General features: G+C 41.3%; 5 protein-coding genes and 1 long non-coding RNA gene across 7 annotated transcripts; 1 reads left to right on the forward strand and 5 right to left on the reverse strand.

Moving 5' to 3' along the window:
• Positions 1–17,430: 17,430 nt before the first annotated feature.
• clcn6 (Cl-/H+ antiporter 6) lies at positions 17,431–39,047 on the reverse strand. The gene is made up of 24 exons (XM_085146722.1): positions 38,937–39,047; positions 38,548–38,653; positions 36,888–36,944; positions 36,655–36,720; positions 35,324–35,389; positions 35,182–35,248; positions 34,588–34,694; positions 34,254–34,380; positions 33,639–33,706; positions 33,433–33,491; positions 31,820–31,952; positions 31,213–31,326; positions 29,993–30,159; positions 27,840–27,948; positions 25,831–25,960; positions 25,211–25,364; positions 23,605–23,761; positions 23,413–23,519; positions 22,295–22,481; positions 21,170–21,330; positions 19,677–19,833; positions 19,486–19,593; positions 19,274–19,399; positions 17,431–19,176 (listed from the first exon to the last, which is right to left on the reverse strand). Exons 2-24 carry the CDS (start codon positions 38,620–38,622, stop codon positions 19,096–19,098), a joined length of 2,583 nt encoding a protein of 860 aa, XP_085002848.1. The 5' UTR covers positions 38,623–38,653; positions 38,937–39,047; the 3' UTR covers positions 17,431–19,095.
• An 892-nt stretch (positions 39,048–39,939) lies between these two features.
• Positions 39,940–74,726, forward strand: mthfr (methylenetetrahydrofolate reductase (NAD(P)H)). Of its 2 annotated transcripts, none has more exons than XM_085146727.1 (13): positions 39,940–40,094; positions 40,515–40,773; positions 41,475–41,713; positions 43,638–43,748; positions 43,822–44,015; positions 44,416–44,666; positions 65,602–65,736; positions 66,616–66,796; positions 67,144–67,326; positions 67,411–67,512; positions 67,601–67,720; positions 68,111–69,687; positions 72,314–74,726. In XM_085146727.1, the coding sequence occupies exons 2-12, from the start codon at positions 40,529–40,531 to the stop codon at positions 68,324–68,326; spliced, it is 1,977 nt and encodes a 658-aa protein (XP_085002853.1). In that variant the 5' UTR covers positions 39,940–40,094; positions 40,515–40,528; the 3' UTR covers positions 68,327–69,687; positions 72,314–74,726. The 2 variants fall into 2 exon arrangements, with proteins under 2 accessions (XP_085002853.1, XP_085002854.1); XM_085146728.1 differs by lacking the exon at positions 39,940–40,094 and adding an exon at positions 40,234–40,388.
• LOC146494733 (uncharacterized) lies at positions 55,340–57,865 on the reverse strand. The gene is made up of 4 exons (XM_085146736.1): positions 57,354–57,865; positions 56,964–57,215; positions 56,300–56,389; positions 55,340–56,127 (listed from the first exon to the last, which is right to left on the reverse strand). The coding sequence occupies exons 1-4, from the start codon at positions 57,481–57,483 to the stop codon at positions 55,868–55,870; spliced, it is 732 nt and encodes a 243-aa protein (XP_085002862.1). The 5' UTR covers positions 57,484–57,865; the 3' UTR covers positions 55,340–55,867.
• LOC146494734 (solute carrier family 2, facilitated glucose transporter member 1-like) lies at positions 73,735–88,490 on the reverse strand. Its single transcript, XM_085146732.1, has 10 exons — positions 88,306–88,490; positions 85,803–85,895; positions 82,748–82,908; positions 82,382–82,622; positions 80,781–80,943; positions 80,239–80,426; positions 79,764–79,868; positions 75,567–75,668; positions 74,971–75,174; positions 73,735–74,455 (listed from the first exon to the last, which is right to left on the reverse strand). The coding sequence occupies exons 1-10, from the start codon at positions 88,321–88,323 to the stop codon at positions 74,249–74,251; spliced, it is 1,482 nt and encodes a 493-aa protein (XP_085002858.1). The 5' UTR covers positions 88,324–88,490; the 3' UTR covers positions 73,735–74,248.
• A 6,196-nt stretch (positions 88,491–94,686) lies between these two features.
• Positions 94,687–112,305, reverse strand: LOC146494735 (mitochondrial carrier homolog 1-like). The gene is made up of 13 exons (XM_085146740.1): positions 112,260–112,305; positions 111,923–112,075; positions 110,071–110,155; positions 109,881–109,987; positions 108,589–108,672; positions 107,588–107,645; positions 107,241–107,292; positions 107,050–107,109; positions 106,865–106,958; positions 99,724–99,771; positions 99,571–99,638; positions 96,229–96,304; positions 94,687–95,623 (listed from the first exon to the last, which is right to left on the reverse strand). The coding sequence occupies exons 1-13, from the start codon at positions 112,275–112,277 to the stop codon at positions 95,558–95,560; spliced, it is 969 nt and encodes a 322-aa protein (XP_085002866.1). The 5' UTR covers positions 112,278–112,305; the 3' UTR covers positions 94,687–95,557.
• LOC146494736 (uncharacterized) lies at positions 103,138–105,846 on the reverse strand. Its single transcript, XR_014871645.1, has 2 exons — positions 103,541–105,846; positions 103,138–103,500 (listed from the first exon to the last, which is right to left on the reverse strand). It is a non-coding gene; the product is annotated as an uncharacterized LOC146494736 (long non-coding RNA).
• Positions 112,306–144,179: the final 31,874 nt, after the last annotated feature.

The raw sequence follows: 144,179 nt of genomic DNA on the forward strand, positions 1-144,179 counted from the left end.
CTTTCTGACCTTCTTCCAGCCCACAGCTTAGACATTTCCACCTACTGCTAATCATTCACAACCATTCCAGAAATAACCATCAAAATTCACTTCCATAAACAATAAGCCAGCTTCAGTTAACTCGTTAACTTGTTGGTAGACACTGAATGTTTCAAATATTACCAGCTTGTGTCTATTTTTGACTTGCAACCCCCCCACAGGGTAATTATGTTTCTGTAATAAAGCCATTTCTTAGTTGTGAGAAAAGCAGCAACATATGAAACTGAGTGTAGAAATAACAGGACTTTGGCTGTGTCGACTTTTATGCATCGTGCTTTCCTTTCTTCCTTTTTACATCATCACGGTCAATTTAATTCTATTCATGTTTTATTTATGTATCACCCATTCAAAACAGCGGTTGTTTTATATTGCAACACAAAGACCCTAACAAGAATTTACTGTAAATTCATTGTGGTGCACTTTCTAATAAGAGAGCGTGTGACCTTGATGGCTCAGAGAACTGCAACGTTAGATAAGACAATGCAGGATAATAGGGCATGAATCAAAGCTTATAACTCACATTAATGGCAGGTAGGTTTGCACATTTTGATATTGCACCAGATGCCCTTTCTGACACAACCCTGCAGGGGATTTGTGTCTTTAGCTGGAACCAGAACAGTGATCATTCATTTCTCAAGCATATATGAAAACCAAGTGCCAGTGAAGCTCTAGCTCCTTTGCACTTTTCCATAAAAAGAAACTTTAAAATGAGTTATAACCATAACATGAATCTAATTATTTAAAAACAAAATCTATGTTTAAAATGAGAAAATGGCCAATAAAAGTATGAAAGAAACAGCTAGTACAAATTTAATTTGTCAGTTTTAGTTTAAGAGAAGAGGAAGTCAATGCCTGTTGTCTATCATGTTGCCAATAAGTGTCTAAGAACTTAACAATGGATGAATAAAAATATAAACGCCCAAAATTCCTATCATATCAGTGCACATGCAGCATGTGGCCTGTTACAGTTGCTCTGTCTTGGCCAGTGCAATCCTCTATGCTATTGCATGCAGGAGGAGTAGATTGAGGGTTGCTGATGATAACAGACTCAATAAACTGATCCGCAAGGCCAATAATGTTGTGGGGATGGAGGTGGACTCTCTTAAGGTGGTAACGGAGAGGCGGATGTTGTCCAACATAAAGAAAATGTTAGATAATACCTCCCACCCACTCCATGACATGCTGGTCAGTCACAGGAACACGTTCAGTAAGAGACTGAGATTACCAAAAAGCACCACTGAACGACACAGGAAACCATTCCTGCCTGTGGCCACGTCCCTGTACAACTCCTCCATCTAACACACTGTAAACACTGCAATAGCTACACCCTTTCTGCACATGCTCTTCTTTCTTTCTTTCTTTCTTTCTTTCTTTCTTTCTTTCTTTCTTTCTTTCTTTCTTTCTTTCTTTCTTTCTTTCTTTCTTTCTTTCTTTCTGTTTTTGTTACTGTTTGTACTGGAGCACTGTAACCAACATAATTTCCCTAGGGATCAATAAAGTATTCTGATTCTGATATATGTATAAACTATATACAGTAGCTATGCTAACACATTTTTAATAACATCTGCATTCCCAATTCCAAAAAGGTTGGGACAGTGTAAAATGTAAATAAAACAGAATGCAATGATTTGCACATCTCACGAACCTGTATTTTATTCACTTTTATTCACATTGTCTAACACAGAAAACATACCAAATGTTTAAACTGAGACAATATAACTCTCATGAAAAACATTAGCTCATTTGAATGAGAGGGAACAAACAAGTGGAAAAGTAAGTAGTCCTAAAAAGAAACCACTACGGGAAAAGTTATTAGTTAGTTATTCAACTGGCAACAGATCTGTATTCAATTCAAGGCTGACTTCACTTCAGCATTGTTATAATACCACTAACAGCTGACTATGGAATATCAAGCCTCCTACCTGATGGGAGGGGACAGGTGTATCTCCTGGGTGAGGAGCGTCTTTAAAAATGCAGGACGCTGCTGTATACGTAAGGTCATCAAGAGGCTGCTGCCAACATCCTTCATGCCGCTTTCACCACTCTCAACTTAGCCTTTTTTTCTACCACATAGTAGCCACCATGCCAAAGGAGGACAGCCAACCATCGGGTGTGCATCAGCACCAGGGAGGAAGTGTTGCGGTTATATGTAAAGCCCTCAGAAATATGTATTAAAAGCTGCTGCAGTCCACCATGGGGAGATCTAGTGCTGAAGATGATGGGAGAGGAGTAAATGTTGTGAATTTTGATGGAAGAAATTAGATCGAAGAAAGAAAGAGCAGGCATAGACTTTTCAGGTTTGTGAAACATGCAGGAACTACTGATGACATGGCATCGTCTGTGGAATGGTTTTTCCTGTAGGTATACTGGTGTGGATCCACAGTGACATCGATGTCCTTTATCAGGGCTATAACCAGCCGTTCGAAGCACTTCGTGACCATGAAGGTGGAGGCCACCATCTTTTAGTCATTCAGTCATTTTTGGGAATTCAATTAGAATAAATTAATTTCAGTTTCAAGTGTTACTAGTATAGCACTAAATCACAATAACAGCTGCCTCGAGGAGCTGTATGTTGTATGGGCAAGACCCTATAATGATATAAATGAGGGTGATTATGGCAGGTACTGTTGCCTGTGAGAGAGAGGCGTCCGGGATTTCAGTCAGCACCTCCAACAGCTTAAACAACATAAATGAACAACATTTATGTTTCATTTAGTTGTTTAGACCCATGAAGAACAGTAACCCTCAGAGCAGCAGCAGCACAACAAAACCAGTGGAGCTTTTTTTTTTTTTTTTTTTGCCTGTCCCATTTGGTTCTTTAGCCGTCAGAATTGTTGTCTGAAGACCAACAAGGATACCCAATGGATTTATTTTGCCAAATGGATCATCATGGCATTGCCGTATTGGTCCATTTGATCGACCTTTGTTTTTATTATTTATTTTATTTTCAGTTGTTACAGACGGGACAGACATGAGTGAGGGATAGGAAAGGGAGAAAGAAAGAGGAAGGAAAAGAAAAACAGAAGGGAAGAGGGACAGTGAGAAAGGGGGGAAGAAAAAATATCTCCGGGATCACCTGTTGAGAGAAAAAGAATAGAAAACAAGCAAAAAAAACAAAACAATGCAACATACTAAACACAACACCATCGCATTAATCTAGCTAAGTGTAAACAGCAGTAAATACTAAATATTGAATGTTGTTGTGCAGCACGCAGGACAGACAGCGCACAATGTGCTTTGAAGTAGCAGCCAAGAAAGGTGTGATTTAAGTCTACGAACAGTGAACACCCATGTGCACACCTGTGTGGATCGGCGCGCTTGTATTCAAATGGTTTCCCCATGTAATGGTCTGCAAGAGGATGTAGAGAGCCATAGCCCCGTCCCCCAGGGCATGAAGCAGGCATGGAGGAGATCCAGGCCCCAGACATCCAGAGGCCCCAGAGTGCAAGAGCCCAAGGAGGACCACCGGAGGGGCATCCGTGCCACCTTCATGGGAAGGGCTGAGGATCCCCAGATGAGGGGTCACCCAGTAGCCACCGGGCAGAAGCTAGAGGGGGCTGCACCGGCGTGCCCGCCGGCTCCGCCGGCAGCCAGCTGTGCCAGAGTGAACCGAGCCGCAGGCACAGAGGCCGGAGGCCCGAGGGCCCCCCGCGCCCCGGAAGAGGCCTGACCGAGCAGCAGGCGCCAGGCCCCGCCAAGTAGCCACCGGGAGTGAGCTGGCACATGACCTGAGCGCCCAGCCCTGGACACCAAGAACCAACAATGCACCGACCCCTGAGGGCATCAGTCACCGGCAGGGAGTGTGGTGAGGGGAGATAGGCCTCCACACTTTGGAGGGCCTGGGAGTTCCCAGAGAGGTGGAGTCTAAGACCCGACCTGACATATAGACACAGACAAACAGGCACACACAGACACAGACATGCATTCCCACCCTCATGCACACATATACAAACACTCAGCACTCACCCAACGTAGGAATAAACGTAAATGGACATGTACACACAATCACACTCCCCAAACATACTCTATACCCCGGGTCCAGGTATCCTCACCCCCAGAGATGGAAACGGCACCCAGACCCAAGAGATGTTACCCTTCCCTCCGGGGTGGAGGCAAGCAGACCGCCCCAGGCTCCGCAGCAGCAGGGAGGCCAATCGGACAGCCAGCATCTCTTCCCCGCCCCCCCGCCCCGATGGCTAGCAGAGAACGGGGGTGTGTTAAGACCCCATACCTCCCTCCTCCCGCTCAAGTGTAGTGTTGCTGCGTGTTGCTCTAAAGTGTATTTAAAACAAGGGAGAGCATGGTGCTGCTGCCAGAGAGCAGCAGATGTTAGCACGGCCCCTCCCGAGAACCCTCAATGTCTACATGGATTTAAAATTGAGAGGTGGGCACCGGCGCCAGAGGTAGGTTTGAATACACAGACCGTCTACTGGACACCGTTAACGTGCCCACCCTCAAGGCCCTATATATATATATATGTGTGTGTGTTATGAGAGTGTAAGTAATGTGGATGTCTAAGTTGTGAGATAAAATTGAGGCACAGGTGGCCAGAAGAGGACAGGGGGGGGGGGGGGGGGGAATGTCTCCCCTGCACCCTGGTGACACACCTGCACCCCAAAGCCCTACCTGTGTGGGTGGGTGTGGTGGAGCGGGAAGAGGGAGGCAGCCGGGGATGGGGAGGAAAAGAAGGGAGGGGAGGGTGTCCCTCCCTAGGGCCAGCTCCCCCGCTGACCCCAATATGCACCCCCGTCCTCTGGTATCCACCAAGGCAAGGGAGCCCAGGCCCATCCAGACCGGGGCCTACGGCAGCAGCACCGCCAAGCCCCACAGGACCCGGGGCAGCCCACCCCACCCCACCGCAGAGGAAACTGTACCCACCCCAACATTCAATCATCTCCCAGACTACACAAGACAACAGACACCCAGGTTAAGTTTATTCTCCACCTCTCCTATGTCTCTCCCCCACCTGCAGAGTGGACTCCTGCAAAGATGGAACAACCTCCCTGCCAGTTCAAGAGCCCCCCGGTTAGGCCGATGCACAAGAGGCCCCCTGCGCCAGGGCTGAGCCCCCGTGCACCCACCCGCCCACAACCTCGGCGACACACCGACGAGGACCGAAGCCCCCAAGGCCCAGCCAGAGCCCCAGCACGGAGGCGAAGCACCCCCGAACCCCAAACCCCCACGCCTGCCCCGGATCCACTCAGGGGCAGCCAGGCCACCAGGCCAGTAACCTACGTCCGCCAGCACAGACCATCCTCCAGCCCCGCTGCACGCGGCCACGAGGAGAACAACCTCTGAGAGCGACCAGAACCACTAATCAGGTTATGAACACAACCCCCGGGTTAAGCCCTCCAGGGATAACGTCTCTAGGGGTCCTCCAGGTGCCCTAAGCCCATCCCAACCTCCACATCAACCACAATAGCCAAGGCGGGACCAAACCACGACCCCCCACCCCCGCTAGGTGATGGAGCCGATCAAAGGAGCCCAGAGGGATTGATCTAATGTGGTGGCAGAGGCTATATCGAGACTAATGTGATCTATTAGATAGTTTCTGTATTGGCTAGAATTAAGATTATTTTTATTTTTCCAGTTCATGAGGACCGTTTTCTTGGCGATGCATAGGGCAATAAAAACCATGTGGACTGTATTAATTTCTGTAGTGACATCATCCAAATTTCCCAACAAACACACTAAAGGGGAGGTTGGAATTTTACATTTCAGACACTTTGATAAGTCCTCACATATCTCGTGCCAAAACTTCTGCACTGGTGGACAGAACCAAAGAGCGTGGATGTAACTGTCTGGTGTATTGCCTTGACAGTGTGAGCAGTTGTTGGCGGATGTAAAGCCCATCTTAAACATTCGATGACCTGTATAGTGCACTCTATGCAGTATTTTGTATTGTATTAATTGCAGATTGGGATTTTTAATCAATTTAAAGGTTTTTAAGCAAATCTGAGACCAGACGTTTTGGTCTAAGCTGACTGATAAATCTGCTTCCCACTTTGCAATAGGAAGGGATATTGATTCATCTATTTTAGAAAGTGTTCTGTATATTTTAGATAATAGTTTGGGGGATTTAAGAGTAAGAAATTGAACCACACTTGGTGGTGTTTGTAATTCAACTTGACTGAGGTTAAATTTCTTTTTTACTATGGATTTAATTTGTTGATATTCTAAAAACCAGTGGAGCTTTTACTGGAGCATTTCATAATAAACCTGTCTGTACTTCTTCTTTAACTACTATTAGATGTAAACAATCGTGAAAAACACCGCTGGAAACTTGCAAGACAGTGTGGCCGGCTTTGACAGTCAAATATTTTCAGGACCTCGACACCGTGACTGTTTACCAAAACCAAGATTTGTACCAACTTTTGTTTATGTACACAAAGAGTCCTCATCCTGGATATTTCCCTGCCAGATGGTCTCGATACACATGAAAGCATGGCATGCCATCGATCTGGATGGTTGAATCTGCTGCTGTTTAGCAAGGTTCCCAAAAGTCAAAGTACAGCACAGTTCTTCAACTTCCTGAAAACCCCAAACCTTGTCCACCTTGTTGTCCAGTGAGTGGACCAGAAAAAGAGACAGGATCAGTCTGTTAGCTTTTGGAATGGCTATCAAGCCAACTTCCTGATCTCTCCTTTGCATAAGCTTCCTATTGCCTCCTGGCTGCTGTACCAGGGTGTGCTCTAGGGCAGCGGTCCCCAACCCCCGGGCCTCGGACCGGTACCGGTCCGTGAGTCGTTTGGTACCGGATAGTTGAGGCTCAGGTGTGAAATGTATAGTTTTCAGGGTTTTTATCGGTTTTCAGCGTTATTTTGTTATCGTTTTTATCGTTTACTTGGTTTTCCTTGGTCTTTTCACGTGTGTTATGAATAAATGTTCTTTTTTTCGGTACCGGTACTAGTTTTATTTTGTTGTATTTATCCGCGACACCTTAAAGGCCGGTCCATGAAAATATTGTCGGGCATAAACCAGTCCGTGGCGCAAAAAAGGTTGGGGACCGTTGCTCTAGGGATTTTATGGTTAAACTCCCTTATCTCAGTGAGGTCAATCTTTCTGTATAGCATACCTTTGAAAACTTCCACCGGGAACTTAAGAATCCGCTGCAATGATATGCACCATCATTGTATATGACACCCCCACTTCTCATGAATGATTATTGATTAATCTTCAAGTGAAAACATCTTGTAAAGTTTTGGTTAGATTTCAAGGTAAACTTCTCCTGTCTTCTCTTTTGTTACTATAGTGATGTTTTAGCACATTACACATTTAGCTACAGTTTTCTGCATGAAGGGACTATTAAGTTACCCTGTTAATTAAACACATCTTCTATCTTAAACAATTACCCAGTGCACTGAAGTATGGCATCAAGGGGCCTTTGCCAAATGATCATCAGTGACAAGTTTGGAGTGAGACTTGAACCATTTAGATTTGCAGTTGCAGGATAAAGCACCAACAACGGTACAGCAACAGAGTGTTGCCACTCTCAGCAGGATTTGGTCGAGCTAATCTAAACTGTTTTACAATTTCTGTTTATGCATGAGCTATAAAAACCGTTTTTATTGTACAATAAATTCAAAAGAGGAACTGACTTATTTTCAACACTGGTGAAAGTTTTTTCAATGGTCATAGTTCTTATAGATGCAAGGTAACTTTAACCTAATACTTTTGCTTTAAAATGTCATTAGCTATTTCCTGAACACCCAAAACTGGGATATATATATATATATATATATATATATATATATATATATATATATATATATATATATATATATATATATACACATACATACACACCTATCAGGAGGTAATTTAAATTCATTTGATTACAATGGACCTGTACCCTTCTATATTACGAAGCAAGTCAGTCAGCTCTGAGCTGATGTGTTGAAAGCAGGACAAATGGCCACACTGTGGACTTGTTCTTACTTTATATGGTCAGAAACCTTTATTCTTTATTCTTGGTCTATAAGCCACATTTTCCCATTCAGACACTCTTATAATACAAGCACTTTCTAACCATCAAACTCACACTGATGGACGATTTGGTATCTTGCCCAAGGACATTTCAACATGCAGATTGGAACAGCTGGGGATTGAACCACCAACCTTCCAAGCTGCTCTACCTCCTGAGAAACAGCTGCCCCTAATTGTGATGGCAGGCAACAATATCAGAGCATTCTCAGAGCTGCAGGTCTCAGGGGTTGTTCCTGGTGTGCAATCAATGCCACGTTAGCATCAATCGTAAACAAAGGAACAACCTACCTACTATGAACCATGTTTTCTTTTTCAAGATGTGCATATAAGTTAAGCATGACAATAAAAGGAAGAACATGCAAAATCTAAATGCATGTGGAGGCCATGTGTCCTCAGTTAGCGAGCTGTGATACCTGGCTCACTGTAGCTATATTGTAGTCAATATCGGATGACAAAATGACAGCTCAAATATTTCAACTTGATCAAATATACATCATCTTTATGCCCGTCTTCTCTGAGGGACTCAGATGCTGCAGTCTTTGCAGTATGTGTAATGAAGCCTCCTGCTGACTTCCTGGTAGCTCCGTACATGTGCACTTTGTTAGTCTGCTTTAAAAAACCTAAAAACTAACTGTAATTCATTGTCAGTAGGCCCACCTTTCTGAAATTATAGCAAATTCTGTTCTAACCTTCAGTGAACAATCTTTGTATATTTCTGTTCTAAACTGATCCCAGATGCACATGACACCTCATACCTTCCCCTGCCCTCTGGCTCTGGAAAGACTAGCATACACATGTTGTAAATGTGACCTCTCTAGTGCAACCTTTGAACAGATAAGGCTATTTTCACACAACAGGAGTGGGAGTGCATATATTTAGCATTAGTTCATGTTATTTTTAACACAAATGGCCTAAATACAGCAAGGAAGTACTTTTTGTCACTACCGGTCTTTCTTACTGTTCACATAAAAAATCAGGTGTTACATGCAGTTTAAATATTTCCCTGACAGTCTGATTTAACTACACCAGGCCTTTATATAGATTGGTGTTGTAGATTTACTTTATTGAGTTATTGAAATGCTTCACTGTAGCAGCTGCCTGAAACGTTATCGTGGCCTCTAATTAACTCTGGATTTCTATCAGTTAACAGATTTCATTATTATTGTTATCTTTTTTCTTTTCACCTGTAGAGAGATAGAACTTTATTATAAGCTATATTTAAATTAAATCTTTTATAAAGATTATTAGCATACCATTTGAGCTTATTATTAAGTAATCGATAGACCCGTTGAACCTTTTGAATTTTCAAAGCACGGTGTTTCAGATTAAAGGAAGCACAAAATCGTGCATCATAATAATAATATTAATAAAAGAGATTTGAAATCCAGAAATAATCCAATCGTAAAACAGGATGGGTATAGCTGACATGCTGAAGAAAGGAGATGGATTCTGAGTTAAGACTTGAACTTTGTAAAATCATCAAACTGATGAAGGTGTCGCCATGATGTTTGGTTTGAAGCCAGGAGCACTCAGGATGATGCTGAGCATAAAGCATGTCAAGAGGTGTAAGGGTGAAGGTGGTCTGACTGATAGGGAGGTGCCAAATCATTAAGGACTTTGAAAGTAAGAAGCAGAATCTTTTATTGAAAAATCTGAGGAATTGGGAGCCAGTGGATGGGAATAGTGTAATATGGTCAGTAGTGTCCCATTTAGACCTCATTACGGAGTTTGTTGGGAAACCAGAGAGAATGACATTACAGTAATCCAAGTGAGAGGTGACCAGAGCAGGAAAAGGGCAAAGTCTATAAATGTTATGAAGGTGGAAGTAGCAAAGACTGGTTGTATACTAGTAGCATTGGAGGAGAAACCAAATCAGAAGCTGGCTCAGTCGGCTCGCTCTGGAAATAGCCAAAGAACAAGACAATTTGCATTTGAGTGTCTTACTACACGTACAGTGGAAATACATTCATATGTGGAAAATATAAAAAGATGAAAGAAAACAAAAGAATTATACACAATGTGTTTTATAAAGCCCCAAATAACAGTGGTACACAGAGCTCCTTCTTTCCATTTAGTGTTTCCTCAAGGCAACAAAACACACTCAGAATCTGTTGCATTTGGATGTAAGACACAGATTTGACAAAAATGAGAAAAAGAGCTTTTTACAATGTCATTAAACCTCTAACCCCCTCCCCCCCCCTACACACACACACACACACACACACACACACACACACACACACCCTACTGCTGACCTCCTATTGCGTGCTGACAGATATTGATGGCATTACCTCCGGCTTCCAGGACTCCAACAGTTCCTAATGGACTGGTTACAACATACAAAGAAAAGAAGACAACACAACAATCTGGTCACACTCACTGACTCTCATGGTCCTCCATTGCTTGCTCTGGTGTGCTGTTTTTCACCTACTCCACCAGGGCGGCATCGGGGCCCCAGTTTCCTACTGATCCCCACACCCACGCACTGTTCACCTGCTGCTCATCACTGCTAACTGATCCAGACATTAGTCAAGACCTCAGTGGATCGTGGCTCCTCACTGGATCGTTGTACTTACCTTTGTAAGTGTAGCCCCGGCTGTCTCTAGCGTACCTCCTTGTGTTTCCTGGTTCTTCTCCCCCAAAGGCTGTCTCTGTCTCCATGTACAGATGTTCCTGGACCTTTGCCTGTTTCCCCTGGACCCAACCTGGATGAGTGCGAGTGTGTTTCTTGTCACGGACTGTAGGAAGAGGAGCGTGTATCCCCTGCCCCAGACCCTCCCTTGGAATCCCTGGAACCGTCATCGCTGTATAAATGTATATAACTCTCCTTGTTTCAATCATAAACATGCGCCATTAAGTCTAATATTCAGATTCAGATGTCTGTGAGTGCATACATGTAACACACAGACAAATGGTTGCTGCTTGTTTAAGCCTGTTAGGGCTTCATGTTTCAGTTGATGCTGTATCAAAATTATCAGACAATTGTGTGATGAGCTCCAGTGACACAGCCCCTGATGACAGGCGTGTGTATGTAGTATTTCATTTACTCCAGTGCAAACAGGACTGTTCTGCTCGACTTGTGTGGCGCCTCCGTCATTCCTCAAGCTGTGTGATTATTTTTACATTGTCTCCATTTCAGCCATTCCCACTTCCTACTTTGAGACACTGCCCACATGTAACTAACCCAGATAGCATTACCTCAGGCAGACACTGTTTACATGATGTTTTCATTACAAAGTTTTAACAAATAAAATATCACATTACTAGAAATTAAAATCAAGTATGCTTGTGTCTCTTTTAGAGTTCAGGTTTAGAGACGCAGACGTAAAACGCAGGACTGTACAGCATTCAGGAAAGTCACACGATATTAAAGTTTGTAAAAATGATTTATTATCATGATTTCATAGTAATGTTCACACGGTTGTTTTGTTTTTTCTCTTTCCCAGATCTTTATGAAGCTTCTGCATTTGCCCAAACTTTACCTCTTTGTGAAGTTTGGTGAAACTGGGCATGTTATTGTGTAATGAGTAATAGATGCCCTTGGCTCTCCTGGCAGAAAAATAAATAGGTGCACTTAAAGTCATTTGAGAAATGATTAGTGATATTCCATGAAACAGTGTGCATTGTGTAACATTGTGACTTTTCATCAGGAATCTCACCTTGCTCTGGGTCATATTCCCATACAGGCACGAGATTTTCAAGACCTTCTCTTGCTACCATTGCTACCATTCTGAGATCTAGAGCACTGGAGCAGATTCCAGTAATGTTTACAATGCAATGATTTAGCATATTCACACATATTTAAAAACATAAAAGTCCACACTTGTCAGTCAAACTTGAGTCTTCTCCAAGAAACCTGCAAGCTCGAGAGTCCTGCACAGTAGCTTTGCTGTTCCTAGGACAGAGATCTCTGCGTCTGCTGGAGCCACTTGCCCAGTTTGGGGTTGGGTCAGTGACCATGGGGAACACTGTTGCCTTCACACTCAACATGTGGAGCCTTTTTCTAGCGCCTCTCTCAGCCCTTTGTAAGTCTTGAGCTTCTTCCTGATGTTGCAATCAGTTGGTATAACTACATCATTTTCCTCTGTTTGTCCACCACTACTATGTCTGGTTGGCTAGCAATCACCAGTTTATCCATGTGTGGAAGTCCTACAGGATCTTGATCATTCTCAACCACCTATGCCCCCCCATAGGTGGTTGAGAAGGGGGGGGGGGGGGGTTGGGACTCAGAATTTCCATTTGAATAATATGTAGACTATAGAATATAATAGAATATAATAATAATGAGTACATTTCAGAGCTGGTACTTTTTCACTCTCAGTTTCTTCAGTACTTCAACATTTACTGGAGTTTCTTTTAAACACAGGTATCTGTACTTCTACTTAAGTAAAGAAAGCGTGTACTTTTGCCACCTCTGATAAGAAGTATGTGAGGTTGGTGGCAGACGTGTATGAGAACTGTGAGCCACTGGTGACGTGTGTGCGTAACTGGACTTAACAAACAGAAACTTGAAGCTGACTGCAAATTTGAAAGTTTTGATAAAACATCAGCTGATATTAATAACTATTGTTTAATAAATGTTGTATGTGTGGTAAAGCTGCTGTTTTAAGCCACAGCGAACAAAGCTTGACATGATGACTGCGTGATGGCGTGGTTAATTCCAGCGCGCGGGCCCGTCCACGAGCACGGGTCACCCATCACTCTGGACATTCCAGACTGTGGGTTCTTAGGGACTAACTGTCATCACACTCAACAAAGTTTGTTTCGCAGTCTTGGATGAACACGTCACTGCTAGTGTGTGCAAGCTACTTTAGTAACTAATGTGCATCTGAAAGGCACAGTTATATTTATAACAGGTAAACACAACCTGAAATGACACATTTAAACTCTGAACTACATGTTACATAAATATGAATATAATACAAGCAGGCTAAATGGCTGCCACCTCTGTTCTTGAAGAAATGAAATGATTGACCTGCTCTTTGAAAGCCTTTGTGAGATGTATTAGTGGTCAAATTATGCAAGTTTCAGCTACTGTGATATTTCAGAAAGTGATATTTCTCTTTTGACATCATTAAAAAGCTTTTATAACCAAGGCAGGAAAAACCAACCGACTGACACAGAGCAACTGAAAGGAGCAGCAAACGAGTCAGACAGAGAGCGTGTTCGCTCTAATCACTGCAGTGTAGCAGTCATCACGCTGTTCCCCCGTGTGGCAGTTTTATTATCAGAGCTGGAATGCAGCACAAGAGTCATTTCCCCTAACGATCTCAGCCACCTTCCACACCTCAGGACAAGTGAGTGTGGCTGACATGAGTGTGGAAGAGGGGAGGGCAGCAGAGGAGGATAATACGTAAACGAAAAGGAAGAAAGATGGAAAAAAAATAGTCATGTATGAAAGTGAGCCAACAAAGACACCCGTTAGAACGGCAGCATTTATGAGATGAGGGTGAATGATGTAAACACAAAAGTGTTTATCTGATATACTGTAACACTGTCAACAACTAGTATTGTAAGTAAAGTTATCATAACTGGTGCTGTATGTCCAGATGCAGTTCACAGCTCACTGAGTACAGAGAGAGAAGCCATGTTTAACTCAGGAAAGATTAGATTGATAAAAATGAGAAAAACATGCAGCTGAGCAGACAGAAGGAGAAAAAAAATGGATCTGAAGGTAGAAACAAAGACGGGGGAGACTTCCTGCCTGACCGCAATAAGTAGAATAGATAAATAAAAGTTGTTGCCTTGGTAATGGGTTTCGGTTTTTGTTGTCATAATCTTTATTTCTGTGTCTGGAGTTTTTCTTTCAGCCTTTAGAGCTGCTTTATCTGTGGCATAGACTCCACACTGGCTTTTGGATGTGATGACCTCATTGTGGTGTTCAAGAAACCAATATGAGACTAGTTTGGTGTCAGGATCAGGGCAGACTGGATGTTTTTCCCTCTTCTTTCATCACCAGGTGGATTGATGGGCAGGTTTTGCCTCCCAGCTCTCCACAGCTCCTGCCAAGTCATCCTCACAAGTGTCCTACAGGAAATTCTTCCCCGGTCCTCAGAAGTCCGTAAGAGCCACGAGCTGCCGTAACCTTAGCCAACTCTTTCTGCCCACACTAATCCTGCCTCTCCTCTGCAGACGCTCCCTGACTGCCAGTGCTACGTGTAGTGCCAGCTGTGATTCTCCCTCCTTGTTTTGCCTTATTTATGTTGTCAAAAGCAAAGCTCGTAATTGTGCTACGCACCGTCTCAGGCTGCTAGAAATTCTTCAGCCATGACACATGGTCTGTGATTCACCCTGAGATGAGCTATTGTTTCTGCACCATGATACTAAACAGTTTCATCTGCTCTAAGCTGCCTAGTTATTTCACACAACATTTAATAAACACTAAAATTCATCAGAATATGTTTTTCAACATATTTTCAATATAAAATATCCTGATAACATCAGCAACACTTAATGTAGAAACCCAGGGTCTAACATGAATTAGGACAATAATCTTTGAATGTAACATTTATTAAATGTCACTCGTGGAGAAGTTATTCCATTTTTTTTCCACCCTTATGAATCAAGTCATTACATGGTGAAAGCCTATCAGATTTAGTGATTTATTAGGTTAAGATGCTCTTTTAGTCCACTTTCCGTATGTATGTAAAACAGAATAATCTGTTAAAGCAAACATGATGCATAGCACCAGATTTCTTCTTCTACAAGAGCTTACAGCCACATTATCACCATTGGCAGTCTGGCTACATTTTTTATGCAGTACGAGAGTTTTTCTATCCATCCATCCATTCGCTTCCGCTTATCCTTTTCAGGGTCGCGGGGGGCGCTGGAGCCTATCCCAGCTGTCATAGGGCGAGAGGCGGGGTACACCCTGGACAGATTGCCAGTCTGTCGCAGGGCCAACACACAGAGACAGACAACCATTCGCACTCACATTCACTCGCACATTCACACCTAGTGACAATTTGGATTTTTCCAATTAACTTATCCCCACAAACTCCACACAGAAAGACCCCGGCCTGATGTTGGAATTGAACTCAGGACCTTCTTGCTGTGCGGCAACAGTGCTAACCACCGTGCCACCGTGCCGCCGAGAGTTTTTCTAGTCTTATTTTAATAATCCATCATAATAATCTGTATTTCTCCTATTAAACAGTCTGTTACATAAGCCATGCTTTGATTACCCTGCTGGTTACGGGTGATGCTTTTTAATGGCTGGAGGTAAATGACAGGATTGTATTCAATCAGCTGAGGTCAGATGGAAAGAGCCTCTCATAAATACCATCACCTCTCATCATCATGTTCAAGTGTGTAGGGTCTGTTAGAGTATAAAGTGTCACATCATCATTATAGCATTGAAGAGACTGACATATTATGTTTTTATTATTTGCTAGTGATTTTATTTGAAATCTCCATGATGAAAAAAGTTTTACCAGGTAAAAACCTCAGAATCGGACTCAGAGGTTAGCCATCAGCCCCGGCTGATCTGGGATGACGGTGTTACAAACAACAAACCATAATGACACATACATGTTACACTACAATAGCAACACAAATGCCTTTTTAAACTGTATCTGTTTGGGAAATGACGTTTGGCTAACTGCTAACTACCCACAGTTATGGTTTGTAGCAGTGCAATACTGACAACTGCCACTGGATTACTTTAATGCTGAAGCATCATAACGAGAAACAGGATAGGATGTGTGCATCGTTATGGTATAACGTTATAACTTTGGCCAAAATGGAGACATACAAACATGTCAACAAAGTTACTCAGTCAAGAGCGAACAGTAGTACCGTGCCATAGCACAAATTATGCTGTTCTGCATAGGCCTGAACTCCCTCAGATCATTGACAAGACTGACTACGGATACATGGATGACATCAAGCTGTATGCCAAGAGTGAACGAGAGTCACTGATCCACACCACCAGGATCTACAGCAAGGACATCGGAATGTTGTTTGGAATGCAGAAGTGTAGTTGGATGGTAACAAAGAGAGGGAAGGTAGTCAGAACTGAGGGATTGAACTATCAGAAGGCAACATTGCAGACATAGAGGACAGCTACAGGTACCTGGGGATCCCACAGGCAAATGGGAACCATGAAGAGGCTGCTAGAAAAGCTGCAACCACCAAGTACCTGCAGAGAGTCAGACAAGTCCTGAGGAGTCAGCTGAACGGTAAGAACAAGATCCGGGCTATCAACACCTGATCAGGTAACTTGCTGGGATAATAAGCTGGCCAAAGGAAGAGATAGAACCCACTGATATCAAGACCAGGAAGCTCCTGACCATGCATGAAGGGTTTCCCCCCAGGTCCAGCACCCTGGAGAGAAATCTTATACAGTTAGTCATATAAATGTATGTCTCTGATTAATTTCCACTGCCATACAAAATAAGGGTTATCAAAATAAATTGTCATACAGTAAAACAAAACCAAAAATAAATGTGAACAACTTGAAATAAGATCTCCTAATAAAACACTGAACTAGGAGAAATATATAACACCAGTCACCTCCCTCATCCCTCCGAGCTGCCCCACAGATGTATAATCCCCCACAAAAACAGCCCATGCAGCACTGGAGTGGTTGCCTCCAGATTCCCTCCAAGCCCTCTTGTGTAAACTGCAGCTTCTGTGATTACTGAATAAAATGGTTAACCCATTTAGATCCCAAAGTGACCATGAGAATAACAAACCACGCATATTTTACAACAAAAACAACGGTACCATTTAAGCACTGCTTGTCAGGCAAAATACAAAGCTCTATATGGACCATGTTAGTTCTCTGCACTACAAATGTTACTGTAAAACCACATTTCATCCCCACTTTGCATTGTTGTCCATAGCATAAAGTTCACTTCCATAAACTGTCTGCATATTGGAGGTTTTCTCATGCTGAAACAGAGTTTTTCTTTCCCACTGTTGCCAAGTGCTTGCTCCAAGGGGGATGTTTGATTGTTGGGTCTTTACTTCACAACATAAAGCTTCCTGAGGCAACTGTTGTTGTGATTTGGTGGCATATAAATAGAATTGAACTGAACTACATGGAACACTGCATCTATTATAACAGCATGGCTTCGTAGTACAATAGTACAAAAGTGTTGAAATTGCCTGGCTGCAATGCAGATCTTTCACTAATTAAAGACAGCTGGCACAATGTGAAACAAGATGAATTAAAAAAATGAAAACAAGAGAAGATGCTTCACGGCAGTAAACGTCCTGATTCCAGTGAGACGTGTTGCTGCCATCATGGTACATTTCCTCACTTTAAACTCTGATTTTATTCTGTTTTGAATAAACAATGCCTTTATTGCTAATCACTACATTCTGTTTTACACACCGGCCCAATGCTTTCAGAAAGGAAGGACCGTACATCTTATTTAAACCAAAACAAACACAAATACACAAAACAAGGATCTTTATTTAAGCCACAATGAAGTAATAGAACGGAGGGCAACATAAGAATGGTTTTACGTCACGCGTTCTCTAGTATGCGACCACAATCCAGGACAGCCTCGGCCCATCAGTGAGTGATTCAGACTAGAGTCAGTAAATCATAAAGATAAAACTGTATAAAAATAAACCACAGCGCAGAGGCTACACTAAAATAAGAAATGTTTGACGTACACGTGTGCTGTTGTGCTTGCCAATAATAAAATAACCATACACATAAAGGAATTTCACCTCTTTGACTTGCCTTTACTCACATCTTTAGTCCCTTTTAGGAATGACAGTGAAATGATGTACCGGAAAATCAGATTAGAAACATATTGTTGAAAAAAGTAATAGCATGAGAAACAAAATACATAATAGACATTTGTATTTCTAAAATATGGCTCTGCATTAAAAAAAAATTTAAATGACATAACACGTTGGTCAGTGAAACCTGATCATCACAGCCCTCACAAGTCCAACACTGAACTCAGTGAACGCAAACATGGATTTACAGACAGCTCAAGTGGTTACAAATGTTACAGTACGGCATGTGCAACAAGGTCACAACGTTACTGCTGAGCTCTGGGTTAGTGTCAGACCGTGGGGACATCCGCCTGCTTTTAGTGCACATATCCAGTTCATCACAAAGATTCAAATAATATACAGACAAAAATAAAAGTGCTATAGTGATAAAGCAAAATCAAAACATCAAAAGCAACATTCAGTCATGAAGCCATTCGGGAATCCTCAGTAGATGACATTTCATTTTGGAAGTTTGTTGTGTCCTGTGCGTCAAACTGCGAGAAAAACAATCAGCAATACACTGAAGCCGCTGCTGCTTTTAGATGATTAGAGTGAGACGGACATGCTAGTTTGAATTTATTATAAGATGCAGATATTCCTTCTGTCTAAGAGCTGTTCGGTTGGTTTCCCCCTCAAACCAGACGGAGATCTCTCCCATTTAAAGGGGGCTCTTCCTTCTTACCATTGCTGCTGCTGACTGTTGGGGTTCTCCCTCTAGTACTGTAAAGGGAGAACCCTCTTTTTAGTATAAACTCTTTAACCAGTGGAGACACGTTGGAAGCTCAGCAAAACAAAAGACAAATTAAGATGATACAATGTTCACCAAATGTACTGACGACAGATAAACAAGCTGCTTCATGTTTATATATGACAGAAAAATCCTTGCCGTCACTTCTAGAGTTAAATATTTGTAGGAAGGTGGACGTGCATGGACCTGTGCCTCCTCTGGGAACACATAATGTCCTTGAGAATTATCGGAATACTAGTGAGAATCTCGCATTAACGTGTGTAATGCGTTTAATGCTATCAATCATTCTGCAGCTGTTGCATCAGATGGCAGGATGACTCTCTGCGGCTCACAGCTTGAATGCACAGCAAGTGTTCTTGAATAATCAGCATCAATATCTGTGGTTTATGGTTTATTGTGTGTGTGTGTGTTAGCACACTGGAGGTTGGACTGAAGAAGACCAAAAAGACTGCAGTGATTGACAGCTGAAAGGTTTCGTTACCTGGATAACGACGCCCCCTACTGTACAGAGAATGTATGTGCATGTGTGTGTGTCAGAATGCTATCAGGGATGGAGGAAGGAGGTTTGAGGGGAGGCAGCTGGGTCAAATGGTGATGTAGTGCTGTCGCAGTTTGGCCACCAGGAACTCGTGGGTTAAATTGTGTCGTGTGATTATTCCCACAATCTAAAAAAAAAAAAAAAAAAAGAGAGTTGAGTTGGTGAGGACAACATAACAGCATCCTCACACGTGTACTAGAGGCATGAAAGCCCAGATCACTTACTTCTCCAACAGCATTAACCACGGGTAAGTGTCGCAGGCCCATAGTCCTGAAGAGGTTAAACACCTGGGAGATGCGGGCATTGGGTGAAACAGTGTAGGGACACGGGTTCATGTAGGGGGTGACATCCTGGGTACACAGAAAGGACGGCCTGTTAATGAATCGGAATTTTCTGCTTGATTATTTTCTGTCTCAGTCGGGTAAATCAAACGTACCACTATCATGCGAGGGCTGAGCAGGGTGAGATCGAGGTCATGGATGTCAGGGTAGCGTGGGTAATCTTCAGTCATCTCTGCATACGACAACCTAGGCTGATTGGTGCTCTGCGTCAGAGGGTACAGAGAAACTGCTCGTATAAGAAAAAGTCATCTCATTTATTATCTACACATGTGTGTCAATGACTGACCGACTGGTTCTCGGCGTAGCACACCCCTCGTATGAGCAGGTTGACCAGCTGGGAGCGAAGGATGAGACCGTGAAAGGTTAGCGGCCTGAAGCGCTCCTCCATGGTCCACTCCTCACTGGGAGACTGGTCTGGGTACAGGTTAGGGTAGGGAGCATGCCTGCAGCACAGAAATCACAGGAGTGCCAGATTTATTTGCAGTTATTATGCACCACAAAGAAAACACAGACAGAATGAAAGGCAGTGTTACAAATACCTGTAGTTACTATGTGCACTGACAGCATCAGGAGTAAATTCAAAAACTTGTGGTAAATATTAGGAGTTCAACTCTTTATACTACGCCATTCGACATCAGCTTCTCTGGTCATTTGTCATCTGTCTGGAGCAGGGGTGGGAACTCCAGGCCTTGAGGGCCGGTGTCCTGCAGGTTTTGGGTATCACCCTGGTTCAACACACCTGAATCAAATGTTCAGTTCATTACCAGGCCTCTGGAGAACTTCAGGACTTGTTGAGGAGGTAATTTAGCCATTTAACCCTGTCAAGGCAGGCGTTGCAGATTTGCAACAGTTAAAAGCTAACAACCTGATTACCCCACATACATATTTTATGAGGTTTTTTTACTCAGAAGTACCACTGCAGGTATTCTTTTGTGCATTAGCAACAAAAACGTAATTTGAGCCTGAGAGGGTTAAATTAGCTGACACATCTAAAACCTGCAGGACAGCGGCCCCTGGAGTTCCCACCCCTGCTCCTGAGTGCTGCTTTTGGGTCCCCTTGGTTATACTGCCTCCTCTTGGTCTAAAGAATTATTTCGGACAAACTTCAAAAAACAAAAAACAAACCTCTGACACTGATGATGACAAGAGATTGTAATCAAATCTGTAACATTCAAACTTCTCTGAATTTTAAATCGTTCCTCTCAAGGGGTGGCTGTAGCTCAGCGGGTCATCTCCTAATCGGGAGGTGGTTTGATTCTCTGGCTGCACCAGTCTGCATGACAAATACATACCTTGGGCAAGATGCTAAGCCTGACCAACTCCAGTATAAATGTTTGTGTTTTCGGTCCATTTACCAAATACAAAACCTTAAATAATTAGGCCCCATTTTATCCAGGTTTCAGCTTTCAAGCCCCTCGTCTGTGGATCTCCCAGTTTTTATTTGGGACACAGACACTGTCTGTACTTTTAAGATTAGTCTAAAAACGTTCCTTTTTCATAAAACACATAGTTAGGGCTGGGTCAGGTGACCCTGAACTCGGTTATTGCTATGCTACACTAAGCCGAGTGCTCGCCAGTCAACTGTCTAATTACTTCTGGCCCTCTGAAACTATAAATGTCTAAGTATTAATAGTTACTGCCGTACTGTTATCAGACATCCTGAATTAGAGCTTGATGTCTGCACTTTAATCACAACTTGATTGTTTGATTTAAAATCCACTGAGATCAAATTTAGAGGTAAAACTTCAGAGACTGTCCGGATGTGTTTATCTGGCCTACCTTCTCTCTAACATCTGCTGCAGCAGGTCTTCTCCCTCTTCTGAAGGTTCGACTGCAGCACTTTGCTCATCGCAAACATTCCTCAGCTCGCTCGATGGGTACGACTTCATGGACTGGCAGCGCCGTCGCTGTTCGCCCGCACGTGACACAACACTGGATTTCTACATGTAACAGTCAAGGTTTAGAATAAAACACAGCCTTCAAAAACCACAACAATGATGTCATCCAAAAATAAAGAAACATGAAATTCTTAAATAATTATCTGCACATCAACATATTGCAAAGCTTTGCTCACTACAGAGCCAAATCTATGGGCTCTCACTTTCAAACCCAATGATTCTCCCTGGAGACAAAAATACAAGCTCGGTAACTGATGTTACTTTGGTTTTTATACTTTATTTAGTTCAGTAACATTTCCTGCTGCCTCTAGGTTTTGTTAAACACTACTTCAACACAGACCATCAAAATGATAGAACCAGTGACAGAAAACTCGATCATCACAGTCTGACCTGTTAGGAAGCACAAACCATATGAATCCATTTGATCTGCTTCACAAGTGACAACAAGTGCACTGCAGACACACTCAGGCTGCACATACATATGTGGAGACCACCGGTGGCTCCCCGTTCTCCTCATGTTCACACTTTCATTTGCACCCAAGCAGATGAAACTGATGCATGTTGGTTTCTGCTTCCTTACTGGACAGACTGATACACCAAAGGTTTACACTGTGAGGATCAATTTGCATGAATGACACGGCAAAATAGAGCTGACCAAATCAATCATAGTTTCTACTGTTGTTTAATTCTTAATCTTGGAAGGGAAACAAATCCACATTCTTTTCAGAATTATACAAATTACTGACTGCTGTAAAAGTCTGAATGCTCTTTGTTAAATCGATGACGTGTCTGTATCAAAACTATATTATGGGACGAGCAACGAGGAATTAGAAAAAACAAAGAAAAAAGCAGAAGCAACCTGAAGGACATTGCTGGAGGGGCTACAGCGTCACTAAAGAAATGTTTCAAAGTCACTGCTGCCTGCTGCCCTTGGTGGGGGGAGCCTTAATCACCTCCATTTGGACGGGAAGCTTGAGCTTGAGATCTGTAAAAGAGCAGGACATACCTTGAAGTGGATATTGTTGCTGATCAGGATGTTGCCCTTCATGAAATCCCTCTCATTCTGACGGTTTTCAGTAACTACGGGAAAGGCATGGTAGACCGTGGTGCGCAGAATGCTGACTAGAGACTGGACTCGGGTGTGGGGGTACACATAAGTCAAGTTGGTCTCCATGATATCACTGGCTGTCAGCCTTGAAGAAATGAGAGATAAAGACAACCTGAGTCCACAGGAAGAGCGGCCATGCTCGAATCACACAGTTTGGGTTTTTAACCTCACCCTCACACTGCAGGCTTATTATGGGGTTCCTAGAATTTGTAAAGGCAGAAAACGAGACAGAGCCTCTCATGCTAATGCTGAGACTGACAGCTATGTCTTTTTGATGAAGTGCATCGAGGAAGCTTTGACACTGCTTCAGCCTTTCACCAAAATGGACTAAATTCATTTTTCACCTCAAAAATTCTACGTACAGTAACACATAATGACAGTTTTCTTGAACTATTTGCAAAAATCTCAAGCATCTAAACAGTTTGAGCCGTGTATTCACCGATGAAAGCCAACAACAAATCCTCTGACAGATCAGCTCTGCAATATTAAGTCTTGTCATAAACCACCTCATTTTTCAATTTCCACTTTAACCCTTCAGCTACCCTACCATGGTGGAGGGGTTTGTGTGCTCCAGTGATGCTAGGGTGAGGAGGCTCTTGTTTTGCCCCTTGGTAGGGTCTCCCAAGGTCTCCTGGGTGAGGAGCCAGAAAGAGTGATTCAACTGACCCCTTACTGAAGAAAGAACAATGGACCTTTGTACCCTCCCCGGGACAGGATTACTGGGGCCACACCCTCGAGTCAGGCCTGGGGAGGTGGCTCGATGGAGAGTGCCTGGTCAGTGGGCTTTAGCCCATGGGGTTTGGCCGGACTCAGCCCATAAGGCTGTAGAAGTTCAATGATGTAGGCAACAGAAGAAAAAAAACGAATAGATACTTGAGGTTGGCAGCTGCATTGATCTGAGAGTTGAACTGCTCTGGGCTAAGGAGGGATACCAATGCCTACTGACAATGCTGACAACACAGTTCATCCACCACAAGGGCCAACTGTCCTTTTTTGTTGCCAACAACAATTCTTACCTGTCCATCTCTACCTCAGTCTCCCACTCGAGCAGAGGCACTCCTCTCAGCTGGATGTGTATATCATAGATGCCCTTGTTGAAGAAATCGCCAGTCCACTTGGCAACCTGACAGTCAACACAAAACAATTTGCACATGAACTCAGGTCACAGTGGCGAACAGTGCAAAGTGCAGAAACACATGGTTGTGTACCATTAGCGTAATCATGATGGGCAGCCCGTATGTGATTTCATTGGTGGATTCAATGAGGATGACAGTGAGGCTGATGGTCATTCTGACCACACCTCCAAGGAAGGCAGCAGCTCCAATGAGAGCAAAGGTTCCTGAGTAGATGTCCATTCCCAGTTTCCTAACAGAGGACAGACTCATTAAGAACCAGTATAACCACTTTGAGAGAATGTGACAACTGAAAGTGTTACGACCCAGTTTGCTTTGTTTTTACTCTGATAAGGTTGATAATGTCTGTTCATTTTGTTCAGTCTTTTCTATCATGTAAGCTGCAGGTGGCAGCTTGTTGGAGACTGGATGCACCACCTTTTAATTGGTACCCATCCAGACCAGTTTGGCTCCACCTTCTTCCTGACTCCCAGACAGATTGTGTCGTGTTTCTGAATCAAGAAATGTCTGAATCTAGAAGAGCTGGATTAACAGCTTTGTATGTACCGTCAGTTCTCTACAAATAGCCCAGGTAAACACATTTCTCCTGTTTCTGTTAGCGAAGGATGTAAGAGTCCTGCATTGCTTTTGTTTATTTTTGGGGTAATTTCCCTGAGAACACTCTGAGTTTCAGCTGTACCCACCCTGACCTTTTGTAAGTGGAAAATACACCAAAATGTTTGGAGTGCAAATCTTGCCACAGCACTGGGAGTGAGGAACAAGGAGTTACTTCTATGGTATTCTCTGGCTGTCTTAGGCTGGGGTGTAATATAAAGTGTAGGGTCATCAACTAACTGGAAGCTGGGCGGTTCGATACCTAAATATCACACCTGCTAAATATCCTTGGGCAATACACTAACCCCAAGGTGCTCTCTGTTGCATCCACCCATAGATGTGAATGTTAGGCTACGTTCACACTGCAGGTCTTAATGCTCAATTCCGACTTTTTGATCAAATCCGATTTTTTTTGTCTGCTTGTTCACACTACAAATAAAATGTGACAGCAAACGCGCTCTAGTGTGAACGGTTCATGGCCCTCAAAGCGGCCGCATGCTCAAAAGAAGACGTCACAGACAATGCGCTCTGTTTACGGAAGTAAAAATGGCGGCTACAGAGCGAGTAGGTGTTGTTGCAGCAGTCTATCAATTTCTGCGCAGTTGTAACCAACAGAATTTTGACAAATTAATTAGAGAAAGAAGGACACTGAGAAAACAGAGAGCCATGCTTTAACAATGGCCACCATGCTTTCTCGTTTGTCTTCTCCGGAGCTGATAATTGGCGTCTGTCTTGTGTCAGTGACGTAAAAGGCGGATTTAATGCGACCTGACCATTCAAACAGCCTCGCTTTCTAAAACATCAGATATGTATCGGATTCAGTACCACATACGAAAGTGACCCAGATCGGATTTGAAATATCGGATTTGTGCTGTTCACACTGTCATACCATGATGGGATATGGGTCGGATAGGGTCAAAAAAGTCAGATTTGATGTGCTTTCACCTGCAGTGTGAACGTAGCCTTAGATAGAAAACATTTGAGCAGAAAAAAGTGCTTGTATCAACAGTGACTGCTCTCAGTTCAGCTCAACAAGAGGCTGTGACAGAGAAAAAGTGAGAAAGAGCATATTCTAATGAGTTCTTACACTTTGAGGACGTTGGCAACCAAGCGTCCAAAAGCTGCCCCACACAGCAGTGAGGGGACAAAAAGGCCACTGGGGACAGACACACCATATGTCCAACAGGCCAGCAGGAAGTATAAGAAGAAGAACACTGACAGAGTCACAGGGCTGAAGGTACCTGAGGGGGAGAGTTAGAAACAAGCATTAAATATGAGCATTATTATATATATGTAAGCATTAAATTTACTGAAGAGAGAAGAGATTACAACACTGAGTCATGAAAGGCTAAGCAACACTAAAGACAACACACATTTATTTCATTCAAAGTGTACATACACCATAAAATAAAACAGATTTTCTTTTTCAAACTGCATTGTTGTGGTGCTGGAGAACGTAAAGACGTGGTCTGAAGGATTTAGGAAATATTAGTGGGCACATTTAATCAATGACTGTATAAAGATCCAAACAGAATGAAGATTGATTCCAGTCTGACCTCAGAAGCCTCAGCGAGCAGAGTGAATGGAAAACTACAACTCCGTATAATAGTTTGTTTATTGATAGAAATGAACTTGATTTTTGACTCACTTCACTGTACGGGGTATATGAGTAATGCATGGAATGAATCATGTGTGAACTCATCTAACCATCCTGATGGAAGAGCTGGTGGATGGCTGCCTCCTGTGGGTTGAAGAACAGTGTTGCCATGTCATTGTAGGTCTTGTTTGAGCAGAAGAACTGTCGAATGGTTGAGTTGATGTCCTCACTGCCAGCCAGCTAAAAAACATACGTCACAGGTTAACATGGTCACATAGTGAGGCTCTATTTTTCACTGGAGCTACAGTATCCAGAGTCGTATGTAGTGAGGAGGTAAAATTATTAACAAGATAATCGACCTCTGTTGGAGTAGCGTTCAGATAGCTGCTCTGCTCTATGTTGGTACAGGGCATTGAAGATGATAACAGTGGGTGGATTATATTCTTAAACTTAGTTACAGCGCTTTCAGAAAGACATCTACTTTGATAAAGTCTACTCCCCACTGCTGTGTAATCAATTATTGTAAATGTAAATGCTATCAGGAAATGATCAGACAGGAGAGGGTTTTCAGGAAACACTGTTAAATGTTCAGTTTCTATGCCATATGTTAAAACAAGATCTAGTGTGATTAAAGTGGTGGGTGGGTTCTTTTACATTTTGACAGAAGCCAACTGAGTCTAATAACAGATTAAATGCTGTGTTGTCATTTTTAATATATCATTCCATCATAAATCAGCACGTTTTTAGGAGATGTTCTGCTTGACCACCTGATTTGTATAAAACTTTTATGTTTTAAAGTTTAAACATATAAATAAAAAATGAATATGCTTATATCATTCAGACATCATCACTGATTAAAATGTGAAGTTTAATACTGTATGGGTCTTTACCAGACAGCTTGAAATAATTTCCATATTTTAGTGGGCTAATACTCATATTTTGTGATGCATCTGTGCCAAATTGCAGATCCTCATTTATTTTAATGGTAGAAACACTTGTAGTCCAAGAAAGGTCGTAGGTCGTACACAGGGAGCAGGCAGGAAAACCTCGGGATCCCGCTTCTATGGACTTGTAGTCACTCACTCACATGTTCTCAGCCTCTCCACCGGCACTGATCTACGAGTTCTCGGTACTTTGGATGTTTGCATTTGTTTGCTTCTTCCAGCACAATCCTCACAGGGAACTGTAAGCTTAACTACAAGGACTCTTTCAGGGAGAAATAGCTGTAAGTACCATATCTGGGTGGCATCAGCTCAGGAGGTAGAGCAGGTCACCTACTAATCAGAGCTTTGATCCCTGTCTGCATGCCAAATATCCTGGGCCAAGATACTCTCTGATGAATGTGTGAGACTTTTAGATTGAAAGCACTTACATGCCCCTGCAGAGTAGACCAGTGCCATAAGAACCAGTCCATTTACCATGTTGGCCAATGAATTGAAGATGGTATTCACGGTACATGTTCATAAATATTTAAGTAAACCAAAGATGGTTGAGCAGAAAATATTCTGAAACTTTGATGATTACAGATGGAATGAAAAAGGAAAACATATTGAACTAAAGTATTTTCTGTTAGCAAACCATCTGAAAACTCAAGAATCCTGCTCTGTTTGAACAGGACAGTCTTATTTTTGTTTTTATGGTACAACTTTTCATATTTGCTCAATCCAGCAAGAACATTGAAATGTAAAGTAAATTTAACTATGCACCATTAAGACGTCAGTACAATATTAAATAAAAACTGGCATGTAGTTTAATGCTAACTTTGCCAGACTTCTTGAATTAGTTTTCATATTTTAATTAGCCAGTGTCTTTTTGATACATCGGCCCCAGATTACAGATCCTGGTTCATTTTAATGGTAAGAAAGGCTCATGAAAATGTCAGGCTTTTGTCATTAATAGTTCCTGAATTATTCACATTCAAACGGTGTGACAGATTTTAATCTGAGGAAAAAAAAGGTCTGAAAGTGGGCTGACAGATTGTTTTTCACACAAATATATCTTAAAGAGCATTTGAAGCTAAAATATCACAGTAATCATAACATATGTTTAAAGTTTAGACCAGTGAAAACACACCTGTGGTGTTTTTGTTCAGTAATGCAAAGATTATTAAAATTCTTACCGTGGTGTTGTGAGCTGTGGGAGTGGACAGGTCACGACATTCACCCAGCATGGAAGCCGCAAAAATCACAATCGTTGTCACCATGGTAACCAGCAGACTCTCTAAAACTCTGGAACATTAGAACAATCGTTTATTATCCTCTGGTTACAAAGTTAGGCACATATTTAACGACAATTTGCACCTTTATAAAAAGAAACAATTACAGTAACTGATTGCAAAATTATCAATTAAAAGGAGCGCCTCGTTAATTTATTCAGCAGAATACATCATCTTTCTCTCAGTGCGCAGATTTTAGGGAAGAATCTATTTAAACAAATGATAGAAAAGTGGGACGGGAGCTCATTCATTACTAACAGTGCTGTTTGTAAAAGAGACGAAGCTCGTGTGAGTCTGACATATCTGTGCCAGCTTCTACTGAGAGCAGAAATGTATTTGCCAGTGGAAAATGTGGATGTGTCACAGCTTTGAGGGCAGTGTCACTCTAACCACTGTGGCAGTGAAACAACAGTGAAATCTTTGGTCCAAATGTTTACAGACGCGTTCTGCATGTTCCTGGTCCTGACACATAACATGGATCACCAGAAGGAGTTTCTAAACACAACTCTTTCTCTTACTTTCCATAGTGAACAGAGCGGTTTGTGACTTTCCAGTAGGGCTGGGCCATATCATACCGTTCACGGTAATACCGGTATAATATTGGGCAACGATAAGAAAATGAAATATCGCGATAGAATATGGGTAAAACGCGCATGTGCAGTGCCTTTGTTTTCATACGCACATGGCGGAAAAAGCATGGCGCCGACAGAGAATGAGAAGAGCGAAAGCGGATCATTGAATGAAATGAACCAGAATTGGTTTTAAAAAATGCTGCAACTTCAGTGGTGTAGAACTGGTTTCGTTTTTGTCCGTCAGATACACAACAAAGAAATATTTTTGGTAGCGCATGCTAGTAGGCCGTCGTTATTACCGTATTTTGGGGAAAATACGGCACACTTAAAATCAATCCTTTGATTTTTCTGAAAATTGACAGTATATAATCCTGTGCGCTTTTGGATGAACTCTGGTTGTGTTTACTGACCTCGAAACGATTTTATGTGGTAAACCGCGCTCGAAAATCTGTCAAATGTTTTAGTACGACTTTGCTAAGCTACGAAGCCACACCGCTTGATGGATTGTCGGAGCATTACGGCTATCGTAGGCAGGAGCCTTACGGAGTGATACGTACTGTGCTTCAACATAATATTACCGTATTGTGTGTGTATAACCTCTTTTTTAAGTTTTGTGGATATTATACATGGTTATGCTGAGGATATGTCGGCCAGTTTCCACTGGAAATGCCTTTTGGTTAAACTGTCAGCGAGGAATTTGCATTTGCACTGTTAAATTTTTATATAACTTTAATGCACATAAAAAACAGCTGTTTGTTTAAGTGAAAATACATTGGTTTTTTTTTGCACTAATAAAGTTGTGGAGTTGTAAAGTATTTTGTCTCACATCAATTATATCGTCAGTTAAATTGTTATCGCAAATTTTCAAATGTATATCGTGATAAATATTTTTGGTCAAATCGCCCTGCTCTACTTTCCAGGTTTTTGTATACATTACCATGGAGATCATTGTACTGGTACATATAAAGCACTTTTCTAGTCTTACTGACCATGTGACCAAGTGCTTCAGACGATATATTAGCTTGTCCACTTTACATCTAATCATACATTCATACAGAGTTTTATTCTATCCACTTGCTGATGCATGGTCAAATTAGACTGAACAATGACTCTATTACACATGCTGCATGGACTGTGAGAGAAAACTGGAATACCTGGAGAGAAACCATGCAGGCACACGGGGAACAGTCTGGTATCGTATCTAGGCTTTATGGCCCATTCTAGGCTTCCTTGTTTGTTTCTCTACAGATGTCAGTATGTGAGACTTCTTCCATTCCTTTGCATGCAGCTTTATACCCCATGCAACAAAATGACAGCTTATTTATGCTATGATGTAACAGGAACGTTCAGGTAATTCAGTAGATCACTTTAAAAACCTTTCACTTCAGTTCATGTTTGTCTAACACCAAACTGCTCAGCTCCTAGTGTCACAGTCTGATGAACATGAAAAGCACAGATGGGATCAAAGATGGTCAAACAGTTCACCTGATAAACTTGGCCTTAGGATGAATGTGTCTTATGCGATACTTGGCCAGGTTCTTGTTCATGCAGTTAAAGAGCGCCCCCAGAAGGCCGCCCACCACACCCATCAGGACAAAGAAGGCAAGATCCACAGCTGTCCACAGGTGGCAGTTCTTGTCTCCATCTGGACACTGGTCAGCAAGAGGAATAAAACCATAATAAGATTTACATCAGGCTGATATTAATGATAATAATTTGGGGTCTGATATTTGGATGATTTGAACAGGAGGTTGGCATCAAGTCCGTAGAAGGATTGTGTTTGCTCTTAAGAGAAAGCAAACAGTGGCAGCAAATATAAATTCTCAAGGCTTTGATAAACAGAGCAAGTTTCAACAGCAGACGAGGAGACATCCATGAGCTGTTTTCAAAGTGCAAAAACACTAGAGAAAAATGTATTCTCCCGAATGACAGATTTTGCCACTTGGATAAAAAATCCACATCAGTGTGGGTCCAGAAGGAAAAGTCAAAACTGGAAGCAAACGAATCACCAAGCTTCTTTTTCCAAGTTTTTTTCTACAAAGTCTAATCTTTGCAAACTGTTGCAACATCTCCCTCTGTAGAATCTGTCAATCTCTGCACATCTATACTGATACTGATATCATTAAAATTGGGCTAAAGACCTGCGAAATCTGACACTCGCGTCTTCAACACAGCTGCCAGGTTACATAAATTGAGTGGTGCATGACCTGCAGATCTTTAGTCATGTCAGCAGCTGTCACATCAGTTCAACATCAACTTTGTTATCGAGTACTGGAAAGCTCTGCACAAACTTCATTTGTGTCAGTTGTATTTACATATCGCCTACTCACAAAAACAGGTGCCTCAAGGCACTTTATACTGTAAGGTAAAGCCCTACAATCCAACAATCGTGAACCCCTGTGAACAGCACTTGGCGACAAGAAAAACTCCCTTTTTAAAGGAAGAAACCACATAAAAAGGTACCATATGGTAAAGTTTAGTCACCCCAGATCAGTGTTTCCCTACCCACAGGGTTGGCATGTTGCTTTTGGAGCAGTCCTCAAAATCAAATCAAATCAAATCAAATCAGGTGCTCCTACAATGAGTCTCTGTGTAGACCTAAAGTGTGTTATTTCAGCATCATACTTTATATAAAAAATAAAATACTACATATAATCTTTGAACATTTTGTACCACATGGAATAACAAGATAAGAAACTCTTAACCTTGAACTCTCCAAAGTTCAGGAGGCCAGGCAGCTGGAAGGAGCCCCACTTGCTGAAGTTGATTCCCGAACGGAAGAAGTTGAGAGTAAAAGTGGCCGACATGGAACAGAAGAGCTAAAACAGTAGATAGACAAGAGGAACGTTTAATCACACTCATTGGTCAGTAAAGGTCGGAGAGATTGGATGGTGCACTGTGTCCTGGTCTACCTGGCTATATCTATAAAGCAGACAGATTGTTGTTGCAAATAAGGGAAAAATGACAGGATCAAATTTCATGTACTTTCATCCTCTTGGTGTACTTCTGATCCAAAGCAAACGTTAATCTGTCATGCAAACTTTCAGCTTTAGGTCAAAACCATCAACTGTTTAGGTTTAAAGACGTTTTTGCACATTTTCAGAGCTCAATTTTACAATTGACTGACGAGCAAGTAAAGCTTGTTCTCTTGTTATTTGATGACAAATGAAGCAGGTAAAATAGAAATAGAAGAATAGAATGAATTTTTATTTTATAGCTTTTCAGTGTAACTCCTAAATATGATATCCAAAGAGGTATCAGTGCATCTTTATCAAAGAAATTGTGGTGAAGTAACTATAAAGGGTGACCTACCACTTTCCATGTAAGGGCTTGGTTCCAGAATGACGAGCCCTCCTCCAGACTGAAGAGGGTGCCACCGATTGGCGCACCAAAGGCAGCAGCTACTCCAGCAGCAGCACCAGCTGACACAAAGTCTCGCTTGTCCCTGAAGAACAGGTAAGAAAACTGTCAGTCACATGTCACACATGTTACACTGCTAGGAGGCAGTAACAGTGTTTGTGCCAAAAAGTTGGAACATTGTGTAAACTACAAATTACAAGAAAATTCGGTGCTTTGGAGATTATTCAAACTCTTTGAACAACTAAAAATAGACTTTGTATAGTAAAGAGAGAGAGCTGGTTGATAATATTGGAGAGTCTCTGTTATACCAGAGTAGGGATAATCTTTAAGAGAGGACACATAAATAATGCGAAGGTGAAGACAGCGTCATACAGGATCATGAGTCTGAAGCTGGAAATTAAAGGGGTGGTGTTGAATGCTGTTTTATTTAGTGCCAAATCACAAAAACAGTTGCTTCAAAGCATTTTATATTGTACAGTAAAGACACTATAATAACCCAACAATCAGAAGATCCCCTGTGAGCAAGCACTTGGCCTCCTGGTAAGTTTTTCCTGTTTAACAGGAAGAAACCTCCAGCAGAACCAGGCTCAGGGAGGGGCAGCGACCAGCTGGGGGTGAAGGGAAGGAGACAGGGCCCAAGACGAGCAGTGGAAAAGAGTCAAAGCTTAGTAGTAACTAATGATTACATGCAAAGTGGTTTGCATAAACAAACAGAGTGAAAAGAGGTGAGTGAAGTCAGAAGAGAAAGATGAGGAAATAGTCAAAGAAAATGTGGCCTAGGCAGAGAGATGAAGAAAGCAGCCGGGAGCACAGGCGAGGTTAGGATGTGGATGCGAGGCTGGACAATAACAAAGGACAACAGGACTTGTACTGATTGTCTACAAAGAGAAAATGAGCTGGAAAGGAAAGGATGCACAGCAGGTTAGTGTGGTTAACAATAACAACTGAAATCTACTAACAAGTGGAGAGAGTGTGTTGAGAAGATGGTACGAGTGCTGTGAGGGGCTCAGGAATGAAGAGAGAGGACGGATGGAGCAAAGTCAGTGAATCAGGAACTGCAGAGGATTAGTAAGGAGGACAAGAGTGCAGCTGTGAATTCACACCATGCTCTGTATTAGAAATCATTCCCATGTTTCATCTTATCCAGATTATTAATCCCCTGTTTTTTTTCTCAACAGACTCTCCTTGAATGAAGCTGTGTCGGTCAGCTTCTTCCAACGCACTGCTCCACGCCTCCTGCAGCTGAGCCACGGACCACAATCTGCAAGTTTGTCACTTACAAGGCTTGTAAGTAAACTTATGTCACACCCTTGCAAAAGCAGTTATACTGGCTCCCAGTCAGTGTCAGGGTCCAGTTTAAGAGTCTGGTTTAACTTTGGGCAATTGTGCAGCACAGATCAGTAAAGATTTACATCTGTAGGTCCCCAGCAGGTCCCTGAGGTTTTCAGGATATCAAGGTCTGCTGTGTATCACACAGCACTGAGCAAATCCTAGTATTCTGTTTTTATTTACATTTACACTATATTCCAACTTTAGTTTGAATCAGGATCGTTACTGTCACATACCTGTCGCTGCGGAAGTAGGGAAAGTCAAATTTGATCTTCCTGAAAGTAATGCTCTGAAACTGATGGAGAGAGAAAAGGTCTGATATCCACAAGTACGACCAGACAAATCACAAGAATAACACCAGTGCTATTTTTAGTGTCCAAAATGTTTCACAAAACAACAACAACAACTAGAACTAAGCAAACTAGAATAAGCTTTGGGGTACTTGAGGAAGGCCGGCTCCCACGATGGCTCCACTGTGGATCATTGGACCTTCCTTCCCCACAAAGAGACCTGAGCACACAGAGTCAGTCCATCAGCCTTCTGACCCTGGCTCATCATTCATCATTTTGCTCTAAAGTTAGCAGAAGCTGACACTGCTTGACTTTTTTCTCAAAGTATAAAACCTCATTAGTGATCTTGTTTTGCCTTAGTTAACCTAAAACACCACTGGGAGCACAAAGATATTTCTTCTATGTTTGCTCCCAATTCTGCACCTCCCATATGAAGTCGTTATGATCACAACTTACAAAATATTCCAATAAAGTGCTTTGCTGTCAGAGTACAGGACTGCCTGTGGTGTCTGCAGGTTACAAAAGTAGATGCTTAACAAGTATCATGCAGGGAATACTGCAGGGCATCTGTGACGTCTATATTTTACACAACTTTCAGAAACAAGCCCAAGGACATGAAAACTCTACACAGAGTCTACCCTGCGCCTCCAGGAAGGAAACAACAGTAGTAACCAGGGAGGAGGAGGTTGTTTGCGTGCATCCACCCTGGGTTGTTGATAATATTATTATTGGGTACAGTAAATGTCAGGGAGTCAAATGCACTTTACCTCCAGCTACACTGAACAGGACTCCAGCAGCCTTGCAGAGAAAAGTTCGGAGTCGAACAATTCCAGGAATCTTCACTCCGTTCAAGTAACTTTTGATTTCTGGAATCCCTGATCCTGCAGCCACAGGCTGAAAACACGATACTGCAGGTCAGTGTGTAATCTAGTATCACAAACATACCAGAATGAAACAACATGCTACAACCAGTTAACAAACTTGGACAGGTAGAGATGCAGGTAGACAGGTCTCAAACGCAAGGACTGCAGAATTTGCACACTTTACCTGTTAAAGCGGGAGTTCTTTCCTGAGTTTGTCAGCTGCAGCTGAGATGCTTACCTCGATGAGGACGAGTACACTGGCAATGAAGACGAAGGTCATGTTGAACGCCAGGAGCTCCAGCAAGGACAAAGACAGACAGCCTTTGTCACTGCACTTCTCTATAGCTGGAGGCTTCAGTTAAAGTAGAATCACCACCATCAACAAACAAAGTGTGGTTACACACAGTAACACTCTTTAGATGAAGAGTCAGGCAGTAAATAGAAACCATATGACAGATACTAGCGAAGGGATCAAACCCAGGCATGAAAACACACACATATACAGCACAGGATGAACCAAACAATACTTCACACTATTATTACAGCACCTACATCATATGAACGCACCCTGAATTCTTTCTAGAACAAAAAGATAGACCTGACATTTGTTTGGACCAACTCTGGACAATGTTCAAACAAACACAAAAGAAAAAGGGCATAAAAATGTGCACCAGCTGTCAGCAATCTCTGAGGAAATAATGCAATATTTTGTGCAACTTTACAAACGCTCTCCTTCTGTGCGAGGATCTTCTAAGGCACAACATTTCTGCCCAATATTTAGCTGCTTTGGTATCTGCCCGTCCTCCACGTACAGAGCCATGTTAAAGGATACAATCACCAACCACAGTAAACTTTAGTTTGTTGAAGAGGCGTACGAAAAAATCCACAAACAGGCCCAGCTGAAAGAGAGCAACGTTTCTTATTGAGCAGCTGAAATCCAGCAAAACAAAAAGAAGACCCAGAATGCACCTTACCAGGCCCACTGTGACCCCGATCGCAAACACCATCATCCAATGCACCGCCTCATATTTTTTGGCTTTCTGTTGGCAGACAAGAAAATAAAAAACTGTTTTTTTCTCTCATATATAAGAGACTAAAAAGGGTCTAAAAACATTTCTACGTTGGCTGAATAACACACACACGTTCCCAGTCGCACAGTTTGTGCTTTATTCTGTGGTTTTAGTGAGAGTTCACAAGCTCCACATACTAAATGTATTCCCCCAGCATTGAATCTATACAGGATTAAAAATGCTGTAAATAAAAGAAGCGATGGAGACGTGGAACAGAACCTCCCTGTGACCTGGCTGTGTTCAGCATAAGCTACTATAGTGGTTTAGCAGGTAAAAAGAGCCACTGTAGTGATACAGAAAACTCCTCTAACTTTAGCTAACCATGCTAATCGTGCTTCGTAGTACAGCCCACAGGACTTTCAATGATCTGTATACAAATGCTGCCATCTGTATATGCCTCATACATCGAATGTAGGGCCGAAGAATAAAGCTTGGTGACAATGACGTAGCTCTAGAACGTTTGCAGGTATTTTGGTGTAACAGTGGCACTCCAGGGCAGTCGCATCAATATCTCTATGACTGGATAAATGGAAATGTAATGCTGACAAATAATTCACAGTAATTCTTCAGAGTCTTCATTGATATGAAGTTCTTGTGGCCATGTGTAGCAGTACTGTCTGACAGTATCCTAACGGCCCTGCTGCTTTCATCCCTGACTTCCTCCCAGCTGTAGGAGAGTGCTGTTCTCTGCTGTGTTTCCTAACTCCTGGAACACTGTTATTATCACTGCAGTGACCGTGACATGTTACAGAAACTTTGATTAAATGGAGGCTAAAAGATCGTGATGCTGTCTAAGTTTAAATCCATCAATGATCCACATGACTTCTAGATTCAAACTACTGTTACAGTCATATTTCTTTGGATTTTGAGATCTGCCCCAATAAAGTGGACAGATCCCACGTGACCTGTTCTAACATAACACTGCATAGAAAATGTTTCCTTAATCTGATTATGAATCATTCACAACTTTTAGAAAATAGGAAACAAATATGAAAAGCTGATTAGTAACACTGATCAAGATTAAAAATGCAGAGCTTTGTGGAACATCAACTTTAACACAGATCACATACAGTTTAACAGATCAGCTGCTGGCACAAGTCCTACTATCAGTGATCTCATCATGTGATGTAAAGCAATAAACGTGCATCAGTGACAGCGTTGCTGATTTGATAAGGTACAGCCTTTGCCCAGGCGTCATCCACACAGGAGCAGATGACACATTTAACCTGTCTTACCTTGTTGTCCATCCCCTCCAGGACCTCCACATAAGGCTCACTGATGCAGCGGTCATAATCCAAGCTCTGTGGACACAAAACACTGTGTGACTATTTCCTGCCTCACACATCGATTGTGTCCAGTAATGAAAAAAATAAATCTGCTCTGGCATTTCTGGTCCAGGCAGCCCACCATGATCGCTCTAAACACATAATATAATATCTCTTTGAAGGCTTTCTCCAGCAAGTCTCACCTCATAGTCTTTCCTGGGTAGAATCTGTTCCTCATCTGGGATTTCCCCAAGGATTGTCTTGGGGGAGGTAATCAAACAAACACACAAACAAACAAATAACAATAATAATTATGTATGTATGTACATATACACACAAGGATATTTGACCACAAATTAAGCTTCTTACTAAAAGTTCAGCTAAATGTGTGCACCTGCATGTTGGAAAAAATAATAAATAACAAATAAATAGAGGAAATAAACAAAGAAATGAGTGTGGAATTAGCACTCGACTCCTGCACCACCATCCAAAGCATCCAACACTGGACACACTTAGTTCCTGTAGGAAGTGATGCTCGGACTTTTGGTTTAAAACCAGCAAGAAGCAACAGTTTGTTCACAGAATCTTAGACATGGAATGGTAAATATGGTAAATGGCCTGTATTTGTATAGCGCTTTTACTAGTCCCCCCTAGGGACCCCAAAGCGCTTTACACACCCAGTCATCCACCCATACACACACATTCACACACTGGTGGAGGCAAGCTACAGTTGTAGCCACAGCTGCCCTGGGCCAGACTGACAGAAGCGAGGCTGCCATATCGCACCATCGGCCCTTCTGGCCAACACCAGTAGGCGGTAGGTGAAGTGTCTTGCCCAAGGACACAATGACCGAGACTGTCCAAGGCTAACTCCCAACTCTTGAGCCACGATCGCCCCACATGAATATGTTTTATATGTGCAACATGTGAAGCTGTGCCTCAGTGAAACCACAAAATGAAGACATTAGCAGCACTGTTGCTGGAATTTGTATATATTAAACTGTCAATACAGAAAATCTAAAAAAAATATATATATTTGGTTGTAATCTGATCTAAATCTGTTTTACATTGTGGAACTAGAACAGTTACAGTTGGAAGGTAATTGTCTCCACAGTAGGTCTCCTAGTCCATCAATAAACTCCATTTACTCTGCTGTGGTTACAAACTACAGCGATTAGTAACCTTTACTTTTTAAATGTATGTAGTTGAAAGTTTCAGAGCTTTCATGTGAAGCTGTCCCGTTAGAATTACACAGCTTTACTTAAGAGCAGCGTTCAATTAAATGCACAAACTCCAGGTTACATGTTTAACTAACGCAAATAAAACCGGGCTATGTCCATACTGCCTTCGCAGTATACTTCTCGGAGGTCCTGTAAGACTACGTCTTTGCTTGGTGTAATCACAACATTCAAAATGTGGGGAAATAAATAGAAATAGGTTATTTTCCACGCGACAAACACGCCGCATTGCACAATAGCTCCCCACACCTACTGAAGCATTAAAACCATATGAAATGAGGCAGATTAAATTGATTAAAATAAGAAGATTGCTTAATCTGAAGAAATTATAAATGGAGTTTGGTCCACGGACTATATCGTCACACGGAAAAACGGGAAGCTCTCTCTTCTGTAAGCAGCAATATTACAGCTGACTTAACTACTATACATTCATAATGTGCATTAATAAGTATTCCTCGCTTTCCTGCAAAAGAACCAAGACAAGAGAACATAGTGAGCAGCGGGGTGGAGCAGCTCAGCCAGAATAAAGCGCTTAGAATAGCTCAGGGGAAATCCTAAGAACCCCAAAGAAAACACAACATAAGCAGATGATGCTCCCTGTGCTTGTTATCACGTCTTTCTTTACCAGCTCTTCTGGGGTCCGTGTCTCACCCTCTCTACAACAACACTGGCAACAAAAACATCTTCCACAGCACGCCATCTTCGTTGTTGTGTCATGCTGTATTCAGGGGCTGTCATAAAAAGTAAAGATTGTTTTAGACGACTTTGAAAATACAGTAGAATAAACAATGTAAAACAAAGAACGGAGAAAATAACCTAATATATCTGACTATAGCTGAATTCTAACGTTTTGCATTTTTAAAATGTATTCATAACAAATAATGTTCCAAGTAAGTTTGAATTGCGGATTTCCGATGACAAGTAAACGCAACAACGCAAGTCTCGCGTGAGGACAATGTTGTGTTTGCTTCCCGTAGAAAATTAGAAAGTGACAGTTCCTCTTAAAGTGCCAACCTCGGATATTTGATGTCTCTGCTCCGTAACAGACAGTACACAAAACTGGACATATGAACGTTTTGCGACTGTCCCTCTGTGGTAGCCGTGTGATGGATTTGCGACATTCAGAGTCGAACGGCACAGTTTTAAACTAAACACTGCAGCTTCATATGCTCGCTTTAAAAGTGTCTTGGTTGCCTGCTGTGGCTCTCCTACGGGCTCTCATGTGACTCTAATCTATAATGGCGTCATCTGCTGTTACTAACACAACAGCGGAAGCCTTTTTAAAAACTCCCGCTCGGGTTTAAGAAGACACGCAGCGTCAGTTTTATGACAGAGAGGCGCAGACACAGACAGGTTCTTGGGGCGTCTCTGCAGGAGGCCGCTTCACAATAACGTCTTTTCTCAGTACACAGCGATTATGAGCTTCTCCGTGTCTGAGCCTACATGCCACAGCTGATGATGTGACAGGACCATAAATAACACGCGCGTTTAAGCACGTAGGACAGAGGGCTCGGGATAGGAAATGATGTTTGGTGTGCTTCCACACAGCCCACGGTCAGGTGTCACACATTCTGGTTGATGCAGTGGGATCATTTGTAATAATGCACCTGTCCTCTGGGTAAATCCTCCACCCCACCCGTGTCTCACTCAGTCCTTAACAGACGAGCTGGCCCTTACTGATTCTTCCTCAGCCTCTTCTCCTTAGCTGCCAGTGGAGACAACGTTAGAGATGCAAGGCTGATATTGTTTGGACACGTGCAGAGTGGATACGTGACAGCTGCCAGGCAGGAGGGACAGAGGAAGACCTCTGAAAGTTTGGATGTAGTGAAGGAGGACATGTGGAGAGTTTGTGCGTCAGAGGAGGAGGATGGGATTCAACCAAAAGGAGGCAGCAGAATCTGGAAAGATCAACATAAAGCTGATAATTACACGAAAGACCAAATCGTGTAGCAGATTGCTGATTCAGAAGAGCGCTTTGTGTTGCAGACCATTTGGAGAATGAGCACTAAGAACAGAAGGGGGCAGTATTGCAACTGTAAAGGATGCAAACTGTTGGAAAACTCCAAAGAGGAAGCAGTTTAGCGTAAAGTTCGCTGCAGCTGTAGCAGTGCTTATTTTTGTGGCTGTGGACGAATGGGAGCTCAGGGGCATAAAGGCAGCAGGACCGAGGAGGTGGTATAAACTATCTGCCCATGTCACCAGCGTAAATCAGTCCAGCGCGATGGCGTTAGGCGCACTCGGTTGACTCGATGTGTCGATTCTGCGTTTACGTGTGAATGCAGCCTGAGCACGTGCTGAGCCCGGACGGCTAGCTTAAGAGCTATAACGAGCCACTCGCGTCGCTGTTAGGCAACCGACGTTATCACAACCGTCGGTCACCATTCAGTCAGGCCATAATTAACCCGTGATGTAAAGGGTCAGAGGTAGAATGTAGCGTGTGTGAGTGCCGTGCTGCCTGCTATAGTGGTAAATCCGAAACAGCTGTTATATCCGGGATGTGGAGAACATTTAGCTAAAGTTGTGCTTTCACACGTTTTCTCATGCAGGCAACATTAAATCTGAACACACCGCCGTATCTGTTCTTCTTCCCAGTGTAAGTTACAGTCATGGTGAACCAGGTTCAGCGAGGGGATGGCACCTGCCAGTGCAAGAGCGACTCCAGCGGGGCCAGCAACAGCGGCGGGGACAGCTCCAAGGAGAGCTCCCGGTGCTCCACGCCGGTGCTGGATGCTTACCGGTCGGACAGATTGCGGGACAAGATGCGCAGAAGGATGGAGTCCGGAGACCGCTGGTTCTCGTTGGAGTTCTTCCCTCCACGCACAGCCAGTGGGGCTGTTAACCTCATATCACGGTATGTGAACTTAAACGGGACGCATCAAGAATGAAACGTCCCTGTCAGAGCCTGGGTTAACCAGTAGAAGTGACAGAGTCTGGCAGTAACATATCCCAAAAAGTCATGATGGTGTTCTGTCCTACTTTTTTTTTTTTTTTTTAACTCATGTTTTGGTCCACAGGCAGCATCCACTGCCTTAGGATGTTTATTCTAATGCTTATAAAATTGACAGATTTCACGATTGGGACCTTTTCACGCCTTCTTTAACTTAATCACAAAAATCCTTTTTATGAGCAAAATCAACAGAAGGTTGCAATTTGACAGCTGTTCTGTTATGAAGTATGGGATCTCTCTGAGATGTATCCAGGGAACTGTGCTTCACTGTTGGAGCACATCCAGTTCTTGGTAGAATAATAAACCCAACAGGCAGACCAACACAGACTAATGAACAATCCACCAAAAAAGTACAAACATTGATATGAATTTTCCACAGCAGACATCCTCAAATGTATGACAATAAAAGCTTAATGAAACATAACACTGTACACACTATGATCTTATCTGCAAAACTGAAAACACCTGACTGAGCCCATCTGGGAAAACGTGTTCCGGTTTGGCTCCCAGCCCTCACGTCCAGATTGTAGTTGTTATGTATGTGTTCATCTTTATTACCTCACTCCCACCCCTGGTTTGAGTGTGCCTTTGTGTTTTTTCTACAGGTTTGACCGTATGGGCTCTGGTGGGCCCCTGTTCATCGACATTACCTGGCACCCAGCAGGCGACCCAGGTTCAGACAAGGAAACTTCATCCATGATGATTGCTAGCACAGCTGTCAACTATTGTGGCCTGGAGAGCATCCTCCACCTAACCTGCTGCAATCAAAGCAAAGAGAAAATCACTGGCTACTTGGCCAAAGCAAAGCACCTGGGCCTGAAGAATATCATGGCACTAAGAGGAGGTAATGCTGATGGTAGCCATACCAGCACTCTTCTGTTTAACATTTACGCTCCAACAGATAAACCGGAGAGCAGCTTGGGGTTAGTATGAGCCAGGGATCAAACCATCAACCTTTCAGTCATTAGATGATCCGCTATACTTCCTGAGCTGCAGCAGCTCAGCAGCCATAAAGGTTGATGGGGCATTGTCATCCTGTGACTGCAATAACTCGAGAACAAGAGGATGTGGGATTTAGAGAGGCGTACCCACTGAAGGGTAGCACTGGCTGTCGAGTATTTTTATCATGTCTTCACACAGCAGCACGCCAACAACACTCGTACTCGTAAATTAAATGGATTATTAATGGAATCATTTCTGTACAGCCTGTGATGTACTAAATCTCACAGGATGTACAGTTTATTTAAAAAAACAAAACAAAAGAAACTGCAAATGTAAAACCTGATGGAGACATCCTGCTGCAGCGTTTGTGCTCTGAAATATTCCAGATCACATTCAGCTTCTGAGACAAGAATTAGAAACACAATGTCAGACCTACTTTTACCTTTACTTTGGTCTTACTGCAAGAAAGAAAAATATTTGAAAATCAACAAGCAGCATGATTTCGAATGGCTTAAAAAATGTAGTAAAGACAAATGTGAGGTGACGTGAAGTTGCTCGGTGTAACAGTGGACTGTGTTCTCCACACTGGCGTGGGTTACAGTGGACCCTCCAAACACTGATTCTGTTCATCTGGACGTTTTCAGTGGGAGAAACGTTTCGTCACTCATCCAGGTGACTTCTTCAGTCTCAGCTGACTGCAGGTTTCCCCAAATCTTATAAACAGTACATTTGCATAATGACTGAAACCAGCCCACTGAAGGAACAATGGGCTGTGAGGTCAGTTCCTTAATCATAGTTATGCAAATTCTCATGACCATTGATCAACAGCCACTGATCAGTGGCCATGAGTACCATTCACAGAGAGTTGTGGATTGGCTGCAATCACAACATTGTAAGATGGTGACAGATGTACCCTTAGGCCCTCTCCTCCATTCAGAGATGGTCTTTCCCTTTTCACGTAAATGGCCTCCTTGACTCCGCCCTCAAACCAGCGTTCCTCCCTGTCCAAGATGTGTTCATCCTCATCATTGAAAGAGTGTCCACTGGCCTGTAGGTGTAAAAAGACTGCAGAGTCCTGGCCTGATGGTTGCTGATCAATGGTCATGAGAATTTGCATAACTATGATTAAGGAACTGACCTCCCAGCCCATTGTTCCGTCAGTGGAACAGTTCAGTTTCAGTTCAGGCAAATGATCATTATGTTTATAAGGTTGGAAACCTGCAGTCAGCTGAGACTGAAGAAGTCACTTGGATGAGTGACGACACGTTTCTCCCACTGAAAACGTCCAGATGAACAGAATCAACTTTTGGGATTTCTTTACCTGGATGACTGAACATGCATCAAGACGTTACAATGGACTGTTAACACAGCCCCGCATGCACGAGCAGTGCTCTGCAGAGGCGGACAGTTTATGTCCTGTTTGTAATGTTCTGTGACACTTTGTTAAAATCATCGGTCACAACCATAAAAGCACTTAAATGCTGCGTTAGCAGGCATGCTACATGCAGCGAGTGATGTCACACGCTACATCTGAATCAGCTGATGGCTGAATGTCAACAATCTCATCACTGATGGACGAGATTTTCTTTGGCAATTAAAATCGATGCACTCCCACTGCTAATGCTTCCCTATCTGTTGAGACGTTCCTTCACCGTAACATGCCCTCGATTCAGCTGCACTTTCCCCGATTCATACAAACTAATTGATCTCCCTCTTTGTTTTAATCGGCGCTCAAAGCTCATCGAGTTTGTTGTACAAGGATGCGACCTGTCTCATCCAGCTGTGCATGTTTTTAAACCTTAGGCGTGTGCCAAATATCTTCACAGACCCAGTAGGAGAAGATTGGGAGGAAGAGGAGGACGGTTTCAACTATGCCATCGACCTTGTCAAACATATCCGCTCAGAGTTTGATGACTACTTTGACATCTGCGTCGCTGGTATGTTCTCACCGTCGAGGTCAGCAGGATGCAGTTTGAGTGGATCGTTGATAATTTAAATGTGTGTGTCCAGGCTACCCCACAGGCCACCCTGAAGCAGAGAGCTATGAAGCTGATCTCAGGCACCTGAAGGAGAAGGTGGATGCTGGAGCAGACTTTGTCATCACCCAGCTGTTCTTCAGGCCCGACACTTTCCTCAAGTTCCTGGATGATTGCAGAGCCATTGGCATCACATGTCCCATCTTACCAGGAATCTTCCCCATTCAGGTAACTAAGTTCTTCTAGGAACAGGAATCCTCTTATCTTTATCTTCAAAGCAATTTTCTCCTCTTTGAAGTGATAGTGTTGTGTTCTGTTACTCTTTACACTCCCTGTGATTGTGCTTTCCTCTTTCGTCATCTGAACCATGGAGAAGTCAAAGGGGTAGCTGGTTGCAGTGATACTAAAGAGTGTTAAATGTACTCGTCATGGTCCAGATTTCCCTTTTGCCTTCCACACAGGGAACGACGGCTCGATGGAGCTAATGTTTCAGACAGACATTGTAGCATTAGCAGTCTCACAGTGACAGCAGGGCGACCTGACCACACGTAAAGCTGCTGGATAACAGTACGTTCTGTTAGAGCTGCACAGGAGTGGATCTCAACTTTCGTGTGTTCATGTTGTTCAGGGTTACCAGTCTCTGCGTCAGCTTGTCAAGCTCTCCAAGCTTGAGGTCCCAGAGGAGATCACCCAAGTCATCGAGCCTATCAAAGACAACGATGCTGCTATCCGTAATTATGGGATACAGCAAGCAGTGGAGATGTGCCGTGTGCTGCTGGACAGTGGCAAGGTGCCAGGTGTCCACTTTTACACGCTGAACCGTGAAGTTGCGACCATGGAGGTGCTTCGACAGCTGGGCCTGTGGATAGAAGACCCCAGGTTAGTCAATCAAACACCAGTGCTTTGAGCAAAAGTGAGATTCAGTCGAGTTTAATAAGAAAATGTAGTTTCGTTAACCATCTCCACACAATATTAACCCCGATTCTTTTGTCCCCATGATAGAACAGAGAAAACAGACTCATAGTGTGTTAAAACATTTATATTTCTTTTTATTCAATCATCTTCCGGAAGAGAGAGACCCCTGCACAGCCCAAAATGCCAGTTGCAGGATCTCTAACATTAGAGTCATAAACTGTGTCTCATATAGGTATTATTTTGGTACCGGTACTTTACACGTCACAGTTTCAATACAACCATTGCTTATATGGCAAAGTTCCTCTTTTCTGTCTGGCTTCCTGTATTTATTAATATACTGTACAGCTCTACACTTCCTGTTTTCAGTCTGGCTGAGCACTTAGTTTATGAGTCAAAAGTGGCCTTGCTCTACAAACCTTCATTATTAAAGTACATAAAACAATATAATAAGAAAATAAGGATACTAAGGATATATTAATTAACCGCACAGTTTTCTTAATGTGACCCTTATACTCTATCACAGGAACAGAGTAGAGCGCTGCAGAGCTGTGAAGTGTTCCATTTGAAGTTGGAAGTGGGAATTTCAGATTTCCCAGTTGGATTTGTCAACTTCAATGTCTCCTTAAGTCAAACTTCCAACTGAGAAAGTTGGAGAAGTCCGATAATCCCTGAGTCACCATCCAAAATGGCCGCAGTGCTCATAAACACTAGTCAGACTTGGCATCTGTGCAGCCATGTGTGTGTCTGACTCGCTAAATAAACCATCAGCAGTCCCCTGAGCAGGCTTTGTCCATCACTGTGCTGCTGTGTAAGGGCAAACACCAAGCACTGTACTAGACTGTACATGGATAGTTTCACCTTCCTAAGAAACAAAACATTTCCTTCTTTTCCAGTGTTGGTGCTGGAACAGCCTGTGGGGTGATGTCACTTCCAGCTTTGACAGCTGAGCTTGAACCTGATTTAAAAACAAATGACACACTGTGAAACAGCACATTCAAGTTAGCTGACTGGGACAGCTGCTGGGAAAAGAGTCATGCTTGATTGTGTGGATTTGATTTGATAAAATGAATTTATTGGCACTTTTTAAGACTTTTGAGGCCACCTCGCAACAAATGATCAACAGAAGTCACGAGGAAAATTTAAAATAATTAGACTATAGATGGGCGGCACGGTGGTTAGCGCTGTTGCCACACAGCAAGAAGATCCTGAGTTCAATTCCACCATCAGGCCAGGGTCTTTCTGTGCGGAGTTTGCATGTTCTCCCCGTGTTTGTGTGGGTTCTCTCCGGGTACTCCGGCTTCCTCCCACCGTCCAAAGACATGCAGCTTGTGGGGATAGGTTGATTGGATAATCCAAATTGCCACTAGGTGTGAATGTGAGTGCGAATGGTTGTCTGTCTCCATGTTTTAGCCCTGCGACAGACTGACGACCTGTCCAGGGTGTACCCCGCCTCTCGCCCTATGACAGCTGGGATAGGCTCCAGCGACCCTGAAAAGGATAGGCGGAAGCGAATGGATGGATGGATAGACTATAGATGATATAATCCATTTTGATTGATTTTGTAACAGAGGGAGAAAAATAGTCTTAAATTGCTTTGCAGCAAAGAGTGAAAACAAAAAACGAATACTGATTTTTAACATGATCTCCCAGTTATTGTCTGCTATTTCCCCTCCCATGTTGATCTCCTAACATCCTGTAAAGCAGGGGTGTCAAACTCAAGGCACACTTTAGGTCACAGGCCAAACAAGATAAACATTTATTGAACACACTTAAACAATGTTTTTTTAAACATAAATATGAATAAAAACAGACAGGAATATAATTCCAGAATAAATAAACTTTAAAAAAAAAAAACTTTAACTTTAAATATTTTGCTCTTCATAAAAATATTCTGTCAAAATCATGAAAGTTAGAAATATGAACATGCTGCCAAAAACCCCAGAAAAAATAAATGAAAGCTTATACAAGGTTCGAGCCACATGTAGACGGAGCTGGGGCATTGCTTCAGGAATGGAACTAATAAACTGTGCGGGACATTCAGTGTCGTACTTTGCCTTGAGTGTACCATTACACTGCAGCTCCATCTGAATCTGCACAGGTGCAGTTTCCACATAAATAAGTTGCGAAGCATCTCAAAATTCTCTTTTTGTGCTTCAAAGTCACCAAAGCGCCGGGCGTGCGCTTTGGTGACTTTATCAGCAAAGTGCGCTGACTTGGTTCAACATTACTTGGCAACAGGGAAAGTGAGGCAGGTTGCACTGGTGCGTTTGTGACAGCCTCACTTGAAATGCCTTCACTGCATCATACATGCCATGTCCATGAACTGACAGATTTCCTTGCTGAGCTCAAAAACTCTATTGAGAATTTTTCCCCAACTCAGCCAACGGACCTCTGTATGATAAGGAATGTCAGCAAACTCTGAATCTATTTCCCACATAAAAGACTGAAATTGACGTTGATTTAAACCTTTAGCTCAGATCAAATTTACGGTTTGCGTTACGGTGATCATTACATGCTCCATTTTTAGGACTTTACCACACAGCGTTTCCTGGTGTGTGATGCAGTATGCTGTTAACTCACCGGTACAGTTCTCCTGCATTGTTACTCGCATCCTGCTGACGACACCGGCGCTCCATCTGTTGTTTGTCCCAGGGCAGTTTCATGTCGGTTACACTTTGACATACGTTTCTGCTCAGGCTCACATTTGCCAAAATCTGCGTTTTGTCTGGACACAAGACATTGCACAGCTTCATCATGCAGCTCTTCAGAGTGGTACCGGGCTGATTTGGCTTTCTCCTCTGCTACAATAAAACTTGCTTTCACAACAGCTTCACTTTGTGATTTTGCGTCTGCTAAAATGTTAGATTCTTCTTTAGCTCTTCTACCTTCTGTAGTTTCTGCATTTAGGTTTTTCAGCTAATCCTGATGTTTTGTCTCGTAGTGCCGTCTTAAATTAAATTCCTTAATTACAGCCACATTAGCTCCACTAATAAGACACACGGGTTTACCAGAAATGTCTGTAAAAATATATTCAGCCTCCCACCGGTGCTGAAAGGTTCTGCTTTCAGAATCAACTTTTCGCTTCGCCATTGTGAGGGGCTAGCTTTGCAATAACAGAAGTTTGACTTGATTGATTCGGGATTGTTCCCAGATAGCCTAGCGTTCGGCAAGAAGGCTGCAGCCCTGCATTATGGGATCTGTAGTTTGTGTGTTATTAGCACCTCATTTAAAGACTGGAAATCAAACCCTGACCATGTGGGGATAATGAGAGGATATGGTGATAGACTCCCCAAAGCACATTACTGTCTTGCCTTTTCGACTCGCAGCCATACTTCACCTCTGTCAGACAGATCCTCGTTTATGCGATATGACACGTTTGGGCCTGTAATATAATAAATAAATAATAATAATATACTAAAATTAATTTTGTGTCCTGAGAGTTTCCCAAATCGAGTTAGTGTGTTGAGAATTGCAGAGACGGCGTTTGTACCGTGTAAGATGATGTCATCTGTTTGAAGTGATGATTTATGTGAGAGGCCTCCAGTCACGTAAAATGATGATTATGGCATGCTGGGTTCCTCAGTGTTCACCAATTCAATTCAGTTTTATTTATATAGCACCAAATCACAGCAACAGTCGCTTCAAGGTGCTTTATATTGTAAGGTAGACCCTACAATAATACATACAGAGAAAAACCCAACAATGAAATGACCCCCAAGCACTTTGGCGACAGTGGGAAGGAAAAACTCCCTTTTAACAGTGTTACGGATTCAAATATTGGGGATGGATACAAGAGGAAAACCAAAAATAACCACACTGGTCCGGCCGGGTCAAGTCAAACGATGATTTAATGAACACACGCGTGGGAGATGGACACCATACAGCAGACAGCATCAGATCTCAAAATGGTGGAGCCTTGATCAAACTCTTATAGCCTCTAGTGGCCCCCACCTAATCATAAAAGCCTAAACATTCACATTCTTTCTCTCACACAGCGCCTAAGCTACGACCTTGGCTCCCTGTTTATCTGCTCCTGCTGAGATGGGGCAGTATGCTCTGTTCTCTTCTAACCAGACAAATAAGGCGATGACTTTCTGCAAACAGTATTTCTTATAACTCAGCAGTATAATGCATCATAAAACAATATCATTCATTCACAATAAATCAGCAGTCTAATGTAATGCAAATCAGTTTAACAAATGTAATAGTTATCACCTTCTTCTAATTCAGGAGCATAATGCAAACTAAAACTACATAATAATTCACAATCTTTAATTAGGGGTCTAACATGGCATAAAATAATATTATAATCCGACAATTCCCCCTGATGAGCTCTTTAGACTTAAAGAGCTCACTTACACCCTGCAATCCAGTGTTGCCGGGTTCATTTCTTCTTACTCCAGAGGCCCTTTGTCCCCCTGTTGGGTGAACCATATGTCACATGACCTCTATGTTTGCGCAGTTCAGATGCAAGAAAAACTATTATTACAACAACAATAGTAGGTACAGATGATTCTCCCACAGCTTTATTTCGGTGCTATCTTATACCCTCCAAACGTACTCAGACTAGAACCTCTGTCCGAGGAGCTTTTAACCTTTATTTTATTGCTGTAGGCACCAGTGTCTTCCAGTCGGGTGATCCTCTGCTCTTCTTCCTTCAACCTCAGGGGTTAGACAACCCTTCAGTCGTTGCACAGATCAGGGGATTATTCTGCCCCGATTTCAAACAATGATCTGTGTATTCTGGGGTCACAGCTGTGTTCCCCAGAAAAAGGAACAGAAACGTGTCCCCCTTTTGACCGAACCTCGTTGGTCTGGTGTTCCTGGATTTCTGCCAACCCCTTCTTGGTTATTGCTGTGTTTATGGGATCCATCCTTTTGAGGTGACTAGCTGGAGCCCAAAATGCCATGACCCTTGAACCCAGTTGATGTTTCCGCAGTCACCGTGTCTGTCTCTGCTGCGAAGGATCCTCGTATATCTGTGACCTCGTCTGGTGTCTGTTCCTTTGTCTGTAAGAGACAGAAAACCAAAACACCTCTCTTCCTAGCTCTAACAATCTAATGTTGTTGTCTACTGATCTTTTGGTGGTTCAGAATTGGTTTAGAACATTCAGAATGTCCCAATGACTTATCCTAATTTAGTGTATGTGTGTGTAAGCGTGTTTGCATTTCGCCCGCTGCACTGGCATTTCCTACACTTTATCAGTCCGGACTATCGCCGAACGAAGCTTATGACCTTCAAAAGACCGAGTGCCAACTCATTATAAGCACATTTGCAAGGTATGTATGAAAATGATTAAAACCACTCATTCTAATAAAAGACATCAAAAACAAATTAGCCATTTCTAATTCTAACATGTGTCAATTCAACGGAGCTAGAAAATTAAAAGAAAAGGTTAGTGACCTCATTTCTTAGAAAGTATCAGACTTTCTCCTATCCAGTGTCGTTGCTCCGGTCTTGTTATCCTGTGTTAGGGAATGAAATCAATTTAATTGTCATGTTAGATCTGTTCAACTCCTGGCTCCGCCCAGAGCCTGCGTCTTCACAATCGTCTACAAACAAAACCTGTATTAATATGAACTTCACTTCAACATAAACTTGTTGACTACTTTTGACACCTGTAAATAGAAGATTAACATGAGGTCATAACAATCACTGTGATACAAATGTTAATATGTCAATAGCTTCAATAAATGTTTAATGCAATGCTTGTTATATGATTCTGATGTAACAATAATGCTGATGCTAAAATAACAGTAAAACACCCCCTTTTTATCCCGTTTATAAACTTCACACATAAACGTTTATAAATGCCTCTTTTCAATTTTATTTCCCTCTGTTTTTCCCTCACTGACCACAGCAGAGGCATCTATGTTTTAATTCAGCCATGAATCCAGCTCACCTGATTCATCACTGAGCCCCACCGGCACTGGCATTTGACAGGGTGGTGCTGCATATTCTTCCTTTACTGTCACTATTTTCAATCTGCTAATTAGAGTGTTTAAACATGAAGTAGACTACGTCCACAACAAGTCAATACAGCTGTAAATGTGGCCAATTATCAATCTATTACCAATCAATAACAAACGACAGCTTTTATTTTATGCATGCTTTGAGTCAACCACTCACCCAGAGGATCTTCAACGCCAGAAAATTCCTTCTCCTCCTTTAATGAGTCTGTCCTCCTTCCATGCCCTGGTAACTGGTCCATCCAGAGCCATATCATCTTGAAATATACATACAACAAGCCAAACCACACCTTGGTCACACCAACCCTTTTCCGCCCTGAAGATGTCCAACGCCATCTTAGTCTGGACTGTCAAAGGTGACTTTAACGCTGACTGTTCCGACAATCCATTTATAACATTTCCTGGTCAGATTAGCCAATCTCTGCACACTGGAATAAACATAATCAACATGATCAACATTTTTCCTGCATGTTTTTTCATCATCTTATTGATTCCAACACTCCATCCTTCTGTGGTTTGCTGCATTATGTTTATCTAGAACTCCACTCTGTCTCTAAATGTTTGAAGAATTTTTCATGTTAGGGGTCAAGTTTTAAGAATTTGACCATACGTGAAATTAATGATGTTATCACCCCCATCGGGGCTTACCTTTCCCACTTCTGATGATATTCCTCCATATTCTTTGCAAGTACCCCCTTTTGGTGGCGAGAAACTGTTGGTGTGGTCAAGTGGGTGCTGTAAAAACAAAAGCTCAGGACAGAACAGTTATCAGTCATGTACTTCATACAAAATTAGCATATATTGAATTTCATATTGATCCTCTGAGTGTAATGGTACATTTTAATTTTAATTTATCAAAGCTAAACACAATAATTTTTCTTTATTTTGCTCTTGTTCTTGTGCAGCACCACATCTCAGCACATGCCCCTGTCGGTTCTATCCTACTTTTCTAAATTATTGACTATTTCAATGGAGAACCTAAATGACATGGGCCAGTGTTTGTCATTACTAGGGATGCAACGATACAACAAAATTCACGGTTCGGTTCGGTTCGATACTTTGGTGTCACGGTTCGATATTTTTTCGATACAAAAAAAATGTTCATGCCTTTTTATTAATTTGTCATTTATTAAATTTTCACGGCACATTCTGCACCACATCTCTGTGCGTTCATCATTTGTTTGAAGCCAGCTCACCTCCTGCAACCACTTTTCCGAGAATACACGCTCATTTTGTGGTTCGGACTCCTTCTGACATTTCTTTGGAGGTGGAGGAACATCACAGTAATTGCTTAAAGGAGCTTCTTCGACATCTTTAAGAGTTCTAAACAAATGTCTGTCCTCCTCCTGAAAATCTTATGTACGCAAACACGCGTTGCAACTTCTTATCTTGTGCGGGTTTTTATTTTGACAGCGAATGCGCACCTGCGGACCACTTATGTGCAGCCCTGGTTATTTAGCTCGTCATATTGCAGCCACAGAAATTCTTTTGTCCATGAAACCATAAAGCTGCACTTTCTTTTTGCCTTATAGTCTGATTTGTCATAACCTTTCCGTTTTGTCACTTCTTCACCCTGACCTGTCTTATTTGGCTCAGCAGAACTAAAATATATATCCTGCTGCTTTTACACACGCACTAACATAACGCTCAGCGATTCTCTGCGCGATCAACCTCTCACATGTTTAAGCTGCAGGAGATTTCACTTGTCATGTTTGCATAGTAAGCTAACGATTGATAAGACGATGTCAGAGGAATTGGTGCGCAAATTATCATCACTCACCAATCAGTACTGTCGCTCTCTATACACAGTTCACGCGATTGCAAAGTGAAAGCAAAAAACAAGCGCAAATTCAAACGTGATTTCAGTATGTCACATATTGACAGTGGCCGATGCCAATGACATAATTACCCAGCTACATTTCCGAAAGAATGCAAAAGCATTGACATATATTTTTCCTTCCTACGATAGGCCGACGGGCAGGGCAGAGATAGATTTTGGTAGCCCGACTGGAAAAAAGCCCCAGGACGTCGGGCTAGCGATTTTGCGAGCCCTGTATCTGATTGAGGAATCACTCATCTTTGGAAAAGAGAGTTTATTATGGAGAAATGTCTCTTTCCAAAATAAAAGCTATACTATACGCTTCTTCTGGGCTATATTCTCAGCAGCATATTAAACATATCAGGTCCCCATAAGGAGAATCATGTGCTAACGGCTGTCTAAATGACTCGGGTAAAGTTTGTAGCATGCGTGCTTGTTTTTGTCTGCTTCCACTTGTCTTTGCACTAGGATGATGTCGGAGTAAATGTGCAGTCATATTGGTTGTGTTCCCACTAGTGCTGTCAGCGTTAATCTGAAATGACGTTAAGGTCACAACACGGCAAATCTCCGTTAACGAGCTACCGCGGATCGCCTCATGAGTGGGGCTGGAAGACGTCAACACATTAACGAGCTAACTGCGCTAACACACTAGTTCCCACCAATTGAGCATTGCTGGCACATCCAACATACTGTTTTACTTTTGTCCATGACACGCTTACCTTCAGGGTCATACGTCACATGAAAACCAAAATAGTTCCAAACGCCAGATCTGAATGAGGGTGGGGGAGGTTCAATTTGCCATGTTGCAACGAGCTTAACTTCTGTCTAGCTAGCTTGCCCTGCGCTCAGTGAATCTGTGTTTGACTACTCCGCCTAGGCTGCACTGTCGAGCGCAGATCCACTGAGCGCTCAACACAGACAGCACCGTCAGAAGGAAAGTTGATAAAATAAATTAAAAATGTTGTATCGTTCGATACATATGCGTACCGAACCGAAAGCACTGTATCGAACGGTTCGATATCGATACGAGTATCGTTGCACCCCTAGTCATTACATATCTCTATTTTGAATGTGACAAGTCTTTCATTCCCTGTTATTCACAGACATCAATAGAAGTCTTTTTTTGCTTTTTTCCTCTATAAAAGTTAATTGACTCTTTACAGTGGCCTGCTATAGTTAATAATAACATGTTCAATCATGAGTGAAATCAAAGCTTTTCTTCACTTTAGCATTTAACATTCCCAACAATATAATGTGATACGTTAATCGAAACACAGCTAATAAAACACAATTTTTTTTAATGCAAACATCAGTAACTCAAAATTAGCAACCAAAGGGTTAAGTCTGCAGTTCACACTCATGTGAAGCTACAGCCTCCCCCCTTACGGTGTGTTCACACCGAACGCGATGGACGCGAACAAAAACGCCCCAAACGCCCCTAATTTGACGCGTGCACATTCGCGTCTCAACGCGTGTCCAAGAAAAATCCATCGCGCTTCAAAATATGATATTTTGACGCGCGTGAACCGGAAATGTGGGAGGGATGTGGGAGGAAGTTGTGCCAGACCGGTATCTTTGCAAGATGGCAGCTGTCGAGTTAGCGCTTGAAGAGAGAGTCTCCCTTCTCTATGTACTGTGGAGAGCAGAGCAGCGGCGTAAAAGACGCCCTCGCCCTACCTGGGTCCATCAGGTCCTCCAGAGGCATGAGCAGTTTGGTGAGTTTCACCATTTGCTCCAGGAGCTGCGCCTGGATGACGGCCGATTCCAGCGACATCACCGTCTTTCACTCGGCCAGTTTGAGGACCTGCTTCCCCGGGTCGGTCCCAGAATCGCCCGCCTAGACACCAATTACAGGCGCTCAATCCCACCTGCAGAGCGCCTGTCCATCTGCCTGAGGTTAGTAAAAGTATTTAATACGGTAGTCCTTTATTGATACCTGTGCTAATACATGCTAAACCATCCATTTATACACTGCTAACATGGACGTGCTATGCTAACAGTGAATGCTCTCGGTTTTTACTGATAGCAAACTGTGGTACGGAGACGACTGTTTATAATATTTCTAGTGATACTCAGAAGGTCTCATCAAGTCCCGATTTAATTCGATTTATGCTGTTATCAGTGTTTGAATGATAGCATGGCTGTGGTGTCATATCAATGTATGCGCTCGGTGTTTGCTGATATCAAACTGTAGCATTAGGACCACTGAGTTAACCTTTGTAGTGATACTCACTCCTTTTTATTTAGACCTGGTTTAATTCTGGGATAGTTGAATATTTGTATATAATCACCGCAGACTGTTTTAGATTATATCTAATATATATCATGTAATTATCCTTATAATTACAAAATGTTTTATGTAAGATTTATGTTTTGCAATTTGTAATTTTGTAATTTCAATAATGTATTTTGTAACTGCAGTACACATAATACTCATTTTAAACAATTTTGTCCAGGTTCCTTGCCAGCAAACAACTCCTCCAGAGAGGCTGTCCTGGTGAGGGAGAAATTCATGGCTCACTTCTCGGTGGAGGGAGCTGTGTCTTGGCAACCAAAGGAGTAGCCTGTTTGAAGTCCGAGTGACTTCCCCACAACGGCTCTTTTAAGAGCCACCCACAAACCTCTAAAGAGTGTTCCTGTCTTTTTAAATTTTTCTTAATAAATGGAGCTCTACTCCAAAATAAACTAACCTCTTTTTACTCTCTTAAATAACTTGTCTTCACTATGTTCCTATATACAGTGTGGTGCAAAAGTTTGGGCAACCTTATTAATAGTCATTATTTTCCTGTATGAATCACTGTTACAATGAAAAATGTCACTTACATATATCATATAGGAGACACACATTGATATACACTAAATATTTACTTCCAGGCTTCATTTCTCTTTTTTTGTGTTGCCAATTTATGCACCTGCTTGATTTAAACAGTTATTGCACACTTTCTGTAAACTGCATTTCACTTCTCAAATATCACTGTGTGTGTCTCCTATATGATATATTTGACTATTTTTATTGTGACAACCAATGATTTGTACAAGAAAATAATTACTTTTCACAATGTTGCCCAAACTTTTGCATCCCACTGTATTAGTATGTTTTGTCATTAGTATAATATGAAATAAATTCTACTTGTGTCAAGTCGGGTGCCAATATTTGCTGTGTAGTAGAACAGAGACATTTTGTCATTATAAATGTTTATTTGAAAAAATATAAATTCATTAACAAAAACATTTATCATAAATATATGAAATGTAACTATTTACAGAGAGACAGGAATAAAAAGGACCCAGCTTGGAGTGGAAGAGCCTCAGGGAGAAGGAGGAGAAAAATAAGAACATTGTTTCTGCCCTGGAGAGCTGCTGCCTCATCAGAAAACTACTGATCATTAGGGTCCAATGTTTCCAAATTTAACACAGCTGTGCTGTTTTCAAAAACTAATTTATAAATTTGAAATTTCACGAATTCTCGTGTCTGAGGCGGCATGCTCTCCAGAGCAGGAACAAGGCCGAGGAGGAAATGTTCAGTTGGAGACGGGCGTGGCCTCTTTAGGGACTCCAGGATGGCCAGCTCCACCGCCGATGGACCGTCCTGGGACCCGTCCCTCGCCCGCCTTCGAGCTGTCCTCCTCTGTGGGCCTGTAAAACACAGCACAAAACAACACAAAGTAATGAGAAGGCTGCTACTAGATTTTCATTTTCAAAATTGAAAAAAAAACATGATATAAACAGATTGGTTGTAGATATTTAGTAAAGGTGATCACAAGGGAATTCAAGCAAGTAAAAAGCTGTCAGTGCTTGATGTTCATACCTGTGGGTGCAGCAGCAGGAGCTGAGGGACCAGGGACTGGGGAGCCAGGAGAAGAGACAGCTGAGGACTCTGCTGCATGATTACTTGACTCTATCAAGACAATATTAGATGTTAACAGGTTGAAGACAATAGTCATAGAGAATATTATATTATTATATACTTATTATTATTATTATATACAGTGGTCTCTCATTTATTGCAGCACATGAACAGTAGTCACAGTTCTCACAAGTTGATTCTCAAAGTGAAAACCTTTGTCGATTTTAAAACGTAAAAGTATTATGCCGCGCTTTTTCTCCGTCTGCGGCGCCACTTTTGTGCGCCTTTTTTGCTCCCGGTGCAGGTGTGTATTTCCGAATGAGGCTCATAGTTATGAGTGTTTTTGTGCTGTTTTTTTCTATTGGACGTGATGGTTATCAAAACCAAACATGATAAGTTTGGCAAGCGCAGGAGACACGACATGGAGGAGATTTGTCATTTGGGCTGCAGAATGCAATGCGCATTGTTGAAAGCTGTACGGTGCAATAAAAAAAATCAGCGAAAAGGCGAGGCAGTGACGGATGAACAGCGGGACTACTGTATACTGTTTATTAATAAACAAAATATGTTCCTGTATGACAACACGCATAAATTAACTGCCTACATTAACTCAATGTAAACATACCTTCTGACTGACACTCCCCTGCTGCCTCTTCGGGCTGTCCCTGGTCCTCGGGGGAGAAGTTCTCCACGGTCCGCACCATATTACCGCTAGTCTCCCGCGGGGTGAGGAAGGGGTCCAGAAACCCCATGACCGCGAAGAACTTCCATCTTCTCCCCGATCCTGCTGCAGACCCACTCCTCTTCTCCTTCTCTGTCTTCTTCTCCTTATTATAAGTGTCCCTGAGGCTCTTCCACTTTCTCCTGCAGATGTCCTCTGAATAAACGCATTATCTTGTTAGCGGAAAGGTATTTGTACATCAGTGGGAAAATAGCGGGACAGTAGGCGGGCTTGCTAGCTTTTGCGCGGGTTCATCGGGTCAGTCTGAAAATTAAAAAGAAGGAATGAACTTACCAGGTTGCCCGATCTCCTCACTTATGTGTCTCCAAGCTAGGTCCTTTTTATTCCTGTCTCGGTAAAAGTAGTAGCTAGCATCGTATAGCTCCGGGTGATTAGCCACGGCACTGATTAGCTTTTCCTCCATACTGAATGAAGAATGAACGGCTTTGGCTGGATCTGCCCCTTTGACCTAGGTCAGAGCCACGTCACCAGGCTCCTGATTGGTTGTCGCGGCGCGATTTGACGCTGGAGTTCAGATTTTTCCAACTCGAGCGGTAGACGCGAAACGCGCGTATGCACAAAATGCAACACAAAAACTCACGCGCGTGGTTTTATTCGCGAGTCAAACGCGCCAGACGCGCTACACTGACGCGCGTTTCACGAGTTTTGGCGTTTTCGCGACGCAAATCTGCTTCCGAATTTTCGCGGGACCCGCAATCGCGCGTCATCGCGCTTTTCCATTGACTTTACATGTAAACCTGACGCTCTATTCGCGTCCATCGCGTTCGGTGTGAACACACCGTAAGTCTCTGTCATCCTTCTGCTCCTGCAAAAACAAAACAAAGCGAGACAAAACATCCACCCTTCTTTTACAGGCTGGGTGAATTGTTTGTGGACATTTACTAATCCTAAAGTCGGTACCGTTTTTGTCTCAGTATCAAGTCAGTTAAAACTTTTAGTTGTCAGTCCATCACAGTCCAGTCACATGCATACATTCACACACATTCATACCAGATATTGCTGATAATGGAGTCTCACACGGAACCTATTTGAGGCTCCATCACCAGCAAGATGACGTCATCATTTTAAAGGAAAACAGTTCCTTGTTTTTTGGACTGGATTGACTCGCTGCAATCCTTTTAGGCTCAGGACTTCTCATGTGATCAATGTCCCATATAAGTGAATTTCTCCAGAGCCCATTATAATTATGGAGAAAAATACTTTGCCACTGTTTTCAGTAAGAATATTTTATAGCGCTTTAAAGTTCAATCTCTCAGGCCTGGATTAAAGAGCTGATTTGTTAAATCAGGAACTCACAAAATACCAAAATATCACCACCGGTGGATCACTCCTCTCAGATGTTCTTATTTCAGTGCACTGTAACAAAAGCAAAAACAAATGTAACCAATAAAATACTCATATAATAACAAATACTGGGGCCCGTTACAAACATGTCCAAGCATAAAACCATCTTTCTCTCTCTTACAGAAAGAAAACAATCCAAACCTCACTGATAAAATCAACCTAGTGTTAAGCAAAACCCAAAATCAACCAAAACTTCACCAGAAAGTTTTCCTCCGTCCCGGGACAATATTGTGTAGGCATACAGGTACCGTAACTTCTTTTTGCACTGACAAAAAATATGTTGTACTTACTTGATTCAATAGTGGACACTAATTGCACACAAATGTTTTGCTTTGGTAGAAACTTAAACAACTGAGTTAAATCAACACAACCTTTTCATATTCAGTAAACCTGTGCATTTTGTGTTCATAAAACACGATTGAAACATGTTCTGATGGAGTAAGTTGAGCTCCTGGAATATTTTAATCCTTCACAATTCTGTCATTTTATTTCAACACTATTCAATAACTTTTATCCAAATTCTACTTGGTCCCTTAAATGCTACATGTTGTCTTCATATTGCATACGGTTCAACAAAGTCTAGATTCTGGTTACCATAAAAATTGACTGGGTCTACAACAACTACCATCCTCCTATCTTTATCCTGATTGCAGGAGGGCTGGGAAATAACCCTAAAGTGATAGGTTACGAGGCAGGGTGCACTCCGGACAGGTCACCAATCTATCACATAGAAACAAACAACCATTTACACTTACATTCACGGATAATTTAAAATCATCAATTAACCTAACTCTAACAGCTGCATGACTTTTCACTGTGGCAGGAAACCAGAATACCCAGAGAGAAACCACTGCAAACTAGCCAGACTGTGGACTTGCACCCAGGACCTTCTTACTGTGGAGCAACAGCACTCACCAGCATGCCAACTATGTAGGAAATACAGGGAAGCTATGATTTCCTGTTGAATTTTGTACAGATCTTTAAAGCCTGAGGCAATTGTGTTAAATACACGTGGGATACTTACGTGAATCCAAGGGCTGGCCCCCTTTTCTTTTTTTCTTTTTTTTTTTTTTCAGTGTGTTCCTCCTTCAATTAAATCTCAATCACAAAAATGTGGCGCTCTGAAATAAGGCTCACACCGTTAATTCATCATTTTCACTCTGTACCACTGCTCCTTATCAGGCTGTATGAAGCACAGTAAACAATTCAGTCGAGGCCTTGAGCCGTAAACAGACATCACTCACAGACATTGTTTTCATAACCAAACTGCTTTAGACCCTGTCCCCTAAATCTACACAAATGCCCTCTGGGTGACATGAAATGCATTTAACCAATTAACAATCAATGGCTTCTTGTTGTTGTAACAAATTCTGTATTTGGACGTTTGTGTGCAGCATTTTGCGTATCAGCATAGCATTTGTTAGTAAAGCATTCTTCATTGCACAAACGTGTGTGTGTGTGTGTGTGTCATTTCTCAGTCAATCAACGAGTACATAGGTGTTCATATGTGTGTTTCTCTTGATTTTGAGTCAGTGTATGTAGATGTGTGTGTGTTTGTGTGGGTTTGTGTTCATCACCTTCCTGTTCTGGTGTTCTGGGTAAACCATGGCCTGAAGCCCGTGCCCTGGGGTCCTGCCCTCCCCCTTTTCAGTCCGTTTGGGTCCATTGGTGCTGCTGCCCAAAGTTCTGTCCATACTGGTTCTGACCCCAATTGAGGCAGTCCTTTTCTCCAGTGTCCTGCATCTTCTCCTTGTCCAGCTCCTCCTTAACTTGACCCTTTTTGCTTCTGTAGCTCCTTCAGGGTTTGCTCCTGCTGTTGGAGCTTCTCGTCAGATTTGGCAACCTCCTGCTCCAGCAAGCTCCGGCCTGATTTCAAGTCCTGTATCTGGGACTCCAAGCCTGACTGATGGGTTCGATTAGCAGCCAGCTCCTCCTGAGCCATGCTCAGTTTCTGCTCTGATGTCTTGAGCTCTTACTGAGGGCAGAAACCTCAGAGTCTTTTCCGTACACGTCAGATTGAAGTTTATTGATGTTTTCCTTGCTTTGCTCCACGGCCTTCTGCAGCTCTGCTGTTCGGCTCTTCTCAGAGGTCAGCTCCTGGCTGAGCCCCGACACCTGTGCCTTCAGCTTATGTTCTTCTGGTGCTTATGTTCTTCTGGTGCTTTTGTCCAATCTGAGGTGCCTTCTGACCTCAGTTACTCCTCATGTCTCTGGCACGCCCATTTTGCTGCCCGATCATCCGTGTTGGTCCGTCACTGTCCTGCACAGTTTTAATGCAGAGTTGTTAAGGTCAGCATTCTTTTGCTCGGCCTCACTTTTCATCTGGGCTTAATAGGCGTCTCGTCACAGCTCTGTCAGCTGAAGCTGTCTGGAAATCTCCCCCGTGTAGTGAAACGGGCCTTGGATTTAACGTTCTCCGTCTCCGCTGCATGAGATCTTTTTCCTGCAGCACTGTTGACATTCTCAGGCTGTTGTTGTGGGTCCAGCTGCTGTAGCATTTGGTCAGGGTCACATTAAAGATGGTAGAGAGGAGAGCAAAGATGGTAGGAGGGAGAGCAGGAGTCCAGGTCAGCCTCGGCTTTCCGGGCTGACAAAGCAGCCTGTAATTAAGCATAAAGAGAAAAAACAAAACAAAAACAGACGAACAGGAAAATAATGTTGTTTTGGCTGTGTTATTCAGAGAGGGGCCAGGCCCTGTGTCAGCCTTCTCCCCCCCTTTTTTTTTTTCTCACTATATAATCAACTCATAACCCACCAAGTTGACAGGACAACACAGGTACATGTTAAAATTCTTAAGATCATTTTTAATAACTCAAAAAAGGAATTTTATTTCATTCAGTAATCACTTGCATTAATCAATCAGCAGAAAACATGTCACAATTTGACTCTTTTAACCACTAAATTTGTTGTTTCATCACTGGTTGGTCATACCAGTGTCTTTCTTTTTGAAGTCAAGTTGTTGTCCTGCAACCCAGAGAGTTTATTTGTTAGTAGTGGATAAACTTTATCATTTAACATCAGGTGTATGTTAAGTTTCGCTGCTTTAGCCTTGCTGGAAAATTTTCACGTGTTCATGAATGTAAGCTGTTTCTTCATTGCGTGTGTGTGCGTTTTTGGGTGGGTTATTTTAACTTTTTCTCAAACAAGGCATTTCTCTAATTGTGTGTGTTTTTAATTTTGTTTCCCAAATTTTGATTTCCCACCTTAAATAACAGCATTCCATGTCTTCAGCCAGGAATTAGAGCTTGCTTGTGAGATTCAGGGACACATGGTGCCAAAAACAATTCAGTGAAAAACTTGCCTGAAAATTTCCAGTGATGGTAACCGATAACTGGAGGAGAAGATGTCCTTTTAAGCTTCTTTTTCGGGTGGGGACAAAGTGAGAGGTTAAGCTGTAAAATTTTGAGCCAGAGCTTGGCATGTGTGTCGTCCCAATTTTGTTAATCTATCCTTTTGCCGCTGTACTCAGGTCTCCAGGTTGAGAGAAATCCACCTGTATTAAGAGACTAAAACATTCATTTACTATTTTTCGTACAAAATCCATTTGGTTCATCTGCCTAGATTTTACTCTCTCTCTCTTGGTGCATAGTTCACACAGTCAGGCAGTTGCCTTTTATGGGCAAGTTTCCGGTCACTCACCCCCAGCAGCTGCCAAGCTGTCTCTCCTATATCAAAACCCAGCCAAACATTAAACATTCACCGTAGTCATTCAAAACTTTACTTATAATATTATAATCAGCAAAATCAGCGTTTTAATTACAGGCATGTATCATTGTTTGCAAATCATACTTATAAAACTCAATAACACGCTAAACAGGAAGTCCTCTGTGGGCTTCACAGCAGCCACCTCATTTGCATGTTCACACACCGTCTAAGAATAGCTCGCAGCGCTGCAGCGCGCTGTCGTCACACACAGCCTCGTTTCACGCTCAACTCTCTATTATTTACAAAGACGTCTTATATTTACAATCACTCTCAGGCCTGAAAGTTTTAGCGCCTACACAATTTTGACAAATTTAAGATAACTGGTCCAACCGAAGAAAGTCCAACTTTTTTGTAATCAATTAACCAGTATCAGACTCTAACTGTATCTGGCCTCATCTCTAAAGTCCCTAACTCAATTTAGAGTGTCCAAAAAAGCGCAGATACCGTTCAACACGGTAAGGAGCCTCTAACTCCTAGCTTGTTCCAGGATGCCCTGTACCCCACAGTCAAGCCAACTGAACTAACCCTGTTCGCCGACAGGTCAAGGTCGCGCGTCCGCGGCCAGGAGGGAGCGTAACCTCCAGGCTATGCGCCTCTTAGCTATTGCCGTTCTTAGATAATTTATTATACTTTTAAACCGCCGTCAACCCTCTAAAACAAGAGTATGACTGACGCAGATGCAACATTATGGACAATGGAGCCTCTAACTCACAACATGGCCAAACAGATGCAATCCTTAGACCAATGGAGCCTCTAACTCACAAAATGACCAATCAAACTACCTGAGCCTCTAACTCAGTATTATTTTCCTTTATCTTGGGCCTCTAACCCAGTACTGTAACTTATAAGCTTATTTCAAGTTTCAAAACTCATGAGATTTTTCATCAAAATGAAAACAGACACTCACCGGCAACTTTTACTGAATAGACATTTAATTTTATCGTCCAATTTAGCATACTTCGGATAAAATCAACAGGCCTGTGCCTACCTCTTTTATAAAGGCGCCTGTCCACTCAGTTCGATTGCCGGATAATGTCTGCCTGTCTGACCACCTCGGACCGTCCAAGCCTCCAAAACTTCCACCCCAATACCACAGGACGAGCCCCCAAAACTGTTACGGATTCAAATATTGGGGATGGATACAAGAGGAAAACCAAAATAACAACACTGGTCCGGCCGGGTCAAGTCAAACGATGATTTAATGAACACACGCGTGGGAAATGGACACCATACAGCAGACAGCATCAGATCTCAAAATGGTGGAGCCTTGATCAAACTCGTATAGCCTCTAGTGGCCCCCACCTAATCATAAAAGCCTAAACATTCACATTCTTTCTCTCACACAGCACCTAAGCTACGACCTTGGCTCCCTGTTTATCTGCTCCTGGTGAGATGGGGCAGTATGCTCTCTTCTCTTCTAACCAGACAAATAAGGCGATGACTTTCTGTGAACAGTATTTCTTATAACTCAGCAGTATAATGCATCATAAAACAATATCATTCATTCACAATAAATCAGCAGTCTAATATAATGCAAATCAGTTTACCAAATGTAATAGTTATCACCTTCTAATTCAGGAGAATAATGCAAACTAAAACTACATAATAATTCACAATCTTTAATTAGGGGTCTAACATGGCATAAAATAATATTATAATCCGACAACAGGAAGAAACCTCCGGCAGAACCAGGCTCAGGGAGGGGCGGGGCCATCTGCTGTGATTGGTTGGGGTGAGAGAAGGAAGACAGGATAAAGACATATTGTGGAAGAGAGACAGAGATTAATAACAAGTATGATTCAGTGCAGAGAGGTCTATTAACACATAGTGAGTGAAAAAGGTGACCAGAAAGGAAAAACTCAATGCATCATGGGAATCCCCCGGCAGCCTACATCTATTGCAGCATTACTAAGGGAGGACTCAGGGTCACCTGGTCCAGCCCTAACTATATGCTTTAGCAAAAAGGAAAGTTTGAAGCCTAATCTTAAAAGTAGAGATAGTGTCTGTCTCCCGAATCCAAACTGGAAGTTGGTTCCACAGAAGAGGGGCCGGAAAACTGAAGGCTCTGCCTCCCATTCTACTTTTAAATACTCTAGGAACAACAAGTAAGCCTGCAGAGCGAGAGCGAAGTCCTCTAACAGGGTGATATGGTACTACAAGGTCATTAAGATAAGATGGGGCCTGATTATTTAAGACCTTGTATGTGAGGAGCAGGATTTAGAATTCTGGATTTAACAGGGAGCCAATGAAGGGAAGCCAAAACAGGAGACATCTGCTCTCTCTTTCTAGTCCCTGTCAGGACTCTTGCTGCAGCATTTTGGATTAACTGAAGGCTTTTCAGGGAGTTTTTAGGACTTCCTGATAATAATGAATTACAGTAGTCAAGCCTGGAAGTAATAAATGCATGAACTAGTTTTTCAGCGTCACTCTGAGACAGGATATTTCTAATTTTAGAGATGTTGCACAAATGGAAGAAAGTAGTATTACATATTTGTTTAATATGTGCATTGAAGGGCATGTCTTAGTCAAAAATGACTCCAAGGTTCCTCACAGCATTACTGGAGGCCAAGGTAATGCCATCCAGAGTAAGAATCTGGTTAGATACCATATTTCTAAGCTTTTCAGCGCCGAGTACAATAACCTCAGTTTGATTTGAATTAAGAAGCAGAAAGTTAGAGGCCATCCAGGTCTTTATGTCTTTAAGACATTCCTGCAGTTTAACTAATTGGTGTGTGTTATCTGGCTTCATGGACAGATAGAGCTGGGTGTCATCTGCATAGCAGTGAAAATGTATGCTATGTCTTCTGATGATACTGCCTAAGGGAAGCATGTATAATGTAAACAGAATTGGTCCTAGCACTGAACCCTGTGGAACTCCATAATTGACCTCAGTGTGTGAAGAGGACTCTCCATTTACATGAACAAATCTGAGTCTATTAGATAGATATGATACAAACCACTGCAGCGCAGTACCTGTAATACCTACCAGTATGTTCTAATCGCTCTAATAGGATATTATACCAGTCATCTTGGGTGGAATTTGATTCCACAGTGAGATTTGCTCAAGTTGCAGATCTGTCGATGGTTGTATTGACTGTTCAGGAGCTCACTGATGTCTTTTTCAAAGTCTGGGAAGAGATTCCCATAAACATTACTGCCTCACACCAACTTTCGTGACACATGTTGACATCCTAGTCAAGTTCTAACTTCAATTTAGGTGTAATTTTGAATCTGCTCAAAAGGTTGATTATTACATCTCCACTGACCATTTTATTATCATTACATTACAGTGTTACATGAGTAAAGTATTTCAGCTTGAATGCTTCGTTAATCAAGAACTCATGTGTGATCAAAGTATTGACCAAAGTATTTGCTTCATTTCACCGAGCAATGTCTTTTGTAGAGCAGGCCTTTATTTCTTTTCCTGCCCTGAGAGAGTGCTGTAAAGGCTGACAGTGTGTTTCTGTGCCAGGCGGCCTCTTCCCTGGGCAGTGAGCGCCCATCCCAAACGGAAGGTAGAAGATGTTCGACCCATCTTCTGGGCTTCCAGACCCAAGAGCTACATCTACAGAACCCAGGACTGGGACGACTTCCCCAATGGCAGATGGTAGGTTTCATTTATCACGATGTCCTCATTGTTACATTTCAGACATTAAATCAGGGCTGTTCTTGTTGAATGCCTCAATTTATGCAAATTATTGCATAAGTGTATGTAAGAATTTGCATACGAGTTGTGAGTTGTGCTGTTGTCCACAGGGATCATCCTTCATCTCCAGCCTTTCACTCTGTTAAGTGCATACTGGAGTTACATTAACAGCTGTTCTATGTGATAAGTTTTCTAATGTGTGTTCTTGTAGCTGCAGTTTTTCTTTTTCGGTAATAAACGGGCAAACACACTGATGTCCTCATGACCATTGTATTCACTGTGTGTTAACAAGAAAACTGCCATCACTCTGAGCTGAGTGGACCCTGGCAGACGTGGGAAGTATGATGCCTATAGCATGTATTTTTAATTTCTCTTTGATATTTGGGCTGATTGGGACCTGATGAATGTAAAAACAAAGAGTTACCTTTTTTTTTTTTAACCTGATTTTTGTTTCTGAGAAAAGAGATCCACATATGAGGATACTTGTTTAAAATTTCAATAGAACAGAGGCAGTATAACATCCTCGTAAGTGGATATCAGGCCCTTGTAGAGCAAAATTTAGTATTTTGGTCTAGACAACTGAAAATGTGATTCCTACATATGTGGACGCCAGGTCCTAGGAGGTTAAATATGTGACTCATTTGTTCTTAAAAAAAAAAAAAGGTTCTTCAGATGGACTGGTTGTTCTCTACTCTGCTCGAGCGCTCACATTGACACTATGAAATATGTACACGCGTTTAATTGTATTATTATTGTTTCTTGTTTTTTAATCTAATCACTTTCTGGAACCTCGTTCAGCTTTTATTGAACTTTAGCTCAGAGTCTTGTTTTCGTCCTCAGGGGAAATTCCTCATCTCCAGCTTTTGGGGAGTTGAATGACTATTACCTGTTCTACCTGAAGAGCAAATCATCTAAAGATGCACTGCTGCAAATGTGGGGTGAAGAACTACAAAATGAAGAGAGCGTCTTCGAAGTCTTTACCTGCTACATTACAGCTCAGCCAAATCGCTGCGGACACAAGGTATCCAGGATGAACCACGGAGCTCGGTCACTCGTAGCTTTCCCAGCCTGTGGCACCACAGATTTCCTATATCTGTCCTTGGTTTAAGTATACCAAGCTGTTGTCTACTGTATGTTCCAGCTAAATTAGATAAGTCAAGTGTGAAAACTAACCTTGTGGTTGGCTGGTGTGCCATTGTTACTCTGTTTAAATGAATCCTGTCCTGAGTGCACTGGAAACACTGACACTCACTCTGAGAACAGGTTTTTGTTTTTAACCATATCCCACGTAGCCACTCGTTCATCCACAGCAAGTCTTCTGTATATAGCAGCAGTAACAGCAGGCTAAGGCTTTCTCTTCTGTTATAGGTGATGTGTTTGCCATGGAATGACGAGCCTCTGGCCCCAGAGACCAACCTTCTGAAGGATGAACTGGAGAAAGTGAACAGGCGAGGAGTCCTCACCATCAATTCTCAGCCCAACATCAATGGCAAACCCTCCACAGACCCCATTGTGGGCTGGGGACCTCCAGGGGGCTACGTCTTCCAGAAGGTACAAACACTAACAGTATTTTCAGTACCTTCAGATGGGATACTCAGTCTGATATTGTTAATATGGATGTTATTCAACCAACAGGCCTATCTGGAGTTTTTCACCTCCAGTGAAAATGTGACCGCTCTTCTTAAAGTACTGAAGAAGTACGAGCCCCGTGTGAATTATCACATTGTTAATGTGAATGTAAGTTTGTTCACAAAGCATCAGTCACTCCATGGTTGTGTGTGTGTGTGTGTGTAAACATTGGTCATGGTGAATATTTTGCATGCAGGGCCGTAACCTGACCAACGCCCCTGAAATGCAACCAAATGCTGTGACTTGGGGGATCTTCGCCGGAAGGGAGATTGTTCAGCCGACTGTAGTGGACCCAGTTAGTTTCATGTACTGGAAGGTGAGACACTGTCTTCTTTCTGTCCACAGTTTGGGGAATGTTAAACCTTGTGTCGTGTTTTTAAATGACTGAAATATTCAAGGTTTAAAAGGGTAATAATAAAAAATGACTGCGTTTAATGGTAGAGTAGGAGGCGGAGCTCTGGAACCAGTTCCAAGCAGTCGCAGCAGATGGCCCCGCCCCTCCTTGCTGCTGGTACTGCTGGAGGTTTCTTCCTGTTAAAAGGGAGTTTTTCCTTCCCACTGTCACTAGCTGCTCGCTCATACGGGCTTATCTGATTGTTCGTTTTCTCTGTATTTTTATATAATCTTTAACTTTAAAGAGAGAGTGCAGTGTGACTTAAAAGCTCTGGCATGTTGTGTTGACCCAGATGTTCTCATATTTTCTCAGGATGAGGCGTTTGCCTTGTGGATTGAGCAGTGGGGCAAACTCTATGAAGACGAGTCTCCTTCTCGGATGATAATTAAATATATCCATGACAATTACTTCCTCGTCAATTTGGTGGACAATGACTTCCCTCTTGAGAACTGCCTGTGGCAAGTCATCGATGACATGTTCGAGCTGCTCGACGCTCCTCCAGAGCTTCACAGTGAAGAAACCGTCTGAATTAAGTCTTTTTTTAAGAAAAAAAGAAAACACTAAGAACAGTTGAGGTTTTTTTTAAAAATGCCATTAACGTTACAGAGTATGAATATCAAACTGTAAAGATGTTTTTATTGATGTTTTCAAACCTTTGAGTGAATAGGAAACAATGATCAATGAAATTGTGCGGTCATGTTGGCTCCTGATGAGTAATGTCACTGTCAGGCAGATTAACCTGTTTTGTTTTTACGTATGTGGGGCTGATCATTTGTTCAAAGGGAAATTTGTGCTAAACAACAAAACCTCCAAACGATGACCTCAAAACATGAATTGTGCACATTTCACTTTTACTCTTACAAAGAGTTCAGGTGGCCTACATGTAAGAATGAGCATTAATGATGTGTTATTATAGGTGAGAACCTAGTGTAGTGATGAAATATATGTAAGATGTGTGCAAATCTTACACCCTATGATGAATTGATGTCATGACAAGAGTCACACTTAAAGCACCTGCTGCCTTATGTACATGATTAATAATACTTATTAAATACTTTTCCTTCACTAACGTAACTTGTCCAGTAACTGTGTGGGTGGGAGGTATGGAGCTGGGCATCGACGCTGGTCTGTAGTGACAAGTGGCTTTATTAGGTGCTAGTGCTAACGTCAAGTTCAAAGTCCGGGTCATACGGTACATGACACTCCAGCAGCCAAGTGGCATGTGGGGATTTTCCACATATATGTACAATGTACATGTCACAGCTTATTGACCAGATCACCTACATCATGTTGAGCCAAGCAGAAGACACGTGTAAAGTATAGTTCGTATTCCTGCAAAAAATATTAGTAATGGAAGAAGCAACCAAAGTTTAGGATTTCTATCATTTTGCAAAATGTATTTTCCAGTGAGTTTTTTATTTAAAAGTCCAGTTTAAGTTAGTTTTCTGGGTTCTTGTATCTGTATCTTGTAACCTTTTTTGACATGTTAGAATGGGTGTCAGAATAATCAGTACTAGCTTGCAGTGTCGTTTCTAAATCTACGTTCCATTTTTAGTGATTACTCAAAATCTATTGCAAATATAAATGTTGACTGTTCAGTAACATACAGGTGACACACACTGAATGTAACGCTTTCAACAAATCCAAACAGACAAACCAACATCGCCCTTGCATGAGGATGCTGAGCATGATAGAAAAGGACAAAATAATTGGTTTTCGTTCGCCCACTTGCTGAGGAGTTGGGTAAAATGCAGACATGTACAGATAAATACCCTGTGATCATAATGAGAGATGAATGTGAATTGCACAGTCTACCCATTCCTGGTACTCCCAGTATTTCATTAACTGAACCTGTTCAACAAGTATGAGTGTTTCTAATCACATGCTGTGTCCCAATTCAGGGTCTGCACGCTTGAAGTACGCATTTTAAGTGCGGTTACGTCACCGCCACGCGACGACGGCTGTCCCAATTCGAAGTGTACTTCAAAGGAAACTCCAAATGCGCCGTCGATTTCCCCAAATATCAAGCGTGGTCCGGTGCACGCTTCGTGGTCCCATATATCTCACAATTCATAGCGCGGCAGTGGGTGTGGATAATTTTGCAGCAAAATACGGCAGAAGGGAGCGGCCGAAAAGTGAACTGTCAAAAGTAAGTACTGAACATGACGTCACTTATTCATGTGCGAATGTTTAATAATGAAGAACATTAAAACATTGCTGTTGGCCACATGTCGGCAAAGTTATGTGACACTAGTGATGTTTGTACTTTCAGCATTAACTCTACTGCTAAATATATATATAGTCGACCTTAATCTTACAGAGAATCTGATGATTTTATGGATAATTAAAATCAGTCATATATCCACAAACACAACAAGCTGAAAGTCAGTGAGATATATATATATATATATATATATATATATATATATATATATATATATATATAAAATCTCATAATAATCTGACAATACTATAATATTGGCCATATTATATTTACATTACCATAGTGAGATGACTTTAGTCTCATGAACAGCATTAACTAATTATTATTTACTAGCTAATCTTAAATGACTGTTCAGTACAGAAATGAAGCCCTTGAATCATGTTTTACAGTCCTGTTATACTCAACTAATCAAAGTGATGTCATGACAAAAATGATTGACCAACAAAACAAATTTCTCCTTCATTTATGTCAAACAAAGCTGTATGTAACGTGTTTCGCGGTTAGTTTCATGGTTGCTAGGCAACCTGAACAGCGCGACGAATAGTACGCACCGTACGTAGTACGCGTAGTGCGCGTACTTCAAGCGTGCAGACCCTGAAATGGGACACAGCCACACGCTCGCTCGGTCCGGTGCACACTTCGTGGTCCCATATATCCCACAATTCATAGCGCGGCGGTGGGTGTGGATAATTTTGCCGCAAGAAGGGAGCAGCCGAAGAGTGAACTGTCAAAAGTAAGTACTGAATATGACGTCACTTATTCATGTGCGAATGTTTAATAATGAAGAACATTAAAACATTGCTGTTGGCCACATGCCGGCAAAGTTATGTGACATTAGTGATGTTTGTACTTTAAGCGTTAACTTGGTTTTAAAGCCTCTACTTCTAAATATACATATAGTCGACCTTAATCTTACAGAGAATCTAATGATTTTATGGATAATTAAAGTCAGTCATATATCCACAAACAAAACAAGCTGAAAGTCAGTGAGATATATCTATATATATATATATATAGAGAGAGAGAGAGAGAGAGAGAGAGATCATAATAATCTGACAATACTATAATATTGGCCATATGATATTTACATTACCATAGTGAGATGACTTTAGTCTCATGAACAACATTAACTAATTATTATTTACTAGCTAATCTTAAATGACTGTTCAGTACAGAAATGAAGCCCTTGAATCATGTTTTACAGTCCTGTGGTCTCAGCCTCAGATACTCAACTAATCAAAGTGATGTCATGACAAAAATGAATGACCAACAAAACATTTTTATCCTTCATTTATGTCAAACAAAGTTGTATGAAACGTGTCTCGCGGTTAGTATCATGGTTGCTAGGCAACCTGAACAGCGCAACGAAGCATATACGTCCCACTTCAAAAGCACTTCTCGTACTTATAGTACGCACCGTACGTAGTACGCGTAGTGTGCGTACTTCAAGCGTGCAGACCCTGAAATGGGACACAGCCAGGGTCTGCACGCTTGATGTACGCGCAAATAATAAATAATAATTTAAATAATTAAATAATAATTAGTTAATGTTGTTCATGAGACTAAAGTCATCTCACTATGGTAATGTAAATATAATATGGCCAATATTATAGTATTGTCAGATTATTATGATTGATATATATATATATATACACACACACACACACACACACACACACACATATATATATATATATATATATATATATATATATATATATATATATATATATATATATCACTGACTTTCAGCTTGTTGTGTTTGTGGATATATGACTGACTTTAATTATCCATAAAATCATCAGATTCTCTGTATGATTAAGGTCGACTATATGTATATTTAGAAGTAGAGGCTTTAAAACCAAGTTAATGCTGAAAGTACAAACATCACTAATGTCACATAACTTTGCCGACATGTGGCCAACACCAATGTTTTAATGTTCTTCATTATTAAATATTCGCACATAAATAAGTGACGTCATATTCAGTACTTACTTTTGACAGTTCACTCTTGGCCGCTCCCTTCTGCCGTATTTTGTGGCAAAATTATCCACACCCACCACCGCGCTATGAATTGTGGGATATATGGGACCACGAAGCGTGCATCGGACCACGCTTGATATTTGGGGAAATCGACGGCGCATTTGGAGTATGCATTTGAAGTACACTTCGAATTGGGACAGCCGTCGTCGCGTGGCGGTGACGTAACCGCACTTAAAATGCGTACTTCAAGCGTGCAGACCCTGAAATGGGACACAGCGCCTGAAATGGGACACAGCTGCTGTGTCCAGGCCCATCAAAAGAACTACAGGTCCCATCATGTCCTACGTCTGCTGTGGTTGGCCCCCCGCCCCTAGTTGCTCTAAGGACCAGCAGGGGGAGCCGTGCAGCTCCAGAGAGCTCAGCTCTGCCTTGAAGCAGCATGTGAACCATGTAATTATACACGTAATGTTATATAAATGACAGTGACTTGACCTTGGTTAACACAAAAGGCCTATATTCAGGCAGTCTATTTGTTCACTTATAATAAAATAAACACATTTAAGTGGGCCAAATATATTATTTGAATGTCTAAATATACGATATGGGTAAGATATTGTTGCTGAAAAAGATGTCTTTGTGATGGTCTTTAATGTGTTTATGTAGATTAATTAGGTCTCAGTAAATAGTTTCCTTCCCACATGCATTGATGTTTGCAGTGTTTTCTCTGACAACTGTAAAATACCTCTACAGCATGCTTGACTTTCACACTCAGTGTGTCCAACATGTCTGTGCAGTGCTGCTGTGAGAGGGAGCAGCAATGTGTGTTAGCATGAGAATAGTGGTGTTTTCACTGTTATGTCTATTCTCTAAATAAAGGGAGCAATGTACTTAACATAGAGGAGAGAAACTGAAACACAAGTTTTGGTCCTGTAACGTTAGTATCGGTATATTTAATGATATTATTTAAATATTTGAAAGCAGAATGGGAAGCAGAGTCTTAATCTTAAGCTTTCAGCCCCCTCTTCTGTGGAACGAGCTTCCAGTTTGGATTCGGGAGACAGACACCCTGTCCCTGAACCCTGGTTCAGCTGAAGGTTTCTTCTAGTTTAAAGGAAGATTTTCTTTCCACTATTGCAAAGGTGCTTGCACAGAGGTGGCCATCTGGCTGTATTAATATAGGGTCTTTACCTTAGTATACAAAATGGCTTGAGATCACTGTTGCTGTGATTTGGCACTGTATGAATAAGACTGAATTGAAAAATGAGTGATGGAGATCTAGCACTTCTATTTTTTGAATGTTTAATTAAAGTATTAATGTTTGGGATAGTTAGAGCTTTGTCATCATGGAGCTGAACAACATGTGTGTGGTTAGATTTAGGCACCAAAATAATTGGTTAGGTTTCACAGAGATTATAGTTGAGGTTAAAATCCATTTTTCAATATAAACCACAGGCTAAGAAGAATAACTTGTTTTCAACAAGATTCTTCATCTATGCTTTTTACTTGAATTGAAGGAAAACATTTCAAAGCATTGGAGACTCTCCAAAGATATTCTGCAGGCAGAGTGGGAAAATCGGGAGCGTACAGGGAGACGAAACACTAACATGCATTTGCAGTGAGACCACATAATGCAGGAGCAAAGTCAAGCTTCATGTATGTCACATCACATCCAGTGCCATTTTATAGGTATTAGTTTAATAACTCAGAAAGACAAAAAAAAAAAAATCAATTATTAAACTTTGTTAAGTTTCATTTTCTCTGTTTGACACACATGTAAACACATTTGTAGTTCTAACATATTACGTTTGACTAAAGTCTTAATTATTAAACAAAATCAAATGTATATAAAAAAAAGCACACAACCAAGATTTTCTGTCACCTATCAAACATGAAACAATCCATCTAATGTTTTATATCATTAACTCCAAAACTGAAAGAGACGTGTGGGCAAAAAAAAAAAAAATACGGTTCAAAACTCTATTTCCTGTAATAAATAAGGAGAGGATTCTATATAGTGATTCCATATACTTAACCCGGCTTTTTTCTGTTACAAAATGACACTTGGTTCATTTTGAATGCCTACTGGGATGTCATTTTTACCAGTGACCAGCAGTTTGCTATGCTACAGATCAGGCCCATGGTAACTCTGTGTGAAAGCCCTTACACTGTGGATTACTGGCTCTAACATTAATGGATGAAATATCTAAAACATGGACAACAGTGTTCCCTACATGAACAAACTTTCAAAGATCAGGGTCATCCCCCCTCAGGGTGTTGAATTCTTCCGGGGCTGAGTACTTGTCAGATCCCTGACCTGCTGTCTGGCGGAAGCCCGCTGCAATCTCATCAAAAGTGCAGCCCTTAGTTTCTGGAACCTTGAAGTAGGTGAAGACGAAGAAGCCGAGCAGCAAGATGGTGAAGATGATGAAGACGTAGGGGCCACAGAGTTGCTGGATTAAAGGGAAAGGCTCATTTCTGTTGTTGTTGCAGACAACAAACTAATAATTACATTACATATGTATAATATATATATATATATATATATATATATATATGTGTGTGTGTGTGTGTGTGTGTGTGTGTGTGTGTGTGTGTGTGTGTGTGTGTGTGTGTGAATTGGAGCTATAGAAATTGAAATACAATGGTCCACAAGACACTCACAGAACTGGACTTTTCTAGACTGGTGCTGAGAGTGTATTGCTTGAATACCAAATTTATTTTTTTTTAAAAATTGGCTCTTTGTTTTTTAAGGGCAGTCAATTCAAACTGAATTATGAATTCTGATTGGATCTTCTGGTGTTAGAGTGCATATTTACAAAGTTTTTATGTTCACCGGATTATGTCTGTAGCCAACTGAGAGTCTGTTGTTGTCTAATCCATGGAGCAAAAGCACTGTATGAGTTGTACAACTGAAAATAGGAGCCCCAAAACAAACAAACAAAATTTTAAATAAAAGCTGTCTTACCTCAATGTACTGGAAGCACATTCCCACTAAGAAGTTGGCAGACCAATTGGAGAAACCAGCAACTGCAATGGCAGCAGGACGGGGCCCTTGGCTGAAGAGTTCAGCCACAATAAACCATGGGATGGGGCCAGGGCCAATTTCAAAAAAGGCTACAAAACTGAAGATGGCCACAATGCTAATGTAAGACATCCACTTTAGCTGGTCCTTAAAGCAAAGCATATCACAGAAAATCATCAGTTTCATGGTCTATTTTTTTTACATGGTCAGATTTTTATTACTCTTGATCTACAGCAGGGGTCCCCAATCCCAGTCCACGAGGGCCGGTGTCCCTGCAGGTTTTAGATCTCACCCTGGGTCAACACACCTGAATCACATGGTTAGTTAATTACCAGGCCTCTGGAGAACTTCAAGACATGTTGAGGAGGTCATTTAGCCATTTAAATCAGCTGTGATGGATCAAGGACACATCTAAAACCTGCAGGGACACCGGCCCTTGTGGACTGGGATTGGGGACCCCTGATCTACAGTAACATTGTTGCAAACTACCGTTTTATTCAAAAGGCCTGCTTTCAGTAATGGTGACCACAAACACTTACCAACAATGCCATGGCCACAGTTAGAAAAACTGCTGAAACGGCCATTCCCATCAGACCAATGAGGTGAAGGGGTCTCCTACCCATACGCTCCACCACAAACAACTACAAGACATACAGATGTTATAAAATGACAACATAAACCAAACATAATACCAGTATTCACAGTTGGGGTAATATCAATGGATCATAACTGTAATCCATTAAAAAAAATGAATATTTAAAATGCCCAAAGGAAACCATAATAAAAACAGTAATATATAATCATCTACTGTTAAAGTTCAACAGTACTTAAAAAATCCCCCAAAATATATGGAATAAAACTTAAAACTCATAAAACTCAGTGCAACATGATGTACCCACAACCCACGCAGCCAGTCCAGGCACTGGCAAAGATGGTAGCAGAGCTAGTCTCTATGCAGCAGAGCAGGTGGTGGTGAACCATGCCATATTTCATTTAATAAAATCAGATTTCCTTTCTCTTATTCATTGGGTAGTTTCACTTGGTGTTGGCTCTCTCTGCGACACAGTGTCACTTCCTGTTCCTGTTGCAATGCACAGTGGTGTTTTGTGTTGTTTATCTGTGTAGCCCATTTCATTGAAACTTTTAGATAACATCTTATTTCATATTATCCATCTATCCATCCATTGATTAATCTTCTTCCACTTATCCGGGGCTGGGTCGCGGGGCAGCAGCCTAAGTAGAGAAGCCCAGACCTCCCTCAACCCCAGGCACCTCCTCTAGCTTGTCCGGGGGAACACTAAGGTGTTCCCTGGCCAGCCGATGTCCATGCCTGGAACACCGCACCCAGGAGGCGCCCAGGAGGCATCCTTGTCAGATGCCCGAACTACCTCAACTGGCTTCTTTCAATGTGGAGGAGCAGCGGCTCTACTCTGAGCCCCTCTCTGGTGGCTGAACTTCTCACCCTATCCCTAAGGGAGAAGTCAGCCACCCTTCAGAATAAGCCCATTTCCGCTGCTTGTATCCGCAATATCATTCTTTTGGTCACTACCCACAGCTCCTGACCATAGGTGAGGGTAGGGGCGTAGATCAACCGGTAAATTGAGAGCTTTGCTTTTACGCTCAGCTCTCTCTTCACCACAACCGGTACAGCGTCTGCATCACTGCAGCCGCAGCACCAATCCGTCTGTTGATCTCCAGTTCCCTTCTCCCATCACTTGTGAATAAGACCTCAAGATAATTAAACTTCTTCATTTGGGGCAGGAACTTGTCCCAGTTGAGAACCATGGCCTCAGACTTGGAGTTGCTGATCCTCATTCGTGCTGCTTCACACTAGGCTGCGAACTGTTCCAGTGTGAGCTGGAGACCATCACCCGATGAAGCCAACAGAACCACATCATCTGTGAAAAGATGAGATTCTCAAGCCACCTAAGTGAAAGTCCTCCGCCACTTGGCTGTGCCTAGAAATCCTGTCCATAAAAGTTATGAACAGAATCTGTAACAAAGGGCAGCCCTGGCGGAGCCCACCACCCCCCGGGAAGGAGTCCAATTTATTGCCGGCTATGCAAACCAAAGTCTTGCAATGGTTGTATAGGGATCAAATGGCCCATAGCAATAGGCCAGACACCCCTTACTCCCGCAACACCTCCCACAGGACACACCAAGAGACATGGTCGAATGCCTTCTCCAAGTCCACAAAACACATGTAGATTGGTTGGGTAAACTCCAGTGCGCCCTCAAGTATCCTCGAGAGGATAAAGAGCTGGTCCAGTATTCCGCTACTAGGACAAAAACCGCGTTGTTCCTCTTGTATCCGAGGTTCGACTAACGGACAGACTCTCCTTTCCAACACCTGGCATAGACTTTCCCAGGGAGGCTGAGGAGTGTGATCCCCATGTAGTTGGAACACACCCTCTGGTCCCCCTTCTTAAAAATGGGGACCACCACCCCGGTCTGCAGTCCAGGGGTACCGCCCCTGATCTCCACACAACATTGCAGAGGCGTGTCAGCCAGGACAGCCCTACAACATACAGAGCCTTCAGGAACTCAGGGCGGACCTCATGCACACCAGGGCCTCTGCCACCAAGGAGTTGTTTAACTGCTTCAGTGACCTCACCCCCCAAAATTGGCAGGTCATCCCCCTCATCCCCAGACTCTGCTTCCTCCTCGTAAGACATGTCAGTGGGATTGAGGAGGTCCTCGAAGTATTCCTTCCACCGCCCAACAATTTTGGCAGTCGAAGTCAGTAGCGCTCCACCAGCACTATACGCAGTACCGCTTTCGCCTCCTGAGTCGCCTGACGGTTTGCCAGAATCTCTTTGAGGCAGTCTGAAAGTCTTTTTCCATGGCCTCTTCAAACTCCTCCCACACTTGAGTATTTGCTTCAGCCACTGCCGGAGCCACATTCCGCTTGTCCTATTGGGCTAGCCAAGTCCGATAGGACTCCTTCTTCAGCCTGGTGGCTCCCTTCACCTCTGGTGTCCACCATTTGGTTCGGGGATTACCACGACAGGCACCAACCACCTTGCGGCCACAGCACAGTTAGCACAGTATGCTAGGCGTTCCCAGCACACCCTCACTATACGTTTAGGTGCACCGGGTCTGTCCAGTGTTCTCCCCCGCCGTCTAATCCAACTCACCACCAGGTGGTATTCAGTTGACAGCTCAGCCCCTCTCTTTACCCGAGTGTCGAGAACATATGGCCGCAGCTCTGGTGATATGATTACAAAATTGATCATCGACCTGCAGCCTAGAGCGTCCTGGTGCCACGTGCACTTTGGACACTCTTATGTTCGAACATGGTGTTCGTTATGGCCAAACTGTGGTTTGCACAGAAGTGCAATAACAAAACATCACTTGGGTTCAGATCACACCCCTCCAGGTCTCGCTGTCGTTACCCACGCGAGCATTGAAGTCCCCCATTAGGACAACAGGCGGAGCATCTTCCAGCACCCCACCCAGGGATTCTAAAAAGGCTGGGTACTCTGAGCTGCCACTCGGCGCATAAGCGCAGATGACAGTCAGGGCCTGTTCCCAACCCAAAGCTGCAGGGAACAAACCCTCTCATCCACCAGGAGGAACCCCAACATACAGGCAGTAAGCCAAGAAGATATTAAAATACCCACTCCAGCCCGCCACCTCTCACCAGGGGCAACTCCAGACTGAGACAGAGTCCAGCCACTCTCCAGGAGACTGGTTCCAGAACCCAAGCCATGCGCTGAGGTGAGCCCGACTATATATAGCCAGGAACTCTCAACCTCACGCACTAACTCAGGCTCCGTCCCCACCAGAGAGGTGACATTCCATGTCCCAAATGCCAGTCTTGGATCAGTCCACCAGGGCCTCCACTCCTGGCCGCCGCCCACCACACAATGCACCCGACCCCTATGGCGCCTCCTGCAGGTGGTGGACTTGCAGGAGGATGGCGCCTTTAAATAAAATGTATTATTATTATTATTATAGTTTAATCTTCATGTGCCTTATTCAAAGCACACTCTCTGCTGAATCTAATTAAAATTCACAGTATTCATTCACTGTGACTTTAGGGATTTGTCAGCTTAGCTTAGTTCATAACCAACTAGCTAGCTGCACTTTCCTGCTCAGTGTGTTACATGTTTAGGTACTCAGCCTTCCTTAGTATAAATGATACATTTAATAAATGTAGCCAGTTTACAGCTCTGGAGGCTAAAAAGAACACCGCGGTATACCAAAATCTTTTCGCTTCCTTAATCATTTTTCCCAGCTATCCACCTGGTATTGGTTTAGGTCTTCCACGAGAATTCCTTCCTCCTGTGTGTTTTTCCAACATTGCTCAGTATTAGCTCTTCATGGGTCTGCTCTTGTACTATTGTTCCCATGCAGCTGGGACTGTAGCCTGGATAGGTCTTTGGAGAACAGGCTATTTATTCTTTTGACCTCAGATTCTCTGGTATTTTGTTTGGCAGTTTATAGATCCTCAGTTATGTACATTATGTATCTTATTCAAACAGGACCTGTCTCTAATGATACTGTTGCACACCTCTGTTAGCCGCCTACCCTCCAACCGAGATTCTCTCATTCTGAAATATAAAATTCCCCTCTCGTCCCTGTAGGCAGTCTATCTTTAAGGCCTGGGTCCTCTACCAGAGGCCTGGGAGCTTGTGCAGTATTTTAGCTGTTCCTAGGATATATATAGGATATATATATGTATATATACATAGAGCTTATCTTTTGTTTCAACTTGTTCTTTTGCAACTTACAGAAACAACTGTGAATGCAGTGTTGACCACTCCTGTGCCGATAGTTGCATAGACAGGCTGGGACACGCCTGCTCGCTCAAAGATCATAGTTGAGTAGTAAAACACCTACAGAAGATGACAGACACAAGACACAGGTGCGATGCTTGCACTTTATATCTTTCTGTGCATGAATTTCTTCTCTACACCTTGCACTTCAACTCGAATGCACTGTTAATGAATAATGATTTCAAGAACATGAGTTATGACTAATCATTTTAGTAGTAGTAGTAGTAGTACAGTAGTAGCGCAGTAGTTCATGTTACTAAATAGGATCTCATTACTTAATGGTCGTTAAAGTTATTGTTTAGGTCATTTGTAATCTATGTAGCTTAAGAAATGTAAAACATTTTATTGTCTATCTTATACCCTTTGTTTTATACTCTATGGCATTCACTACAATAGAATGCACAAGTTCTCTTTTGCTCATTTGACTTACAGCATTGATACCAGACAGTTGCTGTGACAGCTGCAGCATGATGGCAACAAAGATGGGCTGGCGGTACACGGGGGAGCGGAAAAGTTCAGGGATGGTCACCTTCTTTTCCTTCATCATCTGCTGGCTCTCCTCCTTCATCTCCTCCATTTCCTCACTCACCTCATCAGTACCCCGTAGTTTAATTAGGACTGGAAGACAGTAGTTATATCTATGTTATTATGTTACAACTGTCTAGCAATATATTAGATGGTTTTGGCAGAAATTGTGTGGATAAAAGAAGATTTATTTGTGTAACTTCAGATATAGGTGTTGTTTACAATGAGTCTCTATTGTGTATTTGAGTGTCTGAATATGAATGTGTCTATGTGTGTATTCTTCTGTGTTTATTCTAATGAACAGCAATTTTTAGTTTTAGACATTGGGAGTCAGGACATTTGAGAACATGCCTGCCTCTTTGTACTGTAATCTATAATCCCCAAATGTTCCTGTCTGATTGCATTTGATTTTTTTCTTCATCTCTCATGACAGTGTGTTCATCTTACCGCTGCGGGCTTTGTTCTCCTCGTTGCAGTTGATGAGGAGGTATCGGGGGCTCTCAGGACAGAGAGGCAACAGGACACATTGCAGCACAGATGGTAGCAGAGTAAAACCCAGTAGGAGGGGCCATAGGGATGCATTCCCCATGATGGATTCAAGCCCAAAAATCTAAACAATGTATACAATACACTCCTTATTTGAAAGCCCCTTTCAGACTTGGAATATGCACAACAGTAAATTAGTAACAACATCAAATGCTTGAAGTGTCAGCATTTATATATTTTTTAAAAATTTAATTCCCCTCTCGCCCCTGTGGCCGGTCTATCCTTTAAGCACGGGTCCTCTACGAGAGGCCGGGGAGCTTGAGGGTCCTGCACAGTATCTTAGCTGTTTCTGGGTCTGCGCTCTTCTGGATAGAGCTCTCCAGTGTTGTTCCTGGATTGGATGGGACCAGTTTCTTCTGGGGGTATTTGAGGATCAGGACTAGGGATGGGTACCGGTGTCCGGTGCCATGATGGCACCAGTTCTGACATAAACGGTAGTAACCAGACCGAAAAGCAGCGCACATTTCGGTTCTTTATTTCGGTGCTTTTTTTCCCAGAAAAGGCTAACATTGTTATCTTTTTACAAAAAAAACAGCTAAACATGAGAGGTTTTTGGACCAATTTTGTGTTTTCCATTCTTTAAGCACCGGTTTGAGCACCGTTTAAGCACCGGCACCGTTTCAAAAGTACCGGTTTGGCACCAGTATCGGATAAAACCTAAACGATACCCATCCCTAATCAGGACTGTCCGGCCTTCGGTTAGCCATTCTGGGTGTCTCTCATCCACTAGCAGCTGGTTCATTTGTGCTGCCAGACGCTTGTGGAGTGCAGTCAGCTTCTTCAGCCAGTAGGTGTAAACTATGTTGGGGCCTGGTGCTGTCCAAGTCTTCATATTGGAGATCCTTTCTTGGATGTCTGCCACTGTGATGGTCACTGGACCCTGTTCAGGGAGGTTGCTGTGGTTTGCTCTTAGATCCACTAGCCACTGAGCATTGCTGCTATGTGTTACGTCCTTCTCCCATATGCTCTTCCAGTATTGTCCCATCTCCAGCCTTGGTGGTGCTGTTCTACTGTTTACCTGGAAGTTACTAAAATTATCTACAGTATAGTTGTGTCTTATACTGTAGAAACTGCAGTATTGTCAATGCGTTGCCAGGCCTTCACTGCAGCTGCCTTGTTTGTTGGCATCTGTGCCTTCATTTTGTCTTCATTAACTGAAAAGCACAATCTATTGGATTGAAATCAGGTGACTCTCTTGGTCATAGCGAATACAGTTTCTTTGCCTTGAATAACACTTGGGTGGCATTTGCGGTCTACACTGTGAAACAATGCACGTGGATAATGAATATTTTTACAGCATTTGGCTGAATGTGAGCAGAGTATAGCCCTGTAACACTGGACTCTCCTGTGGTGGTGTGCAGAGTGTACAGAGGCAAAAATCACAAAACATATGTCATTATCTAGGAACTTATGAAAGTGATTATACGCAATCTTATTAATCAACTGTTACTCAAACTGGTAAATGGTGGGAGTATTTGTGGTTAAAAATGTAAGGCTCTCACCTGTGCCATGAGAATGCCGATCACTACACCAAGCTGATGCAGCGTTCCTAATGCTCCCCGGAGAGATGTGGGTGAGATTTCCTCAATGTACATGGGCACAAAACCAGTGGACAGGCCAGAATAGAGACCCACAATTAAACGTCCAATAATGAGCATCTCAAAGGAAGCAGCCAATTTGGAGAATCCCATAAATATTGCAGAAATGAATGCAAGCACATTGGCCATGAGCATGGAGTTCCTCCTTTAAAAAATAATTTACCATAAATGCTCTTTAATAAGAAAACTTTAAAAAAAAGTAATTTTTAAATGTAATAAAAAAAAAAAATGGATGTATATAGATCTTGTTAGCAACGGAGAGAGTCATACCTGCCAAAGCGGTTAACAAAGAGACCGACAGAAAAGGAGCCAAACATCCCTCCCACAGAGAAGATGGCCACAGAGAGAGACCACAGAGCTGTTAGAGTGGTCTGAGGGATGGGCTCTGAAAACCTGCTGCTCCATGTCTCATTGTAGAAGCTCTCAATGATCTAAAACATAAAACAGTACGCAGTAACAGTCTTATTGTAAGACACATAAAGACAGATTAAAGTAAAGTGAAGTAGCTCTTATGTACACAACAGCACTTTAATCCCAACTTTTGCTTAGTGACCCTTAGTGATTTAATACTTTATGCTCAGGGTGAAATACGAAGACAAGTATTGGATACACTGCGTTGTCATTTAATTTCCAGAGTCTAATATTTCCAACTCTTTCAGACTTCATGACTTGGGTGGTCTTTAACTTTCTCTCCAGAACTTTCATCAACAGGTCATATGTAAGAGTAATACAGTCAGTCATTATCCTTCTGATACCATTCTAACTTGGTGAACATGATACCTCATACGCATGTATGTAGCTACATTTATGTCACGGAGTGGAGTGTGTGAGGAGGACTAGGTGCAGACGCAGACGAGGAGCCAAAACTAAACTTGAGCAAAAAGCAAGCCTTTATTTTGGGGTTGAAACTCACAAACATAAAACACAACAAACAAAATGAGGGAAAATCTAAATACACACTGGGAAAACCATGACTTTTACTATGACTGAAACAAGATAATGACTGTGAGAACTGTGACATGATGGAGGTAATGCAGAACACAGACACAGAACAAAGGAACACAGAGGACTTAAACACACACATAAGGTTATTAGGGGAAATGGAGGCACATGGGAAAACAGCTGACAAGAATGAACCTAATGATGCCACACTGGAAGTGAAACTAAAACAATGAACATGGACCCCAAGACCCCTTCAAAGTAAAACAGGAACCATAAAAAGACGCAGACATGACATGACAGATTAGATACACTAACCAATAAGGGAGACTAAAACACAGGGGTGAGCCACAAGGGGAACCTGATAAACCATGAACTGTAACCTAGGTGTGACAGAATTTAGCTAGATAAGCTAAAATGAAGAACACAAATGAATAACAAAATACAAAGAAACTCACAAACACTGGGACACAGTGACAATTTAAAGATGATTTTTCTTCAGCCTTAACCTCCTAAGACCCAAACTCTTCCACAGCATGCATTTTTAATTTCTCTTTGATATTTGGGCATATTGTGGCCCGATGAATGTAAAAACAAAGAATTACTAGATTTTTTTTTTTTTTTTTACCTGATTTTTGTTTCTAAGAAAAATGAGAGCCACAAATGAGGATATTTGTTTAAAATTTCGATAGAACAGTGGCAGTATAATGTCCTCGCAAGTGGATATCAGGCAAAATTGAGTATTTTGGTCTAAATAACCCAAAATGTGATGTCCAAATATGTGGACGCAGGGTTCTAGGAGGTTAAAGCAGTTCTGGCTAAATGTCAGGTAACTCAGGAGGGGTGCTCTACTCACACTGTATAGTGTGAGTGGGGCACCGCTGACTTCAACCGAGGATCAGTAAAATCAGTGGTATGGAAGGAATACTTCTTCTTCTTCATTTAATCCTTAGTTATATTTATTATCTGCCTCTCTTGCACAGTTGTAGAATTCTTCCTGTTAAAGAGCGTTTTTCCTTCCCACTGTTGCCAAGTGCTTGCTCAAAGTGGGTTTACTGACCATTGCCGTTTTCTCTGTATTATTGTAGGGTCTTCACCTTACAATATGAAGCACCTTGGGGCAACTGTTGTGTTTTGTGTTATGACTGGGATTGAATTCAGTCTGACTTGTTTACAGTGAGTCTTTGTCACCACTTTGTTCAGAATTTTTATGGGTAGAATTTGTAGGTGGAGCCAAGTGGCCGAAGGCTTCTACTTTGGTAGAAGCCCGATCTGTGACTCCATGGTTCTCAGCAGGAAAAGGGTAGAATGCCCACTCAGGGTCGGGAAGTTGTTGGCTCAAGTGGAGAAGTTTAAGTATTTCTGGTTCTTGGTCACATGTAAGGGGGGAGGTAATGAGATTCCACACCACAGCAGATTTGAGTGCTTTACTGGTCTGTTGAGATGAAGAGCGCTGAGTAAAGCTGTCAATTTACCGGTCACTCTATGTCCCTACCCTCACTGATGGCATCAAGCTCTGGGTAATGACCGATAGAATCGGATTGCAGATACACACAGTAAAAATTAGTTTTCTGCAATCAGCGTTAGAGATAAGGTGAGAAGTTCAGTCATTCAGGAAGGACCCAGAGTGTAACATGGTAAACTAATGTGCCTGTATTAATTCATCTCCATATTATTGTGTAAAGTTGCACTGGGTTGGGAGTGTGTGTGTGTGTGTGTCACATTTCTGGTGAGCCAATGGCTGTAATGTGGTTGGACTATTAGGCAGGTGTAATTGATTGCACTGATACACTGGTCTACTTATAACCCACACTACAAACACTGCTGTGTCAATTTGTCTCTCTGTGCAGGTATGTAATGTGATGAAACCTGATATATTTGGGATTGATGGGTTTTGTGCTATGAATTATATAGTGGAGGTGTTATTTTGTCTCTCTGTGCAGGCCAGGGCCTATTATATGCCACAGCTTAAAGGCAGCTGAGTTGCAGAGGCTGGACCACTGGCTATCTACTTGCAGGGTGGTGGGTCTCAGAGGACAACTGCTAACCCTGTTGAAGTCATCGTGTGGAGTGCTACTGGCATTGTGATTTCATAAAAATGTTCTTTTAAGTCATCTGAACTTTTCACTATGTGTTAACAGCATTTAACACTGACACGTTTGTTTGAGATGGGCCTGTTTAAGCCACATAAATTAATACATGTGAAAACGGTAAATATACCACATAGATTCAGCTTCAAAACCTTAACTGAAAAAAAAAAGAGTTGATCTTCATCAGTGAAACTAACTACTGTATCGCTATTCTAATTCCATTTGTTCTCACACATTTTCAAATATGTATATTTTTTCCTCCTTCACATTCTTCATTCAGACAATGAAACTCTCACATTTTGAGGAGCATTGATGACGCCAGTATTGTAGCCAAACTGAAGCGAGCCAATCACAGCTGTCCCTACTGTGATCATCAGCTGGGGCGTCACCTATTGTTATAAGACAGAAAGAGAAGATTGATAATTACTGCTGGAAGAGGAAAAATCCCTTTTTAATCATGTTACAACCCTCCTAAAACTGTGTGTGGGTAAAAAGATCAAATTTGGAGTTCTATTTTTTATTCTAATAACTTTATCACTTGATAACATTCATTTCTCTCGATCATTTTGATTCATGCAAAAGTTACATTTTCTTTTGATATTTTGTAGTTATGTAGCACTTTATTTCTTTAGCTGCAAACCTCGTTCATGCATCAGCACAGCATTTTCAATATATGCCTTTGCTTTGTCTAAGATTCACACACTCACTGATGGATGGATTGTGGAAACATGTACAGTATATTGCCCAGGAGCCAGGGATCAAAGCATCAATCTTCCATTTAGAAGAAAACCTGCACTACCTTGACTGGTTAAGTCAGGTTTTACCAGGCTGCTACTCGTTTTCCCTTACTCTCTTGGAAACAGAAATCAGCAACAGCTGATTGCTCTGACTGTTGTGGTACCCAGAATGAGGATCTTAATCCTGCAGGAACTTCATAGCAAACGATGAGAATTCAATCGAGCTGTTTCAGCAAGCATCATCAGGAATGTGAGGTGTATATTTAACAAAATGGACAAACTTAGTGAGCTGATCAAACCCCAGTGAGCACATCAGAGTGACAGAAGTGTTTCATGGAGGACTGCAGTATTGCAGTTAGATGCTGACACACTCAGACATGGCTTCAAGACTTTTTAGGTGAACAAAGAGGTTATTTTGCACTATAAGAAGAAATGCAGAAGAATTGCACTGTAGTTCTAATTGAAATATTGTGTAAACTTTGAATGGATGGATGCAGGTTGTTTATCGTTGATGGATTGATCCCTGATGCATCAATTGGCATGTGTAAATATATCTATTGATCTGGTTAGTTAAGTAGCAGAGGGGGTTGTTAATCAGGTTCAGCTACTTTGGTGTTAATGAAATTAACAACAGGTGCACTAGAGGGGCAGCACTGAGACAACTCCCAAAATATGAATACATCTGTCCCTCTTCATATTTTCTGACTATTTTTGATTAGTTTTACATTTGCCTAGGGTCAGTGCAACCACTGGTAGCATGAGGCAATACCTGGACCCTACAGAGGTTGAACAGGCAGTTCACCTCCTCCAGGATGGCACAAACAAGGCAAACAAGGTTTGCTGTGTCTCCCTGAACAGACTCAAGAGCATACAGGGAAGCTGGACATGTTCATTGAAGGTAAAAACCCATCAGCAGTACTGGTATCTGCCTCTTTTTGCAAGCAGGAACTGGGTGAGTGCTGGCTGCCATAGTCCTACAAAATGACCACCAGAAGGCCAGTAATGTCTCCCACCAACTAGTGACTTCATGTGGGTGGTCTGTGGGCTCGACATCCTATAATGGGCCCTGTGCCCACTGCCTGGTACCATGCAGCCCAGCTGGCATTTGACACAGAATACCTGAACTGGCAGGTCCACCACTGGTGCCCTGTTCTTTTCACTTTGATTTGTTTTTCTCTGATCTCATCCATCTGTAGGCTGATACTTTTACCTTCCATTTAACAATATGACATCCTCTGTTTCTTGACTTGTTTTCAAAGTGTTATCAGTGTAGATGAAAGCATTGTATCATTGTGTATGTGACAGGGTGAAGGAAAGAAATTAATAATAATAGTAATTATAATAAAGTTTATTTTATATAGTTTATATGTATTTGTGTGCTTGCTCTTTCATTTGCAATCCTATAGCTTCTAAACTAACTATTATTATAGCTAAGCCTGTAATAAAATTAAAGTCTAATCCCTGTCATGTCAGGAGTGCTGCTTCTGCTGTACAGTCAATTACATCAGCATATACAGTACGAATGTACACAGGTCCTATGATGTGTAACACAACTTTACACAAAATTGCATATGGCATGCTGTATAAAAGTGCTTAAATACTTAAACGCAGGCCATCTTAAAAAACTACTAATCCACATATTAATGCATCAATTTTACTTCTTTACTGATAGTTTAAGACTGATCAAACTTTATTATTTTACATAAATTTTGAATCACTTGTTGTAAAACAGTGTTTATGCAAAACATTTGTAAGACAAAGACTAAAATTATCTTCTGTTGCTACTATCTCACATTGTAATAAGAAAATGGAAGCACTGCTTACAGCTGTAAGAAAAGGAGTAGAAGTCCTGACTGCTGCTGAATTTAGGTCAAACACACCATTAAAACATCCTAATTTTTGTATCTGAAGTTATTGTGTCACTCACTATGACATGATGTCTGCTGTGAAAACGTGCTGCCACATAATGGATTAAACACTGGAGCTTTTTAATTGTATTCCTGACCTATTTATTTTTTCAACAAACAAAATCTTCATCCTATATGAATCAAGCAGCAGTTACCTTGCCACTGCACTCCATGGCAGCCCACAAAATCCAAAATCCGGATTGTCAGTAATCAGTCAGGTAATTTACTATCTACAATAAAATAGTGCTCATGATGTTGCCTGCTAGACTTGAGTCCTACATCAGTGTAAACAAATCTTTTTCAGTTCCTTTCTCCATTCACCTGCAGCAGTAAGCAGCTTAGTGACGTCAGCACTAAGTGGATCTTAATGAGCTGCTGAGGTCCCAGCAAAGCAGCACTATCATGATGTTGACATCCTAGGGCTGAAGTCTCAGAGCTGTAATACATTCACTGACTGATTTAGTCTTAGATGCATTTAATAAGTTGAAATATGAAATTGTTCACACTTTTTTTTTTTCAATGTACATCTTCTTATAGATGATTTAAAAATGTAAATACAAATTACATTTTAAAAAAAAACCCTAGTGGGGGTTGTCTCTTAAGAGGATTGTTGGCTCACTATTAATCATGAGCCTCGTCACTTGAGCCAAGGAGTGAAAAAGGCGTCTGTAATGATCACCTGAGGTTTCAGGTGAAAACACTGTGAGACCTTGCCTCACCCTGTCAAGTGACCTATTGAGGTCAAAACTACACTGTAAGTGGCAGACAGCAGGTGTGGTCAGCCGCCGCGCTGTTCAGTGATGGACACTCACAGTGGACACAGAGGAACTCTTTTACTCTTCCATCTGTCTTTTATCTAATTTAGTGAACAGTTCAGATAAAATGAAAATGACAGCCTCAGTGTTGAACATACTGTGACTCACTTGGCCTCTCTCAAAGTGTAAATTAGCCCACCCACCTCTCAGATCACACTCTGGCTCTCGTTCTGATAGAAACTGAATATTTAACAGTGTTTCCTGAAAACCATCTTTTGTATAATCATTTCTTAATAACTTTACATTTACAATAATGAATTACACAGCAGTGAGGAATACATTATAGGAGATGTCTTTTTGAAAGTGCTGTAACTGAGTGTATGGATGTAATCCCTCCAGTGTTATCTTCTTCATGTGCCAACACAGTGCAGAGCAGCCACCTCAACTCTGCTCTCACAGAGGTCGGCTGTTGTGTTATTAGTGTTACATACATCTGGATACTGACAAAGAAATCCACAAATCACATGTACTTGACTCCCTGATGTAACTCATAAATACATATCTTGAAAAAGATAAGATGGGAATAACCCCGGCTTTGTTTTCAGAGCTTTAGCCAGGCTGACATATACAGAGGGCCATGAGTGCCAAAATGAATTAAATAAATACATCATGAAGTATTAATTAAATGTGGCATCAATTAAAGTATATATAAATTATTAAATAAATATAAGTTAATTTTATTATTAAACATTTCATTAATTATTAATTAATATTAATGAATATTTTCTAGTCTAGAAGTTAATGATCTAATCTTCTAGTCAGTCTAACAAGATAGAGTCCATGTGTAAAACTGCTCCAACATTTTTGGAGATGTTTGTTCCCGCTAACATTCAGCTCAGTTTTCAAAACTGCTGCTCCTTACTTCTCAGTAGGGATGGGTATCGTTTAGGTTTTATCCGATACTGGTGCCAAACTGGTACTTTTGAAACGGTGCCGGTGCTCAAACCGGTGCTTAAAGAATGGAGAACACAAAATTGCTCCAAAAACCTCTCATGTTCAGCTGTTTTTTTGTAAAAAGATAATAATGTTAGATTTTTCTGCAGCTATGGGGCATATATGATATCACTCTTGGCTGGAAGCAGTGCTTAAACAATGGAAAAAACAAACTTTGTCCAAAAACCTCTCATGTTTAACTGTCTTCCACTTTTTCTTTGGTCATTTTAGCCTTTTTGGCCAGGGTGAAGGGAGTATCTGCCATCAAACAAGAAGAAAGCCGCATGTAGATATGATGGTGTTTGCTAGTTCACCTTACATACATTAATGTAATAACGTGGTTAGCTTACTCAACGTAAATTACACACGAACAACATTAAGTTACTCACGCAGAGAAGAACGGCTGCTGCTGCCATCATCATCCGTCATCATTTCTGCTACACTGGCAGGGCTACGGGCCAGGACTCTACTCTTCGGGTTTTTGGGGGATGTTGCTAACTCCGGGTCCGATAACAGGCACCACACCCGCAGTAGATGTGCACCGTGTGAGGTCTCGCAGCAGGCTATCAAATACGGTGCATTTTTCGGCTTTTAAAAAAACCGCTATGCATCGCCAGGTGTTTCATTGGATTTGAGGTGTTACCTCCTTTGACAGTATCATAGTATCAGCTTAAAACACTAGTTGCAGGCTGCTGAGTTTGCATATTTTGCTGTGAAGTACAGCCAGACTTTTGATCGCTTCGCCTTGGGCATTTTAATCTGTAGCTCTGCTCTAAAAGAACATACGTACCTGGGCCCGCCTACTATCCTCGGAAATGTAAAATGATTGGCTAGAATCTAAAGTGTATCACAGCTCAGAAAAAAAAAGCACCGAAATAAAGCACCGAAATAAAGCACCGAAATAAAGCACCGAAATAAAGCACCGAAATGTGCGCTGCTTTTCGGTCTGGTTACTACCGTTTATGTCAGAACCGGTGCCATACCGGTACCCATCCCTACTTCTCAGTTGAGGTAAAACCCAAGGTTTAGCATTTTAACACCTGATTTGTGTGTTTTTTGTTCAATGAGCAGTATGACCTGAGACTAAACCACACTATCACACAGCAAACACCCCCTATCTTATGGATGTGTAACCCTGTGAAAACACTTCCTGTTCAATAAAATAGGGCTGGAAGTGAATTTAGTTTCTTATGAAACGATATTTTCTTATTGGACAAACCTGTTGAAATTAGAACTTTATAGATTTGGCACCTTAAAATCTTTTCAATCATTGTCACAGAGATCGAGGGCATCTGTCTCAAAGTGGCATCTGTCATGGTCCTGGTCATCTGCAGCAGTCACCCTGGATGCATTTAGGACCTCCTCAGACCTTCGCCAGGTCGTCAGATGTTCTGTACTGCTAAATCGGCCTCTATGCTTGCTTTAAACTCCTCGTAACTTTCTGTGCTAAGTGTTTTGCTCCTTGTGTCTCCTGTCACCGGTGCTTTGGATCACTCCCCACGCTAACCTGTTACTTCCTTAGATTGTCTGAAGCTGGTCTGCTATCTGTTACTACTCACCTGCTGCCTATCCACTGCTCACTGGAAATCCAAAAAGGATCGGAAAGATCACCTACCTGCCCTACCTCCACTCTGAACACAATTGGGTGATGCAGGTGAGACTTTGGAAAGAACGCTTCATGTCTCTTTGAAACCAAAACAATACAATTTGACAGCTTGTGCAGCTATTTGAAGAGCTTGGGAAGCAGGAGTGCTGTTTTGCTGTAAAGGCAGCCATCACAACTCTCTGTCAAATGCAAAAAACACAAAGGTGCTGAAACCCTTAAACACTGTTGTTGTAGTTATTTTCTTTCTAAGAAGAACCATGGTCGAATGACCGATGTCACGAACTATTCAATTCAATTCAATTTTATTTATATAGCGCCAAATCACAACAAATGTCGCCTCAAGGCGCTTCATAGATACAGAGAAAAGCCCAACAATCATATGACCCCCTATGAGCAAGCACTTTGGCGACAGTGGGAAGGAAAACTCCCTTTTAACAGGAAGAAACCTCCGGCAGAACCAGGCTCAGGGAGGGGCGGCCATCTGCTGCGACCGGTTGGGGTGAGAGAAGGAAGACAGGATAAAGACATGCTGTGGAAGAGAGACAGAGATTAATAACAGATATGATTCAATACAGAGAGGTCTGTTAATACATAGTGAGTGAGAAAGGTGACTGGAAAGGAAAAACTCAATGCATCATGGGAATCCCCCGGCAGCCTACATCTATTGCAGCATAACTAAGGGAGGATTCAGGGTCACCTGGTCCAGCCCTAACTATATGCTTTAGCAAAAAGGAAAGTTTTAAGCCTAATCTTAAAAGTAGAGATAGTGTCTGTCTCCTGAATCCAAACTGGAAGCTGGTTCCACAGAAGAGGGGCCTGAAAACTGAAGGCTCTCCCTCCCATTCTACTTTTAAATACTCTAGGAACAACAAGTAGGCCTGCAGAGCGGGAGCGAAGTGCTCTAATAGGGTGATATGGTACTACAAGGTCATTAAGATAAGATGGGGCCTGATTATTTAAGACCTTGTATGTGAGGAGCAGGATTTTGAATTCAATTCTGGATTTAACAGGAAGCCAATGAAGGGAAGCCAAAACAGGAGAAATATGCTCTCTCTAGTCTCCAGTCCTTGACATTGTCCGTGTCTGGGTCTCGTCTGAGTATTATTCTCCAGCTTGTGATTAAAAACATGGATATGAAACACCATGATGCAAACAGCTTATTATTTATTGTTATTTGACTCTGCTTCTGCTCTGCTCACGCCAAACTGCTTTAATAAAATATCCTGTAATATCCACCAAAGTCTAAATTGTAGACGTTCTCTTTTTAACCATTTGTGAAACAGCAAACCCTGAATATTCATCCTCAGTTTAAATAGCTCCTACAGCAAGCCTATTCAAATGGCGGTCCGCGGGCCAAATGCGGCCCAGAAGCAACCTGCGAGTGGCCCTGCCTGTGGTCCTGGCAGAAACACAGAGAAAACGCAAAAAATTAATTAATTTTAAAAAAAATTAAAAAATTCCTACAGCGTAGTGTAGACTGTGAATGCAACATTTCTAGTAGCCTAGCAATATTTAACCCACAATGCACCGTGATGTAAACATATTAAACAATCATCGTAATATATGATGCGACAACAGCATGTCTTTCTCTCTCCAAAAGCGCAAAATTGACAATGAAAACTGTCGGTTTAACCCTGCCTGGACTGACAAATACTTATTCATTTTACCGAGTTTAATAATCTTACAACCGGAGTTGTACTGCCACGGTGAGGGTCCTGTACAGCCCAAGAGACAGCTGCAGCATCTTCCCTTCGTGTTTGCTTCTTGGCGAAGAAGAAAAGGCTTTCACAGATTCTGAAACAGTGAAATACTGCATACGTGGTGGATGCGGTGAAAAGTGATGACAAAAATTAAAGTAAGTGTGACATCTGCTAATAAAAACGTACCCCTGTAGGACAGTTCAAATATTCGTAGAGTTGAAGTTCTGGCGTCAGACGAGTTTGAAATGCTGTTCGATGACCTGAAGAAAACTGATGTAATGTCTATAGCAGGAGATCACAGACAGAACTGATAATGCACAGTTGTGCGTATATGTCCGTTTTTTGGATGGGAAATTGCTCGCTTACTGCCGTTAGAGGGACACACAGCTGGCGAAATAATATTTGAGAAGATTTCAGCTCTTTTTGAGGAAAATGGTCTGGATATGTGTCTGTATACTAGTGACGGATGGGGCTCCATTCATGGCAGGAAAAGTGAGTGGTCAGCGAAATATTTATTTTAATTTGAAAGGGAATTATCAAAATGTTTTTGTTATTATTATTTTTTATCTCAAATGTGCAAAAAATAGTTTAGTTATAGCTCCCTTTTTTTTTCAAATGGACCCTTTGGTGTGCATTTGTGAGAGGTCACCAGATTTACAAGGGAAAAGGAATAAAAAAATTACTTGTTTTTCAATACAGTTGTGTGGGTTTGAAATTGATCATGATCTGCTGCTTACTGGCTGCAAAAAAAATATCTGGCCCAGATAAATTCCTCGGTTTGAAAATCTGGCCCAACTAACTTTGTAGTTGAATAGCCATGTCCTACAGGTTACTGGAGCCTTTTAAAAGTTACAGAACCTCAGGGCCTGCTGTTCAGGCCACTAAACTGGGCCCAGTTAATTACCAAGTGCACAGGTGTTACTGGCTTTTTCTTTTCTTAATAGACGAGTCAGGGTAGACGACTGGACAACAGAGGCAGTAAATGTTAGGCTCCATCAGGCTCTATACTACTTACTGTTCAAGTCCCACAGGATCAGAGGATAGGACTTTTTTAACAGAGCTGTCCTGTGTTGGGGAACACTACAGGTGTCATTTATTATCAGCTCTGATGTTCTGTAGCACTCAAGCTTGCAACCTTTATTACAGTGTTTATATTACAAAGCCTCAGAATATCAGGCTGTTAGAAAGCTAATGAAGCCAAATAGTTAATTTAAACTTACCTATGGATTATCTGCTCATGACTGTAAACCTCATTAGTTCAGAGAACTTCAAAAAGTACGTAAACTTGCTGCCTTAGAAAAACGGTGAGTTATTTATTCATGTTTAAAAAAGTGGCCCAGGCAATGAACTATTCTTTACTATTCTATTATTCTATATCTAGTAACCCTCAATATGTTCTTATTCACTGCTTAAGATTGGATCTTAAAGCATCAGTATACAACTTATATAATATTTCACATTTTGAATATGAAGTGAACACTGTTATGGCAAAGATTTTATTTTTATCAAAAAAAAAAACCAGGCAAGTGGGGTTGTTACTGGAGTCACAAACATAAAGCAGAATTCATTTATCAGTCACATTTATCAGCGAACATGGACGCTTTCAGACCTAACAGACTGTTAACAGGTTTTTAAACCACTCGAGTGGAAGGTTTAAAGGCTGACTGATAAAAATGAAAACATTGTACAAACTTCAAAATCATATTTCTCCGTTTTATTAGACTCTGGCATATATAATATCTTGAGCTTCTTGACTTTCATGCATTTCTCCAACCTCTTTTAAAGAAAATATTTTTTACTTAAAAAAATAGCATTACCTCTTTACTCAGTTTGCAACAGCAACATCAAGAAAAAGACAAAGAGGTTTTTAATTGCAAAGAAACTGAAAACAGATCATCTGTTCAGCTGCAACACTGGAGTGGATTAATAACATCTAAAATCAAGCAAAATGACAAGTTTTAAAACAACCAGAGATATTTAAAGTGCTGCAGACTATAGCAGAGGTACCAACAAACATATTGGTGCAATTTGGAAGTACTGTTCTCACTGCAAGTCAGTCAAATAAATAATTTCATGTGAGAATAATTTGTAAAATGTCCTTGTGAGTCTCAGCAACAAAACGGTGCCCATAGTTGGTGCATTGTTTGGAAGCAGGGAGGAAAGAAGTAGAAGCTGGTGTAATCATAACAATGAATGTGCTTCTCATACTTCAAAAAAGGTTCTGCTGCTTCAGCTACACGTGGCTGTCTGGATGGATACAGCAGGCTGATGACAAAGGAAGGGATCAATATCTTTGGAAAATGTTTTGAGCAGGAGGTGAAGAACATCCCAGCAGGTGGTGGCGATGACCATGTTAGTCCTCGATGGAGGTCAAGGGCACTCGGCGGAAAAAGAAACTGGATCCTCTAAAGAGGTGACCCTGGCGTGAGGGAGACAAAGAGAAGGAATATAGGAAAATATATAGTGCACTGGGGAACTCCAGCTCTGGTCTTCTGACTGGCTTTTGCAGTATGCTTTATGCCTGAGCAGAGAGCATAGGCCTGTACACGTCGCAGTTCATCCTGTTACTTCTATCAGCAAGTGACCTGTTCCCTTGGCATCCATACATGCACATGCTGCATCACTACCTCCACCCTATTTGACAGGCAGTGTCCTGCTTACTCTCCACTATGCTACTGTAGTGTACAAGTGGTTTCCACTTTTTTGTGAACCCTCTGCATTTACCTTCACAAAGGTGTTTCTCGATTATAGATTTTGACAGTGATGGACCGACTGCCTCCTTTCTTGACATGGCTACATACTGTGAATGTTTTTTTCTGATCTAAGGAAGAATTCTGCCTCTTCAGTTGTCTTCTGTGGTGTCTTCAGTGCATTCCTTCTTTTACAGATTGTTAATTTGAACATTCCTAAAGCTTCTGCATCCATCAGCATCTCTATTACCTCTATTTTGAGTTCCAGTGAATTGGTCATGGAATAATAAAATGGCATTAAGGAATCAAATGCCATGTGACATAGTGAGTGTACCTTGTTGCTCAGGTGATTCCAGCAGTGCAGCCAGGAGCTAAAGACGGGCGACAGAGGAGGAAGTCCTGCAGCCAGTCTGACAAGACAAAGCTCAGCAGTCAGACTGAAGCATCAGCAATTATTTTGCAAAAAAATATTAAAAGCATATTTACTGTAAACATAATAAAGACTTTAATGTAGCACCGAAAGCCCCAGTTCTGGAGACAAACTTCAAGTGTGAAAATGATGAACCATTTATTGTATGAGTTTCACATTAGTCAGATTTCAAGATCTTTAGTGATTTGGAAATGCTGTCAGACTCCAATCAATGCCTATATGGTAACACAAGAGCAGTTCATGGAGGAATCTGTAAACATATTTAAAACTTTAACTTTTGTTATGAGCACTGGTGCTTGTCCTTTGTCTACCAGTGGTCCTTGAAATATTTCTACAACTTCAGTTCTGCTGAAATTATTGGACATAACCTGGAAAGCACATACTAAAGCCCTTCCTTCGTAGTATGTATGTATGTATGTATGTGTGTATATATATATATATATATATATATATATATATATATAAAAAGCAGTGCATACTGCAATATATATATATACATACATATGTATATATACATACATACATATATATATTAGGGGTGCAACGATACTCATATCGATATTGAACCGTTCGAGTACAGTGCTTTTCGGTTTGGTACGCATATGTATCGAACAATACAAAATTTTTAATTTATTTTATCAACTTTCCTTCTGACGGTGCTGTCTGTGTTGAGAGCTCAGTGGATCTGCGCTCGACAGTGCAGCCTAGGTGGAGTAGTCGAACGCAGATTCACTGAGCGCAGGGCAAGCTAGCGAGACAGAAGTTAAGCTCTCATTGCAACATGGCAAATTGAACCTCCCCCACCCTCATTCAGATCTGGCGTTTGGAACTATTTTGGTCTTCATGTGAAGTATGACCCTGAAGGTAAGCGCGTCATGGACAAAAGTAAAACAGTATGTCGAATGTGCCACGCAATGCTCAATTACATTGGTGGGAACTAGTGCGTTTAGCGCAATTAGCTCGTTAACGTGTTGGCTGTCCAGCCCTACGCACGGGCAGATCCGCGGTAGCTCGTTAACGGAGAAGTAATTTCACGAGATTACGCTGACAGCACTAGTGGGAACATAATGAATATGACTGCACATTTACGCAGACATCATCCTAGTGCAAAGACAAGTGGAAGCAGACAAAAACAACAAGCATGCATGCTACAAACTTTACTCGAGTCATTAGACAGCCGTTAGCACATGAGTCTCCTTATGGGGACCTGATATGTTTAATATGCTGCTGAGAATATAGCCCAGAAGAAGCGTATAGTATAGCTTTTATTTTGGAAAGAGACATTTCACTGTAATAAACTCTCTTTTCCAAAGATGAGTGATTTCTCGATCAGATGGATTCATTTCTTTATTACTTTGTTGTTTCAGCAACATTAAATTTAAAAACTGTACGTTTGAGTTAAAATATATATTTATAATGTTAATAAATGACAAATTAAAAAGGCATGAACATTTTTTTGTATCGAAAAAATATCGAACCGTGACACCAAAGTATCGAACCGAACCGTGAATTTTGTGTATCGTTGCACCCCTGGTGTGTGTGTGTGTGTGTGTATATGTGTATATATGTGTGTATGTATATATATATATATATATATATGGTAAGTTCCTCATTTAGAATTTCACCACTTTGTTTTTAATCATTGTATGAAAAAAATCTATGAGATCAGGAATCCAACTGCTATCTGTCCATGAAGCCAGATAACACACACCAATTAGTTAAACTGCAGGAATGTCTTAAAGACATAAAGACTTGGATGGCCACTAACTTTCTGCTTCTTAACTCAGATAAAACTGAGGTCATTGTACTCGGCGCTGAAAAGCTTAGAAATATGGTATCTAACCAGATTCTTACTCTGGATGGCATTACCTTGGCCTCACAGGAACACTGTGAGGAACCTTGGAGTCATTTTTGACCAGGATATGTCCTTCAACGCACATATTAAACAAATATGTAAGACTGCGTTCTTCCATTTGCGCAACATCTCTAAAATTAGAAATATCCTGTCTCAGAGTGACGCTGAAAAACTAGTTCATGCATTTATTACTTCCAGGCTGGACTACTGCAATTCATTATTATCAGGAAGTCCAAAAAACTCACTGAAAAGCCTTCAGTTAATCCAAAATGCTGCAGCAAGAGTACTGACAGGGACTAGAAAGAGAGAGCATATTTCTCCTGTTTTGGCTTCCCTTCATTGGCTTCCTGTTAAATCCAGAATTGAATTCAAACTCCTGCTCCTCACATACAAGGTCTTAAATAATCAGGCCCCATCTTATCTTAATGACCTTGTAGTACCATATTACCCTATTAGAGCACTTCGCTCTCGCTCTGCAGGCCTACTTGTTGTTCCTAGAGTATTTAAAAGTAGAATGGAGGCAGAGCCTTCAGTTTTCAGGCCCCTCTTCTGTTGGAACCAGCTTCCAGTTTGGATTCGGGAGACAGACACTATCTCTACTTTTAAGATTAGGCTTAAAACTTTCCTTTTTGCTAAAGCATATAGTTAGGGCTGGACCAGGTGACCCTGAATCCTCCCTTAGTTATGCTGCAATAGATGTAGGCTGCCGGGGGATTCCCATGATGCATTGAGTTTTTCCTTTCCAGTCACCTTTCTCACTCACTATGTGTTAATAGACCTCTCTGTATTGAATCATATCTGTTATTAATCTCTGTCTCTCTTCCACAGCATGTCTTTTATCCTGTCTTCCTTCTCTCACCCCAACCCGGTCGCAGCAGATGGCCCCCGCCCCTCCCTGAGCCTGGTTCTGCCGGAGGTTTCTTCCTGTTAAAAGGGAGTTTTTCCTTCCCACTGTCGCCAAAGTGCTTGCTCATAGGGGGTCATATGATTGTTGGGCTTTTCTCTGTATCTATGAAGCGCCTTGAGGCGACATTTGTTGTGATTTGGCGCTATATAAATAAAATTGAATTGAATTGAATTGAATCTGATTGAAATTACCCTTAAAAAGTTATAAATGATATGAGCTCCAGTTTCTCTAATCTTTGTTGCCTAAATTTAACCTTTTCCAGAAGGTTTGTGCAACCTTTGTCTTTTTATTCTTTTGTATTCCACAGACCTGCAATCACAGCATCATGTTTCAAGTTGGTGAGAGAAAAAAAAAAACAATCACTGAAACCATTTAATATGAGTGCGATAAAAAGCTAATTATAAACCTTGAAAGAGTCTACGGCATCAGGTTTAAATCAATATTACATTTTAAGTTCATAACTGTGTTTAGCTTAGTGACTCACCCACAATTGTTTACCACCATAAGATCAGCAACCAGCATGAATGGATATGTAAGGACACTTACTGCAATCTAATGAGGCACAAAACGCACACTGCATTATTACTGAATTATGACATACAGGAGAAACCTTTCATGGTCTGAAGAGAGAACTTACGCCCATCACAAATTTAGTGTAGCTTCTCACTGCAGAGGCCTGACTGAACTGCAAAGAAATGTAAAGAGAGGGGGAAATGTTATTGAATGAATTTACATGTTTCCAGAAACTAAAACTAATGCACTTAAAGTTCAATAGTTACAATCGTTTGTATAATAAACAACAAATTACCATGTACGCATATACAAGTATCTCTGAAACACCTGCATTAAATGATGAGTTTTCTTTCATTCATCATTTTCGTTTTTGGTGTGTGAGGCTGATGGGTTTGTGTGCTCCAGTAATCCCAGAAGCTTTGTTGTCAAGTGCAATTTGCTACTGGTAGGGTCTTCGAAATCAAACTGGTCCTGGGTGAGGAGCCAGACACCCTACGCAGTATAATAAATCAAAGGTCCAATGTACCCTGCTCGGGACAGGGTCAGCAGGGATCCTACCCTGCCACCAGGAACAGGATAGAGGCTTATGGGTGAACGTCTGCTGGCCAAGCCTGAGCTCACAGCCTGGCAAGGATCAGCATGAAAAAGCTAAGTGGGTTTATCCTCCTGTGGGACCACCACTCTCACAGGACGGGCTGCAGAGGAATGAAATGTTGATAGGGCATATGAACATGTGCATGGTACCCGGACACTATAGATCACTGTATGATTTTGTAATCAATAAAGACCAAGGAATTGACCTCAGGGGCAGGATAGTATCATGGCACAGATCTGAGGATGGCTACAGAAAGATTTCTGCAGCACTGAAGGTTCTAATGAGCACAGTGGCCTCCATCGTCCGTAAATGGAAGACGTTTGCAACCACCAGAACTGTCTGACCATGTCAATCTACATGATCTGGGTAAAAGGGCCTTATTCGGGAGGTGCCCAAGTACCCGATGGGCACTCTAGTAAAGAGCTCCCAGCATTGCTCTGTGGAGAGAGGAGAAGCTTTCAGAAACAACCATTCCTGTACTCCGACAACCTGCCCTGTATGGTAGAGTAGCCAGGATGAAGCCAACTCCTCAGTAAAAGACACATGAGAACCTGCCTGACTACTGTGTGAATGTCTGGCCCTGCCAGAGCCCAGACTGAAATCTGACTGAAACCCTCTGGAGAGAAATGGCTGTGCACTGATGCTCCCCAGCTGAGGTTCCACAAAGGAGAATGGGAAATAAGCTGCCCAAAAATAGGTATGCAAGGCTTGTAGCATCACTCTTAAAGAGGCATGAGGCTGTAATTGCTGCCAAAGGTGTTTCAAGTATTAAGCAAAGGCTGTGAATATTTAAGTACTTGTTATATTTTTCTCTTTATGAATATAAATTTGCAAGAATTTCAAGCAATTGTTTTTATAGGTTATTGTATTTAACATTTTGCAATGAACAATGAAGCTCTGTGAATACTTTCCAGATGCACTGTATGTATTATAGGGGACATATATAAAAACTGTCTGAGTAATGGGTAATAAAAAAAATGAAAAAATAAACCTATCCGGTAAAATGCAAAAGACAACTAGTATATGAAGCTAAAAATTCACAGCAATCCTCATAAACTACCAGTAACAAATTTTAGAACACCACATTTTCAAGTTCTTTATTGAAAATTACGCAGTTTATTGTCTGATTGAACTCTGAAATGAAAGCATAGCACAAATAAGTAATTGGAGTTAAAAAAGAAATCATGGAATCAGTTTATAGACCAAAGTGTATTCTAAACCTTTGACCCATCAGAGTAGCCTTCTTTGGCAGATATAACAGCTGAACACAGTCGTGGCTTCTTTCTACTAGGAGTGCAACAATACTCGTATCGATATTGAACCGGTCGATACAGTGCTTTCGGTTCGGTACGCATATGTATCGAACAATACAAAATTTTTAATTTATTTTATCAACTTTCCTTCTGACGATGCTGTCTGTGTTGAGAGCTCAGTGGATCTGCGTTCGACTACTCCGCCTAGGCTGCACTGTCGAGCGCAGATCCACTGAGCGCAGGGCAAGCTAGCAAGACAGAAGCTAAGCTCGTTACAACATGGCAAATTGAACCTCCCCCACCCTCATTCAGATCTGGCCTTTGGAACTATTTTGGTCTTCATGTGAAGTATGACCCTGAAGGTAAGCGCGTCATGAACAAAAGTAAAACAGTATGTCGGATGTGCCACGCAATGCTCAATTACATTGGTGGGAACTAGTGTGTTAGCGCAGTTTGCTCATTAACGTGTTGACGCCGTCCAGCCACACGCATGGGGCGATCCGCAGTAGCTCGTTAACGGAGATTTGCCGTGTTGTGGCGTTAACGTCATTTCAGATTAACGCTGACAGCACTAGTGGGAACACAACGAATATGACTGCACATTTACGCCGACATCATTGTAGTGCAAAGACAAGTGGAAGCAGACAAAAACAACAAGCACGCATGCTACAAACTTTACCCGAGTCATTTAGACAGCCGTTAGCACATGATTCTCCTTATGGAGACCTGATATGTTCAATATGCTGCTGAGAGTATACCCCAGAAGAAGCGTATAGTATAGCTTTTATTTTGGAAAGAGCCATTTCTCTGTAATAAACTCTCTTTTCCAAAGATGAGTGATTTCTCAATCAGATGGATTTATTATTTTATCCCTTTGTTGTTTCAGCAACATTAAATTTAAAAACTGTACATTTGAGTTAAAATATATATTTATAATTTTAATAAATGACAAATTTAAAAAGCATGAACATTTTTTTGTATCGAAAAAATTACAAACCGTGACACCAAAGTATCGAACCAAACCGAACCGTGAATTTTGTGTATCGTTGTACCCCTACTTTCTACAATAGAAATCAAATATTCTCCCATATCTGTAGCAGAAGTTCCCATAAACGTGGGCCTTGTAGGTTGCTTTGCTTTCACTCTTCTGTCCAGTTCAAACCAGCTCGATGGGGTCTAAGTCTGGAGACTGTGCTGGACACTCCATGTTTTCAAGCTCACCACCTTGTTCTTTGTTCCTGAGGTAATTCTAGCACAGCTTGGATCTATGTTTTGGGTCATTATCTTGCTGTAGGATGAAGCCCTGACCAACTAGGCTCATACCAGAGGGTCCTGCATGGTGCTGCACAATGCTGTGGTTTTGGTTCAGGGAGCCTCTCACTCTGTACAAGTCACCGACCCTGGATCCAGCAAACAGCCCCAGATCATCACACTTCCTCCTCCATGTTTGACGGTTGATACCACACACTGTGGAACCATTCTTTACCTACTCGACGGTGTACAAAGATCCTGTGTGATGAACACAAGGTTTCAAATGTTGATCCATCAGTCCATAATACCTTCTACCTTCTTCCAGTCTTCAGTAGTCCAATGGTGGTGTTTCACGGCCCAGCCAAGCCTCTTTGTCTTATTCTGACATCTGGCTTTCTTGCTGCAACTCGTCCTGTCAAACCTGCAGCTCAAAGTCTTCTCTTCACAGTTGAAACTGAGACTTTCTTACTACGACCACTATTAAGCTGTGCTTGAAGCTGTTGTCCTGTGAGCCGTCTATCACACAGCTGTTAACTCTCAGAAACTTGTACTCTGATTCAGTTGCGTCATTGGGTCTGCAGACCTCTTCCTGTCACAGTTTCTGAGCCTTTGGATGCTGAAGGAAACTGTACTCACTGACACCTTGACTTTCTTTGCAGTTTCTCTGTAGGACAGATCGACATTTATATGATGGTCTGTCTCTCTTCCATTGTTAATCACCTTTTTTTCACCATTCTTGTGCCATCACAATACTTTCTGTTCAACTGATGCTGACGAGCGTATGGTACCACAGTGTGTTCCACTGTGGTACCTTGATACATAATGGTCTGCATAATGGTCACTTGATACATAATGGTCTGCATGTATCAAGTGTGTCTCTTCTGTATGTTGTTTATTTGCAATAAGGCAACTTTGTCATTAGGCTAGCCCAGGCTTTTGTCGCATTAGCATGATGCTAATGCTACCTCTGCCTTAAACACTAGCTTAGCTTAGCTTTTTGTCTATGAGACTATCCACTTGTTAAGTGATGATGTAACAACCCTGCTTCTGGGTCCAAACTCCTTCTGCATTAATGCTGTTGCCTTTTTCATGTATTGTAATGCTTTGTATTTTGTTTTAATACAAACAATACTAAAAAACCTTTAAAAATAATTTATGTTCACTGTAGGCCTCTCTGCCTTTTCATTAGCACTATTCATGTGCACTGCAGCTTTAAGCTCAGTTTTTAAAACCTTACAATGTAATTCGAATCTATGGGCTCACAGTCCACCAGACGCCAAATATTTGAATGTTGAAATTTAAAAAAAGAAAAGAAAAGAAAAAAAGGACTCTCAGACTAATAATGGGTTGCATTTATATAGTGCTTTTCGAGACCCTCAAAGCGCTTTACAATTCCACTATTCATTCACTCTCACATTCACACACTGGTGGAGGCAAGCTACAGTTGTAGCCACAGCTGCCCTGGGGCAGAAGCAAGGCAGCCATATCGCGCCATCGGCCACACTGGCCAACACCAGTAGGTGGTAGGTGAAGTGTCTTGCCCAAGGACACAATGACCAATACTTGCAACCTTCCAGTTATAAGATGAGCTTCCCAACCCCCTGAACCACTCGACTAACTAAGACTTCAACTGTTACATTAAGATGAGAATGTTTTGTTTCTTGTATTATATTCATAGTGATAGCAGAGCTACAACTTTTAGCTGTTTTTATAAATCCTTCAGTCAGAACATGGCATATCATTTTCAGTGAGGTAACTTTCTTTGAACCTTGTGAATCCTCTTTTTCATGGATGCCTCAGTGTTAAATTTTATTGGAACATCTGGGAGAACAGCCAAACCTATTATTTTATAGAAGATAAAAGACCATTTTTACCTCTTTAAAGAAGAGTTTTGACCCTGAAATGGCTAATAACGTCAGATGCCAAAAATATATTTTTCTATAGAAAGCACTCAGACATAGAAAAATGTACTTGTAAGATTGTGTGTGTGGAAATGGGCCAAGTGGAGCAGAAAAGCACTATATAAGTGCAAGTCCATTATCACATCAGGATAGCCAGTGTCAACTTTAAGAAAATATTTTGCATTTTGTATGATTAGCAGTATTGGCCAAATAGATTTCTAAGATTTGCAATCATTTATATAAAGTTTAGATTTCTTTCTAAATTAAGTGTTATAATGTCTGTGAAGGTTCTCAGTCATCCAGGTCATCGTAGTCAAAGGAGCTTGCAAAGAAAAGCGTCTGGACTTCTTTAAGTTACTTGAAGACGTTTCACCTCTCATCCGAGAGGCTTCTTCAGTTCTAAGGTCAAATGGAGGAGAGTCCCAGATATAACCCTAGTGGGAGTGTCCCCCCACAGAGGGACAAAAGGACCCCCTGATGATCCTCTAATCGCCTGAGCCAAGGTGTGGAACTGGGTGTGGGTCCCAATCAGCCAGAGTTTCGGGTGATTTCATTGTGAAACCTGGCCCCACCTTATCATGCGAATTCCTGAGGTCAGATGGCCCAGGGTGTGAGTGGGCCTTAAGGCGTCTGGGAAGGGATCTCAAAACTGGATTATAGATGGCAGAGAGTTGGTGTCGTAAACCACCGCCTCTGTTCAAAGATGGTCGCTCACAGTGGACATAGATGGCTTCTTTCACTCCTCTTTCAAACCATCTGTCCTCTCTGTCCAAAATGTGAACATTGGCATCCTCGAAAGAGTGTCCTTTATCCTTAAGATGCAGATGGACAGCTGAATCTTGTCCTGTGGAGGTCGCTCTTCTGTGTTGTGCCATGCGCTTGTGAAGTGGCTGTTTGGTCTCTCCAATGTAGAGGTCTGGGCATTCCTCGCTGCACTGTACGGCATACACCACATTGTTAAGTCTGTGTTTTGGTGTTTTGTCTTTCGGGTGAACCAGTTTTTGTCTGAGTGTGTTGCTGGGTCTGAAGTACACCGGGATGTCATGCTTGGAGAAAACCCTCCTGAGTTTCTCTGATACACCGGCTACATAGGGGATGACAATGTTGTTGCGCCTGTCCTTCTTATCCTCCCTCGCTGGTGTCTGATCTTCTTTTCTGTGCCTCTTTGCTGACTTTAAAAAAACTTTTTTTTTTTTTAACTTTTTTTTTTGCTGACTTTTTTAAAGTCAGCAAAGAGGCACAGAAAGAGGCCTCTATGAAGCCATCTATGTCCACTGTGAGCGACCATCTTTGAACAGAGGCGGTGGTTTACGACACCAACTCTCTGCCATCTATAATCCAGTTTTGAGATCCCTTCCCAGACGCCTTAAGGCCCACTCACACCCTGGGCCATCTGACCTCAAGAATTCGCATGATAAGGTGGGGCCAGGTTTCACAATGAAATCACCCGAAACTCTGGCTGATTGGGACCCACACCCAGTTCCACACCTTGGCTCAGGCGATTAGAGGATCATCAGGGGGTCCTTTTGTCCCTCTGTGGGGGGACACTCCCACTAGGGTTATATCTGGGACTCTCCACCATTTGACCTTAGAACTGAAGAAGCCTCTCGGATGAGAGGTGAAACGTCTTCAAGTAACTTAAAGAAGTCCAGACGCTTTTCTTTGCAAGCTCCTTTGACTAAGTGTTATAATATTCCGGTGTACTTCCGGGCCTTTGCTCTGTTGACAGGAATCTGGTCTTATTTTGTTGAAGGGATACAAAATGGATTATATTAACAGATTTTAAATTATGACAGGAATTTTACAGTTGCATGAGAGCTCTTTTGTTTGTCACATTGTAGCTCTTACGGTATGTTTTTGAATGTACACAGGAAATCTTTGATACTACATGAACAGGATAATACGTATAATACAGAGATTCATCTGTTAATCTGTCAAGTGTGCAACCTCCCATTGTTTAATCCCCCTTACTGCACTGCACTGTCCATTACACTTTACACTTGAGCCACTTAATGTTATCTATTTTTTGCATTTTGACTACATTTTAAATTCTGTTTTTTTTGCTTTGTGGAAAATAAGGGCGCTCTATCTTCTGAGGCACAACCTCAAAGGTAGGCGTGGCTCAGGAGGTAGAGTGGGTGTTGAACATGCTCTTCAAGTGCCCACCTAGAACATACAATAGTCTTCCTAATAAAAATACAGTACTATTATAAAATTATATTTATTGTCAAAGCTTGTTGAAATAGGTAAAGGTGACAGACTTACACTTTCATCCACAGCATAGGTGTTAATAAAGTGAGCCAGGAGATTACAACACCACAGAAACAGAACCTCTCCCAGGACATGCGGTATGAGACCACTGCAAACACACAAACACTGCTATGATGGTTGGAGGTGAAAGATCACGATATCTGAGCAGGACAGACTGTACTAATAAAAGCATGACTCACACATAGAAGCCAGCAACTCCTTCCTCCTTGAAAATCTTGACCATACAGCTGAGCATCCCACTAAAAATCAGACAGACCTTTAATATCATCTTGCTTTTTTATGTAGATGTGAGTGTAGAATGTTTCTTTTAATCCACTTTCTTCATCTACAAAACACTCGTATGAAATTTATGTATAAACCATAGTCTTACCCATACTTGACTTCTCTGCCAACAAACTGAGCCATGCAGCGTACCGACATAACTGCCAACGCAGAAAGGTTTATCAGATCATTTCATTCAGACAAGATAACACTTTCATGAGGACTGGGAACATGCTACATACTGTACACTGCAAACAAAGATTGATGCCTCAGAATAGTTCAATATATGGGCGGAGCCACAGAACCCATTGGAAGCTCAGGAGCTGGAGTTCAAACCAGGAAATCTCTGTAAGGTGACTGCAGCACTATTTTATTTTACTAACCTCTGCATACTTTTTTTATTTACTCAAAAGAAATGTTTCATGGCAGAATAAACATTTCCTGTTGCTGACATACCATGAAAAGGATGGGTGGCTACTCTGGACAGGCACTGGATGATCATCTCATGTGAGGTCTGGGAGACAAAGCAATGTAAAGAGAACGTTATTCAAAGCCAGAAATAGCAAGACAATGTCTACAAATATCCTCTGCTTTCCAGATTTGATTCACTTGATCACCACTTGCCTGTCTCAAATTTGCCAGAGAAATTGCAGGGAAATATAAGAATGCACAATTTCTGGTCCCCACCATCATTGGTTTCTCAAAAAAAGTATTTTAAGGGATGAAGGTTGTTTCTAGACACTTTTTGGCATTTTTTTTAAGGAACATAATCTCTGATGAATGCTTTCAGGACCTGGTTGAAAATCTGCCATGAAGAATTAAGACAATTCTGAAGGCAAAAGGAGGTCCAACTCACTTTTGGTCCATTTACGGTCCTGCAAATGACGGCAGGTTTCCCCTTATATAAACAGTATAAATTTATAAGTTATAAATATTACATTTTTTTTTTATAATGACTATAATTAGCACTACTGATGGACAATGGGCATTGAGGTCAATTTTCTTGATCATTAATTTTCAAATTGGGAAACCAATGGGAAACCTTAAAAACCAGGTTCAGTAGGAAGTAGTGGAAAAAAGGCTGGTTTGTTTTCCATCATTTGCTGACACCGTTACCTGACTTGTAGTAACTAGTTCTAAGATGTTTTGCAAGGTTTATATTTTGTGGCATGATGCCCACATTTCAGGTTTTACGCTGTGCCCCTCACAATTTTCTGGAAATGCATTGATTAATCAAAAAGGATCCAATATTGTTTTCAAATAAAACCAAATCTATCAGTTACAGCATTGATACTGATCATCATTGAACTATTTACCCTTAAATTCAGGGCTTAAATGATTTTCAAATCACCGTATTCTGTCTTTTCACAACTTATGAATAAGGAAACATTGTACATCAGTTCAGCTACACTCTAAATGAAAGAAGTGGAAGAACAGCCCTCACAGAGTTATCTCACCTCTTTGACCACTTTCCTGAGTGAATTCTGCTGGTCACCGTTCTTAACAGGACGTCTATCTGCTGAACAAAGAACTCCGATTACCTTCAAAACACACTATTGTGTAATACAGATATTTAAAGAGACATAACATTCATCGACAACATCAATCATCTACAGCTCAACCTGCACAATCACTTAAAAACCCAAGTTTATTTTTGCAGAACCAAAATTCTTATGCATGTTTTAAATAAAATCATATACGTGAGCACAGTGATTCTCAAAGGCCTATTCAAGCACATCAGCTGTTCTTATTTGTAACTGGTAAATAAACAACATGTAAGTCCTTTGAACTTCACTAATATTTTGACTACAAACTGCAGCAACATTACAGAAAATTACAGACCATGTTTACATGAAAGGCAAAAATGAATTAATTGATAATAAAAAGGAATTGAAATAGGCGGTAAGGTGGCGGTAAATAAATCACTTCCTGTTTGAGCTGTTTCAGCCAATTACAGATCATTGAGACTACAGGCATGTCTCAAGTTTTAATCATCTTAAATTCCATCCACAGGTTTTTGGAAAACAATGACAATTTGATTTCATTTTATAAGACTGTAGTTGTGTTAGTGCAGTAGTGTCAGACGAGTGCCTGTAATCTTCACACACTTGGCAAATGCCTCTTGTTTTAGAGGCATTTAAATACACAGGGGGAAAATCTTATTTGCAGCATGGCACTGCTGGGGCCACATAAATATAAGCACAGTGACCCTGTGCTGTATCTGAAACACTGTGACGTGAAACATTCAGCAGCATGTTAAAGTAATAATTCAGTAACACTGCAGTATGGGTTTTTAATACGAAGGCTGGTAAGGAAAGTCTAATATCAGCTGTTTAACAGTTTGGTTCCCACACTTTGTGTAAAGTACAGAGCGTGCCCTCATCATTGGCTGTCATCATTGTGCTTCTGTATAAGCCTTTGCAATAGAACATATAGAACATATGCAGCTCCGTTTTTGTTCTTTTTCTTTCAGATTTTAAAGAGTTACAATCAATACAATACTCCAGCTAGTCCAGGTTGAAATCTAAAGATAACAAAGGGAATTACATATTTGTCTCAATTTTCAGTTTAATGTTACGTTCAAGTTGAATCACAGAGATTCTTGATGGAGGTCACACTGTCAGAACTGCTAATTCAAATGACTTATACAGGCACCTCTGATGGATCCAGCTATAGAGAAACATCTGCTTATTCGTCTTAGCAAGAAGGGTTGTACCATTTGTACCATCTAATCTCATTTCCTGCTTACCTGTTTAACTTTGCTCCTCACCACAGTAGAGATGGCACTGGATACAATACGTGGTGAGAGGCCACGAAGAAGTCCTCTCTTTCCATCCACCTTCACAATATGCTGCGCTGAAAGCAAATTCATGTCCTGTAAAACGTTTATACTTTGTCCAGTTAGACGATAAGTCATCCATTAATCCCACTTCACTCACCATAAGAGAGAAAGCCAGGCAGGTATAAAACTCTCCTTCCAAACATAGTTGTGCCCACAGTCGGGGGAAGAGGCTCATGTCCCACCTGGAGACAACAGCACTTTCAATTAAACAGATTCTCTACATGACCATTTTCTTTTATTCAACTACAGCTTCAGGTGTTTGTTTTCCAAGAACAGACTGGACGACTTAAACAACTGACCAAAATATATTTAAATCATTATTTTAAATCAGTGACAAACAGAGCAATTCAGGTTTTGAAAAACAGACATAATGAGCCAAAATGAAAGAGTAAAAAAATGTAAACACCGAATGAGATGAAATTAAAGAAAGATGACCATCTCAACAACGTGTCATCAATTTGCCTTTTGGAATAAAAACGCCGCCCTCAATAAAAAACAGTTTATCTGGATGTGCTTTTTCTAATAGTAAATCAGCTTTATTCTTAATCAAGATATAAAACAAAGTACACGTCTGACTAATATGTCAAATGAGAAATGGGTTGAGTATGAAAATTATTCTCATGGCTGTATTTTTGCAGACATGATCCAGATTTGGCCCGTGCAGATTAGCGTCTGCATGTGACTGCAGCAGTGTGAGATAAGAAACATGACTCTGAATCAGGTGTTGAACCATAACATATGTGTTTTTGCTGATAGTTAATTATAGCTTAAAGCTGATTTAATCAGAAAAAAAAAAACACAGTTTGACACTGCTTTGCAAAGTTACACACCAATTCAATATTCATTGTAGTGACCTCCAATTGATGCGATCAGGTGTCATTACTGCCAACATGAATTATGATTTTACTAAATCTACATTTATCCTGAACCAGCAGATCCTTATGGGGACCTGATATGTTTAATATGCTGCTGAGAATATAGCCCAGAAGAAGCGTATAGTATAGCTTTTATTTTGGAAAGAGACATTCCTCTGTAACAAACTCTCTTTTCCAAAGATGAGGGATTTCTCGATCAGATAGATTAATTTTTTTATCATTTTGTTGTTTCAACAACTTTAAATCTAAAAACTGTACTTTTGAGTTAAAATATATATTTATAATTTTAATAATGACAAATTAAAAAGGCATGAACATTTTTTTGTATCGAAAAAATATCGAACCGTCGTTCCACCCCTAATATATATATATACACACACACACACATACACATATATATACCTAATTATTCAAAATAGTGAAAAGAGGGTGCTTGCAGACCATAACAAGTTGTAACATCTGGCTAAGTAAACAAAAGCATGGCCCCAAAATAAAGATGTAGCTTGTTCCAAGTCAAGTGTGTTTAAAATTAGGAGAAAATGGAAAAAGGACCTCACAGTAGAGCCATCGGAGTCTTTGACTACAGGACTCGAGGCTTATAGTTTTTTCCTGTCATCCAGCTTTTGCAATACATTTTCAGTGTTTAAAACAATGCTGGATGTTCATTTTAAGTTTGGAGGGTTTTACAGAATGAGCACAACAGAATGTCTTGATGCATCATCCAGGTAAGGAAATCCTAAAAAGTTTATTCTGTTCATCTGGACGTTTTAGTGTGAGAAACATTAGTGGCATCTTCAGTCTCAGCTGACTGCAGCTTTCCAGCTGTATAAACAGTACATTTGTAAATGGTTCGACGGTGCAGAAATAACTGCTTAGATTTACAGTATTTTTGAGGTGAGGCTCGGATTTAAAAGTCAATTTCGTATCGATGATGAAAACAAGACAACACTAGATTTCACTGCTAAGCTAAATGAGTAAATAGAAGCATGAGTTGACATATTTCCAAAAACAGCACGGAAGCTGTATATTCATATTCAGCCTCTATGATGACTGTTAGCTAGCTACATCGGCTACCTGTATTAGCAGCTTGACGTACAGCAGCGGGTGTGTGAGGGTTGTTACACCCGCTCCCAGCAGAAACACTGCGGTGTCCACGTCCACGGTGGTTGGTGTAGCATCCTGCGCGACACCGACTGCTGGACCATGCAGGTTTTCTGGCGACTCCATCTTTAGTTACCGTGAACGAGGGAGACGAATCATTAGCGTTGTGTATCAAACAACAAAAACAACTTCCGCTTTTCAGAATAATAGTTTAAGTGGAGACGTTTTCTAGTGAGTAAAACGCAGGCGTGTTTATAAGAGTGAGAGCAGATTTCACAACGTATTCTGTCTAAAAATAGCTATCTGTTACCAAAACTCGTGAAGTCATAAAAACACGTGCGTGTACTTCTTATCTGCCACAGCCAGAGAGCTTCCTGTCAGTGTGGACAGAGATTAACAGCGCCTCTTGGGTAGTCTGCCTTAAATTCTAGAAATAAATAATAAACATGGAAAGGCTTGGGTAGCATGCTGGTTAAAAACGTATAAACTGGTATATTTTTCTTATAGTGCTTAATTTAATTCTGGATCTAGAAGAAGCCGATTGGACGGACTTAATCTTGCTGTTCCTGGTGTTTCTCACTATTTTATTTTAGTAGCAGTATTTTGCTTTTTTTTTGCTTTTTTTTGCTTTTTTTTTAAATGATGCATTATTTTGAAATATTCCTGACGAAATCAGGAACCGCAAAAAAAACAACGTTTTAAATATGGTCATTTCTGATTACTTACATACACGACTATCAGCCTTCCAGTGCTTATTCAAAATAGCAGTGCTGTTCATGGCTCAGTCAGCTCATCCATCCATTCACTTACCTAACACATACAAATGGTTTTATTTTTTTATTTGATTTTTAAAGTCAGTTACAGTACAGGACATCCCTGAAGCAACTCAATTTATCAAATAATATGAGATCATGTGCAAAAAAAAAACAAAAAAACTAGATAAATATAAAAAGGAAAATGCAACATATTTGTAAAAAGGACAAGAGATGAAGCAGCAAATTATCAATCTGGTGATAACAAAACCAATTAAATAAAAAATGTAATTGGTTGCAAAGCAATACATCTCACTATATGTTGCTGTCAGCTGAATTCTCTATTATTATTATTAGTAGTAGTAGTAGTAGTAGTATAAGTATTATTATGCTTCCTATTCTTTCCCACAGCGTTTGTCATGGAGGCAGAATTTTCACACCAAATCAACCAATGAGATGTATGTTTTACATTTTTAGATTTTTGTATTTATTTATTTGTATCGTCCCTTTAAATGTTTTCCCATGACTCGTTTCATGTTGGCTTGAAATAAAATATCACCCTCTGCTGGTACTGCAGCTTACTGCGATTTGAGCATGCGTGCACATTTCAAGCTTCAAGTAGAGTCAAACTGTGACATTCACACAGTGGACCAGAGTGCCTGTTACACACTTGCATGATGTCAGGTTTAAGTGCTAGGTTCATTCTACACACATGAAAAACTCAAAAACAAGCATGGAGTAAAAGGCAGACACTGCAGATCAGTTGATTTACTGTCGTCATGACAGATGCTGGTTTCAGCTCACTGAGCATTTCCATTTACACTGACAGACACAAGCCCTCAGACTGCTGTTAGATACATCACTTCACTAGACCATTTTATTCTGCTGCTATCTAAGCCAGAGGTAGTAAAAATTAGGCTTAAAGTGCAATCTTTTCTTCTATCACAACAGCCTGTGTCCATGCATCTTTCCTCAGTCTGACACTACTGATTTTACTGTAATGACTAAATGAAAAACAGACGTAAAATATTTTTGCCTTGCCTTTATACAAATAGTCATTGGTCAAATTAAATGTGTTGCCCTGTTAATAACCAGTATGGCTGTACTACTAAACAGCATTAGTGACTAATGCTTGTCCTTCTAGACGTCAGAGCAGCATTTTGTACCACTGACCACCATATTATCTTAAAGACATTTAGAGCTGCAGTGGTTCGAATCATATCTGATCACATGTCACATGTTGAACAGACTTCTGTGTTGGGACCAATACATTTTGCACTGTGCATGCATTCCTTAGATAATATTATTAGAAAACACGGCATACATGTTAATTCCTATGCAAATGATACCCACCTTTATTTATCCATGTAGTTGATGATACAAATCAACTAGTTAAAGTACGGGCATGTCTTAAAGACATAACAGCCTGGATGACCTCTAACTGAGGTTATTGTACTTGGTCCTGAAACCTTAGAAACATTGTCTCTGACGAGATTTCTTTAACTGTCATTAGCTTGGCTTCTAATAACACTGTCACAAATCTCAGAGTAGTTTATAATCAGGCTATGATTTGTGCAATATCTCTAAAATTAGAAACATCCTGTTTCAGAGTGATGCTGAAAAACATGCATTTATTAGTTTTTGGCTGGACTATTACAGTCATTATTATCAGATTCCTCTAGAAGCTCACTAAAAAGCCTTCAGTCGGAATCGGGACAGAATCTCTCTACTGTTGAAATTAGGCTTAAAACTTTTTTTTTTAAACAAACTTATAATTCAGGCTGGAATAGGCTGTAGTGCAAACAGTAGTGTTATTAAACTCTGGCTCCATTTGGCCTATCTCACTTTTCTCTTCAGTAAAATATCGTGGTCAGTGGTCTCGAACACTGCACGTCTAATAGTCTAATAGGACCAGCACAGAGATGAGTCAACTGCCAAACACATTCTAAACCCTGACTGAAACTCCTCAGATAAACTACTCCTTAAATGACAAGTTAACTGTCGGAAAACTATTCTTTCAATAATTTTTTAAATGAAAAAACAAAGGTGAGAAAGCAGTTTATAATGAGCTAAGACAGCTGAACCAAGTAAGGGTTCTTAAAGTAATGTTTTTTTAGTAATTAGTAAAATAATATTCTGACTTTTCAGCATGAAAAGTTGCAGGTCGACACATGTTTGAAAGACTTGGACATATTCCTAAATATTAAAAGATAAATGGACTGGTTCTTATATTGCATTTTTCTAATCTGCTTTAAAGATGCTTTATACAAGAAGTCTCACTCACCCATTCACATACATTCATACAAGCACTTTTTTCGACAAGTCCTGGGGCTGGGTATCGATTTCAATTTCTATATCTTTATATATCTTTCTGCTGCAGGTTGGGCTCACTTTAAACAATTTATATTCTGTTTAATCTCCAGTAATGCAGTCATGTGGAACCCTCTCTAAGTAAAAAGATCTGAATCAACTCAGAAATACAGATCTGCAATGTAGGGCAGCACGGTGGCACGGTGGTTAGCACTGTTGCCGCACAACAAGAAGGTCCTGAGTTCAATTCCACCATCAGGCCGGGGTCTTTCTGTGTGGAGTTTGCATGTTCTCCCTGTGTTTGTGTGGGTTCCCTCCAGGTACTCCAGCTTCCTCCCTCCATCCAAAGACATGCAGTTTGTAGGGATAGGTTAATTGATTAATCCAAATTGCCCATAGGTGTGAGTGTGAATGGTTGTTTGTGTCTGTGTGTTAGCCCTGCAACAGACTGGCAACCTGTCCAGGGTGTACCCTGCTTCTTGCCCTATGACAGCTGGCATAGGCTCCAGCGACCCTGGAAAGGATAAGCAAATGGATTCATTAAAAACATACAGCTGAATTAAAAGGCTTGAGTGTGAGCTTCTTGTGTGACATGTTAACTCTCAATATCTTTGATTTAAATTTAGTCAACCAAGTGATGCTAATCTGAAGTGTTGGCAGAACCAATACTAAATAACGCTGCTCCAGTTTGCATGACAGTATTCCTGAGGAGGACAGAGATGCCTTTATTGGAGTGTGCATGAAAGCACTTAGGCAGACATTTAAATCAGCTGTGTTGGATCTAAAACCTGCAGGATACTGGCCCTCGAGGCCTGGAGTTCGACACCCCTGCTCTAAGTGATTCATGTGTCTTCTTCAGCAAACAACATTAATCTGAAGTTAAACTCGCCTGCTGGGAGGTTTCATTTACACTTTAATTTATGCCTAGACTAGCTCTAATCTTCCTTCAGGAAACAAGCTTAGCTAAGTCAGGAATAGGCTTAGTCTAGTGCTGACCAAGGAAGCAGATATCTGTTAGTCTGCAATAAAAGCCTGTTCAAATCTAGGACTAGCTTCAATCTCCACTTTAACATTTAGGATTTGTCCACTGCCATCCCAGCTTCTCTAGAAAAACAATCCTATTTAGATATGAGGGTGAAGTTATGAGGTAAGACTAGCCAGCACAGTGCAGACAGATACCTGCTAGCTGTTGCTTGCAGAGTAATAAATGTTTTCATCTGAGGACTAATTTGCTTTTGAAGTCAGCCTAAAGAGCCAACTTCAGGAACTCTGGGTTTTGGCAGTCAACAGACCTCCCAATATTTAGATGGTTTAAGCTTTTTTAGTTAAATTCATGGCACCTTGCAAACTTATAAATCTTTATTTCAAACAGGGATCTTTTTGATACTTGGGACATTTTCAAATCCTTTATTCCCAACTGCTTATTTTGTACTTAAGAAGATTTTATTATTATTTTATTGTTTGAACATACAGAACAAACTAAAGAAAAATTTCAATCAAAAAGTTATTGTTTAAGTAGCTGCTGTCAAGCATTAGTGGTACCTTCAAAAAATGTAATTATATTAGTGCTTTGGATTTTAATAAATCTCATAACTTGTAGTGGAAGGTTGAGGAGCACTGGCTTAGAATAGTCTCTGAAAGTGTTTACACTATCAGGAATACTACTTTATACTTATGTGGTTTTTAGCTTTCAATTGAATTCTGACTTTAATTAGAGAAAAACCTGTTATTAGGATAGAAACGTGAATTCTGAAAAAATGACTGAATCTCAATATTTCAGTCTCACAGGAGGAGGCTGTACTGACGTGGGTCTGACTTGGTAAACAGCAGGTATGTCATAAATCATCCGCACCAAAGCTGTAGGTTGTGAAATGAAAAAGTCTGCTCTACAAATTGATATAAAGCAGGTTGAACAACCGCCCCCTGTTCAAATGTAGATGGAGAAACTGTCGTGTCTAAGCTCAAATAGGATTAAGGAGCACATGCAACAGGCCAACTGTGAGGGCTGGAAGAGAAACGTGAAAGATGAGATGAATATTCATGGAACAGGTAAGTGGATCGGTGATCTTAAAAGGTCCAATAAACCTGGGTGACAGAACATGTGGTGGAAAAACAAACTGAGCACTGAAACCAAATTGATTTTTTGATTGAACAGTATTTACACCAGCATACAGAAATAAAAGTACTAACAGCTTTTTTCTACTCAGAGCTTCATAACTGAGCGGATCATTCGACCTCTCATCACTTTAGAGCATTTTCTGCTTAACCAGTTTGCATAAAGATTTTATGGTCCAAATGTTAAATATATATAATGAGTGCAGTGAAATTGTATTTTCATATTTTGAATACTTCTCAAGACAAAGTTTTTGAACTATGGTTGGCCAACTCATGTTCAAACCATTTTTTCAGACACTGAAATTTGCAGCAATTTTTGAACACAAACATCTCAAAGCACTAAAGATAAAAGAAATTTTCACCAGTCTTTCATACCACACGCACAATTCTTACAGTGTTAATGATTTGAAAAGACCTGTAACATCCTCAACAACTCCCAGTGAGTTGAAGCAGATAAAGAGCTGCTCATACCCAGAGGCTGTGGAGACTGTCACCATAAACTTCATTATTATTAGTTACTGGCACCTGTTGATTGGGTCTACGTGGCTGTGGGAATCGTGTTTTGGGATTGTTATTGTTTTCTTTATATGCAAACTGTTCTGTACATTTCTGAAAGTGCACCTCACCAACTACACACATCACATTCTTGTGGCTACATCAGAAGGGGCCGTCTGTCAACACATTATTGAAGGAGTAAGTATGACCCTGTTGACTCTCTTTATTTCACTGTTTCATTGTTTAAAGTTCTGGAGGTTTTGGTCAACTTACAAGATGTTTTAAAAAAAAAAAAAAAATTGTATTTGATGACAGTTTTACAGGTCTTTGAACAGAAACTGAACACACTTTAAGGTGGCCAGACAAACTGCATTTCAGCATATATAACCATATAAACTATAAATCGTAATATAGAGCATTGAGAGAGCTGTGCGCTTATTTGTGAGTGTGTTAATACACATTTTTGTTATTTGTCAGACAAAAAGTAAACAAAGTCCTGACTGACTAAATACTGACAGAAAAAGAGAGAGACCAAGGGACAGAGAGATTTTAGATTTTTCAATCTACACCTGACTGTTATGTATAATTTCTGTTTCATAAGCTACACCATTGGTATTTCTCACACTACAACCTGATGGTGCCGTATTAAAATGTGGTAAAGTATGAAATCCTATTTTTAGCCACTGGGAGCGGCACAGTCACAGGAGTGCTGGAAGTGCGGATGACCAAGACAACTGAGGCGGGAGTGTCTGCTGATGGAGGTGGGCAAGGTGTTTCACCCTCCCCTCAGCCCAGGAGGGATGTACCGCATTCTGGTAAGGTGTCAAGGGGGTGTACGCCAGGCTTTGGTGGACACGGGCTGCACGCAGACCATGGGCATTTGCAGTTGGTTGGAGGGAGGTACAGTATTTGGGGTACCACTTGGGGGGTGGGCAGGTGCACCCACAGGTGGAGAAAACAGCAACGATAACATCCTGCCCACGCCCCAAGACCAAAAGGGAGGTGAGACGGCTCCTGGGGCTGGCAGGGTTCTACCGCCAGTTCGTGCCAAAGTTCGTGGACCTGACCAGCCGACTGATCGATCTCACCTGTAATGGTGCCCCAGATCTGGTCCAGTGGACAGGGCAGTGCCAGGCAGCGTTTGTGCGGGTCAAAGAGGCTCTCTGTGGGGAGCCGCTGTTATACACACACCTGTTATACAGCACCATAGAAAAGGAGTTTCTGGTGATCCAGCGGACAGTTGATTGGCTGTGCTATTACCTCCTAGGGTGCTCATTCACGCTCTGCTCAGACCACGCCCCACTGCGTGAAGGATGCCAACAGCTCTTTAAGTTCAAGGTGGTCTGTAGGCCAGGAACAATGATGGTTGTGGCTGATTTCCTCTCACGCTCACCGGGGAAGGGAAAGGGAGTAGGTTCGGCCCGATGTAGCCCCGGAGGAAGCCACGGACAGAGCAGAGAGACAGTGTCAAACTCAATAAGAGTGCTTGTGGCCAAAAATAAAGCTTGCACCATGTTAATTGTACGCTGTGTGGGTCCGGTCATTTCACACTTCTCTTTAGCTGCCTCAGGACAGAACTTCCCTCTCACCTCTTCTTACTTTGTTTTTGTAGAATAGTTCCCACTGGCACAACAGCATCAGAAGCAGATTTTAACTTTGGGCATATCATTAATGCCATAACATACTGGACAAGGATACAGAGTCCAAAGAACACCTTTGAGATCTGTGCTTACTCCAGAGGCCATGTTCTCAACACAATATGGCTACAATCAACACAATCATATTGTGTTGAGCATGTTCAGATAATAACTCACCTAAGAAAGTAATTTGCTACACTACTTGGCTAGCTTTTTGTTAGCATGAAGTCTGTAGAGATACTTGCAAAGGAGAGAGTTCTGTTAGCATTATAAGGCTGTTATTTCTGTCCTTGATGCAGTCTGCATTCTACCTTTGCACACTTGTCTATTTGTGCAATAAGAACAACAGCAATATCTGTCAAAAGGCCGGAGGCCGGTAACTGAACTGCACCCAGAGCAGAGATGGGAGGAGCGATTTAACAATGTTTAATTTCAGAACTAACGCTTGGCAGGGACAGAATATACAGTGGCTTGGTGAACGTGCCGTGGTAGCGTGGCTGTGGCAAAACAGAAACAAGACCGAGAAGGCAACTAGGGTGTGACGGGTACATACCGAGGAGAGAGGAGAATGGAATTAGAATGCAGCCAGCAGTAAGCTCCAGAAAAGGCGAGTATAATAGTTTTTCCCAGCTTACTTTGCAGGACGACTGACAGAAGGGTTGAGGGAGAGGTGGTGTAGGTCCAGGTGAGTTTGACGATGTGAACTAGCTGATGTGAGTTCTGTTTGTTCTGAGATTGTGAGATTACAGGAGGGCAGGCAGGTGAGGCATGGAAAGATTTCCAGAGAGCAGGTAAGTGAGCCAGAATCCAAGAGAGGAGTAGTTCTGAGCTGTGGAGTTTCCGGAAGAAACTAGAGCACAAGACAACAAGGTAACAAGGTAAGTAATGCACTTGGGATAGAAAGCATGAAACATGAGGCCAACATAGAGTTGTTGATGAACTGGTGGAGAAGGGCCATCAGCACGGAGCTTAAATCTCCAAGCCTATTTGCCTCAATCAGCTCCACGTGTCTGTGGCTCAGGTAGTAGAGTGGGTTATCTGTCAGGAATATGGGCAGTGGATCAAGCCCTGACTCCTCCAGTCCTCATGTTTAGGCACAACCTTCAGTTGCACCAAGTACATCAACGTATGCGTGTTAATGAAAGTGCTGCAATCAAAGTGTAAAATTACCACTACTCAATTTTTCTTGTCTACTCAAAGCACTTGCAATAGAAAACAGTGTGAGTGCACAACTGGAGTAGAAAGGTGCCATAAAAGTACCAGAAACGTATATTTATTTAACAGAAAAGTTACAATATCTGTTCGTGCAGCTAGTTTGTAATCGTTCTCTGCTTCCATGTTTACACTGCAACTCATTTCATATCATATTCCTCTGTCCACACCATCTCACCAATCGTAATTATATTTAGCCACCTTAATAATAACATCAGTAAATGCACAGCAGTCTTAATTACTGGTTTCATGTGCTCTCAGTCAAGATTACAGTTGAGCTGCGTTGAGTGTTCCCCTTTGTCCTGTGATCTGCAGTCCTCTCTGCCTTTGTTGTGATGGTCTCCTCTTATCAGACCTTTTAAATGTCCTTCACCCCTGCAGACCAGTCCAGATCATGAGACTGTGCCAATGCTCACAACAGGCACAGTGACTCAGTCACCCATTACCCTCAATCACTGACGAGGACAGAACATTTGCATCAGTTAATTAGTAAAGATGCCCTCTGCTGTGAAATGAGACACTCATTAGCATATATTAGGAATGTGGTGCAAAGCTGTTTCTGTCCTGGGATGTAACTCAGAAGGTTTACGGGATAATCAGCAGACAAGATTTCAAAAGGGCTGATGAAACGAGGAGACTGTTTTTTAGATTCTGTGTGGAGCTGAATATTTTAGGTAGACAACCAGACTTTCTGACTTTGAGTGAGTACTCGGTGTGACAAGGCGATCACGGTTTGTCATGAAATGCTGTGTGGCAGGCAGGAGATGAGGACTCAAAATGCAGGACTCACAGACTCGAGGGACGAACTCAAAACCACAGCTTTATTTGCAGGTCGCAGAAAAACGAGCATACAAAGTAAACTAAATTAAACTGGGGAATAACACACTAAACCCACAGGGAGATCCACACGGCATGAGGGACGACACAACACCGACTCAGAGAAACACAGGGTTTAAATACACTGGGAAGTAACGAGGGGAATGAGACACAGGAGGGCACAGCTGGGAGAAATCAGGACTGATGAGACAAGGAAGCAAAGCAGGACACATACACATAAGACACGGACCTTCAAAGTAAAACAGGAAGTATGACACAGACGCAAACTTGGCACAGTGGAGAGGGCAACTAAGAAACTCAAACACTGGGGAGCTGAGCTACTGGGGACACGGGGGGCTGAGCTACTGGGGACACGGGGGGCTGAGCTACTGGGACACGGGGGGCTGAGCTACTGGGGACACGGGGGGCTGAGCTACTGATGGTGGTGAAGTAGATGACTGCACGGGAGACTGAACTGAGAGCGTCTGCACTGGCACAAGGGACTGAACTGATGTCTGTATTAACGGTGGTGGTGAGATTGGAGTAGGTGGTGGAGTTGATGACTTCACAGGAGAATGAACTAGAGGTGACTGCACCGGAGACTGAGTTAGAGGTAGTAGTGATGGTTGGGGAGGAAGTGGAGCTGGTGGTTGAGTGGATGACTGTGCTAGGATCTGAGGAGGAAACTGAGTGGCAGACTGAACTGAGGGAGACTGAAGTGATGTAGGGGTGAAAATGGAGCTTCTGGCTGGGCAGCCAAGTGAGCTTCTGGCTGGGCAGCCAAGTGAGCTTCTGGCTGGGCAGCCAAGTGAGCTTCTGGCTGGGCAGCCAAGTGAGCTTCTGGCTGGGCAGCCAAGTGAGCTTCTGGCTGGGCAGCCAAGTGAGCTTCTGGCTGGGCAGCCAAGTGAGCTTCTGGCTGGGCAGCCAAGTGAGCTTCTGGCTGGGCAGCCAAGTGAGCAAACACAGCCCCAGAATAAACAATCCTAAAGACAGGAAACTCTTGATTGTCCCTTCCACGCACCACAGCTGGTACCTCAGAAGTCTCGGGGTCCGGCTGTGGCGGTGGGTGTCGGCGGCGTGAATGCCGTTTTCTTCGGGAAGCCGGAGGTGCGGGGATGGAGGAAACTGGCAACGACGGAGAGGTCACAGCCTGCTCCTCATCCTCTGACCACATTGCTGCGATAAAAGCAGCAGGTGAGTGACAGTCAGAGCGGAGAGTGGATGGAGAGGAGTTCTGTGGCAGCGGCGTGGAAATGTTTTCCGATTGTGGCGGTCGCTGTTGCGGTATGATGAGCTCCAGGGAGATCCACATGGCATGAGGGATGACGCAACAGTGACTCAGAGAAACACAGGGTTTAAATACACTGGGAAGTAACGAGGGGAATGAGACACAGAAGGAGGGCATAGCTGGGAGAAATCAGGACTGACGAGACAAGGAAGCAAAGCAGGACACATTCACATAAGACACGGACCTTCAAAGTAAAACAGGAAGTATGACACAGAGACGCGAACTTGGCACAGTGGAGACAGCAACTAAGAAACGCAGAGACATAAACCATAAGGCAGATGTCTAAGAACCAAAATACACAGAGGGAAATACTAAGCTTGGAACACAAGAAACTAGACTCGAGGGAGTAACAAAAGACCAACCATGAGAACATAATGTACAATACAGAGTGACAGAAAACAAGAAACTCAAACATGCAAAGACACAGACTTACACAGAACAGAGGGGGCACAGAGAAACATGAAGGGCAAGGGATCACAACTAGAAACCATAGAATAACTCACAAGTACAATAATACAAAAACCACGAAGAACTAAACACGCTGGGTCAGGAGACCCAGGACCCTGACACGGTTGGCTTGTTGCAAATTTTCTGCAGTCTCCTTTAGCACAGACTGGGTTGCCTTCCAGAGGAAAATTGGAGACTGGTACCCCCGGCTGAGCTAGAAAGTTAACCAGGAAGAATTTGTGGCAATTTTAACATTTCATAGGTTTTGTGTTGAAATACAGCCGTTAACTAAAACACCACTTTAATCTTGCATTGCATTGTAGGTAACAAAAGAAGCTAGCTATTTTAAATTATACATGATGTTCTTGTGCCTTGATTTGGCAAGCAAATAGCAAGTAAAGCTGAAAATTGTAAAAAAAAAAAAACAAAACAAAACAAAACAAAACAAAAAAAAAAACTGCTGCTATATTCAATTTAATTTGTTCAAAATTAAAAACCAATTCTAAGTTGCAAAACAACAACAGACAACCAAAGCAAGACATTAAAGACAATCAAAAAGGTTGTTTGGTTATTAAATACTGGCTTAGCTAAACCAAATGACACACATGGGGGAAACAAAATGGCTGCCACATAACCAACTAATACAAAACAATTAAGAAACTTGAAACACCCCCAAGGCAATGAAGCATGTGGTTTCATCCAATTAGTCGGTGGTACTTCAGCTCTCCCAGCCTTTGCCAGACAGGAAGGAGAAGCCAAACCCCAGGAAACTCAAACAAAGATGTATTAATACAACATAAAACAGAACTTTGACCTTGCAGTGTTAATATGTGTGCACACCATATAAACATTGGAAGGTGTGATGGAAAAATAAATGTAATAAAGAAACTATTTATTGAACAATAAATAGAATATATTTAAAGTAGTGACTGCAAAGTAAACTAAAGTGAATGAACTGGTGGTGAGGTGTGGAGCTTACCATCACACAGACCAAGAGAAATTACAAACATAATTAAGATAAGATGATTATTCAAAACCTTGTATGTGATGAGATGGATTTTAAATTTGGTTCAGGATCTAACAGGGAGCCAATGAAGTGAAGCCAATAAGGGAGAAATCTGCTCTCTCTTTGTAGTCCTTGTCAGTACTGTTGCTACTGCATGTCATCCACAGTAAGCATCCTGTTAGACACCTTATTTCTAAGATTATTAGAGCTGAGTACAATAACGTCAGTTTTACCTGCAAAGCACGTAAAACTAAAACAGAAAATTAGAGTCCATCCAGATCTTTATATCCTAAATCATTCCTGCAATTTCAATATTTGGTGTATGTTATCTGGCTGAATGGGTAAATAAATCGTGTGTCATCTGCATAGCAGTGAAAACGTAAGCTCTGCATGTATAATGTAAACAAATCATTCCTAGCACCTGGAACTCCATAATTAACCTCAGTATGTGAAGAGGACTCTCCATTTACATGAACAAACTGGAATCTATTTCATAGATATGATTGAAAAACCACTGCAAACTAAGGCATAAACTGTCTATGCAGTTGTTTAGAGCTACAATCATTTGGGAGGTGCACACACTGTTGTAGTACTTTTAACTCCTGGCATTCTGCTGACTTTGCAGTACTTCTCCGTCCAGTTAGCCTCAGCAGCTACATAGTTACTGAACAACTTATTTAACAGTAAATAGCCACAGTTAATTTGAACCTGACCACTTGACTAGACATAACAGATTAGATACTGACTCATCTGAAGCATGTTTTGTTTTTTATCAGTTTGTTAACCAGACTGTCAGGGACCAAGCAGTAAGGCATAAAGGACACAGGTGTTTAAAAAAGTGGTTTAATTGACCCCAAAATATGAGAAGATATTTAACAAAGCCAAAAAACGTAAACAAGCAAACCAATAAAAGAGGTCAACTCAATAAACTCAAGATAACAATTAACAAAATCTCAAACAAACTTAAGTCAAACTGACTTGCTGAAATGACACATGGGGGAACTTAATGACCTTATAGTGCACTATCACACCAATAGAGATCTTTTTCCTCCACATACACACTGTATGTGTAAAGTTGCTTAGGATGCTGCATTGAAGAAAACTGAGGTGAAGGAGAAGGCAAAGCAGATGGAGCAAACAGAAAGCTGCATGCAACGTTGTGGGGAGCGGCTGAGATTTTCCAAAACAAAGTTGAAGCATTCTGCTGAGCCTCTTACCTTTGGAAGGAGAACGTACTGATTTGTGGCAAGGCCACTAAGCACTGACTCGTGCTTTTCAACCTGTTCTTTCAATGGGGAGATGGGGTCAGAACAGTGGCTGGTGTCAGCAGGTCTATTCTGACATAAATGGAGAGAAAGTTTATTTACAAGTTGGTGAATGAGAATGAATGAGAAACAGGATAGCACAGTCAATTATATTTCCAGGCAAAGGGTATGGTATTGCAGACACTCCGTGGACACAAACGCATGTGCTGTCACTTTTTGGGTCTCTGGGTTTGCAAAGATGTCTGCATAGAAAGAGGGATTAATCCAGGGCAAGATGAACAGATGGAGTTTTAGAGTTTTATTAATTATGACTGAAGCAAGTACTGAAATCAGGTCATGTAGTTAAAGTTAGATCCATAACTTTTTGGAACTTTGCTTCTGTACGCCACCACAGCAAATTTTAAGTCACATTTTTCAACTTTAATTCAAGAGACTTAACAAAAGTACTCTATTACTGTTTAAAACTTATAGCCATTTTTATACCTTCCATCCATCCATCCATCGTCTTCTGCTTATTTGAGGCCGGGCCCTGGCGGTAGCAGCCTAAATAAGGATGCCCAGTCCTACCTCTTACCAGCCACCTCCTGCAGCTGGTCAGCCAAGAGTAATCCCTCCCTTGGTCTGTCCCGGGGGCCTCCTCCCAGTTGGATATGCCCAAAACACCTCACCCAGGAGGCATCCTTGTGAGTTTCCCGAGCAACTTCAACAGGCTACTTTCCGCTTGAGCATGTCGTCCCTGATCTAGAGTGGGCACTCCACCTTTTTATGGCTGAGGACCATGGCCTCAGACTCGAGGTGTTAATTCTTATTTCTGTTCACACTTGGCTGTGAAAAGCGCAGACTGATGGCCACAACCTAATGAACCCAGCAGAACCACAACATCTGCAAAAAGCAGAGATGAGATTCTGCGGCCACCAAAAAACACCTGGCTACACACAGGAATTTTATCCATACAAACTATGAACACAAAGGGCAGGCCTGGCAGAGTCCAACACACACTGGGAATGAGTCCAGCTTATTGCAGTGCAGACCTCCTGCAATGGTTATACAGGGATTGAATAGATCTTAGCAATAGACACCCCATACTCCCAAAGCACCCACAGGATTTTCAGGGGAACATGGTTGTCTTCTCCAAGTCCACAAAACACACGTAGGGGCAAACTCCCATGTACCCCCAAACCCTGCAACCAGGATGAAAAGTGCATGGCTCCTCCTGTGTCCAAGGTTCAATTAATGGACTAACTCTCCTCTCCATTACCCTGGCATAGACCTTCCCAAGGAGGCTGAGGAGTGTGATCCCCCTGTAGTTGGGGAGCACCCTTTGGTCCCCCTTCTTAAAGATGGAGACCACAATCCCAGTCTCCCAGTCCAGAGGCACCACCAAGATCTCCAGACAATATTGTAGCAATATATTAACCAGGAGATCCCTACAACATACAGAGCCTTTAGGAACTCAGGGTGAACTTCATCTACCCCAGTGCCCTGGGCACCAAGGAGTTATTTAACTGCCTCAGTGACCTCGCTCCTAGTGATGGGAGAGTCGTCCCCCTCGTCCCCAGACTCTGATTCCTTTACAGAAGACATGTCAGTGAGATTGAGGAGGTCCTTGGATGATTCCTTCCACACAATTATGTCCTCAGTTGAGGTAAACAACTCCCCATCCCCATGATCCACTGTGTGAGAAGAGTACTACTTTTAATTCAATTCAAGCCAAGTCAATTTAATTTTATTCATATAGCTCCAAATAAAACAGCATTTCCCTCAGGGTACTTTATATTATAAGGTAAAGATCATACAGTAATACAGAGAAAACAGAGAAAACTCCAACAGTCAGATGACCCCCTGTGATGAGGTCTTTAGGATAAGATGGGGCCTGATTATTCAAGACCTTGTATGTGATGAGAAGCATTTTAAATACATCATCTTGTTTTGCCATGTTGTTTGGCTGGCTGTTGGTATAAAACTAGGTTGAATTGCCGATCTCTAAAGGAAGCAGCTGAAAGAAAAGAAAAGTAAATATGTGACGATGCATGTGCCACGTTATTGAAAAAGTAAGGTAAAAATTTTTTTAAATATAATCCATATAATGCATTACTTTTTAAAACAATTAACATGTAATATAAAGATGATTTTTGTGAGTATCCCAACACTTTATACATACCCCAGAGCTGTACGTTGTATGAGGTTTGTGGTGATGCTGCAGTGATAATTTTGTGTTTGATACTGGTGAGCTCCTCAGCACTGGAGAGAAAATGCAGTTTCTTTCCAGAATTTCCCAGGTTAGATCCAATGTGTCAAAGTGATACAGCTAAACCTTGACATGATAATATGCCATGAGGAAAATTAAGAAAGGCCACAGCTATTTCTATTCATGAGATTATCTTTAACAGTGGCAACACAAAGAGATGATTATATTTCTCACCAGAAACTGAAAATCAACATTTACAAAAGATTTTATGTTATGTTAAGTAATTGAAAATAACAGAATAACATCCTCTAATACACTGACATCTAACATCCTTCCATCCCCTTGGGTTGAGGATAAAGTAATACCATCTGTGGGAGCTGTTGGAGCCCTGCAGAAGATTAGCCACATCCTAAATCAAAAAGGCTTATAGTCTCTCCAGATGAATGTAAAGCATCATTTTTATGTGTTCTGGACATAAAGGCCAACACATGAAGGATTAGAGCAGGAAAATACAGCTCTGTTTATTTTATACAGGCCTAAAAAATATTCTTTCCTATTAAACTTTCTGATCTAAACTTGATAAATACTGTCCAATAAGATCTATTTACACTGACTGCTCTGACACAAAGATTTATTCCTGTTTCATCAGTACTGTTGCTGCAACATTGTGGATCACCTGAAGGCATTTTAGGGAGTTTTTCAAGGCACCCAGATAATACCAATAACAGTAGTCCAACCTAGAAGTAATAAATGCATGCCCAGGGTGAAGTAGGTTCAATCGTTGTTCTGGCAATCTGTCGTGAAACAAAGTTGTGTTGAGGTTTTATTGATTGATATGTTTATTGATTAGCATTCAAATATCTCAGTGAAGACAGAACAAAGATTTACCACAAAGCAAGAAAGCATGAGACAAGGCTAATCAAAAGGTATTGGCTGAAGCATTTGCTTATTACGCCAACCCTTTTAACAAAAGATCTTTTAGCATGCAGCTCCTGTACACAGGGCTCGAAGCAAATAATAAAATTCAATTCAATTCAATTTCATTTATATAGCGCCAAATCACAACAAATGTCGCCTCAAGGCGCTTCATAGATACAGAGAGAAAAGCCCAACAATCATATGACCCCCTATGAGCAAGCACTTTGGCGACAGTGGGAAGGAAAAACTCCCTTTTAACAGGAAGAAACCTCCGGCAGAACCCGGCTCAGGGAGGGGCAGCCATCTGCTGCGACCGGTTGGGGTGAGAGAAGGCAAACAAAGCAAAAACAAAACAAACAAACAAGAAAAAACACCACCACCTTAGTAAGTAACTACATCAAAGCAAAAGAATCAAGAGGTTTTCTGTTTTTTGTTTTTGTTTTTTTTTTTTTGCTCTTTTCATTCTTGATATATATATTTTTCTAATACTCTATTTTTAAACATATTTTTAAACAAGGAAAATGAACTACACCTTTTTAAATCACTGTCATAACTATTCCACAGGTTAACTCCTCTAACAGAAACACATCTCTGCTTTATATTTGTACTTATCTTGTTTTTTTTAAAGAAATCTGTTCCCCTTAAGTCATATTGACTCTCTCTGACTTTGAACAGCTTCTGAGTACTGGGGCAAAGCAAGTTATTTTGTGCTTTATACATTATCTGTGCCATTTTATATTCAACTAAATCATAAAATTTCAGGGTATTCAGATTAATAAACAAAATGTTAGTTGGTTCTATATAGTTTGATTGGTTTATAATTCTTATAGCTCTTTTTTGCAACTTGAAAATAGGAAGAGTGTTCGTTTTATATGCATTACCCCATATCTCCAGACAGTAAGTCATATATGGAAGCAACAGAGTACAATAGAGTGTGTATAATGATTTTTTGTTCAGGACATGCTTTGTTTTATAGAGAATAGCAATGGTTTTTGACATTTTTATTTTCACATGGTTTATATGAGACTTCCAACTCAGCTTATCATCAATTATCACTCCAAGAAATTTATTTTCGTACACTCTTTCAATTTCAATTCCATTAACCCTGATTTTAGATACATTTTTCATTTGTCTAGTGCCAAAAATAATCAATTTTGTTTTCTTTATATTTAATGATAACTTATTTACATCAAACCAGTTTTTTAATATATTTAACTCCTTTTCCGCTGTAGTCAGAAGCTGTTCCAGGTTTTTACCTGAGCAATACAGAGTGGTATCATCAGCAAACAATACACATTTTAACAGTTTGGAAATGCTACATATGTCATTTATGTATAATATAAATAATTTAGGGCCCAGCACAGAGCCCTGAGGAACACCACAAGTTACCTTCAACTGCTTAGATTTTACATTATTGAATTCGACATATTGATATCTGTCATCCAGGTAACTTTTCATCCACTTGTATGCTAACCCTCTTATGCCATATCTCTCTAGTTTATTCATTAATATAGAATGATCAATCGTATCAAACGCCTTTTTTAAGTCTATAAAAACACCAACAGTATATTCCTTATTATCTATAGCATTAGATATCCCTTCTACAAGTTCCATCACTGCCATCGAAGTGGACCTTTTCACTCTAAAGCCATATTGGTTATCACTTAGGACAGTGGTTCCCAAACTTTTTTTGCTGGGCCCCCCTTGTTTTACAAGAAAAATGTTCGCGCCCCCCCCTCGCGCGCGCGCGCACGCACGCAAGAACACATCCTCCAACCACACACACCCATATTTTGCTCCATTGCGGTTTATTTCACACCTCAAACATTTAGTAAACAATTAAGCAAATACAAGTAATATGCAGGTAGCAAGAAAATAAACTAATAAAGTCTTTTATGCTACGTCGGCACCTACACGGGTATTTTTGAAAACGCAGCTGTTTCGTCCACACGTAAACGGCGTTTCGAATCACCGAGAATGGAGATTTTTTAAAACTCCTTTTTTGCGTTTATGTGTGGACGAGGAATATAGAGTTCGTCATGCAACGTCAAAGGTATGTGCCTTTTTTCACGTCACGCTGTGCGCCACGTTATTGTTTACATGAGATGAATTGCAGAATGGCAGATAGAGACGAAGTACTGTTAATCTGACTATCTGCAGGTTTTACACGCTTACATATACACGCAGTTACTGTCCCTCCATTTAGAAAGGCAGAGGCATCACGGTGTAATTATTTTACATGTAGTTGTTTTTTTTCCCTGTGTAATAATATTCAACATTGCTATCAATACATTTTTCAAAAAATCCCTCTGCAAAATGGGTTCAAAAACATAAACAACTGTTGGATGCTGTTTGTCCGTGATTTGAACCGGGGGAACAAATCGTGGCAGGATCAGCCTGATATTATTTGTATCCCACTTTAACTTTACTGTATAAAGAGCTAACATCTCCAACATGTCAGGAGTAGTTAGTCATTACAACAAGTGTTTGTGAACTACAAATCAAGAATGTGGGATACTGTTTGTCTGTGATTTGAACAGCCCAGCGCTGCTCCCGACAAAGGGAAAACCAATCCTGCAGGGAGACCTACCTCGGCACTTGTGCAGGTGAAATCAAAGGGAAGATATGCTTCACCATATTTTCTAGTCTTTTGCTTAGAATGAAGTTGGTTTGGAAACATATTCAGCGATGCTTCATCTCCTGCTTTGCGTTTGTGTGGGCGCCCCATGCTAGCAGTGTCCAAGCGTTGTTTTTGTTTTTTGTTTTTTCCCTTTTCATGCCGCGCCCCCCCTGCAATGGCTCTGCGCCCCCCCCCCCCCCTAGGGGGCGGGCCCCACACTTTGGGAACGTCTGAGTTACAGCACCAATAAACATGGAGGACACATTCTGAGTAATATGTTTATTTAGGTCGTTATTATTTCTTGACTCTGGAATTTCTTTTGCTAAATTAAAGCCAACATTTACAAAGAAATCATTAAATTCATTTGCAATGTCTTTAGTTTTATCAAGCACAATATCTTTATCTTTTTTAAAATAATCTGGATAATTCTTATTTTTTGAGCCCTTTTTGATTATACTATTTAATATCCTCCATGTTTCTTGTGTGTTACTTCTACTTTGCTCCAATAATTTGTGGTAATATTCTTTCTTACTTGTTCTTATAATATTTACTAATCTATTTTTATATAACTTGTACTTTATTTCAGCATCTTTTGTCCTCTGTTTTATGAATCTCTTATATAGATTATTTTTCTTTTTACATGCATCTTCTATCCCCTTTGTGATCCATGGCTTATTTGATCTGTGATGCTTTCTAGTGATTTTCATTAAAGGACAATGTTTTTCATATAGTGAAATTACAGTTGATAAGAATGCATCATATGCACTATTTGAATCTTCATTTGCAAAAACCTCATTCCAATTGTGTTCCTTTAAGTCCACCTGGAGGGCAGCAATGGCTCCTGTTGTTCTAAGTCGTATCATATCAAATATTTGATTCTTTTGTTTAGTTTTAATCCCAAAATAATTTTGAAAAATTGCAAAAACAGGAAGATGATCGCTTATATCAGTTATAAGAAGTCCACCTACTATTTCATGGTCAATTTTATTTGTGAATATATTATCTATCAATGTAGCTGTATCAATTGTTATTCTACTTGGTTTTATAATTACAGGGAAAAGGGAGTTACTATACATTGTATTTATGAAATCTGTTGTTTTCTGATGTCCATTTGGGTTTAGCAAATCTATATTAAAATCACCACAAATTATTTGCACTTTTTTATCATTTAGGTTGCTAAACATAGCAGCAAGTTTTTCATTGAATGTCTCAAGGCATGAACCTGGTGTCCTATAGATGCAACTTATAATTATATTGTTAGCTTTTTCAACATGGATTTCAATAGTGACACATTCCAATACGTTATCTATGGTGCTTGACATACATTCAATCAGACTACATTTCAAAACTTTATCTACATATAAGGCAACACCGCCTCCTTTTTTATTCACCCTGTTCATTGTAAATAATTCGTATCCTTCCAGTCCCATTTCACTAATTTTCTCATTATCGAGCCATGTTTCTGATATTGCAATTATATTAAACTTTTTTAACTTACTTAAACATTCTGTAATTTTAGAAAAATTTTTATACAGGCTTCTACTATTGAAATGTATGACCGACAATGCATTTGCCATTTTAATATTCATATTGAATTGGTCATCTGTATAGTACTCACAAGTATTATTGGTGTTATTGTAGAAGTGGGTATCTGGGTCAATGTTACTTTCAGGGTCATGCATGTTGTGCTCTGCATAGTTAAACGTTTTGAAGTTCGTTTTCTCAGCGTGTGTGGCAAAATAACCACCTTGACAGTCCTTTTCATAATCAAATTCTTCCTCTTCAATATCTCTGAATGGAAACCTATAATCTGTGTCCAAACTTGTCATTTATGTGTTTTTGTTGTTGTTTTTTGAGCCGTAAGGCCAGAAACACTTTCCATACCCATTGTTCATTATCCAATCGTCACTTTTCCAATAGATTCCAGAGCAGATTCCTGATTATTTATATTGCTCTAAGTCTTTGAGTTCTCTTATCATCACAACTTTCGCTTCTTCGGGATTGCCATTTAGTCTTATCATTACTTTGCAGGTTTTGATTGTTAGAGCCAATGGGTTTACCTTTCCTGTGGCTGCATCTTGTCTCACCTGAGCTCTGGTCAGTGAGAAATACGCCTGCACTTGTGTGGAGGAGCTACCCACTCTGGGAATTACTGTCCAACCACTGGGCTCCAAAGGATCCAGTCACTGCCTCCTGCCACTCGGACACATCTGGTGAGTGTGGAGTTGGGCCCGTTGTTGTCCGGTGTTGTGGGCAGCTTGAGATCTACCACATTCATCCACCAGAGGGCTGCTCCCAGCAGTATCAGCAGGGTCGGGCCTCGCCTTCCAGTGTTTCAGCCTGAAGTCCTTCACCAGAACCCAGTCGCCTGGTTTAAACGGGTGTAGAGGTCCTTCTTCTTCTGGTCTGGGCAGGGCTGCTTTCAATGTTACGCCATTGGATGGACATGCCTGGCAGGACGTCCATACAACACCCCGTAAGGGTTAAGGTGTGCTGGAGGTCTGGTTCACATGAGCATGTGCATTAGCATGAGGGGAAGTGCATTTGGCCACGTGAGGCTAGTTTCTATTAAACCCAATTCTTTGATCCCCATGATAGAATAGAGAAATCCCAACTCAGGAGTGATCAAAACATTTATAATTCTTTATTCATCTCTCTTCATCTTCCAGAAAAGAGAGCCCTGCACAGCCCAAAGCCAGTTGCAGAATCTCTAACATTAGAAGCTAAAAATGTGTCTCATATGTTAATTTGGTACTTTACACGTCACACATAGTTTCGATACAAACAACTCCTTATATGTTACTAGTTCCTCTTTTTGTCTAGTTTCCAGTTTTTATTAATATGCTTGTATAGCTCTACACTAACTTCCTGTTTTTCAGTCTGGCTGAGCACTTAGTTTGTGAGTCAAAAGTGGCCTTGCTTTACAAGCCTTTATTACTAAAATACATAAAACAATATAATCAGACAATAAGCACTAAGAATATATGTTTATTCCTTAACAGTTTCCCCCTTTTTAACTAATTTTATTAGTTAACCTAATTAACTGACTCCCTCAATAACTACTGTTAACTAAAAACCGATATAATTAGTTTTCCTGGTAACAGGTCCTACATTACTTTTGTCACTCTTTGGTGTGTTAACCCATTTCCTCTTTAAAACTTAGTCCTGGTTTCTTCGCCCCCTTTAACGGGTAGCGCATATCCGGCCTGAACACTGTGTTTGGGCAATTTACATAACATAGAAATCCTACAAACTATTACTAAAGTCCCTCTCATTAGTGTCTAACGAGCTTTTGATCTTCTTTGCAAAGTAAACAACTGCTCTTCAGATAGGTGTCTTTGTGCTCTGTTCTTCTTTTGGATCACATCACATTACCATACCTAAATTATCAAACACCCAAAAAGTCATAAAATGGTCATAAAACCCCTTATTTCAAATTAAACCTAAAATTCCCCCTTTTGACACCTTGTTTCACCACCTCTTAGGAAATTAAAAGAAAAAGGCTAGTCAAATTATTTCTCAAAACACCTCAGCGATCCTCCTCTCGGGTATATTTGCTCCAGGCCTGCAAACCTGTGTTTAAGGAATAAAATCTATTTAATCACCATGTCAAATCTTTTGCACCTCTGGCTCCATCCAGAGCCTGCATCCTTGGAACTTCCTAAAAACAAAACCTGTGTACTCGTTACTTTCAAAGTAACTAGTTACTAGGGAAAGTAACTTTGGTTTTACTCAGAATTCTCTTATTAATGTGTTGCTTCCACAACTTTGCCAGTCTTCTAGCTTGCTTACTTGCCACAAGTGCACTGTGCCACCTACCAATAGAAAGGAAAAGATAATGTGCATATTTCCACAAGAGAAATCCCACGCCTGGACCATCATTGACCGCTGCCATGATTCTAGCCTACGTCACAGCATCATGTGCGCCTTTTACATCCAACACAAAAACTGCAGTCGTGGTGCTTTGATTGTACTCAGAACTCGGAAATTCTGCCTTCTGAATAGGAAGATGTAGGTAACACCACACTGCAGATGAGCTGCATACAGGGCTGGACTGGGACAAAAAATCGGCCCGGGCGTTTTGACTAGAGACCGGCCCGCCATTATAGGAAAAATCATAAAGCCTTTGAATGAAAACAAACACTGTTGTGACAGTGATGTTCACTGTTTTGATGGTATATATGCATCAATCTATCAATCGTTTGTTGTAAGATTCAGATAATTATTTTTTAAAAGCGAGACATTTTAAATGAGAATAAGAAAGAAAAGTATTTCTTTGTGCCCACCTCTCCCTGTTAATGCCCTACCTGGCCCCCCTGGCAAAACTTTGCTAGATCCGCCCCTGCACAGTTACCAGCTGTCAGCTACCTATAAAAGGATCCTGGGGTTATTTGTCTCTCAGAAACAGTTCATAACTTCCCTTCAACTCATTTATGTCACCTAAAAGGTAAACCTGTTTCTCCATCACCTGTTCAGCTCTGATGATTCAGTAAGGACATCTCCTGGTTTCATCTTCATGTTTCCCTCTCACCAGATAACCAAACCGACATCATGACCAGCAGCTTTTTTGCAGCTGTGGCTCCAGCAAACATCAGCTGATAGTAGAAATTAATATTAAATAAATTCTAACAACTGCTGATCAAGCTTAAACGTGCTGCTGTTGTTTAAAGCGACATTGGCTGGTTTCCTCTTTCTGGCGCAAACAAACAAGAGAGCCGATCAGCTGATCATTGATCAGTTTTCATGATTGAAGTAGAAACAGGAGAGGGAGGGGAGAGAATGAAAGAAGAAGAGGCAGCTGTGCAGCAAAGACACAGAATAACTCCAGCTTTGTGTCTTTTTCATTGTAGCTGAAGTCCGGGACAAACTGTTCCTTTTCACCTCAATAAGAAACGCGTAATATTTTATCTGAATACCAGACGGGACGGTTGGCAACTCTAATAACTTATGAACAAAATAAAGTTCAACATCATTAACTTCATAGCACCCACCCAGCTGTATAGAAACTCCGTCATGCTAGCTAGTACGCAGTACGGAAAAAGTCAGAATAACGAAAATAAACTCCACCTAAACTGCATTGATAATGCAACATACAGTGGAGGTCTCCAACAGCCATGAAGCAGTGATCTGGAGACATACAATGGTTCACCGCCTGCACAAAGTGCTCTGCCACAGACCCGTCTCCCAGCTTCCACTCATAAGCGAAAGCTGGGATGGCAGGGCTGTATTTCACCATTGTATAGTCCAAATCTGTTTACAGCTTGGTGATGCCATTATGACAGGAGATCAAATTTATGTTTGATTTGCACATGAGATCCCTGGACAGTAGCTGGACACAGGTCAGACCACAAAAATCCATGCTTAAATTTTGATCCTTTGTCGTCTATGCAAGACACGGGTGTGGTGAAATTCTCACGGTTGTTGATGCAGATTTGGAGTGAGGGATTCTGCCCCCCAGCACGGGCTGGGGTGTGAGAGAGCCTGATCTTAAAGTGGCCCCTGAATTTTACAGCATCACATTAAATCAGACTGATGGTGCACGAGCGCAGAGGCTTCAGAACTTAGAATCCTCCAGTTTCTAAGATTTCTTCAACTATAAAATAATCCAGTGACAACTGTCAGAATTTCCACAGCTACACAGCAAAAAATAACCAGTAGTTAATTCATCAAACTTCATTTTCCAAAATGAAAGCATACAGTTTTAAACAGCACTTCAGTGGCTGCCACAGTGTAACTCAGTATAACCTGAGTGCTTCTTTCACTCCTCTTTCAAACCATCTGTCTTCTCTGTCCAAAATGTGAACACTGGTGTCCTCGAAGGAGTGACCTTTGACATTTAGATGCAGATGGACTGCCGAGTCTTGTCCCATGGAGGTGGCTCTCCTAGGCAAGAAACGTGTAACACAAGGAGACACAGAGACAAAACCAAAGAATGAGAAATCATCAAAAATATAATCAGAAACTAACTGAATCAAAGAATATTACTAACCAAAAACATAAACACTGGGTCCCTGTGACTGTGTCATCTGTAGCACCACCAGCTAAACCCTCTGTGTGTGATACTATTATGCAGAGCGGTATGTTGTTATTTTAATGTTCAAAGACACACAAATTGTAATGCCTTACAAATGGACTGATTCTTTTAGATCGCTTTTCTACTTTATACATCTTGCTTCATTCTCACATTCACACACATTCACACTTAGGGTTAGTGTCTAGCCCGAGGATTTTTGGCATGCAGACTGGAGGAATCGAACCACCAACCTCCCAATTATCACAGTCACCATGACTCTGGCTCTTGATGGCGGAGGCTATGGAGAGAAGAAATATGATTGTACAGTCGTTGGGCTATAAGAACTGAAGTCACTGACAACTTATGAATATATTTATTTTACTAAAATAATATATTGATAACACCAAAAAGCTGTTCTGTTTGATTATATTAATTTTATTGGTTATATTGTAACATATAATACAAGCTATTGTTTTTATAACATTTTATTCCTGCTAGTTTATTGTTGACATAATTATTTCAGGTTATAAGGGCTGAGCTGAGACTATACAAATATTAATATCTATTGTTGATGTGTGTATTTGATTCTTATTGTTTTTTTTTAATGATTTATGTTCCGTCTGTATTAGTTTGTATTCAGTATAATATCATCTCTTTGTGCTTCTGAGTTTTTCTTTACTTCAGGTTCTTGGTTGCTCATGATGATGGGGCCTTTCTATGTCCAGTTTCTCTTTGTTTGTCCCCTGTCTGTTATGTCTCCATGCCTGTTCATCCCCAGCCCCAGTGTTCACGTCGTAGTCCTGGTTTCTGTGTTTGTTACTTCCTGTTTTACTTTGATCTCTTATCCTGTGGGCATTGTGTTCAGTTTGCTTCCTCTGTCTCTTTGGTCTGTAATTAGCCCTAGCTGTGGTCCCAGCTGTTGTCCATCCTCTTGTTAGCCTGTCTATGTATTTAAGTCCCCAGCTTCCCTCTGTTCCGTATCATGTTGTCCTCTCAAATGTAGTCCATCAGTCCCATGTTTCCCCTTGTAGTTTCCTAGTTCCTAGTTTCCTCCTGCCCTGCCCTTGGTATTTTTTTATACATATTTTTTGAGTTTCTAAGTAACAGAATTAAATCTGCCTCCTTTAGTTTATCTTTTGTCTCTGAGTCCTGCATTTGGATCCTGGGATATATGATATATGTGATATATGTTTGTTTCAGTCTAATGTACATCATACCACTGGCACATGTTGGCTGTCACTGTTATTCTGCACTTACTAAACATTTATCATTTATTTATGATCTGACAGTGATAACTATCCAAAATTAGTTACAGTTCCTTCCAAATGAAAAAATGCAGCTCATTTCCATTTTATAGACAGAACAAAATTACATGAGAGAAAAGATAAACAACAAGTAAATCTATTAATAACACATTTCTTTGTTTGTCTTTAGCTATGTTTAGTCTTGTTTTGTCTGTATTACAGAAACATTTTTACAGGTATATTAAAAAAAAAATACTTTAGTCAAACTACATTCTTATGTAGTTTTAACTGAAAACACTTTGGTGACAAAGGATTGGATTCATTTTTGTGGAGTGGATTTAGACAAACATTGGTACAACAACCATGTTATTATGCAACAGGCTGCTGGGTTTAAATCCATCGGTTCACTAGCACTTTTCTGTGTATGGCCTTTCTGGCAACTCCATCTGGTACAATATCTGTACCATAAAACAAGAAGGTTTATATGCACCAAACAGGGAACATTAAACACTCAGCCACCAGGGGGTACTTTATGACAAAGAGTTATCAGAACGGAAACATTCCGTATGGAGGCCACCAGGTCAGTCACAAGACTTTAATTCACTGTGACATTAAAGTCATCTGGCTGCCAGATACATTTATAACCACCACACCACAGTTTAGATTTCACAATAAACTCTGTGAGCCTCTGTGATTATTTAACACTAATTTATATTAGTGTTAAATAAGTCCAAGTAGCAGCTGACATAAATGTGACAACATATGAAGAAATAAAGTGTGTTTGTACATATATATATATAATACATATTTAGAGTCATTCATCATTACACACACACACACACACACACACACACACACACACACACACACATATATATATATATATATATATATATATATATATATATATATATATATATATATATACATATATATACACACACACACACACATATATATACACAGAGAGAGAGAGAGAGAGATCTTGAGGAACCAGGGCACCCTGATGAGATGGGCTCCTGGAACAAGAAGGCATCGGTGGGCAAGAGATGAAAATAGGGCGTTGTTGGAATGCTACTACACAAGTAACCCTGGCGGAAGGGGTTACATGAATAGGATGGGTCACTCACAAGCTAGGCGAGTGGCTCCAGCAGATCCCAGGAACAACATCGGGGATCTCTGTCCAGAATAACGCAGTCCTAGGAACAGCTAAGATACTGCACAGGACTCAAGCTCTCAGGCCTCTGGTAGAGGACCTGAGCTTGAAGGATAGACTGCCCACAGGGGTGAGAGGGGAAGAAAAGTATACACACACACACACACACACACACACACACATATATATATATGTATAGAGGGAGAGAGAGACAGAGAGAGACAGAGACAGAGAGAGAGACAGAGAGAGAGAGAGAGGGAGAGAGAGAGAGAGAGAGAGAGATAGCTTCCCATATATTTATATATCATAGCCAACAGGCAGGAATTCATAGTTTGTCTTAATGTTAAAACTAACTTAGTCCCACATTTACTCCTGGTTCTTAACCAGGTGTAAAAGCGCCCTGAGGCAGCTGTTGTTGTGATTTGGTGCTATATAAATAAAGCTGAAGGGAATTGAACTGAATTGACTGTCAGCAGCAGGACTACTGAACTCAGACAGAGGGCGCCACTGCTCTCTGCTGCTCCACCTCATAAGCTTTCCTATAGCTCTTAGACGTCAGTTCCCAGGCCGTGTGCACATGGCTCTAAATGTGCCAGAACATTGTGTACTGAACGTTGTGTGCTGCACTACAAAGTGAAACCCTCTGATCAGTAATCACATCTTTACTGTCATCAATATACACACAGCTGGACATTGTTTGCAATTTAATTTCCTTCATATATTCCTTGAAATTAGGTTCTTATTTTGTTGTTGATTTGTGTTGCCTGTTGTGTTTGTTTTGTTTATTCTCATTTTGACTTTAAAACCCACGTATCTGTGAGATGTAAATTGGTCGGTGTTCATCCATTATGCACATATTACAGTAGTTCAATGTGCATTCTGCACAACATGCCTGATAATCCTTGTGCTGACAGTATTTGGTTTTGGTATGAGAAATCAAATAAGAGTAAATCATTCCATTAATTAAATAATACTAATATTCTACACACAGAGAGAAGAACTGGACTGAGCACCCTGCAGCGGGCCGGCCTGGATCATGCTTCGGCATCTTGCACCCTCAGCTTATTCTCACAGGTGATTAAGGCCCTATAGATTAGGATCAGTCAGATCGATGTACATCTGTGCACACTTGCAGTCTAAGTGCTGGTGGGAAGAAGAGAGGGCAGGAAGTGTTTCAAATAAAGCAGTGACCTGGGTCAGAGGAGAAGCAGGCCACATGCTGTAGCAGTGGCTCCAAGTGGGAAATGCAATTGGATTTGCAGTGCATCATTAAAGCAGGAAGCAGACAGCAATGACACAGTAGAAGTCCAAGGTAGAGGTCATATGTCCGGTGTTTATCTCTTTACATTGAAAATACGACTTGCTGTATTAATATCAATATTAAATATTTCAACAACCAACAATAAAACTATTCTTCAAACTTGGATTTGTTTGTTTCAGTTTATGTGTAAAGTCTGACACAAGCCTGGATTTTTAAGACCGAAGATCCTCTCTTTAATATCAACATGGTCTGCAGTGGGACAGTTTACTCCTTTTACATCAGACAGTTTCAGAAAATAAAGACTGACGGTGAAGCCACATTTGCACGGTATCCAACACATGACTTAAGTTTCTTGTTCTTTATTTTCTTTGTTCTATAGCACTGAAATACTGAATCATTCCCTCATTAACTGTCACTAAGTGTTACTGTGATGTCCTGAAAGCATCTGAGGGAGAACATACAGTACAAACAACCAGTTTAAACCCAAACTCAGTCACTGTCGCGATCCTTCAGCAACACCAGAGCTGGAATTTTGAGGCTGTGCCAAAAATAAAGAATAAAAAATGTCTGTAATTTCAACTTCAATCACATGGAAATAACTGGCATTATTGTTTAAAAAAGTTTAAAACTGTATATTTGATTTCCACTTTCCAGTCAGACAGAGAAGTGACTCAGACAGATTTGGATAGAGCAGATTAGGATGAACAGAAGGCACATCTCAGCTTTGATGCAAGTTAATGTGTGTGTGTGTGTGTGTGTGTTGCCTGTCAGTGCCACGTGCCGCCCTAGAACAAGACAGCGACACATAAGAAGTGGGTCAGTCCAGTATGAAAGAGGCAGAAACAGCAGCCAACTGCAGACTGCCCCCTCACTCTGCAACTCAAACTATAAAGCAGGTTAATTTCATTTTATTCAAGTATTCAAGTTGAAATGACAGAGTCACAGCTTTATTAACGCTTTTAAGGAGGAAAAGCAAAACCAATAATTGAGGTGGTAGGAACAGTCCCATCAGTGAGGAGGTGATTCAGACCACAGTGAGATGCAGAGTGGACACACCTGGAGCACAGCTGGACAGATTCATAAGACAGTTGAAGCAAAACTAAACACGAGGCGAGGAAGTATTAAAATAAAACTGTAAGTAGTGCACACACCAAGGCCCAGACTAAGACACATGAACTTGATACAGGTATCGGAGACAAACAGACAGGTAGGCATGACTGACCGGAGAGACAAAAGGACAAAACACAGAGAGATTATTACGGGATCAACACGGGATAAACACAGGAACCAGAACTAAATACGTATTAATGAGACAAGACAGGGAACCAGACAACCGCAGAGACGGGACACGGAGAGGCCAGACAGACACAGGGAGTGGACGGGGAGACAGAAAGCAGGGAGACAAGACTGACCTTCACAGGAGATGCTGATGACAAGACAGAGAACTAAGGGAGCTAACAATAACAAACTTAGAAGCATTACAGAATACTAAACTCAAGAACAACTAATCAGACCTTGAATGTGAACATTTCTCAAATACAAAGGAACAAATAAAAAGTCCAGAACAAAATCTCAAAGTACTCGGTCAAAGACCCAGCACCATGACAGAAATGTACCTGGAGAGAGAGACTGGGACAAAATCAGCCCAGAAAAAGTTGATACAGTTACTGTAAATCAGGTGATTCTAAATTTGTTTTAGAATAAAACTCCTTTCATGTTTATACACACATTGTTTTCATGCTTCAACTGGAAAGTTACATAAAGAGGAGGTTTAGTATTTACTTAAGTCAAACTTGGTGTCAGGGGGCTTTGCTGGTGACACTGCTGGGGATTTATTTAAAACTAACGACACACTGAACCAGCATGGCTACCACAGCATCCTGCAGCAACATGCCATCCCATCATTGATTTTTCAACAGGACAATAACCCCAAACACACCTCCAGGCTGTGTCACGGCTATTTGAAGGAGAGTGATGGTAAATGGTAAATGGACTGATTCTTATATAGCGCTTTTCTACTCTCCCGGAGTACTCAAAGCGCTCTATACAACATGCCACATTCACCCAGTCACACCCATTCTCACAAGCACTTTATCTGTACTTAGTGCTTTTTCTAACTACATTCACACACATTCATACTCCGATGGACGCATCGGAGAGCAACTTGGGGTTAGTATCTTGCCCAAGGATACTTGGCATGCAGACTGGAGGAGCCTGGGATCGAACCTCCAACCTTCCGATCAGTAGGTGACCTGCTCTACCTCCTGAGCTACAGCCACCCAATGATGTAGTGCTGCACCAGATGGCCTGGCCTCCACAGTCACCTGACCTAAAACCAGTGATGGTTTGGGATGAGATGGAGCGCAGAGCGAAGGCAAAGGACCAACAAGTGCTCAGCATCTCTGGGAACTCCTTCAAGACTGTTGGAAACCATTTCAGGAGACGACCTCATGAAGCTCATGGAGAGAACGCCAAGAGTGTGCAAAGCAGGAATCAAAGCAAAGGATCTGAAATATCAAACATGTTTTGAGTTATTTCACACTTTTTTTGTTTATAGCAAAGTTCCAAATTTGTTCATTCCTAATTTTCATGCCTTTAATAAGAATCTACAATGTAAACAGTCACGAAAATAAAGAAAAACCATGAAATGAGAAGCTGTGTCCAACTTTTTGACTTGTAGCATATATTATCATAGTGAAATGTACAAGAACATAAATTTTTACAGCCCTGTTTTATAACATTATATTTTATATGATAATATTGAAAAATGGAAAATGGAAAAATAAACAAATATATTAATTTATTTTTATTTAGGGTAATGCAGTGGTAAGCAATGATTTGGAATGGATTTTATTAAAAATGAAGAAAAAGAAATGTAAATGGAATTCTATTCATGCACAAGATTATGTAGTTTCAAATAGATCATAACAAAAAGAATAAAGAACATAGAAGAAAAAGATGTCATCAATGTGCAAAAAGAGATTTTTCTGATAGATAAAACCTAAAAACAGAACAACTGACACACAATTCAGACCAAGAGAACAAAACCCTCAAACATCAGTCACTTTGTGGATTCTGTCCTTTCACAAAATGACTCATTAAAACAACTTTTAGACACCTTGATGCTGTCATTAGAGAACACGACTCTCTGTGTGAAGATATTATTTACCCAGATCAATACTTCTTTTTTGAGAAGCGAAGCCCACACAAAAAGAGAGAAACCATTAGGTCCACTAATTATCATGTAAGCTATATCAAGCACCCCATTAAGCACATTGTGTTTATATCTTATGATGTCCACACTGGTAGGAAAATCAGACACAAAGTCTCTCTCTCATCACATTAGAGAAGGAGCTGCTGAAAGGACATAACTTATGTCAGACACATTTTCTTTAGTTCAAAAAGATTTTAAAAACTCTGACATTTGCAGATTTTTTCCATAATCAATCAACAGTTAGGAATGGAAAATATATTTACAGGGATTGAT

Source organism: Neolamprologus multifasciatus, chromosome 20 (genome assembly GCF_963576455.1).
Source record: "Neolamprologus multifasciatus chromosome 20, fNeoMul1.2, whole genome shotgun sequence".
NCBI classification, from domain to species: Eukaryota; Metazoa; Chordata; class Actinopteri; order Cichliformes; family Cichlidae; genus Neolamprologus; species Neolamprologus multifasciatus.

Coding starts and splice junctions, on each gene's coding strand:
- clcn6 (XM_085146722.1), bottom strand. CDS start 38,622: ATGGCGTGCTGTGGAAGATGTTTTTGTTGCCAGTGTTGTTGTAGAGAG. Junction 35,390..36,654: donor TGGAGGGGATGGACAACAAG/GTAAGACAGGTT, acceptor GTCTGCCAACAG/AAAGCCAAAAAATATGAGGC. Junction 23,520..23,604: donor CCATCATGATTACGCTAATG/GTACACAACCAT, acceptor GTTGACTGTCAG/GTTGCCAAGTGGACTGGCGA.
- mthfr (XM_085146727.1), top strand. CDS start 40,529: ATGGTGAACCAGGTTCAGCGAGGGGATGGCACCTGCCAGTGCAAGAGC. Junction 40,774..41,474: donor GCTGTTAACCTCATATCACG/GTATGTGAACTT, acceptor TTTTTTCTACAG/GTTTGACCGTATGGGCTCTG. Junction 65,737..66,615: donor GACTTCCCCAATGGCAGATG/GTAGGTTTCATT, acceptor TTTCGTCCTCAG/GGGAAATTCCTCATCTCCAG.
- LOC146494733 (XM_085146736.1), bottom strand. CDS start 57,483: ATGGAGGAAAAGCTAATCAGTGCCGTGGCTAATCACCCGGAGCTATAC. Junction 57,216..57,353: donor TGAGGAGATCGGGCAACCTG/GTAAGTTCATTC, acceptor GCGTTTATTCAG/AGGACATCTGCAGGAGAAAG. Junction 56,128..56,299: donor TCCTGCTGCTGCACCCACAG/GTATGAACATCA, acceptor TGTGTTTTACAG/GCCCACAGAGGAGGACAGCT.
- LOC146494734 (XM_085146732.1), bottom strand. Junction 82,623..82,747: donor TTTGTTAACCGCTTTGGCAG/GTATGACTCTCT, acceptor TATTTTTTAAAG/GAGGAACTCCATGCTCATGG. Junction 80,427..80,780: donor GGAGAACAAAGCCCGCAGCG/GTAAGATGAACA, acceptor ACTGTCTTCCAG/TCCTAATTAAACTACGGGGT.
- LOC146494735 (XM_085146740.1), bottom strand. Junction 108,673..109,880: donor TGAGGAGCAAAGTTAAACAG/GTAAGCAGGAAA, acceptor TGTGTTTTGAAG/GTAATCGGAGTTCTTTGTTC. Junction 99,772..106,864: donor CCTATGCTGTGGATGAAAGT/GTAAGTCTGTCA, acceptor ATTTCTTTGCAG/TTCAGTCAGGCCTCTGCAGT.